Here is a 121896-nt window from a genome sequence, read left to right on the forward strand (position 1 = left end):
GTATAATTACAAGTGAAAATGACATTTAAAAGATCTTCACGTGTAGACCGGGGAGTGTTCTCACGTAGGGAGACCAGGGACAGTTGTAACGGGTCGGTTGTAACACCTTCAATATCTCCAATCACAAACAAGCTAGTGATGAAACGCACTCTGCACATGCGCAGTTAGATGGAAAGATCGCTGAGAAAAAAAGGAGCCACGTTTGAATTTCTCGCGTAAGTTATCAGCAAAAGTGTGTTTCTGAGGTAAAATATTAACTACAATTATATGATGTATTTTTTGGATACTGTCTTGAGTTCAAATGTCAAGGAATACAAACTAGTATTATTAGAATCACCGTTTTGTAAGCTACAAATATAACTAGCTAAATATGGGTCAAGCTAGCAACCAGGCAGGTTCACAGGGGGTGGAAGCAAGACTGGTGGTCCTGGGACGGTTGTAACGGGACGGTTGTAACGGAACGGTTGTAACATGGCACATTTACAATGATGGCTCATTTGCTTGAATGATCAATTGTTCATTCAAGCATACAGTTGTATTGTTGGTTGGTGTGCATTGTCCCTGTACAAATAAACAGAATATAATACTGCACAGTAGGCCTAAAGTGTGTGCGTGTGTTTACAGTATGCCACATGACAGAAAGAGGAAGACAGACAGGAGAGTGCCACTTGCAAATGAAGTTGAGAAGGGCAAATCATTCAGGGCAGGGGCAAAGTCCCTGGATATATGCCATGTCACCCTGTACCGGACCGGTTCCATACAAAGAGGCTGAGGTTGGAGAGTCAGGGATCACAAGCACCCCCAAGAGTAGGCTACTGGACACCAAAGAAGGTGTTCTCAACAGAGCAGGAGATGCTTTTGAGAGACTACCTGATGGAGGCAGCTGATTTATATGATGGTCTCAGCTCAAAGGAGGTAGGTCTACATAATTAAGATAGAAGCACCTCTCAGGAGGAGGATTGGAGGATGTGTGAAACCCCATTCAAATCTTGTTGCCTTAGAATTTGACAGCTTTCCCTTTGTGTTGTCATGTAGTGTGAAAAAGGTAACCGTTATTAACATGTTACAACCGTGCCTGGCATGTGCTACAACTGTCCCTGTACACAAGGACAGTTGTAACAGTTGAGTTTTTTAAAAAAAATACATTTTGCAACCTGTACTTATTTCATAAAAACATCTTAAATACATTGTTTCAGTAGCTGACTTATTGATCATGTATAATATAGCTAAATGGCTATCCTATTGTAAATGGTATTTTACTTATTGGGGAAAAACCCAAAAAGTGTTGCAACTGTCCCTGGTCTCCCCTACTACGTGTACAATCTTAACCTGAACGTGGCTAGTGATTAGCTGTGAAACACTGGGTGCGTTTCACTTCGGTTATTTTTAATTTCCTCACTCCTCAGGCTCGGTATCACCGAAAGTTGATTTGTCTGCGCCATCCTGAGTACCGTCCCAGTGGCCTTATCTTTGCCGGAGGATCGAGGAGTGATAACGGAAGAGCGATAATCGAGGAACTACCAGACCATCCTCCGGTGAAATCCTCAGACACTCGCCCCGCCCCCTTACTGTGTATCGCTCACTGATTGGACGATGCAGCGCATGCACTGATCTGGCTGCTGTCAGACGATCAGCTGTGCGGCGTCATCACATGGACGTCGCTTCACGTGACGCTCCGGAGGAAAGGATGTCCCATTGCTCTTAAAACTCATTTCCCTGCTTCTCGTTGTTTCCTTGCTTCCCTGGAGGGAGGGACTAGAGGCAGGGAAACGAGGCAAGTGAGGGACGCAAGGAATCCATTTAACCGAAGTGAGATGCACCTCATGTTTCCGTCAAAAGGTGCTACGGTCCCAGCTGTGTGCATCACTTTTTAGTGTCCCCGTTTCCTTTGTGTTATCAGCTTTTTGAGCGTTTCATTTTGCAGCGCTTTTGGGTTAAGGCTGCGCATGTTTCGTCAAGTTAGTGAATGTTTTTTAAATGTTGCACACGTGTTGTCAAGTTGCAGTGCGTTTCTCCGAAAGGAAATATGTTGGGTTATTGTATCGTGTTTGCACTTGTCGACCACCGTACAAAGTCATCACGGAATGTTTGGAAGCATACAAATAGAAATGCTGAAGTAAAGCAAACGTTCCTTTCAAATAGTGGAATTATTGTTAAAAGATAAAATACAAAATATGAAAACAAATAATATAAATGAATCCACACTTAATGGAATTATTCAGATGTTGAGCTGCAGCCTGTCTTGTAGTTGGAATCACCCGCCTCCCTGTGTCTCTTTGTATACATAAAAGTGGGTATACAAATGTGTTTTTTCCACCTGGAGTCACTTCGTCAGTGAACATCACGCAGATATGAAGGGCTGCCTTTCCGTAATGTGTGTTTTCCAGCTTACCTTTTTGCAATGTATATTCTCAAATATAAGAATCACGCAACACTTTTTGTCTTTAATATGAAAATTCTCCCCCAAAAATGAAGAAACTCACAGAAAGACTCGCAGTAAGATCTTCACCAAAACGTTGCTTTTCTTCTATGTCGAGCACATAATGCTGATATAATTTCTCCTATAGTTCAAATTGAGTGGGGGGGAGGGGTTGGTCCGGGGGGTGACGTCAGGCACCATCAGGCTGACAGACCTCCTATTGGTCCAGTGGAGGCTTTTTAAAGGAGCAGGCAGCAGAGCACGGGAGGCTTCTTCTCCGCTCCAGACATGCTCTCCATCTCTCTCCACCCCGACAGCAGCACGCAGCAGCAGCAGCAGCGGAGGCGGCACCGGCGGCACCAGGTGAGCGTGGAAACAGTCCAATAAACCCTGACACACTTGAGGTGAGGATGGGATGTGTTGTCGGAGAACAGCTGTTAAAATAGAGATATTTCAAGGGAAATAGAAACAACCCGAAACAGAGAATTTAAGCACGAGAATAACGGATGGTGCTCATTTCCCTGCCTGATCCTCTGCTTTTCTTCCTCATTTAGGTGAAATGATGAAGATGAGGCAGTATGCACTGCGGGACATCAACAGGTATGTGAACGCACCGATCTTTACACAACAGTGTCAGAATTTATACTTTAAAGTATCGAACAGGTGACCGCCATTTAAAGTATCGAACAGGTGACCGCCCATTTAGAAAACACCTACAAAAGTAGTCCGAGTTGTATCGATCGAAAGGCAAAAGTGCCCCAATTGACAATAATGTTTAATCACATTAAATAAAATGGCTTTTGCTCGGGTCCACTGCATACAGAACAATGTCGTTACCTCGCGATGGACTATCAGCTACCCCCCCCTCCGTTCCTCATACAGCCTGTTTGGGCTTCCTGGGGTCAAAGGACAACAGCTCAATGCTGCGCCTGAATCAATAGCCGGCCTCCCGTAGGTTGGACACACGAGAGAGAGAAACATAGAGACGCTTCTTTTTGAAAGGTGTGAAAATGAAGGGCAGAAAAAAATAGCTCAGGGGCGTCCTTACAAGACACGTAAAGGATTTTTAATAGGTTTTTTTCCAGTGCGCAGCCTTGTCCTTGAAATGACAATTAGTTTCCCTTAATGCCGTGGTGAAATGGCAGTCTTTAAAAGCGGGAAAAGGGAAGCGAATGTGAGGCAGAATTTAGATTTCAGCACCAGAGCGGCGACAGCTCCACACATCTGGTCTGTGGCCCCCAGCGAGGGACATGCCAGGGAGAGGAAGAACTTTCAGTAACACCGGCTGAATCTCAAATACATACGACACACAGGTTTTCTCACGTTGTCTAATGTTCGCAAACCACCTGGAATCTGGCGTTATGTCAGGATGCTAGTGAAATGAGTTGGCTCCAGGAGACCAGACAGCATGACAAGTGTGAAGGCCGAGATGTATCATGCATATTATTCACTTTTTGTCAGAGTCCCAAATGATTCCGGGTGTATCGCTTTGGGATGTGTCAGCGACAGGCAGCCTCCTTCTGGCAGGGTCCGAGGTGTCAACATGGGGACTGGAGCGCAGCCAGGATTTCCCATTTGCATAACCCCCTCTTTGACATGAGCCGGTATGGGGCAAACGTAGGCTCCATGCACAGAGATACATACATACACACACCCACACGCACACACACACACTCACCAAATGGTGTGACACAGCACATACAATCTGTAGCCATGAGAGAGATTCAGTGCTAACAGGTGTTCAAACAGGCCGCTCGGTACATTCTTCCAATTATTGCAATTAGATGCTGCCTGGTTACCACTCCATAATGTACAACTGCTGTGGAGGAGTGTGTGTGGGTGTGTGTGTGTGTGTGTGTGTGTGTGTGTGTGTGTGTGTGTGTGTGTGTGTGTGTGTGTGTGTGTGTGTGTGTGTGTGTGTGTGTGTGTGTGTGTGTGTGTGTGTGTGTGTGTGTGTGTGTGTGTGTGTGTGTGATAGAGAGACGGAGAGTGCATTGGTGGTGATGTTGCACTTGTTGCTATCTGTGGAGAAAAAGCACGGGAACACGATCAGAGTGAATGATATACTATTGAGTGAACGTGCGGTGAATGCGTAACTCATCTCTTCCTGCCCATTACCAGCTTTGGCAGATTGTCTAGAAGCTGCAGGCTTTTCGCCTCCGGTGAAAACAACAGTGTTTGATTTCACGTTGTTTTAAAAGCACACTCCCTCGGTACAGTCGAGCGATCGGTGCATTCTAGATAAACCTTATCACTGCGGTTCTGTTGTGGGCCTCGGCTGGAGAGAGAAGCAGAGCCTGCTTTGGTAAAATAGAGTTTTACAGGGTCTTGAAATGTCTTCTGACCAATAATCAGAAACCCAAAGAGATGCAGTTTCAACTCAATGAAACAGAAAATCAGAACATTCTCATCATTAAAAAAGAAAGATAACTTAATCAAACATATGTGTAGTTGAATTGACTATCAATGGACTAATTGTTGTACCTCTATTAGTGACACTATTTCTGGGAAAACATTTGTCTTTGGAGAAACAGAAAATAGGAGTGTTCAGATTGTGATTTAGATTAGATTGAGATTTCACGCGTTTATATAAAGGTGATTATGGTTCGAGCTGTATCGATTATTTGCCTTATCGATAAGATGATACAATAAAATCTGTTGACACATGGTTTAGTAATGAACAAATGGCAAACATTTCAGTTATCAGCCTTTTCATTCAGGAGATGTTCTGCCCTTCTGTCTTATATGTAATTAAACCTCATATATTTGACTGGTTGAAAAAGACATTTAGAGAAATCACCTTGGTTTGTAAAAAAAACTGATGATCATATAAATGATGATACATGACCTAGTCACGCAGATAAGAAATCTGGTGTCAGCCTCACATCTGGTGATTTCCTGCTTTTTATATCATTAAAAAGAAAATATCTTTGCGAAGACTTAAAAACAAGACACACACGCAACCTTCCCTCGTCCAGCACCAGTCACTTTCTACCCATCTCCGCTGCTACTGCACTGAAACTGTACTTTGAACATTTTTCTATTTTGCATAAAAAATACTTGCATTAATGTCAATGTATGTTCTGTGGGCTGTGTTTTTAAATATATTATTAACCAGCACTTATTAAAACTATTACTTTGTTGTATACCCCGTTTATCGAGGCCCTTTTGTGTATCTTGTTTTACGTGTCACACTGTGGGACTGCAGGAAACGCTATCTCGAGATGTCTGGATGTATAACACATGTAGACATTTTGACAATAAAGCTGACTTTGACTTTGAAGTCATCCCTTTGCCTGTAGGATATAAGCTGTTATGATGTTCAACCCATTCATGTATCATGCAAAAAGAGGGAAAAAAGCTGTTTTTAGCCTGGCTTTTTTTCTTTGATATCAAAATACAGTAAATATCTTTGCGCAGACTGACATAGCAACCTTGGAAGGATTCAACAGTCATGAAATCATTCATGATAATAATCAACTTGTTGCTAAGATATTATAGTCATGTAAAAAAGAAAGCCCATAGCCTCCTGAACCTTTAGAATTGCTCAGTTTTATTTCATGGTAATGTTAATGTTTGTGGGTGAATAGCAACAACAACAACAACAACAAATAGACATTCAAAGACATCGCCTTCATATCAAAAACACCCGTGATGATAAACGAGCTGTTGGCACAAAATGCAGTTTTCAACATTTGAAAGCGAGTTTTTCTCTGTTTTATTTTATAATAAAGTTAATATATTTGGGTAGACTGACAACACATGACGTCTAGACATCACATCAGGGATAAACATTTTCAGAAGAACCTGCGGCTCAATCGATCAAATGTTTTAGTCGCAGCCCCAGATCTGATTATGTTATCCTTTAGTTGATATAAAGATCCTCCGTACAGCAGCAGACAGTGAGGTGGGGGAAAGTGTGATGGAGGATTCAGGTATTCCATCGCGACGAGAGAACGTCGTGATTTGACGAGTGATTGAGCTGTCATGCTGTACAGAGAGCAGAGGGCAATCACCGTCTTATCACGGAGCCAGGACAAGAAGGAAGATAACAGGGTGCCATAAAGAGTGGCATCTGAGCAATATCACCGTGTGTGTGTGTGTGTGTGTGTGTGTGTGTGTGTGTGTGTGTGTGTGTGTGTGTGTGTGTGTGTGTGTGTGTGTGTGTGTGTGTGTGTGTGTGTGTGTGTGTGTGTGTGTGTGTGTGTGTGTGTGTGTGTCCATCGGTGAGCGTGTCATATTAAGCAGGAGATGTTTGTGGCAGCTGTCGGCCTTGTTTGAACAGCAATCACAATCAGCAGCAGCAGCCGAGCGTGTGCTAGTGACAGGGCTGGTGGGAGACTCTCCACCCTGCACCTTCTGCCCCTCCTCCCACTCCTGCTAAAACCTCCCCTCACTTCCTGTCTGCCTCCTTCTTCACTTACCATTAGAAAGAGTCACCAACGTTTAGCCACAGTCGAGTCCCAATGGATTCTTCTCTCAGCGCCAGATCTCTTTCAATTCCAAGTTGAAAAAGACTTGGAATTTTTCGAGCCATGAACACACGGTGTTTGTCGTGGGGTCTTACAGCAACTCCTTTCAATATGGCGTGGATGAAAATGTCTGGACTGCTTTGCTATGTGGTATCGCAGTGACGTGCTGTGCAAATCATTTGACTGTATTTCAATTATTCTCTGAGGGGAAATTGACGGTTTCTGCAACCAATGAGATACGGAAAATAACATTCGGGAAGCATTCGCCCAGTGTGGTCGGAAAACATCCAAAATGGTCTCTCGTGTTTACTGCCGGTTTTTAAATGTATATTTAAAGATTTCTTTCCAATAATTGTTCTTAAGAACTATTCTATAATGAGACTTTTAAACCTGTTTTCCACACCCCAACTCATTTAAAAACATAAACTAAATTAGTAAATGAAGGTGTGCACAACATAGTGTGATTAAGATAAAAAGATGAATAATTCATTCAACCTTAATTATAATAAATGGCCCAACGGTAATAATGTTATCAGCTCAGACAAGCAACACAATTAGCATTTGTTATATATAGATTGGATTTGTATTGATTTGGTGTAATTGGTTTGTTACAACAGCATGTTTTCTTGATATTGCAGGAGTTACAAATATAATAAAATAAAACATATAATACTAGTAAATCTTTACATGTAAATAGAAAAATACAAAATATATATACCGAGTAGTCAGAATACACTGTTATAGACCAACAACTATTACAAATGTGTATAATTTTAAGGAAAATGTAAAATGATATAAAATGTTATGAAATGATACAAAGTAAATGTATTATATATGAAACGGTACATCTTAAGTAATCAGGATGTTGTAAAATATAGAAACCTGAAGCTTGGAAACATCATTTTCCTGCCGTTCTTAAATGTCAAATGTTCTCTATGTAGTTTGGTGTCAAATATCTTATGTCAGATTTTCCATATGGCACCACCCTGTGTTTCTACACCTGGTCCTCACCTCCCCTCCTCCAATCTTTCACCTTCTCCTACACCCCCCCCCCCCACTCACACCCCACCCCCTGGTATCCCAGCCTCCTCTTCTTCTGTTGTTTCCCTTCCCCTCATCTACTTAGGGAGCCGGCTAAATCCATTGTTTGATGTGGCCTCATTCGATGGAGTAGAGTAGAGGGGGCAGGGTTAGAGAGGTGAGGGGGGGGGGGATGTTCACTTGAGGATGGGAGAGAAAGGAGAAGGTGGGTGGGAGTCCTGGAGCAACAGGCTTGCCAATGTGTGTGGAGCTGCCTCACAGTGATGAACTGACGCAGTCAAGGTCAGACCGTATCTTTTTTAGTCAGTATCGAAGAGGAAGTCAAATCGCAAATATCGACAAAACTGATGTTTCCTGGAGATTCCCATTGCTGTCTTTTTATTTCTATTTCATTCTGAAGCATTATGTAATTGCATGTTTTATTTAGCTACACCATAGTATCACCTGCTCCATGAACTCAATGCCCTGGACTCAAAAGATATAAAAGTATGGTTTCTGTCTTTGTATTCGCAGTAGAAATGCTGTGAGTACATCTTTTTTGATCTGGGCCATATCAGTGCAGATAAACACTAAGACCAAGATCAGAATCCACTTCTTTTGATCATAAAAAACGATTAACTATCAATTAACTATTTTGTGTGATTGCAGTTGGATTTCAACTTTTTAAGGGCATTGTTCTTAGTTTTTATTTGTGTACATCATGGTGGCTCCATAGCTTAAGTTAGCTTGATTGAAAAGAAGCTTCGAGTGCACAAACTATGAGAAATAAAGCAGAAGAAGTTTAAATTAGTGTCGAGAAGAAAGAGAAGAAATAAAGAACACATCCATTACATATATTTTTCGATCCACAATTTGAACAATGACCGTTTTTTGTGAACGGCCACAGGTTACATTATGTAGCCAATTAGAGAGAGAACAGAACTTGTGCATAACCAGAAGACCTATTGTGTGGCCACAATCTGTAAACCATTGATGATTGGCAGTTCATTGGCAGTTTATTTTTCAGGTTATATTTTTTATTTTTATATCTGAAAGGTGAATATATCAAACACATCCCTGCACTGACAGATGGTAGTACATATTAATTATGATTAGTGGAGAAAAAAAGTGCAGTGAAAACAAGACTAACGAGAATAACGAGCAGTAAACTTGAGTGAATTCCGAGTGAGTGGTAAATGCACGGAAGACTCTCCTTATCTGCTCTGACATTTGATCCCAGCTGTGGCACATGTTCTGTTCTTCTCCTTTGCGTAAATGAAACACTGGCGTTGACTGAGTATACCCTTCTTGGTGTTTCATACCCATTGAGCAGGAGGCCTATGAATTGGTCCACATGCATCTTTAATACAATCCAGCAGGTTCATGATGATATCGATGTAAACACAAACAACACAGATTGTTGCTTCATTTACATTTCAACGTGTCAGACCTGGCACACTGCACGTGAGCACGCACAGAACAGCACTTAGAATTTCACACGTCTTAATTGGTAACTATTCACATAGCCATGCATCCGACAGCGAGCAGCATTGTTCTCTCATTTCTATCAGGCCTTTCAGTCTATAGAAAAACCCACAAGCGCAGACAATTATGTATTTGTGCGTGCAGATTTGTGCGTCTATTTTTGTGTCAATGACTGCTGCGGTTAACGACTCACATTTTTTCTCTCCCAAGGTCGAGGCAGAGTTGTTCAGCGAGAGGCAACGCGCTTCCTCGTCCACCTGCACGCTGTGAGTAGTTGTCAGCGGGTCGGCCATCTGCCGCCTCCTTCCTTCTCGACGCACTTCATTCTGCTGCTTTCTCTGGTTTTCATTGCATGTTTGTTTCGCTTTTATTTTTGTCTTCAACCTTTTTTTTGCACGTTCCTCCACGTGTGAACTCTGTTACGATTCTGCACGCAGGTGTGAGAGCGGAAGTGCTCCGAAGTCATCTACTTCTGTTTGTGTGATTTCTTAATTTACAGTTCTCGCAGAGCATTCATTTTTGTCTATATTTGTGTGTGTGTCTTACTTTTTCAAGCATGACTACTTGCATCTCCCAAGTTCTTGTGTGTGTGTGTCCTTGTGTGTCTCCGTACGTACGTGTGTCTGTTGATAATCCAAGGCCATTCAATAGCTCCGCATGGATCCATCCCATATCCCGGTCGCCATGGTTACCGGGGCCACTTATCTCAGAGGGTCCCCGGCAGATCAAACAGGTGTGCATCCTGACGATGTCTCTCCCGGACAACTGTTGCTAGGAACCTTTGTTGTACACAACGCACAGGTGTTTGTTGCCGCCAGTGAAAACCAGCAGGAGCGCACACACACCACGTCCCAGTCTGAACTGGTGTGTGTGTTCTGAAAGTATGAAAGAGTATTTCCTCCACTTCATCACGGTGTTACTTGGACCTGGAGCTACGGGTTGCTTTCAGAATGGATTTGGGGTTAAAGTGGAAAGCCCCCGAGAGGGCCCTTCAAGTATCTAGGTTTATTTATAACATGAAATGGGCACTAAAGCTTGTAAATATGGCAGTTCCATAAAGTTGGAGGGCTTGCATGAGGAAGAGTTAAAAAAAGTTAAAATGCCTTGAATTCAGAATCAGAAATCCTTTATTTGTCCCACAGCAAAGGTACAGTACAGATAAAAGGCAAAACAGAAAGAGTAGACGAACGTTAAAAAAAGAACAGGCAAAAAAAGTAAATAAAAACTATTAAAGTCTTTGAGTTAAAGGTGGGTTGAGTTAAATGTCATTTATTTATATTCCATGGAATGCTCTTAACATCCCGATGGCAATGAATACATGAAATGCTTTGACAATAAATCCATAAAAACACGTCATCTGTGGAAGCCGTAGTACTGTAAAAAGCACGACCAATCATCTGAGCCGGCCTGGCTAAAATAACTGGATGGCCTACCTGCCTGTCAGCCTTCCATCGGGGCACAAACTTATCTCGTGCCCTGATTGGTCATGTGCGCGTTCCTGTGTGTTGGAGGAGGGGCTCTGTAAGGAAGTGGCAGATTTCTTCCAGCTGTGTATTTTCTAATTCTACAGTAGCATATAATAGGTTGGTTCCTACAATTCCCATAATGCAACTCATTAGCAATTCAAGCCTTATATCACAGAAATATATCAATGAACCGACCTCTTCACACCGCATAATGTTGTACTGGCACATCACACATTTAAATGTGTTTTAGCACCATGGGAAACACTTCCGATTCTTGTTTCCTATATGAAAACAATATTAAATAAACTACTTATTTTAGCCCAAACCACGATCCTTTGTTTACTAAACCTATCCAAGTCATTTAGCTGCCTTAACCTAAACTGTATCCGCGATTGCGTCACATTATTTGAACACATTATTTGCCAGCAACATGACGTGATAACATCTCATTTAACTTATTTATGTAACAATTTTAACGCCCTTTCTTTAGAACATCAGGTTATTATTTCAGACATTTGAGCTCTTATCTCTTTTACCACAAACACATTTTATACAGCTTTTACGAAACTATCCTTTCTGTACTAAACATAGTAGTTCATTGCCTTAACTGACATTTAGTACAGAAAAGCATCATATTATGTCAACACATTGTGTGGTACCAACACAACGTAATACTGTGTAATTGTAAATTGTAACACTTTTCTTCGTCATCACGTTGTATATATATATATATATATATATATTCACTGTATATATTATTACCTCAGGGTCTTGATACAAATCGTGAGTCAGTCTGATTCCCCTGAACAACGTGTCCAACCCAAATGTAGCAGGATAATGAAAAGCTTCCGGTCTGGTGAAGGATGGACTCTTTCCTCACCTCTGCCCCACTTGAGACAAGTTCCTCCTGAAGCGGCATGTTTCCCAGCTTTAAGAAGTGGGTTCAGGGTTAGGGCAAAGGAGGCAGTCAATAGGAAGAGGAAAAAGGAAATCAAATGAAATGAAAGGACAGGGAAGATTTGAGAAAAGTGCTTGCGGCCTGGCCAGAGTGCCAGAAAAGAAATCAAATTGTGAACCTAGTGAGGGTCCTTTGACTTTCTCTCCCTCCCTCCCTCCGTCCATTTCACTGCTGCAACTGTGTGCTCACCCCCCCGGCTCCTTCCCGGCTCCTTCCCTCTCCACCCCCCCCCCCCCGGCACTAACTGTTCTCCTCCTGCACATCTCTGCTGGTGAAGCTCCGTCTCCTCCACCATATCTAATAAACCAGAAAGGACAAACATAAGCTCACCCAAAAATGCCCTTACGTCTTAAACCCTCCTCAGAAAAGAGAGCTACATCTGACATTAAAGCAGCTGTGCACAGTGAGGCCCTTCCCCCCTCCGTGCACTTAAGATAATAATATTTACAGGATGATTAATATTGACAGGGAGGTGTTGTTCAGTCATGCCACACGTATCCTGGTAGATCCATATTGACAATTGGGCTGCCTTCCACCTGTTTGCCCGTTTATTTCTGGGTACGCGATTACTACACGGAGTCTGAACACCTGTGGTTGATCTGATTCTGTTCCTTCTTATTGGGATTGAATTAGTCCGGGGGCCCACAGGGGTCGTCAGAGAAAGTGAGGTACGAAATGTTTTTTAATAAAAGATCATTCCGTCTATTTTTCAGCTTCTCCATATTTCGCTCGTTTCAGCTCCATAGCACCTTCCCTTTCTCTCGCTCTCCCTCCCCTCCACCTCGCACCTCTCTCACACCAATTCCCCCCCCCCCCCCCTTGCTTCTCCTATGTTCTTTCCACTCGCGCTCCTTCCCCCCTAACCTAATAACACTGGCTCTCCAGAGCTCCCCCATCGCCTCTCCACCTCACCTTCCCTGCTGCTGGCTCTTCAAGCAACAGCCCCCCCCCCTCTTACCCGACACCCCCCCCCCCCCCCCTCGGGCTCCTCTCCTCCCCTGGCGGCGAGACCTCGTCTCAGGCCGCCGTGTACAGGATGCCCCCCCTGTGAGAGGTCAGTGGCCTGGCTGATTCTCTCTGTCCCCCCCATAGCGATTCTCCAACCATGACTGAGATCACGCAGTCTTTGACTCACTCTTGAACAACCGGCCAAAGGGTTAAATATGTATTTATATGTCCCACTATTGTTATCAGACTTTTTAACCCTCGGATTATTTTAGACAGTTTTGCTCTGGGCTCCGTGTTTGATCCCTCTGGAGGTTTTAAAGACAACCTCACATGGATAGCATTTTTTAAACACAGGTTTTTCATGTTAACTGTGAACCCGGGAAATGGCCGACTTCACCATGACTACGCCACTGTTAGTTTGATTATTCCTCATCAAAAGGACCGGTTTTCCACTGAATGCAGTGCCGTCACCAAAACGATCAGATTATGAATCCCTACCTGAGGTAGATTTGGTCTGCAGTAAAAAGACAAGCTGTCCATCGGGTTTCAAACGACACAGACAACAGGCAAATATTGAAAAAGTAGTGCCGGCTCCAGCACATTAAAACCACAAGCACAAGCCTAAAATAACTATAAAAAGTTACTTCCACAGAATCTGTGCGAACCTGCAAGTGTTCCTATCTTTGTGTCTCTTATTTTCTGCGTAATAATAACTTTTAAAATAGTTATTATTGTATCAAATTGAAAAAAAAACTAGTAATCTTTGCATGTTTGGAGGAAATATGACACGATAAATGTCAATATTCCCTTTAAATATTCAAAACCTAGAGTTGGCTACAGTATGGCTCTATGATTATTTATTTTAAAATAAAGGTAAAGGCCTGTCAATGATGTTAAATCCGCCAAGGGATCAAATTATGATTTCTATAAGACTCAAACCTTTTTTGAATACTTGATTGTTTCCGAAGTACATGCTTTTTGATAAGGCACTATTAACCAAGTTATGAATAGAGTCATCATTTCAGCAGCACATGTCGTGTTATAAGGCCCCGCAGCACAGGTTATGGTATGTTAAGGTTAATTAATGTATGTAGCACATTTCAGACACAAATGCATTTATAAGTGCTTTACAAAAGCATTTACGCACAAAACATATGAAACAGAAAAGACGCTTGATAAAACGGAAGGTTATCACACATTAGTTGACATTAATGTACCTTTTTTGCATTACAAATTAGCAATAGAAAAAATCTTTAAAATAATGATTACGAATATTCTCACCATGTGATTTGGTTCACATTGGGATGTAAGGTAACGGTGAGGAGGCGGCATCGAGTGAGGACACTTCAGGCACACATATTATTTTTGTTCATCCTATAGAGCTAATTAATTTGTGAACCAATTCGAACACTGTTTCCGTTGCAAAGAGACGTTATCATTTATATATTTTTTTAATGCCAGTTGAGAAAGACCTGTGGCAAAAAAAACGACTTAATTGCCGAAGCATTTGTTTAAACGCACTTTTGCGAAATTAATCAAAATGGAAATGATTTTTTTCCGAATGGCAAATCATAATGTACGCCGGTGGCCGGAGGACGGAGAAATCTGTTCTGTCACACAGTGAATAATGACAACGTGTCATCCTGGACAAGGGAGGCAGACGCCGCACGCTGCTCTTCAGAGAATTCCATTTTCTAATTCTCTGACAGACGCAGAGGGGGAGCAGAACACACGTACCTCCCCCTCACATACACCAATTACCGCAATGAGCAAATGAAAGGTTGTGTCCCATCAGGGCCACCGTAGGGGGTAGAGAGAGAGGAGAATGTAGCGAGAGAAGGGGGAGTTGTACATAATTGCCCCCCCTCCTTCACACACACACAGACATTACCAACAATCATGTTCTGCTGTCACCGTTGTTGATAATCCCAGAGTTGTCTGTTCAGTTTTGCAGCAGATTGTCTCTCCGTTCTCGCATTCGCTCTTTTTTTTTGTCTCGCCCTCCATTTCTTGTCTCCATTTCTCCATCGTGCCACCCTCCTCCTCCTCCTCCTCCTCCTCCTCCTCCTCCTCCTCCTCCTCCTCCTCCTCCACTGACTTCGTTGTTACAATAATAGCAGTCAAAATATGTGGAAAGAGTCTGTCGGGTCAATCAGGATCAGCCTCTCAACATCCAAAAGAAAGACACTGCCTCTTAGAAGTGGAATTAGCCAGCTTTTAATGTGATTACATTAATGTTGCTATTATACTAAAACATAACTTATCATATTTGGGAATTGCACCAGTTTTATAAAGCTTAATAACATCTTGAAAGAGAAAATCCTTGTATAGAGTGGTGCATTAAGGACATGTTCTTCAGGCTGATGCTAACTTCCTGTTCGCTGATGCTAACTTCCTGTTCGCTGATGCTAACTTCCTGTTCGCTGATGCTAACCCAAAGGCCTGTGACTTTTCCATTGGATTTTGGAAAATTGCCGAAAATATGCTCAGATCCAGGTTTTGTGAACAGGATCATCTCTACGTACTAACACACTTTTATGCATTTTTAAAGCATAAAAAACGTACGACTGGCTCAGTGAGTAGGAGCTTTGACTGTGAGCTGTAGGGTCGCTGGTTCAAGTCCCCGGCCAGACCTAAATAGGAAGTGCGGACTGCTACTTGGAGAGGTCCACCTCCTGGGCCCTGCCGTGGTGCCCTTGAGCAAGGCACCGCACCCACAAGTAACAGGGGGAAGAAACCTTGGGGAAACCGACAGGGCAATAGACAAAAAATATCCATATCAATTCCTTTAAAGTCAACAGTATAAAAGTTTGAATCTCCTGGAGGATTAATATCCGCCCTGTGTGAATCTTAAGTGTGGCAGAGCTTGATTCTAACTGTACATGTGAGAGCTGTGAAGCCCAGCTGACTGAGCTCGGGCTGCAGCACAGAGTCTCTGCAGGCTAATTGAAGTCAACCACAGGGCGCTGCTAATGATCAGCCTACTGCGACCCGTGATGGTCTGTCATCTCTCTGTCTGCGGCGCTGTGCGGTATTTACACAGCGCAGCAGACAGAAAATGAGGGGAGGTAGAAAAAAAAGAAAAAATGAAGAGGTAGGGGAAAGGAGGTGGGGAGGAGTGGTGGGGGTGTTGGACAAATGACCCAGGTGATGAAAAGGCCGCCATGCTGTGCAGGAAGTAGCCACGTCCGGCTCTGCTCACTTCCGCTCAGTGGTCATTATGCCCCCCCGCCTAGAGCTCCCTGCGGCTCCAAATTCACTTACAGAGAATCGATACGAGCAGGTGGAGCAAAAGGTGGGAGGACAGGAACTGTGGATGAGGTGAGAGGGGAGGGGGAGGAGAGGGAAGGGGGGTTATAGTGAGGGGAGGAGTGTGAAGGGGAAGGAGGCGAGAGGAGAAAACAGAGTGGAAGGAAATAGGAGAGAAATGAAAGGATAGAAGAAGGGTGGAAAGGCTGAACACTTGACCAGAGGATAGAAAGCAGAGAAAGAGATTTAAAAGTGGAAAAAGGGAGGGTAATTAAATGAAGGAAAGAAAAGGGAGTATAATGAAATGGCAGTGAAGGAAAAAAGAGTACGAAATCAAAGGACAGAAAATAAAACAAAGAAAAGAGGAGGAATAGTGAAACAATAGGTCATTAAGAAGAAGAGATATAATAGCTCATGGAGGAAGAGAATCCAATGGTTATACAATCCATAGGTAATAGGGTAAACATCTATTTTCCATATTATTTATATAATTATAAAATTTAAAAAATCAAATGAAGTTGTATTTATAGAGCCCACTATCTCAAACACATCTTCTCATCGGACTTTACAGTTTGTAAAGATCTCAAAATGGATGACAGTATAAAAAGGGGAATCAAATGAACACAGACATAATAATACGATGTTAAAGTAAGCTTGAGCCAGCCCTAGTGATAAGCTTTATACAAAGAAAAGCCTGAAGCCTAAACGAGCTTTAGACAAAGAGACACTGAGGAATTGGTTTGGTCCAGTCGCTGTGTTGTTACTTCTGCAGCCCACCCTCATGACCCCTCGTGTTCTGAGTCACTTTGCCCTCGTGGCATTTTGGTTTACGAGTCCCAGGAGACGGCGGTCAGGACGGAGATATCACGTAAAGACCAGCATCAAAGCTCTGCAGGGCGGACATTATACTGTGTTAAAGCTACAGGCCATCCTTTTAAATGTTTACGTCGCACAATCAAATGTCAAACTCCAAAACACAGTTGAGTCTTCCAATCAGAGCACTATTGTTAAAGAATCACCAGCTGTTCACTTCAAAATGAACATTGATAAAAAGACATCCTTTCAGTCATACGGCTGCTGTCAGATTTCTCTTTTATAACACAATTAAATGTTTTGCGTGCTATTCTTGTATTGTAGAATGGCTACACATGTACATCATTTCACATACAACTAAATTGAGTTTATAAAATGTCAATCCCAGTTTCTCAAAGTCCAAGGTTATGTCTCTAAATGTTATTTTTTGTCTGTCGAGAAACTGTCAATATTTGAGACGCAAAACATTTCATTTTCTGACATTTCTGCATGGAAATTATTTATGGATTATCAAATGTGTCTGCCATTATGGTTCCATCCATCAACTAATGTCTGTATTGCATAACTGTAAAACCCAATACAGGGCCCTTCGTCATCATCACCACATAAGAGCCCTGTCCTATGAAGGACAGAATGAATTACTAAACTCGAGAGGCTCTTCTTTTGCACGTTATTAATTCAATCGATTAATTAAAACCATCTTCACGAACCAACGTCTATTGAGTTGATTAGCTTTCCATACAGGAACATTATTCATGTTGGATATGATGGAATATGATACAAAAAAAAAAGTGATTTCTCTCTCCCTTGTATAAGAAGTACATTTCGATAACTGGCTTTGACAATCTAATTGAACATTATTTTTATATAGAATATTACCAGAAGAAAATTGAAAGCCTGCTGTCCCTGAACACTCAGCTTCATTGTGAAGACAACTGCCTTCTCTCAGTTATTCTTCTCTCCGGCTCAGAGTAAGAGGACCTTCATCCCAAAGTGAAGAGCATCATTTAGCTGCTCTAATGACATAGAACTATCCAGCAGGCTGCCCATAATTGTTAGAGCCGGGATGGGAGAATAATAGTCTAAAACTCTCACCCTCCGAGCTTTTCTTCCGCTCGAGTCTGAGTGCATGCATTGACCTAAGTCCTCCAGAGAGACTGAGATAACTAGATCCAGTAAGTTATGCGAACTATGGGGAGCCCATTATTTCTTAATATGCTTTTTATAATGTGAGAATTAGAAGCTGGCTGGACGTGGAGCTCATTTCCAATGTGTCATTCTCTGTGTGGGGGTTCATGGGTGGTTTAACCAGGCAGCATGTCCTTATGTGGCGATCTCCAATGTTCCTCAGCTAATACCTGTAACTCAGTGGCTCATACTGGACGTTAATGAGTACTGAGAAGGGCACTCTTTGCCAAGAGAGAGAAGGAGAGAGACAGAAAGGCAGTGGAGGTCTAATGAACTCATAGCTGGCCGTACGCTGTCACTCTCCTGCTCAGCGCTGTGACCCGGACAATACAGGCGCATTGTTGCCGCGGCATTGTGTTCTAACGCAGGCAGCCAGTACCCCACAGAGAATCAATGGCTCCTGTAACTTAAACTTTGTGGCGGCGCGGGGCCAGCGAAGGCAGCTGTCACTCTGAGTATTATGTGTTGCCTCTGACAACAGCTTCTGATGAGGGCATTGTGGAGAGAGAAACTCAGACACGACAACGTGGAGGCTGTACAAGTTCAACACCCGATGATAGGGATTTTTACATTTGAAGCTGCGGCAGCTAAAAGAACAGTTCAGTTAGGGACTGTACACAAATTATTTGAGGAAGGGAGGAGCAGAAGGTTTTCTTTTGGGGGGTAGTTTGGGGGGCAGGTGGTGGTCTTTAACCTGTTAAGCCCTGAGCCTGTTTTTCAGGTCTCAGGCTCGAACATGACGTTCCCAGAACAAATGAGCATATCTTCCGTTCTAAAAGGGGTACATGAATAATCCTTTTTCTCAAAGCAATGATAAACCTGTGAGTTGGATGTAGAAAAGTCAGAATGACTATAGAATTTGTAAATTTGTAAAACAATTTAAATGATAGTGTCCGTCCGTCCAAAAAAACATTACTTATAGTGAAAACTACCCTTGACTGATGGGATAGTAGACTAAAAGCTTTAGGAATCCAAACTATAACATCAAGATTGATGCAAAACAAGTGAAATGGGACCTTTTTAGAGAGATTTAGGGTGGATTTTCCATATCTCATGCCCCCCTCGTTCGATTTTGATGATTGACATCTCTTTGTAACCGTTAGAGCCAATAGAATCGAGGGGAAGTTCCTAAAATCCATCTAAACATTACCCATTGGTGATGAGTGATGCGCAGCTGCGATACACTCTGGTGGCTATCGTAGCAGATAATAAGAAAACTCCGTTATTGACATAAAAATGGAAGGATGGATTATCACCAGTAATCATTTCAAAGTGACACAGACACATTGGATTAACCATTGGGTTCATCTTCAGCAGCGTTTTTATCGCTTTAACGCCATTGAACACGACTTTTGATCAGAACAACAGCTAAGGTAAGACAATGTCACGTGAATGCTCCGTAATGCTACGTAGTGTGATGTCTGTTTTCGCATCCCCTGTCGCGAGTTCTGATCGCTCAGCGATGATACTTATATTTCAGTCGCTGGTTTATTTATGTCTGTGTAGGGCGTTGTTGTGAGTGTGGACGGTCGGAGCATATGTGACCCGCTCTATCGAAATCAGTCGGAAGTCGCAACGGCTCATTTCAGAATAAACGTGGATTTGCGTAAAAAAACAATTTTTTCAGGGTTTGGGTGTTTTGTTTGATTTTAAACAAACAAAGTCTTGGCTTTCAGAATATGAAACTTTTCTTTCCAAACTCACACGATAAATACATTCTTTAAGCTTGTAAAGGGAAGATGACAGGCACCTCTCATTCGCAATCTGCTCTTCCGCAGCGCCGCCCCCCCTCCCTCCGGCTGACATTATGAATGTAAGCGTAGAGACCAGTAATCCGAACACAAATATCTTCCCTCCGTAGTATTTTGATCATTTGCTCCGCTAATAAGATCAGATCGATGGATTCCAGATCGATGGATTCCAGAGAAGAGAAAACTTTGAAGGCCTTTTTCTCAAAATGATGACTCGGTGACAGTCATTATATAATGTGACATATTTTACTTAATATATGGAGTACAAAAACAATCCTGGTATCATTAGAAAGCTAGGAATATCCTCTTTTCAGCAGTGTAAAATGTGTCTTCGGGTCAATGCGACTGATTTCGATAGAGCAGGTCACATATATTGCGTTAGCTTAGCCGATCTCCATTTAGAAAACACGCATTTTAAAAGGTGTTTCGCCTGCCGTCTGTCTGCAGACTTGTCAAAGCATTAATTCATGGTTTTTACTAACCGGCATCAGTATGTTGTTGCTTCGGCATCATTTAGAAACGTGTATTACAATTAAATCACGGTCAAATATGTTCAATTTGTTGTAGTTGCCAGCGATTCTCTCACTAGTTTAGCATACTCAGCCCGGTTGTTGGCCCTGAAAGAACCTCAATTTTGGAGAGCCAGAAAAACTGAAAAAGTACCCGCTAGCCGGAACTACGCCTAGTGGAAACGCTTAAACCGCGCTCACGCTGTAGTGGAAATGCGCCATTAGACGCTTCTTGTGAGACTTGTGTTTTGTTTAGGTAAAAATGGTTCGTATCGTCAGTTAGCAGAGTTTCTTCCCGTTAAGTGGGTATGGAACATTAACAGTTCCATAAATGTTAGAAGCCCTGAGACACAGTTTCGTGAAAAAAAAAACCCGGGATTAACAGGTTCATTTGGTCCTTTTATACCTTTCCGTAAAATAGTTTAAAATGGCATACTACTCTATACCATTGGTTCCAAACAAAGATTCACTGTCTACTTCATTTCATAGGAAACGTTTTTTGTCCCGTGTTTTTCATTTGTAATTGAAATGACTTCTACGCAAGATATTGGGTTTAATGTGAAACAATACGACTTTTTTGTATGTTTGTAACGTCAATACAATATAAAATTGTCATTTTAATTATTATTCCAAAATATAAGTTAGCACCTTGGGTGTGAAAATCAATTAAAGGAATTCAAGGATTTATCCCGTTTCTTTTTGCGGTGTTGACAAAACAGTGTTGTTCTCAGGTAAAGCTGTGATTTTACAGTAATTGCACGCTTTTAAGCTTCTGAAACGCCAGCTTGGGTGTTTTTTTCATACTTTATCTCCTACAATCTTTCCCAGTATACTTTAAAATGCAAACTAGTGGAATCCATTTGCCGCATTCTGTGATTTCAGACCTCAATCATAGGTAAAATAATAATATGTTGCTTTATTCCTTGGGGAAATATAAAGTTTTCTTATATTATATCGCGTTAATGGGCTTCAGTCTGAGATGTAATTGGGTCCCGTAGTGTCTCGACCCCTCACCAATGGCTGAAAGGCTCCGCAAAGCACCCACAGAGCAGGGATATGAAAGGAAAGTTATTGAAGCAGGTATTGAGGTCCCAAATCTCTGTGTTTCTGTGTGTTTCTGTGTGTGTCTGTGTGTGTCTGTGTCTGTGTGTTCCTTTCAGGTCTTAAGAGCTCTCGTCGCATGCAGTAAAACATGTAGCACAGCACTCCGCGACCCTGCCGGTCATTTCATCTACTTCCAAATGTCACCATGTCAAAGGCCTTTGTTGAGATCAGCCAGCAGGGCAGTGTGTGTGTGTGTGTGTGTGTGTGTGTGTGTGTGTGTGTGTGTGTGTGTGTGTGTGTGTGTGTGTGTGTGTGTGTGTGTGTGTGTGTGTGTGTGTGTGTGTGTGTGTGTGTGTGTGTGTGTGTGTGTGTGTGTGTGTGTGTGTGTGTGTGTTTGGATACAGCAGGCTGTGTTTCTCTAATTGAGAACCTATTACCCCTAGAGGAACTGTGGAGTACTGCAGGAGGCACCTTTTGTTATGGAGAACATATGTTGATTTAAAGGGGCCCTATTTTGCTCATTTCCAGGCTCTTATTTGTGACATGTCTTCATGCTTTAATGTTAAAAAAGGTCTTTATTTTTCTCATACTGTCTGTGTTGCAGCACCTCTTTTCACCCTCTGTCTGAAACCAGAGCCCAGCCTGCTCTGATTGGTTAGCTGACTGGCTCTGTTATAATAGGTCAACTAGTTAGTGATGTCCCGCCCCATAGGCTATCAAGTACAATGTGTTGGAGCACTAGCCAATACAAGCCTGAGTGTTACTTAGTGATGTCACCATGTCCCAGAATTAGACAAAGGTGTGTGGGAGAGAAACTTCATTTGAAGGGAACCTTGGGATTTTAGCCTTTAGTATAGGCAAACAAAAAGGGAAAAAGGAAGCCCATGTTTCTCATACATTTTTTAAAAACAACTCTAAAAACACTACAATGTCGTCTCAGGGTCAGTGCATGTTGACGACAAATTGGTCCACAGTGAATGCAGTGTAGCATTTACGGGTTTTCTGTTACAAGGTTGGACCTTTTTTATCTCCCAAAAATGTTTTGCACTCATTGGTTGAAGAAAATACTTTCAATGGTGTTGTTTATTGACATTTCTTTGAGAGCCAATGCTGAAGGTTACACGTGATTGACCCGACAAACAAGGTAAATAAAGGAGATAAAAAGACCCCAACAATGTTAAAGAGGTAACTGAATTGGTGCCCTGGCTTTGATCGAAACAATCAGTAAAACCATCAGACGGGGGAAATGGCACTATTAGAAAAGAAGTAGCACAATTAAAAAGCGTGAATTCATCCAGGTTTGAAACAACATGGCGCAGACAAAACCAATGATAGAGAAACGTTATAAACATCATACAAAGTAAACATCCAAATAAGTGTTTTTGTCGTTGTGCCTTTCCTCCCGCAGGACAGTAATGAGGTGGGAAACCCATGTGGGTCAGTGTGTGGCGCGGGGCCGTTTACCCACCTTTAAACATTAATAGAAATAGAAGAACGGCGGCGAGGTCAGCGAGGCTGAAGCCAGCGATATGAACAGGAAATAGGATGGATCAGAGACGCTGTAGGCGGGCTCCAGCTAAACAAGCCATTATCATTCATTTACAGGACAGTTGTCATTCACAACAGAACCTGCAGCCCACAAATAGTGTTTGACTTGAATAACAGACAACAGTTCCCCCGCTGCTTCATTCTCAATCATTTGCACTCTGCTTTCTTTATTCTCTGCTTCTCTCATCTCTTTATTTTCCTCTCCACCTGTTTCCTTCTTCCTTCCCTTTATCTCCCTTTCCTTCTTTTGCTATCTTTTCCTTTTTACTCATCCTTTCTCCCCCTTTCCTTTTCCGACCTTTTCTTTTTTAACTTTACAATCCTCTTTTTCCTTCCTTTTTTTGTTTCCTTTTCCTTCCTTCCTCACTGTATTTTCTTCGGTTCCTTCCTTTTTCCATTCCTTATTTTCATTTCCTTTTCTTCTAAAAATTGTTCGTCTTCCTTCCCGTTCCTATTCCTTACTAACCTTTTTTTCCTTTCCTATGGTCTCATATTTATCCCTATTCCTCTTTCCCCTTTCATTTCCTTTCCTTTCCTTTCTTGCCTTTTTTACATATATGTTCTCTTCTGTCCCTTGCTTTCATTCATTTGCTTTCCTTTTATTTCCTCTTATTTCCTTCCTCTCTTCTTTTTTTTCTTATCCTTTCTTTCCCACTTATTTTTCTTTACATTTATTTTCCCCTTCCATTTCGTTTCTACTTTTGCCACTCCTTTAACTTTCTTACCTTTCCTTTTTCTCTTCTCTTTGCCTCTCACTTTTTTTCACTTTCCTCTTCTCTGCTCTCCTCGTCCGTATCCTTGAGAGATCATTGGCAGCGCTTTACAGAACCGATACCAGGTGTCTTTTTACTCTGAACAGATGCTCTGTAGCAACATACTGCTCAGCCGTGTGTGTGTGTGTGTGTGTGTGTGTGTGTGTGTGTGTGTGTGTGTGTGTGTGTGTGTGTGTGTGTGTGTGTGTGTGTGTGTGTGTGTGTGTGTGTGTGTGTGTGTGTGTGTGTGTGTGTGTGTGTGTGTGTGTGTGTGTGTGTGTGTGTGTGTGTGTGTGTGTGTGTGTACACATTGAAGTAGGTATGGTGAGAGTTGTAGTTATCGGAGCATTATTACAGCCCTGGAAAATGTATTTGTAATGGTTGCTCCGTATCTACCACTTTATGTTATTTCCTAACACATGCCAGCCTTAATGCCCCCCGACATTTACATAATATATGATGAGTAAAGAAGGTAATGACTATTTCTTTTTAGCATGGATACATATATGAAAACGAATCAGATATATCCCTTTCACTATCATTTTCTCAAAACTACTCAGTGGATTTGTGGATTTTAAGACGAATATTTAGCCATAAACTTGGGGAGAATTAGCCAGATGAAAACATTGACTTACCGAAACGCCATGATGCAAGGAAATGCTGTGAAGTTTATGCGATAAGCCTTTAGACATATGATGCTTGAAGTGTATTGAGGATATGTATTTAAATTAAATTTGACACTATTGTTAATAATGCCCCTTTTTCACAGGTCGTTTCGTCTTCTGACTTTCCCGCACTGAGAACCAGGTAATACACGGCTGTTTCAGAGAATCAGGCAGCAGCACTTTAAGTCTGTCGAACCGGCGTTACGCGTTGTGGAAGACTAGTGATTTTGTTGTTGTACATTTTCGTTCATGACAACAAGTCCCAGTCTCCCTCAGCGAGTCACGCCACCACGTCTTCTTCAGCCTTCCTCTTTGTTTCTTCACCTCAAGTGTCCACATGGCTGCGACTTACAATGATAATCAGTTCCTGTGGATATCCTTTTGCTCCTGGAGACTGAATCACAAAGCAAATTAAATACATTGAATGGGTATAGCAGAACAAATGTTAAGGATTACCCTGAACGACTGGCGTACAGCCCTGCCACAGTTTCTTGTAAAGGTAATTCCTTTAAACCATATACCACTTACTGTTATTGTGAAAGAGAGTATTTATGAGAAAAGAAGCAAATACCCCAGTAACGCTTGAGCTACCAGGTGCCAGATGAACAAACAGTTTCAAATGGATCCAGCAGGACTGCGAGTCAACACTGTCAAATCAAACGGAGAAAGAAAGAAAAATACATATTGTCTGTTGTATTGCTGTCCTTGCTTGCATATGACTTGTACTGTATACATTTCCAACTGTATCTGCAATAAAATTGAGAGCATGTAGCTGGTCCGTGTGAGCTGATTAATGTTCCGCGCTCTGCATATTCACCCCATTGTACATCTCAGCCAGACTCCAACTGTGGCAATCAATTCAATCAGCAGCGCTTATGAACCCATTACAATCTAGCTGAGAGCAGGCGGGGGCCGCATCCTTCAACTGGCCTCAGAGTAATTACTATTTAGTCAAGCTAAAAAGCGTAGATGGATGAATGGATGGATGGACTAATAAAACATATCCCTAATGACTCGCATGTGACTATGAATATGCATTACAGCAATTGGGCAATAAGAGTGGGTGTTGTGTTATTTACTCCTTACCCCCACTCATCCGAGAACGCTGTAGCAAGTTGCCATGGGGACTAACAGGTGCCATAGCAACCAAGTTGAATGTTCAATCCCTACCCCAGTTCCGAAGGCCAGAGGTCTCGCAGCGCTTCGAGGACTTATACGGGGCCTCGAGAGCATAAAATACGATAAAGGAAAGTTGTTGGCATCAATCCCGACAGAGGTGGTCCTCCACCCTCACCTCGAGCAGAATTATCTTTGTCTGCAGAAGAAAGGGATTTTAACAACGCTAATGTGAAACCTTCATGCATTGTTGGACCACTGACCTCTGGATGCCTGACGTATAGGCCTACTGGCGCTGTAAGGTTGTGTGTGTGCTTGTTTGTAGGAAAGGTACACGTCTCGTCGTATAATCCAAATGATCCTAGGCCTTAATATCGATGATAGATACTTATTCATAAACCACACAAAATCCATTTCTTTGCATTTTATTTCCGCTTTAGTAGCTTTAAGGTTGGAAAATATCATTCACACTATGACAGGGCTATCACTATAATACATATACATATACATATATATATATATAGATATAGATATTGGATGATATTGTTCCAAGTCATTAGATGTCATGTAGATGTCTTGTATCTTTTACATCAATTTCCACAAAATTCTGAATCTCAAACCAGCAGTCGAAATGTTTGCCCTAGGCCTCATTCAATATCTTCTTACATTTCTTTATTGAGAAAGGTCTTAAGAAAAGACTACGTCGGGTTCTGGACATGGCATTTTTTTTTTTTATACCTGTGATCTTATAATAATAATTTTTTAAAAAAGGCATGCCATGGGCTGTTGTATAGCTCACATGGTAGAAATGGCAGCTCAGTCCCCATTCGGACGACCGGGGTTTCAAACTCGGCCTGGGACCATTGGCTGCATTTCATCCCCTATTTCTCCACCAATCCACATCAAAGAGTATGAGATTGCAGGGATGTGTTCACAGACATTACAAAATAAAAATGTAGGGAATTAAAAAAAGAATGCCCTAACAAAAGGGGTGGAGCACCAGACTCAAAAAATAATTCTTTGATTTTGATATCTGTAGCGTCAGTGTGCTTATAAATGATCCATCATGAATTATTGGATGGCATGGTTCCCATTGAAGTGTTAATGACATCCTATTAAAAGATAATAATGCTTTGGAACATTTTGAAAGTATATTTAAAAATTAAATCAATTATAAGATGTATTATTGCAAATCAAACCCTATTGAATTGAAGAAAAAGCAATATCCAATTTTAGGGCACACACATGGCAGCCCTCAAATGTGCGCATAGATTCTGCTCTTAACTCATAATAGAATCCCAAATGACAAGAAATGTGTAAAAAAAAACATAAGTTGATTTTATAATAATAATGTTTTTGCCTTAAGGGTTGGTGATTGAGCACATTGTTGTGTTTGGCTACAGGTCGGTGAGGGTCAAAGAGGTTGCATGAACCTGAGCAGATTGTACTTGTTTACACATTTGTATTCCATTATTCTTGCAAGGACTACAAGGACACAGCCCTGTACTCCATCAAGCACCCACTCTCTTCGTTAACTGGCTTTGATCACAAATAGCCTGAGGTCCAGCGACAAACACATTTAATTGCTGTATGAAATGATTGCATATTTGTTAGCCTCTACGCCCCGAGCATGTGTTTTTGTATTGAATAAATGCCCATTGATTTGACTCATGACGAAAGGTTCTACTGTAAATAAATAACATTGTCTTATGGCATGTTTTGGGAATAAAGAAAGATTTTGTTATCAAATACCACTTGAATTATTTGACGATGACAACATTTTATTTTTCACTCCGTCACTGTCAGTTTGGTTTTCAAGCTCAATTAAATATTTGAAGACTGGCATGTGTTATAATAAACATGGATAAAGTTGTCCAAGATTGCTGGAACAACACATCAGTTTGAGGATAGAAAGCCACATCTCTTGATCGGGATGTCAAGAGAAGATTTTTTGGAAAACAGTCAGCCTTAGAATCAGACAATTGCTATAAAATGTGAATATTGCTTGACATGGATGTCATTTTTCTATGGCGCATTTATTGGAAAGCAATAGACACATTAGCAATGATGGTTTAAGTTATAAGCATGTATTAATTTAAGATATAGTTTCAGATATGTTCTATCAACAACTTAGTGTTAAAATCGATTTTTAAGGAAGATTTCTATATAATTTGTTGTTTTCTTCTGTGAACTACTCTGCTGTACCACAATTACAACACACACTTGAAACACAACAAAAGGTCACTGGAAATACATTGACACCAGATCAACCAAAAGTCCGATAAATTCAACGACAAATGATTGCCATCCCCCTATATCATTTCTAAATTAATAATTAGAATGAGATCTGACGTCCCTATTCGTAGGGCAACATTCTTTATCTGTGCTCTACAAAACAGTAACCAATCAGTGTTGCAAAAAATCGATCATATTATTTGATGATAAGGGTTGCCTAGGTTTAAGCACTCTAGGGAAAAATCATAGTTGGGGTTTTGGGTCTTTACATCCAAGTCCTCAGGTGCTTTATGGCTTTAACTACTTCAAGGAAAACATTTGGGACGTTCTTCCGGGCCGGAACAACTTTAATGAATATTTGGCGTCCCGCAGGGCTCCATTCCGGGTCCTAGTGTTAATTTCGTTGACTAAAACTATGACGAAATATGTTCGTCAACGACCTTTTTTTCCATGACGAAAACGAGACGATGACGAGACGGCACCGAGACGAAATATTATCAAAGATAACGTTACATCTCTGATAGTCAGTTTTTCTCCCAGCAGTTCCATTTCCGGTGCCGCGGCTGGGCAGCAGCTGGGAAATTTAACACAGGAGTCAGGACTAAGACTAAAACTAAATAAAAAAATAGCTGACGAAATTAACACTACCTGGTCCTCTATTATAACTTCTGCAAACGCAATTTTGTTTTAGCCTTAGATTGTCTGTTTGTCTGTGCAAAATTACAAACTCACTTTTCATAAAAACTTAGTAGTGGAAGTGATGTTTCTTGGGTGAAGGAAGAACCGATTACATTTCCGACCTGATCCAAAACAAAGATTAAAGATTAAAGATACAAAGATTAGGTTTTACTTAAAGTCAACCTTTCAAAATGTGGGCATTTGTTGTGCATAATTTGGTGTTGGGATAGTTTAAAAAATGAGATCCCAAATAGGAAAATTGAAAGCACCTTCAAGAGGGAGCAACTAATAAACAGATATGAATATGTTATTTAACGTTCTGAACCACTGAACACATGTTCTTTGTAACCTACATGGTCTTCATTAAAAGCTCACGAACACATAGAAGTCCAAACAATGCACCATCCGCCTTGGTGGAGGTTTGTGCGCTCTTTGTTAACTCATTCTATACAGTGACATTCAAGGTTCTCTTCTCACCAATGTACAAGTCACGCTTAAAAAACATGTATAATCTTTTACTGAGGGAGATGAGTAACAGCTTGCCAAAAATGTTAAATGTTAGAAAATGCAATTATAGGGAATTACATTTTTAAGAGAAAATAAGAGTATATTACAAGATCAAGTATATCACAATATGCTTTGATGACAGGAAGAGACTTAACAGATTGGTTAAAACCCTTAGAAGTGGGTCTTTTTGGACCCGGTGAGGTGGTTTTCTTGAAGTATCTTTGTAATTACATTTTTTTATCATTTCATATTCCAGCTATTCTTCAAAAATCATGCCATTCACATTTTAAATTTACATTTTAAGAAATTGTAGTTTTTGTATTACCCCAAGCATCCATAAGTGGGTCAAAAAATTACCCGCATTCATTTTCTATGGGATCCTATGGGAACCTTTGATTCTTATCACCTGTGGCTGTCAGGAATACATTCACTAGACCACACAGACTACATCACAAGTGACACCTCTCAGGAAGATTATTTTACACAGCAAGATCTGATACCTGTCAGTATAATAATAATAATAATAAAAATAATAATACATGATATTTGTATAGGACTTTTCAAGGACTCAAAATCGCTTTACAATACAAGGGAAGGTTAGGGTGGGGGGTGTAGGACTATCAAACTTGATCAACCGGCATGGATTGATGGGGGGGGGCTATGAGTAGACAAGAGGAGAAGAGATGAGTTTTGAAAAGGGACTGGAATACTGTGAGGGTCTCAGAATAGCGGAGATCTTGGGGACAATATGTTCAAAACGTTTTTCTTTTAAATATTAAAAAAAAAAAAAATTATAAATTGTGAAAAATTAAATATAAAATATTTCTAATGTGAACCAAAATATAATACTAAATATTATTCAAGTGCTTTTTCTTAACCAAAATGACAAAAATGGCAGAAAAACATATATTATTCTAATACGGATCCTTTTTGACCCACTTATGGAAGAATAGGGTCCAGTCACTCAGGCAAGCTCCGTCCTGGGGAGTCCTCTGGACACTGAAGAGGTGTTGGGGGACAGGGGAGTGATGGCAAAGCTGTAATCACTATTGGACAATTGATCTCACCCCCTCCAGGACACCATGTAGCCTACGCACTGTGCAGCTCCTTCAGCGGTCAGGCTGTACAACCACCACGGCCCCTGGTAGACCCCCACATAGACTGGAATTCCCCCGATGTGCAATAACACTGTCTGAAAATATTAAACGTTGTGCAATAGACATACGAGTGCAATATAACCCCCTGCATGTTTTTTTTTCATGTTTATTACCATGGTGTACATATACCTGCCATTTCGTTTTTGTGTTTTACTTATTGTGTTATTAATTTACATACTTAGCCATTTGTTTTGGTTCTCCTCTCAGGATTTCTCTTACATTACATGACATGTTACTTGTTAGACGCTTTTATCTAAAGCGACTTACATACTCAATTCTGTGGGCAATCCCCACAGGAGCACTTTGGGCTGAAGTGTCTCAGGGACACAACGACATGCTGACTGCAGTGGGGTTTGAACCTGTGGTCTCCTCATCCAAACACCAACGTACAACCCACTGCGCCACACGCCTCTTAGTGGTGGTTATGTATTCGCAATCTCATTCTGCCCTCTGCTGTTCAATTACTATAATACAGAAACATATTGAACATTAGCAATAATAGATGACATATAGTATAAAGCAGGATGCGTAAATAAGTACAGTCGTTGAAGTGATCCAAAATGGTGGTTGTAATGTACAGTAAACACACACAGAAGCTTGTCCCGGTGGCAATTGTTTCAGTTTGTTGGGAAAATGTTTCCACAGTTTCATTTTGTGAAGAGGAAATTTAACAGGAAATAGAAAAATGATCACATTAATGCTATTCCACAGTACGAGTCATCAACACTGCCAACGTGTGTGTTGATTACATCATGAACAGCATACGTCTCACACCCAGTGGTGTGTGACAGGGGCAAGGTTAGGGTTTTATTTAACAACCTGAACATTTAAAGAAGCCTGATCATAGGGCTTCAATGGACGTCTTTAAAAGCTCAAACATCATCTTATCCCCGAGCACTTACATTATTATGATACCTTTGATAAGGTTGTTATAGCCGGCTCCTTCCTCAGGTCACCAATTGTGCCAAGCTTTTACATTTGGGCAAACTGCCCAATGTTTTGAGCTTGCTTTTATAAAGTGAGTGTTGTTTGGTTATAGAGCCATTATTGATTATGTATCTGTAAAAGTGATGTATCTGAGATGTATAATACAGTACAAATTAGGAAGCGTGGGAAACCAAATAAAAACACGAGATCAATCATATGCTTATGGATGTATTTTAATAAAAATAATTTTGTCAAAATTAAACGGAATACAATATTTCTTTTTTAACATGTTTCCAGTACATAGGTTTTTTTTTCAATTATAATTTTTTCTTTTTTTTTATATAGTTTTAAAAGTCATGCTAAGTAGAGGGTAACTCATTTCACAATAGTTTTTATTTTTTTTGTTGTTGCTAAAACTCAAAGTCAAAATATGAAATTTAAATCATGATAGAAGTCAATTGTGGACAGCTCATCTGCAATGCCTAAATCTATTTCTCCGGCCACTCCTGAAGAAGTCCATGTGGCTTCAGGGGCCTCAGGTCCATTTCCAAAACTGTTCACATTCCTCCATTTGTTAAAAACAATCACTGATCACATCAGAGGCCATGTCTGCAGGGAGAAGAGGAAGGGTGCATGGTGACAGGGCTGAGACGCAGCCCAGGCTCAACACAAAGGACAACTGGGAGACTTGTTCCCTACAGGTATGCAACAGAGGTTTGGCGCGTGTGTGTGTGTGTGTGTGTGTGTGTGTGTGTGTGTGTGTGTGTGTGTGTGTGTGTGTGTGTGTGTGTGTGTGTGTGTGTGTGTGTGTGTGTGTGTGTGTGTGTGTGTGTGTGTGTGTAACATAAGTCCTTTACAGCTGTAGATATTGTGAGCATTGCATGTGAGGTTATTAGAATATTTCCTATTATATCTGAAAGTCTTAATAAAAACCAGCTCGGAAAACAGATGACCACATACCCTGTTGTAAACCCCACATTGCATACACACATCTCCAGTATTATATTATTCCATATTTCTCTATTCTCATATAAATGGAAATATACACTTCAGGGTGGATCCACAAGCCATTTGCGAGGTCACAACAAAGCAGCCAAAGTGACGGTTTGCCACTCGTCAGACAAAACATGAAATCATTTCTATTTGGTAGAAAAGTCTGATGTAAAAACAAAAGAATGAAAATGTTTCAAATAAAGCTGAGGGATGAAACAAAAGCTTTGTTACCAAAGCCCACTTATTGGACTGGAAATAAGGTGTCGTTGAGTCAAATTTGTTTCATTGTGCAATAAACAATCATCTTTTCGGATACAGAGACAGAAACTGATGATAATGATAACATTTGAAAATGAATAATATTAAACTTCAATATTGGATAAGTAAACAAGACATAGTGAAATAAACAATCTTGTGACCAAATATACAAGAGCCGATAAGCTGGGAGATCATTAAAAAGGTTTACACTTGTAATTTGGGTTCCTACCACTAAAATATCTATTAGGAAGCTGCAGCTGATTCAGAACGCCGCTGCTCGAGTCCTCTAACACTAAGAAAGTGGATCACATCACTCCTGTTCTGAAGTCTTTACACTGGCTTCCTGTGTGTCAAAGAATACATTTCAAAATACTGCTGCTGGTTTATAAAGCACTGAATGGTTTAGGCCCAAAATACATTTCTGACCTCCTGCTAAACTATGAACCATCCAGATCTCTCAGGTCTTCAGGGACTGGTCAGCTTTCTGTCCCCAGAGTCAGAACTAAACATGGTAAAGCAGCGTTCAGTTATTATGCTCCAAATATCTGGAACAAACTCCCAGAAACCTGCAGGTCCGCTGCAACTCTGACTACTTTCAAATCCAGGCTGAAGACTTTTCTTTTTGTCGCTGCTTTTAATTGAACTATTCATATCTTAGACTGCACTGTAACTTTTATCCATGTATTTTTTCTTTTTATTTTATTAGCTTTTCTTTTTAATGACTGATTTTAAATGCCATTTTCTTAATGTCTTTCATTTTTTGTAAAGCACTTTACAAAGGCACTCTTGGACACACCTTTGGGCTTCATAAATGAACTTACCGCCTGTCCAGTAATAGGCACGGCATAATCACGTTAAGCTTATGGTTGATAGACAAATGGAGGTTTCTGTGTGAACAACATGATTGGTTCAACACCTTAAACAACCTTTGAGAGGTGTCCGCTCAATCATCCTAATTAAATAAATGAAATTACTTAATTATCCCAATTATCACCCTAAAATGAATTTGGCAAATTATTTTTCCTCTTTGTTTTTAAACTATAATTGCTACAGCACATGTACAGAGCAGGTCAGGCGGAGGCCAACCAAATAAAATAGAAAGAAAATAAGAATATTGTAATGAAAATCCTTGGGGGGGGGGACTTGACTTTTGGCCGTCCACACCCTGCGCTTCAGTCTACTTTTGAACCTGATTTTCTTTCTGCTGGCATGAAGGCGAACCTGATAATAGTGTTACATTGGATCTTGAGCAGGTGTTGTAGCTGCAGCTGACGCTGAGCTCTGCCACCTGCAATCACATCACTGATTGGTCGATGCTCTGGTCGTTACAGTAAAATTAAGACTTCAACACCTCTAATATTCCAATGTAATCCTGTCCTTAAAATGCTCCCCTTGTTACTGGCAGTGTTTTTCTCTACAGAGGTCCTTCAATCCAGTTGTTTTACACAGGATGCAAGCCATTCTTTTTGAACCTCTGGAATAATTGAGGGGCCTGTGTGTCAGACATCAGTCTATTTTCTTTTTCTTTCAGCATCTCCACACAATCAAGTGTGTTTTCATGCTGGCTACTGCTGGATGTAATACAAGACATCATTGCTTCAAGTATTTTGGAAGGATAAAGGGTTCAGCGTCTGTCTTCTGTATCAAAGATGAGGTTAATATGCCTCAGGAACTGTTGACCTACAATTGTGGGGGTTACCGCAGTAACGAGATGTGTGTATTGTGGTTTGTGATATGGTGAACAACACAAAATTGAATAAAATACTGACCGTAGGAAATCAAAAATCCACCCGATAAAACAGAAGAAAAATGAAAAAAGGGATTAACAATTTGTTTTGTCGAGGATGAGCACAACAATCTGACAAAAAAGAACTATAAAAATGGCTAGATAAACAGAATAATAATTAATTATCTTTAAATAGTGTCACACATTTCTTTATTTGATAATACTAAATTAAAAGGAAGCCTTCTTCTCTCCCGCTCGCCTCTCCTCTGTCGGTGCCGCTGGCTTGGTCTGATGGAAAGCCAAACACACCAATCACACGCATGCTCTCTCCTCCGTCGCCATGACAACTACCTGCAGGACATGCCTTCTCTCAGTGCTACTTAACATTAACCTGTGGAGAGACGGGTAGTCATCTAAGCAGGGTAATGAATGATGTAACATGATTAAAACAGCTTGAGTTCATGTTCATGCTCAGCATAGATGTGGGTTTGTATTTCATTTTGAAGATATTCATTTGACTAATACTGTATGACCAATGTTTAAGTTATTTACATTTTTTTAATTATTGCATTGAGAAATGTTTCCGTAGAAAAATAATAAACGGGGACTGTTACACCCTTTACTTTTCCAAATGCTTCGATACAGGATGCTCAAAAGCCAAAGGTCATTCAGTATGTCCCTCAGAAAATACAACACAAAAGTATGATATCTTTTAATTGGATCTTATTATCTTAATTTTGGCAACCCTTTCTATGGATCATGTTAACTTTGCACGTGCCACCTCTCTTGTAGAGATACAGGAAATGTAATCCTGGGAGAAAAAAGGTGTACCAGAGAATGGATAACAAACCATGGATTAGCTACTATAGCTCCGTTCCAGGAGCGACGCTTGGTCAGGGTCCCGCGGCGTGCAGGTGGGACGCGCCGAGGCTCCTTCAGCGTCATAAAGGGACGCAAAGAGCTTTCAACTGATTGCAATGTATTCCCATCGGCGGCGGGATTTGGCGCTCATGGAAGCACCGCACCCGTTTATGTCGGCAGCTCTTAAAGGCAATGTGAGCGTCCATTCCCATTGGATAACGGAGAATTGTACACCCGGAAGTAAGTATTCTCCTTACTGTCGATTGATTTGACAGTGATATCTGCACTACTCATCAACACCAGATTACCTTTGTTAATTAAACGACATTGATAGGTTTAAATTGTGTGCAATGCTTTTGTGTTTTTCCCCTTCGATTCGGAGAAATGATTACACTACCAACAATCCCCAGCTATTGTTGTGACAACGCCTGTCCGCTTTGACAAACCTCGTGATAAGTCAACAAGCTCTGTGATTGGATGAAACATAAATTCATACAAAAAAAGTCCAACCCTGTCTCCTAAAAATTACGTTCCCACAGAACTAAACTGCATTCTCAATTACGTTTAGCTAGAAACATATTTTCTCCCATGTTACGTTTGTTATGAACGTATCTTAAAGACGTTTATTTTCTACATATCTTTGCCATTTATTGTCTTGCTTATAATAATGATAATAGTCATTTATAAATATCATTTTAGAGCACACATTTGAAATCAGTAGGCGAGGCTGTAATTTGGCCAGCTGTTACTCTCATGAGCGAGGCAGAACATAATAGTTTCAAAATGCCGAAAAGCTGCTGTGTCGTTTATTGCACCTCAAACATTAAAACAAATCCAGAGTTACGTGTTTCTGAACTTCCTCTAAGAAGAAAGGACAGTAAAGAAGAGCTCTGTGGCTTCAGGCTTGATCGCCGTTCAAATGACAGCGCTGGCTTCCCCAAAAGTGGGCGGGGCTGTAAAGTGACGTAGATTTTACTCTCATCTATTATTCAAAACCATTCTATTTATTCTAACGTAAATTACATGCCAGTGTTTTATCTTTTTATTACTTATATTTTTATACTTTATTTGCTATGAGTTATATCTGAAGCAAATGATGTTTCTGAAGATGTGTAGTGAGTTCCACCCTTCAATGTAGCATACATGTGAACTCTCATCACAGGAACGATACCGGAAGCAGACGTAGGAAAGATCCTCAGCTCGCTGATTGGATGGTTTAGCCGCAATGCACGTTTTTAAAGATATTACTGATTTTCTTTGAATATCAGAATGTAAATACTGAGTTGAGGGAGTCAGGGGGTTTGGGTGATGGGAGACACATCTATGGAATCACAATTTCAATAGCTTACCGTTAAATGACGGATATACCTTTCTGTCTGTGATGGTTTACAAATCAGATATTAATGTGTAGAAGTAAAGCATGTGAAATAGTATAGCAATATCCTGTGAAATGATGTGAAAACATGCATACAACTACACATCTTCAGATGTTATACATACATAAGTGTCCTACACTAATAATACAAAGTTATTATTAGTATATTATTATTATTATTATTATTACCTTGTGTGGTTAAAGCACGTTATTGAATTATTTTTGTTGAATAATGTTATTTGATGAAAAAAATATGAAGAGTATATTCTTTCATAAGGGGAAAGTAGAAGGTCTGTGATAGAAGTATAGAATATAAAAAAATCAGGAAGATACTAAGTGATCTCTACAATAAAACAGTTTAGTGCAGGATGTACAAAGATATTAATAGGAGGATGTGAAAAACAGACAAACTAATTAACCTTTATTAACACATTTAAGAATACTTTAGGTTAAGGTCTTCTTTTAAATAAGAAAAAAGCTTTGGGGGTATCTATCTACAGATAAATATTAAGCCTGACAAAGTACTTAACGTCTAATATATTGCTTTCCTGCAATGTTAACTATGTTGAAGCACTTATTTTAACTGATATTATACACATTAATTATACTCTTATGTATGTAGATAGAATAAGAAATGTGCAGAATATGACAGTTTAATGGTGGAGGTACACACATATTGATAGATGTTTGTAATGCACTGTTGAGGGACCTGTGACCCAAGTTGTTCATTCATTGCATAACTACACCATAGTTGTGTGTGATATGTCAATAAACCTTTGACAATCTTGAAAGGGATGTGCAAAATAGCCATAATATATAGTCTTTAATGAACTATTAGTAGAGAATAACGAGTAATGAATATACTTTATAAAGATCTGCAGATACATGTTTAGTCTTCTCAAGCACCAACTATCAAATATCTCTCCTGATTGTTGGCACTTGACAATCACCTTCCCTGAATTTTACTCAGGCGTAACTAAAGTCTGCTTTAAGGGTTGTTTATATTTCACATCATTAATCAGAATCTGCAAAGTAACTAAAATAAATGCAGTGGAGTAAAAATACCAGGTTAACGTCTGAATTGTAGTGGAGTAGAATTACAAAGTAACAATGAGCTGTCATGTGGGTATATATTAATGCTGCGCATTATGGAGACAAGCGATGTTCACCCATTTGGTAATTACATGTTTTACATGTGTACACACCAATGTGTTTCCTATCGCCTAAACCTCCAGGGCTGTGCACAGTTTAATACTGTCAACTTCTAATTTTGGGGAAAACGAAAACTTCTTTTAAAACTACAATTCCCAGTAGAGACAGACGTGCCATAGAGAACATGTTGCGTAACACAATAGCCAGCATGTGTAGTTCTCGGGGGGCGTTCAAGTCCAGTTTTGAATAGTCTGGCGTGGTTTCGTTCCATTTCAAAGAGCTTGACGCTCGGCGTAACCTTGGCGCACTGCCACTCCAACATCCAATCACAGAGCTTGAAGATTAATCACAGGGTTTGTCACAAAGCGGACAGGTGTCGTCACAACAATAGCTGGGGATTGTGGGTAGTGTAGTCTCTTTGGCGCTCCACATGTCAGAGAAAACAAGTTGTTTCTCAGAATCGAAGGGGAAAAACACAAAAGCATTGCACACAATTTAAACCTATCAATGTCGTTTAATTAACAAAGGTAATCTGGTGTTTTTGAGTTGATGAGTAGTGCAGATATCACTGTCAAATCAATCGACAGTAAGGAGAATACTTACTTCCGGGTGTACAATTCTCCGTTATCCAATGGGAATGGACGCTCACATTGCCTTTAAGAGCTGCCGACATAAACGGGTGCGGTGCTTCCATGAGCGCCAAATACCGCCGCCGATGGGAATACATTGCAATCAGTTGAAAGCTCTTTGCGTCCCTTTATGACGCTGAAGGAGCCTCGGCGCGTCCCACCTGCACGCCACGGGACCCTGACCGAGCGTCGCTCCTGGACGTTTAGGGAGTGAGAGGGTGTTGTCCAGATCCACTTCAGGACTAACCAAGCTATCTGTTCTGTACCGGTTTACACTTGCGAGGCTGTGTCGCTGTGATTCAGCAAATTAATTAGGATTATTAGTAAAGCCTCTTATCACCACAATATACTTATACTTCCACTGTATTAGTGGAAGTATAAGTATAAACACAACATTTGTATTTAATGTTACACCATCTTAACAGCGGCATGTGGACACAGTTATTCAGTCATTTAACTTCCATAAAGCCATTGAGCTAAGATTAGCTTAAACTATGGGCAAACACTAGCTGTTTGAATTAGCATTAGCCAGCTGACTTCCCTGCAGAAGAATAACTAGTTTGGTCAGCTGGTCAGTTTCAGGAGGCTAATTGCTCAGCAGTTAGCTACATTAGCTAATCGAGGAGCTTATTTATGAGTTTACTTTCAGTTGGACTGTTTAGTGTTTGGAATGTTTTTTTGTAAAATGTAGGTCTAACTCGAAGGTTTTAGGTGTCTTGTGCCTCTTTACAAAAAACTGGTTGTCTTGGGGATGGGGAATGCAAAGTTAGCATGACCCATCAGAAAAACAGAAAATAAGGTATTGTGTCAGAAACATGTATTGTCTGTGGTCTTATCTCACATACACTTGCTCACCTGGACCTGGGCTAGTGCAAAAAGTTGTCTACTCTGGCGAATGAGCAGGAGCCAGAGCGGACTCTGGCCATGAGCTGAACACACTCTGTGGCCTGGCCGAGCGCTAACATCAGTGGAGGCTGCTTCGGCAGGTTTTGGGACTCTAGAGCAGAGAAACACAGTCAGGCGGGAACAGGTGCAGCACATAAGTCACAATGATGCATCAAGTGTGTGGGCCGGGTATTAGAGACTCCATGTTAGAAGGCAGAGATAATGTCAAGGGGTTGCTCTCTTTCTGCCACATGGCTATAACAATATCACAGTGTAAGAGGCAATCCACAAGAACAAGAATAACTTTAAAGATAACTATATACTGATGAGAGCATCCTCAAGTATGTACAATAACATTCTGTTTTGAGTGGCAACAAGCAAATGATGCATGCACCAGCTGTGTTTTCAGCACTGTCACCTTGAGACGTTAAACATTGGGTCATGTAAGCAAGTTGAATGACCCTCATACACAGCTACAGTATTTACATCATAATCACAGGATGATAATAATTGATTAATGATTTAACGTCAGATAATAATAACTCATGTTTGTAACTAAGTAGACCCTCCAGAAAAACGCGATTCTGCGATCGCAGAATTTACCGCATAATCAGCAAAATGGCGCAGATTTTTAAAAGGCCGCATATTTATCAAAAGGCCGCAAAACCCCCGCATTTTTCCACACAAAGTTGAGGGGGAAAAAGTTAACTCGTCTTGACGGGAAGTGATAATGATGATGATGATGATGACGACGACGACGACGTAGACAACACCGTAGAGTGAACGTGTGGAGCTCACACGAGAGAGAAAACACCAAGATGAAAAAATCGAATCCATCTCATTTACCGACGAACATTTCTGCTAAAGACCGGGCAAAGCAGTACCCCGATGTCTTGCACGAAAGTGGGGGGAAACTATTCTGCACCCCGTGCAACTGTGTTGGAGCATAAGAGAACATCGACGGTGACGACCCACTTTGATTCACTCAAACATTCGAACATGCTTTCTGCTGCTGCGGACAAGAAAGCCAAACAACTCACGTTCACCGAGGCATCGACCTCCAAAACGCTTTCGAGGGCTACAAGAAACGAAGTGAGTAGCCTACAAGACTGAAGCTGGTCAGATAACGAACGAGTAAATGAAAACAGAATGAGGCGGAGAAGTAAGTGTGTGTGTGTGTGTGTGTGTGTGTGTGTGTGTGTGTGTGTGTGTGTGTGTGTGTGTGTGTGTGTGTGTGTGTGTGTGTGAGAGAGTGTGATTAAAATAGCACAATTGCTTTTACAATAAATACACATTGAATGTGTTTAATTGAATAGTAAAGGGGTTTAACGTTGGTGGCAGGTTGTGTGTGAGAGAGAATAAATAAATAAGACGGCCCAATATTGATTTTTCCCGCAACTTTCTGCATATTTCACCGCATAAAATCACATGAAACCGCATGTTTGATCGCATAATCAAGGGTTTTTGCCCGCGTTTTTCTGGAGGGTCTAATAAGAACTCTATGAAGGCACAGAAAGTGTTCTTCAGCAGCATCTCTCTCTCCTTGAGTTATTTTAAACTGTTTCCTTATTCTTATTATTATTAATAACGATAAGATTCAAAATCAAGTTAAAAAATGTTGTATCTGTATGTATCAACATGGACGTTTTTAAATTGTTCTCAAGTTGGTTCGTACATCTTTGAAACAACATATGTATAGTTATTGGTGTTGGTTAGGATGTCCATTTACAGTGAACTACCCCCAGTATGCATCAGTGTTGGCTGTTTACCCAGTATGGCGCTGTTGAGTGCGGAGCAGAGGGTTTCTCTCTGGGTGGGGTCTAACTGCTGGCCCACCGGGCAGCTCCAGGGGTCCGAGTACGCTAGCAGGCTGAATGCATCCTACAGACAGACATCATTGTTATAATTATAAACATTATTTATATAGCACACAAGATGCAGCCCAAAATGCTTTATAGATACAAAATAAAGATGGAGGAACATAAGAAAAAACGTTATAAACAAGCAAATAGTTATATCACAGAACCATAAAACAATAAAACATGAACAGTGATAAACCTGAAATCAATTAAAAAGATAGGTCGTGGAGTTTGCTGTTCGAAGATCCAATGGGATGCTGTTCCACAGTTTGGGGCCAGACAAACAAAAAGCAGCCTCCCCAGATTTCTTGTGTAATACTTTCGGTACTTCTAAAATAAATTCATTAGAAGATCTGAATGATACATTATGCAGCTTCCTAAATCGAGTTTATAATGTCATTCAGGCCTAAGTCTAATTTCACTACATGTCATTGCCAGTTGCTTACACGGTTTAGTCTTTAGCAGCATATTTGAGCCTCTTTAAGCTCACTGTTTTGGTTTTCTAGAATCCCAAATGTGCCATCTGGCATATAGATCCTGAAGTTCAACACATTCATTTGCCAGTGAAAAACCCCGATGTTGTAAATGATTGGGGGAATGCAAAAGAGGCAGCAAACAGATATCTGCTTACATTAAAGGCAGGAATCTCGTGTCCTAAATTGGACCTAATTTCTCGACTATTAGACATCGATTTGAAACGTGGAGACGGAGCGGATGACAATGGTCCCGATGGTAAATGGTCCCGAGCCTGATTCAAACCCAATCCGCTTGGAGGCCATGCCCAGTATATGCGCCGCGACCTCTACCAAGTGAGCTATATGGCGGCCCGAAATTTAAATGTTTCAAAAGTTGAACCTAGCTTTATTTGAAGCAACGCTGCCACCCAGTGGGCATGACAGCAGTGACCAACAAGACAATATGGCTCACAAAGCGGAGTTAAAATCTGCTAATTGTTACAAGAAACAGAACATGCTCTTTCTACATGGTATGGATTCAGAGAAGCCACAGTGAAACACATATTGTTTTAACCCTCCTGTTGTGTTCGGGTCAAATCTGACCGATTTACTACTTTCATCAATCATAACTTTTTTGCTTTACATTCGATTGCATGATGATTTAGTCAACTTTGTACACGCACACGCACACACACACACACACACACACACACACACACACACACACACACACACACACACACACATTTACTGCAGTTGTTCATGTATGCCAGTAGTCTGATACAATATGCACAGTTTGAAAGGGTGTTAAATGAAATGTGGTGATGATTAATGGTTGTTGTGTTAATGTAATAGCAGTTAAAACAGGACCGGTCACATTTGACCACTAACACCAAAGTAAGGGCGGGGAACGAACACAACAGGAGGGTTAACCAACTGTAACATTTTCAAAAGGAAAGACCACAGCAACTACAGCCAATTAACAGGACTATTGAATCAGATTCAATTTAGCAGCAAGGCCGATGGAATAGTATTAGTTACAAATGCTGTTTTAGTTTAATACACTAAAAAAAGCACTAATTTCACTTGATTCAATCTGATTATGTATTTATATTATGCAACTGTTGGGGAATACAGTTTAATCTAATTACATGTATTTTCTTAATCCGTCACTTGGTATGGAGTCTTTCCAAGTTGAGGTTCAGCAGAACAGTAGCAGAAAACCAAACAAGAACAGGGCCATGTTTGTTGTGATAGATGTTCAAGTACATCCTTTCAAGCTGCTAGTCACATCCTCATGTAAATGGAAATTTATCGAGTTCATTTTTATTTATCGTACGATAAGTCAATTAATTGCTTATCGCGACAGGCACACAATAAAACAGTGGAAACAAACATGTGTTTGTCTTTCATTAGTGAATGAAACTTTGTTCCCTTTATAGTCTGTGTCCAATATAGTGTATTTGTATATATTGTATATATATCCTATATGCTAAGGTCCCGCTACTGACACGATAGCAGTCATTTAGTGCGCATATGTGTAATTAAACCCATGATATCAAAATCTCACTCCAGCCAGGTACCCACAGTTGGCAACCCTGTGCAATAACTACAACATTCCTCTATCACGTCTGTGTTTAACAAACAGCTACAGACGGTCCCCTTGGCAGAGCCTTTATCATTCCCCTGCAGCTTTTGTTTTCCAGAGGCTCCATTGTTCTCAGGGTGGCTGCTTATGAATCAGAGGACACATCCTGCAGTCCAAAGTCATCCGAGCCCTCTCCTCCACCTCCAGAGAACCGACCCACGCGATGCTACAGATGGACTCTATCTGCTTTACGACAGCACATCCTAAATCAAACATTTCTCAAATTCCTGCAGCGTGTACAGAATGCTGCACTGAGGATGTTAGCTGGTGCCAACAGAGGAAATCTCTTCCATGAAAGTGTGAGCATGTGCAGTGTGTGTGTGTGTGTGTGTGTGTGTGTGTGTGTGTGTGTGTGTGTGTGTGTGTGTGTGTGTGTGTGTGTGTGTGTGTGTGCGTGTGTGTACCTGTAACATCTTCTTGTGTGTGGTGTTCTTGCCATACTCGCGACACAGCTGTTCGTTGAGCGACTGTAGCTCCCGTCCAAACTGGATCATCCTCTCCGTGGCGGCCTGGTTCCCTCCACAGAGCTGTCGGCCATTACTGCAACCATCATCTGCTGGCAACAGACACACAAGTACACACAGGGTTAAAGAAAACACATCCTGATGGAAGGTGCATTTAAACATGATATGAGGTGGGGTAAACGACAAAGCACATTAAATGTCACTTGTTAGACGCTTTTATCCAAAGCGACTTACATACTCAGTACTGTGGACAAACCCCACAGGAGCACTTTGGGGTGACGTGTCTCAGGGACACAACGACATGCTGACTGCAGTGGGGTTTGAACCTGTGGTCCCCTGATCCCAACACCAACGCACAACCCACTGCACCACACGCCTCCCACATGAAGACGATTTAAACAAGGGAAGAAAACTGTATATGGTAAGGGGGGTGTGTGTGTGTGTGTGTGTGTGTGTGTGTGTGTGTGTGTGTGTGTGTGTGTGTGTGTGTGTGTGTGTGTGTGTGTGTGTGTGTGTGTGTGTGTGTGTGTGTGTGTGTTTACCTGTGACCCCATTGCCAATGCTGTTGTCGTCTGGCTGAAGGATCTCTTCGTGTTTGTATGTGCCATTCATGATCCGCGCTGAGGAGCCCTCAACAACTCCGTTGGTATAGTGCTCTGCTTCAATCTCCATCTCGCTGTCACTTCACAAACACACACACACAGACACACACACACACAACAGGTACACAGACACGCACACACAGCAGACACACAAATACAGAGACACAAAAGATGGCACACAAAAGCGTTAAGAGGATGAAAGTTCATGAACAAAATAATATTTAAATTATATTATAAGATGCCTCATCAAAACATGTCTAAATGAAACCCCTGTTAAGAAGTTTGCGGGGGGCTTGGTAATCAGTAGCGAACCGCCTCAACACGTGTATTTCGGTGTATTCACGGCATTCATTTTGTTATTCTACAGTATTGTTGTTTTATAGTTATTTGTTAATGTAACCAAATTTGTGTTCTTTGAAATTGAAAAGGATATCGCATTGTGTTACTTTCGTTGCAGTTGTATATGTCTTAAGTGTAATTTGGCTTGGCTTTTATTTTGAAGGAGAGTTAGCGCAGTTGACAGGAAGTTGTTGTTGCTATGGAAGCAACGTGACGGAGATTAATGGAGAAAAAGTAATACCTACATATAAAGACGGAGAAAGTAAACGATAACGTTTATGGTTAAGTGTTAGTACCCCCCGAAGAGGCACAAGCTCTTACGTTGATATTGGAGATTTCAATAAATAAAAAATAAAAATAAAAAACGAATAACGAAATTGAAACCCGAATAGTACTCCAACGAACGACTATTCGGATATTTGGGTACAGCCCTAGTTTGCAGCGTTTTGTTTATTCTACACTTTTCATTCACTGCGCATGTCTCGTCAAGTCTTGAAGATCATTCTTTATTTGCATATGTATGTTTTTTGGTGTCATCTGAAGCGGCTCCGTGTTTCACCTGATGGAAGTGTTTGGGCTGTGGCAGTGCGTTTGCACCTTTCGGCCGCCGTGCTACTTCCTAATACACCTGTGGCAGAGCCTTGACAAGGCATAAACAATGTTTATTGGCTTAATGTAAGTTCGATTACACTAACCATGATAACGGGAACCTTACGGTAAAGGTGTCAATTAAAATAAATAAAGCCCACAAGAAGCCTTTGCAATGGATCATTTCATGTATGACATCTGGTAGACAAACTGATTGAAATAAAAAAGTATTGAGATTAGTATATATAATGAAACAGGGCCATCTCACAGCTGTGGCTACTTTTCCCCATCAGTCTGGAAAGCTCTGAGTGCCGTGTCATAGATGGTGCCAATGTTCCTGAGTGCCAACGTTTGTATTAGCTCGCAGTGATTACATATTAACGTCTTAAAATGAGTGCGGTAATGATTTATTGATGATAAACTATCCTGTAACCTACATCTGTAGTTATTTGTAAGCATAAACTGAGTAATGATGCCATCAGTAATGCTCTAAAGGCTTCCTACCTGGTTTCCTGGGTGCTGTTGGCGCTGTGCGGCTGGCTCTTGGTGGAGTCGGAGGAGTTGGACTCAGAGTAGTTGACGGAGGAAGGGGAGGAGGAGGAGGAGGAAGAGGAGGTGGAGGAGGACACGCTGGGGTATTTGATGCTGCTGTTGCCGGTGCCACTGTGGCTCTTTGACTTGTTGGGGGGGGTCAGTCCATTACTGCAGGTTGGGCTGTCTGATCCTGTGTGTTGTAGGGGACAGTCAAATGAAGACATCTCATTTCCTTCAGCTACTGGGATTTGGGACTGGCATTTCCATCTATCTAACGCTTATGTGACCGAGATATATAAGTGTATTTCAAGTGTAATATGTATTAATTTATTGAGCTGTACTTAAATCAGGTTTTAAAATTGTTTGACTGAAAGAGATCATGCAATGTTATTATTTGTTTATTGATTGTTATGAACCTGTCTGAGGACGACAGATGGAAATTAGCTATTAGCTATAATCTGGCATATTGCATCTCTTCTCTTTGCTGAGAGTAATGTTTTTGTATGCATGGTCCTTCTATAAATAAATACAAATAACAAATGTGCAATATAATACTATTGATCAATAGTATTACTGGCTGCTACACTTTAGTGAAATAATACTGTGCAAGATCTCCTTTTTTATAATTAAAAAGCAACTTACTTTTATACAGTTGCTACTTATCTTTTGTACCCTGCATGTGTACTTCTTCGATTGGAATGATCTTTCTAAGATATTATGTATATTGTTTGTAGGTATTTTATTATAATTCAATTTAATTTAAAGATGGGTTTGTTTCTACTTTCTTTACTATTTCCATTACATGCATAGACAAAAAACTGCTATCGAAATGTAAGAAATAATAAGGCATGTTTTTGTTGTTGTCAAAAAAGAAACCCGTCTAAAAGAATGAGTTAGTTTTTGTACAAAATGACATGTCTGGTCAAACCTAGTCAATAAAAGCCTTTCTTATCTATTTATCTAAAAAGTTATCTACTCTTCTTTTGTTGTCTTTATATCTAAATGTAAAGTTTCTATGCGTTGCTCTTCAAAGAGGACAGAGATTAAGAATACAAAGTGTGTGTACCTCCGGTGTTTAGGTGTGTGTTGCTGGCTCCGTGGTGGGGGCTGAGGCTGGGGGAGCCGGGGTAACTGTCCTGGGACTTTGGGGAGCGGATGGGCAAGCAGCGGACCTCGCCGTCTGTACCGTTCACCATCTCCACAAACTGGCGACACCTAGGAAGGAAGGTGGACCGGTGTTAATTGTATTTCTTTATCAACAGCGTTTAACAGAAATATACATCCACAGCAGCATCGAGTGGAGCAGGACGGAGTCTCACAACCGGGACGGGAGTTAGCATTTTATTATGCAATTTCCCTTGTCTGGAAGTCAAGTTGTTCTTTAGACACTTGAAAAAGATCCATGGTTACCACCGGCTTAGAGATTTGTCTTCTATGATATAAACAAGGGCCAATAAATACCCCCGATGTCTTCAACTTCTATGTGTCGTAAAAACAGCGGTTGCTAACAAGTGAATAATTGAGACGACTAAACGTCTCTTAGAGGTGGTGATGCGCAGCCATGTGACCGTGGTGTGGTTTGTTTATGGTTGTAAAAGTAAGGTTTTTTACTTTTGTATTTAAGCTTCAAAAATCATAAAAGTGGTGTTAATATGTTCCTGCTGAAAAAAATATGTAAGTATGATAATTGTCCGTTTACCATAGCTCTTATTCTATCCATTGCTTTCCGTCTACTGATCACGTGCGATGCTAACTTTGCGTGTTGGCCTACACAAAGACGTCATCACTGCACCACTCCATCGGTGAAGGTAGACGATCAGTGTTCCCCGATACAGATTAGTCATGACGCAGCATCTTTGACCGGCATTGAATATTTATCTTTTAACAGCTCTGACTTACTTCAACATGAAGAGTAGGTTAGGGTTGTGTTCCAACAGGCCTGGATAAAGCTGCTGAGTAGCCTCGATGGCTTCGCCCACCCGTCCTGCCAGCACCAGCTTCTGTATTCCTATGAGACAAAAGAAACAGGGCTCTATTTACAGCATATTGATCAAGTGGAACCATGTTCACAGAGGTCAGTGTGTCATTCATAGAGGTCATAAGTGGACAATCAGTGTCTAATTCTGGACGTTGTTTGTTTCAAAATGACGAGTGACTTACCATTTTAGTCTACTCTTTGTAATGCTAGGTGCTGTAATAAATACTGGATGTGATCATTGCAACTAGTCGTATACAAATGTAAATATAAAATATGTAAATATAAAATATGTGCGTATTTGGTTTGTTAACTCACTCTGTCTGTTCTTTATAGATGTCTGGTCCTCTTGTATCAGGGTCTCCGTGGCTCTGGCAAAGGCTGTTGCGGTGGCACAGTACCCATGATGCACCAGGTAACTAGACACCATACTGGAGGCAAGTCAGGGACAAATCATTTAAAGGTTGCCTTTTTTTAAAGGATAATTGTGATGATTCTTTGTTCATATGGTCAAGGTGTTCTTCCTGAGGACACATCTCTAAGAACAGGTACACATATGGTTTATTCATTCAAAAAAAAGCACTTATTTCCAACAGCTGGGGACTGAAGTTTTTAACAAACCTTACTCAAACATCAGTGATGCATTTGTTGGTGCCTTTTTCCTCCAGTAGATTATTCCAAATGTGGCGGTCGAGTGAGAATTTGCATCATGCAGAAAACTCCAGTGCTCATCTTTACGTTAATAAAGGAACATTTCACCCAGTAAAACCGCAATGTGATTTGAATAGTGTTTGGAAAACAATGTAGCTCGACGGCACAGAGGAATAAGATTTAAGGCTTAAGTAAAGAAACATGTTGTAATGTTTCAGAAGTATTTTGTGTAAAATGAACCCTTTTCAGATGCAACAATGTTAACTTATAACAATTATTGCTTTCAAATGTATTGCTGTAGCATCACTCAAAACAGTGTGTCCTTAATAAAACAAACACATTTTTCTTTAATGTTGATCAAAAATAATCAGCAATGCAGATTTTCTAAAAGAAATATTTGAAACGTTAAATTCAAGTCTGATCCACATGTTTTGATGTTGGAGTACAGACACAATCAATAACATAGATTTGTACTTCAAAGGTAGCAGAAGTAGGAATAAAAGTCAAAAGAAGCCTGTATGTGTGGAGGTGTGTAACCTCACTTCTGCAGGACAGCCTGCCACTCCCCCAGCCTCTCTCCTATGGGGAAGCGAGCGATCATGCCATGGATCTTCGCCCGCCATTCGCTCATGTAGTCCTCGATGTCGTAGACAAACGGCTGCTGGCCAAAGTTTGCGTCTACGATCTCACCCGGAGTTTGGAGCCCCACAGTGGGGTACAGGTTGGGCTAGGGGGTATTAAAGATAAACAAAAATGCAGGTTATAAAGTTTAAAACTTACAATGTTGTAATTTCAAGGGAATGCCCTTAAAGCACCACCTGGAGGCCAAAAGAAAGCCCTAAGCACACCGCCAACTAAATACAACTTCAACATCTGACTTATCTTTGGGGAGCCCATTGGAAATGAATGGGGCTGTGATGGGTTAACAAGGGCTGCACATTTCTTTGCAGTGCTCCATAACGGCTACAGCACACCAAACATCTAGGTGAATGTACCAACGTCTAAGTGAGAAAGCCGGATTTTTAAGCTGCCAAATCCGTGTTTTTCACCCTAAAATGCTAACCCTAACCCAGTCTATTAAATACTGGATAGCATACAAGTATAACATTGTACACCAGACAAATAAAAGGATAAAGTTAGAGAACATGGAGACAGTTACAAACTGCATGCTAGTCATTAGTTCATGGTGGAGTTGTTTGTTTACCTACAGCTCCAACTGGGATACTAAACAATACAGTACACTGTCACCTTTTTATTGATTTTGGAAACATCCTGGTTTGTAACATATACTTCATACCTATGCCTCACAAGTGTAAGCATTGATTGTGATTAGCCTTAGGTCACGGCTTGTTCCTGTAATGGAAAACGGTCATTGGGTAAACTGGCCAACAACGCTGTCTTTATATCAGGCTATCATTAGATCATAGGGTTCAGTTGGACTTTGTCTTTTCGGCATATCAAAAAACCACCAAATGATATGAACACCATCATCTGTTTGAATGCCGTTTAGTTCCGACAGTGGTTGCTAACTCCATCTGCCCTAGCAGCATGTGGCCAGCAGCCAACTGGGATTTTGAGTTATTTTCTTAAAACCTATTTGGCTGGTAAAACAGTTCAAGTGGTTGTGGGTTGTTGTTGTTTTTGTTCAGAGGAATGTTCCAGTTAGTGCGGCCACTGGACAGAAAAAGGTTGTTTTCCAACCCAACTGCCAATATACAGCAGGCATACAAACCTGGCTGAAACTATAATGTTACAGTTTGTAAGTCACTACCGTAACAGGAATGGTCAAGGACCATATAGGTTTGGCATCATCAAATAAGTGTAATGTGTTGAATGAAAGTCAAAGACTGCATATTTTTCTAAAACATTTTCTCCAAAAACAAACAAAACAGAGTATCTTAATGGCTCCCAAGGCAATGGTGGAGCTTACTGATATAATATGTCAATAAAAGTAAAGCAAAAGGAAGTTTGATAGTAAAAGAGAGCCCTAGTAGATTTAAGAAGGCATTTAAAAAATGATGCACATTTAGTGATACTTACAGGAAGGTCTGTGAAGGCTACACCTAAGGGACAAAAAGGACAAAAGGTTATAGAATATTCAATGATTTCCAGCTATAAATGATGCGGTAAATAACAAACAATGCATTCCTGTATCACACAAAGGAAATCCAAGTTCACAAACCTAAACTGATGCCGTTTTTGGTGTAAAAGCATGTGTTGTTGATGAGGTTAACGCAGCAGCCAATCACGTCCCCTGTGGTGAACGTCGGGCCGTACGGTTGGCCGGTCCCGGAGGAGCAAAAGGAGTGGCCGTCATCTCCGTGGTAACCGTATGAGTGCTTGTCCCATCCTAAAATAGGAAAAGGATTAGTTATGAAAAATGTTGGGAATCGAGGTGAAATGAGTCTGCTTCCGAGTCAGTGTCATACTGCAGTGCTCAGCTTCCTGAACACAACGGAGCATCTGAGGTGAAGTGAATTGCTCGAGGTCCCTCTTACGTCGCGCTGAAGCAGGGGAGACAGTTAGTCATTGACTTCTGCTGCTCAGATGTTCCCATCAGACTACACTGCCTGCAGGGCGTTTCATGAACATGCACACTGACACACACAGACACACTTGTCTTTGGCATGGCGTGCAGTGCTGAGGGCGGCCAGCAGGGGGATCTCTGCTATGTTAAGAAACTGGTGAGTCACTGACAACAGGAACAGCAGCTGCTTAAATGTGTTATCCCTGCTGGTAATGATGCATGTGTAGGTTAAGGTGTGTTATTTGTTTTTTCAGTATACCACTCAGTAAGTGCATTTGCAAACGCAAAGTCTATATTTTCCTTATAACTTCCAATGAGATTTTTCAAGAATTTAGTTTGTTCAAAAGGAAAACATGTCAATATACTTCTTCCACAACATGTTTTGACCAGTCCTTGAAAGAATACAAAAAACCGAATAAAAATGGGTCAAATTTTAAACTGCTACAATTATTACCAACTATTTTGTCAATGTTTAATTGACAAAGTAATTTTTCATGCAAAATATTTAGTTTACAACCCCTTAAATGTGTATATATCCTGCTTTCCTCTGTTTATTATCATTTAATAGTGAGTATTTTGGGGTTTTGGACTTACCAAACAAGACAGTAGAGAGAGCAGTATTCTCATCAAACCCTCAACAGGAAAGCAAATAAAATACGTTTCCAAAAGTATAAAAACATTCCTTTCGTTAACTTATGATCCCTCAAAACAATGTGCACATCATTTTCAACATATATATGGAGAATTAAGTTTCCACTGATGCAAAAATATGTACTTGGTTGCCTATAATTTCATTTCACAATTATTTTGAGGAAACTGGCTTTAAAATGATACATGGTAAATGTATTTATATAGCACTTTATCCAGTCTTTACAACTCGCTCAGAGCAGTTTTACATTCACACATTCATACAGAGGCAGGGGCTGCCAAGGAATCTACATTGACACACATTCACTCTGGCCATTTGGGGCCTCATAGGGTTAAGTGTCTTGTTGACTATAGGGGCCCACAACCTCACAAATTAAAGACAACCGCACTACCTCACAACCATTGAACCATTCATTTGAACAATTATCTGGAATTTCCCAATAGAAGCCATCAATCCCACCAAATCATTGCGAAAGATTACTGCATGAAGCTTAAATGTGAAAATGACGTGGGGTTCCCAATGGAGTGGTGCACAGATGAAGGCCCGATCCCGATCCCAAACCACGCCCTACACCCTACACACTACCCCTCCGTGACGGAGTGAGTGACACTCGAGTCGCAGCTCCACGAGGCTCCCTCCTGTCAGATGGAGGGAGTGTCACTACCCGATCCGTCACCCTACCCGATTGGTTCTGCGCAAGTGCGAGATGGTCCGGAAGTCCGGACGGCAACCCAAGATGGACACTTGACACAGTGGCTTTTAGCAAAGCTCAAAAAGAAAAACCGAGAGAGATGAGTTATTGTTATTACAACGTGACTTCACTATTATTTAACAACTCTTTTTATTGGGTTCTTTTATTTGGGGTTAAGTACATTGTCAGAATAAGTGAGAAATAGATGTAACTTCTGTTAGACAGCTATCATACTGAATAAATATTTACTGTGAATGTATGCAAAAATGTATGGCATATGAGTTGTTAAATAATAGTGAAGTCACGTTGTAATAACAATAACTCATCTCTCTCGAGTTTTCTTTTTGAGCTTTGCTAAAAGCCACTGTGTCAAGTGTCCATCTGGAGTTGCCGTCCGGAGTTGTCCAACATGGCGGACCCTCTCGCACATGCGCAGAACCGATCGGGCAGGGGGACGGATCGGGTAGTGACAGGGAGTAAACACAGCAGCAAGCTTTGGGACGGCCTCCCCTCTCTCCGGCACAAACAGGAAATGCCAGAACTGTATGTAACAACGGTTTCAAATCAGCATGTCTGTGACAAAAAATGTAAATTAATAACTCAAATAAAACTCCAAACATCTTTAATTGTGTTACTTTTTTGTAAAGCTCTTTTAGTTTTAAACCTGATGTTTATAAGCTTCTTAGTTTTTGCAACAGTCTGTAAATATACACAAGTTTATAATAAAATGCACAAATGTACCTTTTTCTAGACTAAACCCAGGTATGATCCTAAGTTAAAACATATGAGGTTATCATGCGGTTGTTAACATCACAGTTTATCAGTGGATGTTTGCTGGAACTACTTGTTAACAGCTTGTTTCCTGACGGACACACACAGCGTGACTCCGGTCAGGTAGAGACTGGTCTCAAGTCTCAAGTCAGCACCGCTGCAGACTCGCTGTTTGAGGGCTTGATAGCCCACTCCCCCTCCACACCGATCCACACTCGTTGGTTTGGAACAGCACTTAATATGGCGGACCCTCCGCGCGAATGCGCAAACGGAGGGGTAGTGTGTAGGGGTAGGGTGTGGGGCGGTTTGGGAATGGGCCGAAGTCTTTTTTGTAGGCCAAACTGGAAGTTAGCATGGCAACAGGGACGTTGACAAAAACCATTGGGATTTCGGGAATATTTCAGTAAAATAAATCTTTGCCATACATTAATAAGTATGGTTATGTAAAAAGAGCTAAGGTTAGGCTATAAATGAACTACATGGCGCTGCATCAACACCGCTAAGCTAAAGGTGGCTAATGTTCTCTTGTTTGCAATATGACCTTTAGTAGTCTCTATTAGTCATTTGTTAGAAACGGCCATTTTTATTTCCAATAGAAGCTTCGGACATTCACCAGTGGGGTATTTACTGACATATAAAATGTAATAGAACAAAACATAAACATGTATTAAGCTTGTGTTAACCACAGATCTTATTTCAGACATCCACCCAAGAAAACATTTTAAAACATTGACTCAAGAAGACGGAACCGGAAGTGGTAACATGCTAATTCATTTCAGTGTTCCTACACTAGTCAAAGATGAGTAGGCTCTCAAATGTATGTTCTCAGTTTGAATGTTATATTGATGTGATTTCACCATATTCAATCAACCTTGGAAGATATTAAGAAGTGCAAGTAACTACAACATGAACGAGTAGTATAGCCACTCTGTAGTCTGACCTTAATGTATAGTCCTATATATACAGTACACACTCTGCACTCTAAGCGGCTGTAAAGCAATCTCTACAGGGTGACGTGTGTCCAGCATTTAAAACAAATATACTGACATTAGAATGTTCCTCCTGTCTGCTTCCCAAAGCTGAAATACAACCACAACATGAACACGAGGAGCAGAAGATACTCTCCGTCTTTCTTTGAATGTCTAACCTCTTTAGATCTAATACACATCGGTGCTGTGAATCTAAACCAGTGCCCTAATGCCGAGTCAAACACACAGAATGGATCTACAAAGACAATATCGGCAGGATCATCTTCGGCAACTACATTTGGGAACATCAGAAATCCACTTGCAGTCATTTAGATGATCAGCTTATTACGCCTCTAGTTTAACCCTAGAGTTGTCTTCCAGAATGAGACCTGACCCACCGGCGCTCTGCTTCAGCTCACTGCTCTGACAGTGTCGCTCCTCAATCACAGCTGGTGTGTCGTTGCCAAAAAGCAAAGCGGGGTTAGTGAAAGTAGGTCGTGGGTGAGATACCAGATGCGTACTTGTATACGTGAGCATGTAATAAAGTATTAACCTAAGCCAAATGTGTGAAATTCGTATGCGCCGTGTGCACTAGTGTGTTTCTTTTAACTTGAGTGCATACTGGGCCAGCTCTCTGTGTGCGTGTGCGTGTGTGTGGTGAGGTATTAGATTAATCTGCTGACAGGGATATTGCCTCTAAAGCCAGGCTCACTGCTCCAACATGCTAATGAAATGGGCAGGCCTCCACAGCAGGATCAGACACAGAGGTCAGCAGTGGAGAACATTGTACTATATATAAAAGGGGACACACACAAACATATATATATAATATATATAAAACACAAACTACCGACAAGTGGCGACAAACACAAACAAGTACACTCGAGAGACGCGATCCAGGACACACACAGATAAGTCCACAGAGTTTGGGACAACACTGGTGGCACACAAACACTTTGAGTCGCTAAGGCAATCAACAGTAATCTGTCGGCCAGGGCTATCAAGCATCTGTAGAGGAAACCTAGCAACCAGAAATATGTTCATAACTAACGTGTGAACAGGTTTGGAAAACATGTGCATCCATCGCAACGCCGTTCCACCCTTTGTGTGACTTTTGACACTTGTGAATCAAGAAGAGAGGAGAATGAGGGATGTGTGTGTGTGTGTGTGTGTGTGTGTGTGTGTGTGTGTGTGTGTGTGTGTGTGTGTGTGTGTGTGTGTGTGTCCTGGCATTACTATACTTGTGGGGACCTAAATCTGTTTATACAGTCACGTGTGGGGACTCGCCTCCCTTATGGGGACAAATTGGAGGTCCCCATAAGGGGGATCATTAATTTTAGGGTGAAGACTTGGTTAGATTTATGATTAGGGTTAGGGTAAGGTTAAGGGTTAGGGTTAGGCATGTGTTGGTTAAGGTTAAGATAAGTCTCCAGTAAATGCATGTAAGTCAATGTAATGTCCCCTGAAGTGATGTATACATGGTGTGTGTGTGTGTGTGTGTGTGTGTGTGTGTGTGTGTGTGTGTGTGTGTGTGTGTGTGTGTGTGTGTGTGTGTGTGTGTGTGTGTGTGTGTGTGTGTGTGTGTGTGTGTGTGTGTGTGTGTGTGTGTGTGTGTGTGTGTGTGTGTGTGTGTGTGTGTGTGTGTGTGTGTGCAACACGTTCTCACTCTCATCCCGTCACATATTGACGGACGGTCAGGGCCCCTCCCCGTCGCTATATTACGTACAGGGTACCCCTTTCCCGTCATTTTCTACGGGCAGGGCGTCCCATAGACCTTCATTGCGGACACAGCGGACCCCTTGCCCGTCAGGCTTCTACGGGCAGGGCGTCCCATGGACCTTCATAATGCCTATTTTAAGGTTCATTTGGCCATTAAAATGCGTTTTGATCTCATTTTATGCGAGTAATGAGTTTTTATTTCTGATTATTTGTGCAGTACATGTACATGATGTTTAGTTTGCTAGTTATGACGAAGATTACTTCATGAATGTGTATACATTCATGGTTGCTAAGGTGGTTGCTATGGACGCTGCAACAGCTCCCAGACCACGTGATCAACAACAATGGCTGTCCTTCGTGTTATTCTCGGTGAAAATGCCTATTTTAAGGTTCATTTGGCCATTAAAATGCGTTTTGATGTCATTGTATGCGAGTAATGAGTTTTTATTTGTGCAGTACATGTACATGATGTTTAGTTTGCTAGTTATGACGAAGATTACCTTACGTCTGTGAGGAAAATACACGGGGCTCAGAGCCTCGTATTTTTAAAAGCTTTTTTTCCTTCTAATTTATTATTCTTTTCAAAATAACACACTGTTATTTACTCACCAATAACACACAATTATCCTTGCTTTTATTTATTGGTTTAATTCCATAATCTCGGTCTTTTTTGGCGTTCGTCAGGAACTGAATTTAACAATAAAAATAACCGGAAACTGACGTGGGCATTTCGAGCGATTACCCAAGATTCTCAGCTACGCTGATTGGATGTTTTAGCCACAATGCATGCTGGGGTTTGGTGTTTATATTAGATGAAATCCGGAAAACATTTGAAAAGACTAAAATAATACTTAATTCCGAGTGTTCTTGCTTTTCTCTTTGAAAGTCATCACATAACGGCATTGTAATACACGGTTCGGCTGCATTACATATTACAGATATACCGTAGTTCTTTATTTATAGCGCCCTGATGATGAGACCTATGGAAAAACTGAAGAAATGCCGCCGAAACTGAATACTTGACGTGGATCATAAATATATCAACAATTAAAAAACTTCTCAATTTCTCTTCACACAATACGTCTCCTTGCAGTATCAACACTAATTCGGCTGACTTTTACATTTGATATAATTCATAGATAGGTTATATTTACACCATAACGGTGCACAGCTGATATAATAGGACTTGTAGTTTTTAAAGATATTACTGATTTGAATTGGATTGAATTTTGAATGTAAGAATGTAAATACTGAGTCTGAAATAGTATAGCAATATGCTGTAAAATTATGTGAAAGCATGAATAAAACTACACATCTTCAGATGTTGTACATACAAGTGTCTGTGTGTACCTTGTGTGCCTAGTGGTTAAAGCACGTTATTGAATTATTGTTTTTATGTGTTATTTGATTAAAAAAATATTAAGAGTACATATACTTTCATAGGGGGAAAGTAGAAGGTCTGTGATAGAAATATATAATATAAAAAATCAAGAAGATACTATAAGTGATCTCTTCAATAAAACACTTTAGTGCAGGATGTACAAAGATATTAATAGGAGGATGTGAAAAACAGAAAAACGAATTAACCTTTATTTAAACATTAAATAACAGATTACGGTCTTCTTTTAAATAAGAAAAAAACGTTGGGGGTATCTATCTACAGATAAATACAAAGTACTTAACGTCTAATATATTGCTTTCCTGCAATGTTAACTATGTTGAAGCACTTATTTTAACTGATATTATACATATGGATTATACTCTTATGTATGTAGATAGAATAAGAAATGTGCAGAATATGACAGTTTAATGGTGGAGGTACACACATATTGATAGATGTCTTGTACTGCACTGTTGAGGGACCTGTGACCCAAGTTTTTCATTCATTTCATAACTACACCGTAAGTTGTGTATGATATGTCAATACACCTTTAAAATCTTGAAATCTTGAAAGGGATGTGCAAAATAGCCATAATATATAGTCTTTAATTAACTATTAGTAGAGAATAACGAGTAATTAATATACTTTATTACTCGTTTCCATTAATGTCAATTGCAGATACATGTTTAGTCTTCTCAAGCACCAACTATCAAATATCTCTCCTGATTGTTGGCACTTGACAATCACCTTACCTGAATGTCACTCAGGTGTAACTAAAGTCTGATTTAAGGGTTGTTTATATTTCACATCATTAATCAGAATCTGCAAAGTAACTCAAATAAGTGTAGTGGAGTAAAAATACCAGGTTACCCTCTGAATTGTAGTGGAGTAGAATTACAAAGTATCAATGAGCTGTCATGTGGGTATATTAATGCTATATATTGATGCTGCGCATTATGGACAGCGATTTTCACCCATTTATTAATTATATGTTTTACATTTGATAACACCAATGTGTTTAATACTGGCAACTTCTAATTGTGGGAAAAACGAAAACGTTCAGTAGAGACGTCCCATAGAACATTTTGCGAAACACAATAGTGTAGTGTGTAGTTCTGGGGGGGCGTTCGATTCCAGTTTTGGATAGTCTGGCGTGGTTTCGTTCCATTTCAAACAGCTGTTTGACGCTGTAACCTTGGCGCACTGCCACTCCAACATCCAATCCCAGACCTTGAAGAGTAATCACGGGGACTGTAGTCCTAAACGATAGCTGGGGATTCTGGGTAGTGTAGTGTTTCGGCCATCCTAACTCAAACATTTTGACAATCGCAATGATGCTCGAAATGTCCCTTATAGGCCTACGTCTGTTTCCGGTTATTTTTATTTTGAAATTCAGTTCCTGACGGACACCAAAAAAGACCGAGATTATGGAATTAAACCAATAAATAAAAGCAAGGATAATTGTGTGTTATTGGTGAGTAAATAACAGTGTGTTATTTTGAAAAGAATAATAAATTAGAAGGAAAAAAAGCTTTTAAAAATACGAGGCTCTGAGCCCCGTGTATTTTCCTCACAGACGTAAGGTAATCTTCGTCATAACTAGCAAACTAAACATCATGTACATGTACTGCACAAATAATCAGAAATAAAAACTCATTACTCGCATACAATGACATCAAAACGCATTTTAATGGCCAAATGAACCTTAAAATAGGCATTTTCACCGAGAATAACACGAAGGACAGCCATTGTTGTTGATCACGTGGTCTGGGAGCTGTTGCAGCGTCCATAGAAACCACCTTAGCAACCATGAATGTATACACATTCATGAAGTAATCTTCGTCATAACTAGCAAACTAAACATCATGTACATGTACTGCACAAATAATCAGAAATAAAAACTCATTACTCGCATAAAATGAGATCAAAACGCATTTTAATGGCCAAATGAACCTTAAAATAGGCATTATGAAGGTCCATGGGACGCCCTGCCCGTAGAAGCCTGACGGGCAAGGGGTCCGCTGTGTCCGTAATGAAGGTCTATGGGACGCCCTGCCCGTAGAAAATGACGGGAAAGGGGTACCCTGTACGTAATATAGCGACGGGGAGGGGCCCTGACCGTCCGTCAATATGTGACGGGATGAGAGTGAGAACGTGTGTGTGTGTGTGTGTGTGTGTGTGTGTGTGTGTGTGTGTGTGTGTGTGTGTGTGTGTGTGTGTGTGTGTGTGTGTGTGTGTGTGTGTGTGTGTGTGTGTGTGTGTGTGTGTGTGTGTGTGTGTGTGTGTGTGTGTGTGTGTGTGTGTGTGTGTGTGTGTGTGTGTGTGTGTGTGTGGATCTAGAGGCTGCTGAACTGCCTGCCCTGGCCTGCTGTCGACAGCATTCCACGGGCCTCAGCCACCGGACACATCTTGACCAGTCAATAAGCAGGTCAAATGGCCACAGCCGCACAATGTGATTGGTCCAGAGCAGAGGAGTTGTTGTGATTGGTCGGAGACAAAGTGATTCTGATTGGGTGGGATAGGTTAGGGACCATATTCAGGTTCTAAGCTAGTAGACCATTGTGCTACCTCCCATGTCACCAGAGATCAGTGAGCCAGTTTGTCATTGTATGTGTGTGAGTCTCTGTGTGTGTGAGTCCCTGTGTGTGTGAGTCCCTGTGTGTGTGAGTCTCTGTGTGTGTGAGTCTCTGTGTGTGTGAGTCCCTGTGTGTGTGTGAGTCTCTGTGTGTGTGAGTCCCTGTGTGTGTGTGAGTCCCTGTGTGTGTGTGTGAGTCTCTGTGTGTGTGAGTCTCTGTGTGTGTGAGTCTCTGTATGTGTGAGTCCCTGTGTGTGTGAGTCTCTGTGTGTGTGAGTCTCTGTGTGTGTGAGTCCCTGTGTGTGTGAGTCTATGTGTGTGTAGGTGTGTTTGCAGAGGACATAAGAATATTTGGGGTAGGGTGTTTAGGGCACAAGCATAAATGCTCCACTAGGATTTCACAAAAGGAACTATTAAGTCAATCAACACACAGGTATTATAGCTGTTTTACTTGTGGTAGTTATATATATGCTTTAAAAGCACAAAGTGGTGGTAATATGTGATATCCTGCTGAACAAAGCATATAGCTAAGGTTAGGCTATAAACAAACTACATCACAGTAGTGGTATTTTATGTCCTAGAACAAAACAAGAACATCTCTTTAGCTTGCGTTAGTCACAGATGTTCATATAGACTCAAACACAAAAAGAAAGATAATGTCGTAACAGAAGAAAATAAGAATATTCACAGCTGGAAAGTAAAAGCCTCTTTATTCAAATCTACAATCTGAATAAATGTGTGAAAGTGAGCACTTCTTTGCTGAGATAATCCATCCCACCTCCTAGGTGTGACATATCAAGATGCTGATTAGACAGCATGATTATTGCACAGGTGTGCCTTAGGCTGGCCACAATAAAAGGCCACTCTGAAACGTGCAGTTTTGCTTTATTGGGGGGGTCTGGGGGGGTCCGAAAACCAGTCAGTATCTGGTGTGACCACCATTTGCCTCACGCAGTGCAACACATCTCCTTCGCATAGAGTTGATCAGGTTGTTGATTGTGGCCTGTGGAATGTTGGTCCACTCCTCTTCAATGGCTGTGCCAAGTTGCTGGATATTGGCAGGAACTGGAACACGTTGTCGTATACGCCGATCCAGAGCATCCCAAACATGCTCAATGGGTGACATGTCCGGTGAGTATGCTGGCCATGCAAGAACTGGGATGTTTTCAGCCTCCAGGAATTGTGTACAGATCCTTGCAACATGGGGCCGTGCATTATCATGCTGCAACATGAGGTGATGGTCGTGGATGAATGGCACAACAATGGGCCTCAGGATCTCATCACGGTATCTCTGTGCATTCACAATGCCATCAATAAAATGCACCTGTGTTCGTCGTCCATAACATACGCCTGCCCATACCATAACCCCACCACCACCATGGGCCACTCGATTCACAACATTGACATCAGAAAACTGCTCACCCACATGACGCCACACACGCTGTCTACCATCTGCCCTGAACAGTGAAAACCGGGATTCATCCGTGAAGAGAACACCTCTCCAATGTGGAGGTCCTGGGCTGGTGTGGTTACACGTGGTCTGCGGTTGTGAGGCCGGTTGGATGTACTGCCAAATTCTCTGAGACGCCTTTGGAGACGGCTTATGGTAGAGAAATGAACATTCAATTCACGGGCAACAGCTCTGGTGGACATTCCTGCTGTCAGCATGCCAATTGCACGCTCACTCAAAACTTGCGACATCTGTGGCATTGTGCTGTGGGATAAAACTGAACATTTTAGAGTGGCCTTTTATTGTGGCCAGCCTAAGGCACACCTGTGCAATAATCATGCTGTCTAATCAGCATCTTGATATGCCACACCTGTGAGGTGGGATGGATTATCTCGGCAAAGGAGAAGTGCTCACTATCACACATTTTTTCAGATTTGTGAACAATATTTGAGAGAAATGGTTATTTTGTGTAAATAGAAAATGTTTTAGATCTTTGAGTTCATCTCATGAAAAATGGGAGCAAAAACAAAAGTGTTGCATTTATATTTTTGTTCAGTGTATGTTCAACTCACAGAAATGTATCATGTGACAGTCTGCATTGACAATGTACAGGTAGTCAGTGCACTGCAGTGTTTCCCCTATATACAAATAGTGGTGGAGCAGCTATTAAAAAAAAAAAAAGGTGTATTTTTGCTAAATCTTGAGATATTGTTACTGTATGTACTAGGCAGGGCCGATTTTTGGTGCCAGATCTGGTAGCTCTGGGAGGGGAAAAAACATTTTTGACCGTTGGCACTGTTCATACAATACTGAATACATTTGAAGCCATTTCGACGTATATGACCTATGTCAATACGTTTCTGTTTTTGTAGTGTATTTGTCTTTTGTAGAGATTTTTCATTTATTCTTTACGTATAAAATCTCGCCTAGGGCAGCAAATTGGCTAGAACCAGCCCTGGTACTAGGCCTCTAGGCTGGTAGATTCATAGAAACAAATTGTCGGGGCGCACTTCGCACATGCACACACTAAAAAATTCCACGCGCTCCGCGCTCACATTATGCTGGGCCCACGTGCCTTAGCACCGCTGCTATGACTCCATCCTAGGGGAAACACTGCAAACAATATATTTGTTGCCCTACATTTGTATAGTTAGGGCACCCTTAGATAGGTTGGAAATAGATTCACACAAATATCCTATAGCCAAACATGCATTTGAAATCCTTATAATTGGGTGTTTAGGCCCAACATTTGCATTTTTTTTATGTAAAACATAATTTGAATATTCTATCATTACAAAGCGAGAAGCAAGCTTTTTCTTCAGTCAGATTAGTCTGGGGTCAGATTTCAAGCCTGAGTCAACATCATCCGTCACTGATCTATATGACTGTATGGTGACATGTTCTTTCTGCAGCTGTCGGGCTGAATCCACAAGCCACATCCAATTACTCTGGCAAGGCCACACATCCTCATTTCCGTCTGCTTTCATCCTCAAATTTCATAAATGTTGGCACTACTCCGGCTACTTTCACATATCCACAAAATCCATTTCTTGTCACTTTCTTCATTTCTTTCATCTAAATTCATATCTTTCCTCCACACAATCCTTCCCCACTACTCCAGCACCAAAAACATCTACGCCCTGAATGAAAACAGTGACTGGGTGCTAATAATCAGCCCTTTTCCAGTGTTTACATTGTTGAATAGACTGCTGCAGGGATGACGTGTCTGTGTAGGCTGACCCCAAGTCAGCATCCCATTGTTTCCCTCGACAAAAAGCCAAAAGGATTTTTCCATTGGATTTCTGGTTATTGTAGAAAATAAGCTCTGTGGCAAACAAACATTTAGGATATTTACATGTTTTGCTTAGTAGATAGTATCCACAAAATAACACATTTTGTATCATTTTGAAGCGTGAATGCAATCACCAGTAGTAAAGAAAACGTATGCTAGGGCCAGTGGTTCTCAACTGGTCAGGCCTCGGGACCCACTTTTTCCTTAGTCAATAGATTGCGACCCGAAATTTTGAAACATTCAAAAAATCCTGCAGTAATATATACGCTTTGCAGCATACAATATTAATTAAAGTGAAGTACAGTGCATATCAGAGATGTTCACAAGTCTTTTTTTGCAAGTCCAAGTCAAGTCTCAAGTCTTTGTGGGGTGAGACTTGATCAAGTCTCAAGTCTTTGGTCACGAGTCCAAGTCAAGTCTCAAGTCTTTGTGGGGTGAGACTTGATCAAGTCTCAAGTCTTTGGTCACGAGTCCAAGTCAAGTCTCAAGTCTCTAAAAAAATAAAAGTCTCATGTCTCTTCTGGTTGTAATAAGCCTTCTATTGTCTGCTGCTATCCAGTCTGTTAAGAATACTGCACAGCTATATCTAAGAAATTCAAAGCATTTACTGTGTTATTATCACTCCTATATCTATTAGCATACAGTATCAGTACTGATTAGTTGTTTGTTATATGATCACTTTAAACAGGCTATTGCGATGCAATATGAGGAAAAACATCACACTTTAGCTAAATGCAAACAACTCATAAGCAAAACACTTCAGAATCAGAAATCAGTATGGCAAATACTTTATTAATCCCCCGCAGGGAAACTGTGTTAAAAGTACTTAAAAGTCAACATTTGTTCTGTGCCATTTGCAACTAAAAAACTACTGCTGCAATATTATCTGAAATATACTGAACTGGTGATATTAAAACATGACCTGTTCCAAAAGCGATATCTACCATTAACACCATTTACCAACTGGTAAATCATGCAAGTGGCTGGTACTGCATGTTGCACGCACCAGCCAAAAATAACAATGGCAATCTATTGAGTGACTGGTACAATTTCAACATTCACTAGGCTAGCCATTTGGCCAGTGGACAAAAATGTTAAAATTTGACCTCTGCAACCGTATTGTTTAATTACACTGGGTCTGTAATTACATTTTTTAAGTCTACTATAAATAAACATATTCCTCTATCCTCTCACTCAAACCCATTGTAATGGTAACCTGATAAACCTGTAACATTCATTTCAAACCTTTATTTATACAGATAAATCCCATTGAGATCATTGATCTCTTTTTCAAGGGAGACCTGCTCAAGTAGTTCCACATGAAACATACAAACGTTACGTGGTCAACAATAAACCTGTAACCTGCCTATAAACCGACAGATGTATTTATGTATGCAACTAGGTATTTTTCTACGTTTAACGTTAGCCAGTAGATGGTGGCAGCGGAACGTAATGATTAACGTTACCGACCTTTTTTATGTCATGTCAAGAGTTGGATGTCAACGCCACTCAACGCAAACAAGTGTGACAAGCAAACATTCACTCATCTTTTCAAATATTCAGTTACAAAGCTAGTAGCAAGCTAAGTTAACAGTACACAGCTGATGCTGAGCTAAACATGTTTGCTCACCGTCCATATGCATTAATGTGACTGACCTCTCCGGGTGAGCAAAGAGGAGATAGTCTGTGTGAAATACTTTAAATTGTGGGTAAGGGTAGATAGCCCCCATTGTTCTGTGACCTGTCAATCATCAAACCGGGGGTCATATTTCATTATGTGTTAATTTTTATCTGAAGTTGTACCCATGGATGTATAAAGAATAGTTCTACCGCAAAGTTATTCTCCGTGGGGACTTCCGGCAACAATCTTGATTCTGATTGGCCAGAAGACCCGAAAAAACATCAGCAAAGATGTTTTATTGAGAAGATGATCAATACGTAACAGAAGTTTTCAAAACCGTTTATGGTCTCCGGTACTTTCAGTCCAACGCTTACTGCATGCACAGCGTTAGAAAATCGGGCGTTCAAAAATAAAAGTTTGACTTTTTCTCCCCAAAAAAAAAAAAGAATTTCTTTTTCTATTTTTTTTTTTCACTCACACATCTGTGACCCACTTGAAACGGGTCCGCGACCCACTTTTGGGTCGCGACCCACCAGTTGAGAACCACTGTGCTAGGCTATCAACAAAATACAACTCAGTTGCATGACTGACGCCATCACTGCTTAGTTAAAAGGGGACAGGTGTTCAGCGTGAGGACATTTAGATGCTCCACTAGCAACCGCCGTTAGGGACACAGCTTTAGACATTTAAGCGTGTGGAATTTATTTTATGTTGCAGATAATAATGTGATATAAAACGTGCAACTTGCATTAACTTCAGACATTATTTTGGGAATCTAACCAAAAACTCATTCAAAAAAACATTGACTTTGAGGGAGTCGTGAGTGCTGAATTGCTCAAATGTTAACTCATTTCCCGGTTTAGGACTCATTCCGTCACCGCTCAAAACACATAAAACCTTAGAAATACACAAGTTTACTGCTATATATTATATTGTAATTCAAAAGAACTTTAAAATCTGTCAGGCTTGCGAATAGACCTTATTTCAGAACTTTTTACCTCTTTCCAACCCAAAAAACCAAGACACTTACACATTTCCAGGTTCAGGTACCTATTCCTGCTCGATAAGACATCTGTATTCAGTAAAAGTAAACCAGCAACACCGCACTGTCAATGCTAGATTGTAATCTGAGTCAATCAGGTTGGATGGCTGAAAAGGTGTCTCCATAAGTCATTGGAAAAGTTCAATGTCAAGGTTATAGCCAGACCCTAAAGAACTGCAAAGTCGATTGTGTAACCAAAATTAAACAGAACGTTGTTTTTCTTCTAATCCTGCCAAAGAATTTATCTGATCAAACTTTAAAGCTATGCAGACCAATGTTATCGTTTGGCCTGATTATATACTCGCCACACACTCTGTTCGTATTGAGTATCCTTTGGGATATTTATTTCGCCCCATCTTGTGATTGCTCTAGCAATAGATATCGACTTGTTATTTGACCGACCCATCATCAATTCATTCTGAGAACCATCTTTCCATTATAACACCCTTTAATGAATATCAGCATTGATTGAAAATGTGTATCTGCCCATTGCCATACAGGTTATGTTATAGAGATATCATTCACATGTTACTCACCAGGCAGTCTGTTCATGTTGACTCCCTGTGCCGACAGGCCGATGCCCATGTACCTGCACGGAAACAAATCAAACAATTAGTTAGCATGAACTTACATTTAAATATACTGGCAATCATTCCAGAGTATCAATGATTTAGGTGTTTTATCAGGCAACTTCGAATATTCAGATCCCTCCTTTTACGGATGTCAGGCAGAGGTAACTTTGAACATACGGTCTTTGATCTGGCAGAGCGAGAGGCCTCAAAGTGAGAGTCGTAACATCAAACGTGACAACGAGAGATGAAGCTCAGGGGTCAGCGTGACATCATAAGTCCGTCACACATGGTTAAGCACTTGGCCTGCATCCTTTTAATGTTAGGAAGCTTAAGAAAGCACAAAAAAAAAATTTTTGCTCAATTGAACGAGTCATCAATGTCGTCAGTTGAATGAGTTTGGCAGAGACTCAGCCTCGTTTTGGCACATGTCATCACTCAAATCCCAGCATTAAACTACTTCGTGTGTTAGCCAAACGAGTCATTGGACCTACTCACAAGTTTCCTGCTTTTTCCTCAATGACATGTAGGATGTAAAAGGGGGGAAAATACACTGGTGTCACATGAGTAAACTGGAAGAAGTTTTTTAAGGAGGTTGTCAGACAAGTTGAACTAAGAATAGAAGAAACATGACGTCAGAGACCGTTTCATTATTCATTCATCCAGTATAAAACAAGACGCAGATTTAAGTTAAGGGACCACCAGAGTTATTGCAATCCATTCACCCTCTGATTGGTTAGCTGGCCGGCTCTGTTGTGATTGGTCAACTTCTTATGCTACGTTCACACCGGACGCGATGCGAATATTCGCTTCGCTCTAATCGCTCGAGTTTCACCGCGGCTGCCAGCTGTGTTTACTCGCATCATTCAAACAAGACGCGCTGGCTCGGGAGCTAACTACAACAAAATAAACATATTTTACCGTGATTAAATTGTAATACACGTTTCTAAATTGATGCCGACGTAACAACATACTGATGCCGGTTAGTAAAAACCATGAATTAATGCTTGACAAGTCTGCAGACAAGACGGCAGGCGAAAAACCTTTTAAAATGCTTGTTTTCTGAAGGGAGTTGGGTCGACCAGGCTAAGCTAACGTTGTATATGCTCATTCCACACTCGTAACAACGGCCTAGAGACATAAATAAACCAGCGACTGTATTCGCCATGACACAGACAGTCTGTGGTTTGTACTTGTTTAACTTTTGTACAGTTTCTGAACAGATATGAGGAGCTGTGATCTCTGTGTGCTAACTGCTAACAGCTAATGGCTGATGTTTTCTGGTTGAACGTCAGTAACGGCAGGCTGAGATCTTCACCGCTGATTGGCTTCCGCGAGAACGTGTCACGTAAATTTGACGCTCGAGTTGAAAAAATGTAACTCTCGAGTTTGACGCGGAACAGTTCAATCGCCTCAATCGCGTGATTCGCGCCGCGTCCACCGCTTCATGCTCGCCGTCGGAGCGAATTCGCATCTGTCCGCGTCTCTGCATTGACTTTACATGTAATCGCGCCGCCCCCAAACATCGCATCGCGTCCGGTCTGAACGCAGCATTAGAGATGTCCCACCCCTTACGGCCCGTCCACACAGCGGCGTGCGTTGACGCTTGCCAGCGGGCGTGTCTGACACTCGACCAACAACCAATCACATGAATCTCCCGCTCCTGACACACAAGCAGCGGTTTGATTGGCTAGAGCTTGTACTGGCATATGATTCGATTGGCTGACGCTTCTGCCGAGGCGTCAAAAGTTGAACATTGCTCAACTTTTGAAGCCAGCAACGCCAGCAACTCCGCGTCGCTTCCCAAAATGCAGTTCGGCTAAAAGTGACGTCACCCCATTCAAAGTGAATGGGCAGAAGCGTTGGAAGCTTCAACGCACGCCGCTGTGTGGACGGGCCGTTAGTCTATCGCATACAATTTTATTTTGATTTAGATATGCAAGTTCTTTACCTGGAAATACATGTTATTGTAGTGGTGTGTTATGACATTACTCATGCAGTTATTCCTGACACACTGCTTATATCTGCACTTTAAGAATGAAAGGAATGTTCATACAGAAGTCTTTGTGCTGCACTATATTATTATTGCTCATTATTTCGTGTTGCAACTCAAACATGGTCTGCTTCTGGTCCAGTGAACCTGACTATTCCTACAAATAATCTGGTGCTGTCTGTTATACAATACAATACAGCTTTATTTATAAAGCACTTTAAAACCTCCAGACCAAAGTGCTGTACAGTCAAATAAACAAACACACAAGTACAAGTAAAGTACAAGTAAAAAGAATAGACAATTTAAAAGCAATAAAAGCAACAATCTAAAAGATGTCAATACGCTAAGGAGAAGAGGTGGGTTATAAAGTTAGAACTCAAGCTGCAACATTGTTTTGGAAGGCTTTCCTATGTACAGCTAAGGTAGTAGGTACACACAGACACTCCTACACTGTCGTTGTCTTTCACACCACTATTTGGCTTCGTTATGTTTGCCCTGAGCTGCTCAACTAGAACCGGGGAGTGTTAACAGTTTATTATGCAACCTGAGGCTTGTGTTGGGCAGGATGGACAAGTATTCCAGTTCCAATGGAGATTACAGGTCAAAAGTTGAGTTTTAAAAGCCAGTATTCTGAAAACTTTCCAGAGTTATTGCAGCATCGCTGGTACTGATAAACAACCACAACAATCCGCACTGATGCAAGAAGCCACCTGACTAATAGTGGCTTAATGTCAAATAATTAAATACATTTAGTTGATTCAGTTACTACTAGTATTAGGGATGCACGATATTGGTTTTTTGAAACCGATACCGATAACTTCCTGCTTCTCAAGACCGATACCGATAATAATATAATATATAAATATATTAAATGTACCTGTAGTTTTTGCACACCTGGTGGTAAACAAAAGACTAGTAGTGAGCAAATGAGCATTACTACTATGAACAAAACAAAGCCAAGAACAGTGTTGACTCTTCAAAGTGACCATATTTATTTTCCCAAATAAAGTTCTTGCCTTTTTCAAAAGCCTCGTCGATAGGTAAAAGCCCCAGTGCCTTTGCAGCTGGCTTTGGATTCACCGCTAGTTTAGCAGCGCAGGCGTCTTCGTACGCTTTTAACACACCATCGTAGCGATGGCGATGTTTCAGGCGACTAATCAGGTTGGAAGTATTATCGCTCGTTGCCTTCTTCCCTCCTCGTGGAACTTCTGCATTGCATTAATACAAATAGCAAGCGAACTATCTAACTCTGAAACTTTGAAATAGTCCCATACTACCGACGACATGTTTGTTTACTGTCCTGGCTTCACGGCCGCTCACCATTTACGTCACAGCCAGGCATGAGTTAGGGAGCGCTGGATTTGTGAAAAACTCCTCTCTTCCTAAACCACTAATACCACAGTACTGGCAAAACGGGAGGAGCCGAGTGAAAAACAAGCGCCCCTCATCCCAATCCACCCACACCGCAGTACTTTTTTCTTTTTTTTTACCGAAAAAATATATTGTATATTATCGGGGCTATTAATACTTTTATCGGGTTTATCGGGATGACGTCATAATTCCTATTATTGGCCCGATATTAGGAATTATTAGTGCACCACTAACTAGTATAAGTGTATGACTTCTCCTATTCTGGCTGCTATGTTGGCGCAAACCAAGCCTAGATTGGTTTAATCATTGGGGAAACATTTGGTTAGCACTGAGTGTACTTATGTCAACAAATCCATTCAAACAATAGCATGAGAAAACTGTGTAACCAGCTGTTACAGAAGAAGCACGATGTTGCACTAGTGCCTGCAGAATAAATGCGTTACCATCTGGCTACAAACCACTAAAAGGTGTAAAGGCTGTTCTCCGCTGGATGTTCTTTTTGTAATGTCCCATTTCCGGTTGTGGAAATTGTCACCTTGAGATCATGTGATTTTACAGCTCCATAGAACCTTGACAGTCAGGTTTTTGGAGTGTAAATGTGTACTTCTGTGGATGTTACTCTCACTTTTGTGGCAATAAACTATTAACAGACAGCTGATGCAGGTATTGGCAACAACACTGTCACCACTACAGATAGGAGATAGAGGTCAGAAGTGACCTTTTGGGAGGCAGTGTTGTATTTGGCAATGAACTTGGAACAGTGATATGAAGATTACTGTTATTCATGCAGATTCAAGGTGAGGGAAATGCTGCTGAAGCAATTTCACAAATTCATAAGCAGTGACCAAGGGATGCGTGACCTTTTCAAAACAACCAAAGCAAAGACAACTCACACTCTGATCATGTGATTTTTGACACATTATGGAGGGAAATACAACCACAGAACTAGATATACATCTAACGCTTTACAATAGACATACAAATAAATCATATGTACTCTGGTGCTGAGAATATTCCAGCATATACTTGACTTCTTAGATCAAATGTTATAAAGATGTAATGCATAGACAACAAGCATTGGCTATGGATCTATCAACTGTCATATATTCTAGGTGCGAATGATGCCATCAATGTTGATAGCACGCCACTGTTAGCATCTCAAAATGCAAATTGAGCCTTTTAACACAAGAATGCACATTTCATGTTAAGGATTTTAGCATATGAGGGTTCATACCATCAGCTTGATAATGCAACAATGTTGCAAATGAGCTTAACATGCACATTTGTAGGCATTTTACAATTCTAACTTTGAGAGAGCACAACAAATGAAATGCACCAATATGAGGTCTTCTTTTCTCCAGTACTGTTTTGCATGTTAAAAATGGTAAATGTGGCTATCATTTAGCTTTAGCATGTTGGCAAGCTATGACTAGCTTTTATGTCAAACCTAACATTGCCTTGCAAGAGTTCTATATTCAAATTTTACATTTATTAAGGGTTTTGCCTTTGAAGTACCCTGCTATAAATGGCATTATGGGCAAGTATTATTAGCTATACATCCCTCAGCAAGCTCTGAATTTCCATACCGATGTTCACATCAATCCTTCCAATAACTCTCAAGACTGACCAACCAACCAAGCTATCCCAAGAGGAAAAAGATACATTAAACTCATGACCAATGATTGCTTATGATGATGACTTGTTTGTTGCTAATAGCTATATATTCTCCTAGATGGCACTTGTGTTCATATCCAGCCAATGCAGAGCAGGAATCCATTGATATGAACATAAAACCTGAGACTTAACAGAGTATGAACAATAAACACTAATAGCAGGAACTAGTACAGTTTTTATTGTCGTGCCAATTTGTTTTGGCACAGAGAAAATGACAGTCATTAAAGCTTCAACACTGCTGTATCTGCTTACCCATCTCGACCTTTGCTGACAATCTTGACTTCAAAGTAGTAGATCCCACAGGCAGCAGGGATTGGTTGTGTTGCTCGCACTGATGCTGCGTCCTTGTGGTTCTTACCATGACCTGCAAGAATACAAATAGTAGGTGTTACATGAAGGATTTGGTAGCTCCATTTCATTGAAAGAGTCTTCTCTTAATTAAATTGAGTTGGCATTGAGCATTGAGAACTAAGCTGACAGTTGACAGTGACATTTTAAAGCCACTTCCAATTTGATTTCACGAACAAAATGGAGATTTAAAACAACATTGGAACAGATGGCTTGCTTTGATTGCTGGTTTTCTAACAGAACTGGTAGAGCAGACAAACACATTCACCAAACTGGTTTGGTTGTTTGCTAAGTTGAATTCCAAAACGACAGAGGGAAAGTCGACAGCTCATAACAATTCTACATTGGTGCACTCAACTGCCTTTGTTGTCTCATGAGCGGTCACAAATCGTCTGCATTTTGTTTACACCAGCTGGTGGGTGTTAAGCATCTTAAATGCCCAGTGTCTAAGAAATGTAACTCCAGCTTTACACAGTCAAACTTATCGAAGTCAAAACAAACAAAAAGGAAAAAGTAAGTTACTGGAATATCAACGTCAAAAAAAGAAGATAAATCATATTATTTTTTACATGGACAATGTATGCATTTCTAAAATGTTACAACTCTATTATGTGATCACAATGTTAAACTCATAAATGTCTTTTACGCTATAATCTTAAACTTTCAACATATTTTATGACAAATCAAGATGTTTTCTTTCGTTTTCAAATGATTCAGGGTTCTACGTATGTTCAAAAGTTATTGCTAGTGAAAATGTACCAGCCTACCAGAAGCTGACTGACCTCTGCACAAGCCCAAGTAAAGCACTGATTGGTTTTATTTGTCAACTATGTGACTATATTCTGTTGGGGCTGTGACTTTACTGATCTAGTGTGCTCTCATCCACTTTTTTTTCTTGGTCCCCTGACCTATGTTTCTTGAACAATTTCCTCTTTGTCAAACTTCATCCTCTATGACAACTTTATCAACCCACACATTACATTACATTGCATTTAGCCGACGCTTTTATCCAAAGCGACTTACAATAAGTGCGTTCGACCAACAAAATACAAACTTGAAGAGAACAGAATCATATAAGTACATAAGGTTTCATAGAGCCAAACATTTCAAGTGCTGCTCAACTGGCTTTAGGTAAGCCAGCCCTTTATTAGTATATAAGTGCTTTGTTAATAGTTCTATCGCTCGAAGTGGAGTCGAGAGAGATGAGTTTTCAGTCTGCGCCGGAAGGTGTGTAAGCCATCTGCTGTCCTGATGTCAATGGGGAGCTCATTCCACCATTTTGGAGCCACACATTCACTTCTAACGATATGGCTTACTATAGTGGGAAATAAAAGTGATCAGTCCTTGACAAGAGCTCTGATAGGACTGTCTTTATCCCAATAGATAGAACCGGAGGATGAAACAATTATTTGTCACACATACTGACTGACATACACACAGCTGCAGCACCAGAGTTACGCGTTTTTCGGTAACGGAGTAATGTAACGCGACCAGGGTGGGAATTTCACGACGTCGTTGCCCCGCACTTTGGCCGCGATGCCCTGTTAAAAAAAATGCAATTCACGGCCAAAGTGGCCTTTGTGCCCCTGTCAAAAGTTAAAAAAAATGTCCTGTGGTATTGGTATTTTGACTAGCAATTTAGTTAAATTGTTTCGTTTATCAATGCTACAACATAGCGTTTCGTGAGTCGGTTGTCGTTGTTGGGGGGGAAAAGCAAACAGCTGTTTGCTGCTGGATGTGCGGGAGGGCGTTCCATACTTCACTACAGACTATCGCGCCACCTAACCATTCGCCAAAATGTTTTTAATACGAGCGGTAACCGGCCAAGCGCCGTGCAAAAAACAATCTTCAAATAAAAGAAAGTCACCGGAGGAGTTAAAGGAGTGACAGAGAGTTGGCTGCAGTGCCGCGTCCTAAAACTCTTGTATAATCTATCGATTAGATTTATGATTCGAAAATTATAAAAATAGGGTAGACATGTGCAGATTATCCGGCTGAACAAAACGTGCATTTATCAAACAGGTTTGTTTTCCACAGACCTTATTTCTAGCTATTTTCCAAAACCCTGTGGAGAAATTCCATTGCTTTTTGTGGAGGTAACCAGCAGCTTACTTCCTGGTTTCAGGACGCGTCACTGCACCTCTCAATATGATGCCAGTATAAACAAGGTCTTCGGTCGGCTCTGTACATCAATGCCGACCTATGCTGACAAGTAAGTGAAGAGTCGACAATATAAAAGGTATTGGCGAAATGTCCCAGCAGTTTAGGATAATGAAGGCTCTAATCAAATCAATTACATAGCCATTACATGTCTAACTCCTAATGACAGGAAGGCAGAAAGTGCATTATACAAATAATAATACTCATAATAATAGCAGACATTTTTTAACAATGACCACAATATCATTATTTTAATAAACCAAATATGAACAATTGAGGAAAATGAGGAAGAACTGATGATTAAAATGTTGTAGTACAAGTAGTAATGTAGTTAGTGCATAAATTATTGCAACAAATGTGTTAATTTTCTTCATTATTAGTCGATTTTTTTTTGGTGGACGAATGCTCCGGGCCAGTGGTTACAATGGTGGGGCCAGTGACAATACAATTTTACCCTTACTGTCTACCCCTGACTGACTTGTGTGGTTTATGGCTGAACTAACGTATACGTTTAAGAAACACTATTGCTATTTAGCCGTTTGTAAAACGACTGGTGTTGACGTTAGTGCTACACTTTTCAGTCATGTTGATTGACCAGCGTAATTTAACCAAACAGCCTTTGTGCCCTGTCATGTGGCCTTTGTGCCCTGTCATGTGGCCTTTGTGCCCTTAAAAAAAAATGTGAACGGGAAGGCCAAATGGCCTTGCCCCTAAAATGACGAAATTCCAAGCCTGAACGCGATACTGTTATAAATTCAGTAATCACACTACAGTTAGCCTACTAACATAAATAATTACTAGATTCTCCCTTTGACAGACAAGAAGGATTTCCGCCGCAGGTTTATATTTACGTAACATTTGCAGTGCATAAACATAGCTGAGTCGTCATCATCATCAACAGCGATAACTTTCGAGGGGTGGAGGTATGCCCATTATTTTGAGTTACAAGTTACTTTATGTAGACAGTAACGAAGTAAAGTAATATATTACTTTTTTTGAGTAACGACCCCATCTCTGTACAGCACACGCAGTGAAATTTGGTCTCTGCTTTTTACCCATCCTAGTACTAGGAGCAGTGGGCAGCTATTGCACAGCGCAGGGGAGCAATGGGAGTGAGGGGGGAAGGGGGGTGTCCGGTGCCTTGCTCTGAACTGGGACATCTCCAAGTAGCAGTCCACACTCCATATTTAAGTCTGTCCGGGGACTTGAACCAGCGGCCCTATACGGGCTCACAGTCCAAGCCCCTACTGACTGAGCCACTACCGGAGAGTGATGCAAGAATGAGTCCTAAAACCCATACATTAGATAACATTCAGCCACTTCCTGTTCCCTCGTCTTGAAGTCGCGTTTGTAGGAACATGCCTGAAATCAGGTCTGTGGTAAACACAAGCTTTAGAGATATTCATGTTTTGCTTTATGACTTACAACACTTTGGTAAATACACCACTGTTGAATGTCTAAATCTTCATAACGCCATCAACATTAGCACACAGACATGCAACCATGATGACATTTGTGTATAGCCCAACGTTGGCTAGTTAATTCTGGAAATGACATTTAAGCTTAAAAAAGCATAGACTATGGTGTTAATATGAACACAACTTGCAAGTAAAATAAACGTGTGTTTGCCACAGATCCTATTTTCTGCAAGATCCAATGGAAAAATGCAATGTCTGCAGTCGAGGCAGCCCCTGCGATGCTGACTTCCGGGTTGGCCAGTGATACCTCATCACTGCACCACTCTATAGTCCACACTTTAGTCAAGATGACTCTTCTACAATTCCATGATAAATAACAGATGTTTTTGTGCGTAAAGATGAAGACTTTATGTACAATCAGTGGTGAAGATGTAAGCAAAGGGGTCATAGGGCTCATGGTATTGTCTTTGAACCAATTAAATTGAAGTACAACAGTCATTACTGTCTGCTATTCTATAATCAGATGGCTGCTTATGCAATCCCTCGGGTCATGAGAGGAGGATAGAGAGACAGAGAGAGAGAGAGAGAGACGACCATGTTCAGTTGTGTGTTGTTGTATAACTGCCATCTAGGCTCGACAGTAAACATGTGCATCTCTCTGTTACATGTAATCTGTTCTGATAGTCATTGTGAGCTCTTTGTGTGCGAGTGTGTGTTTGCAATGCTGTATGTGCATGTAAGAAATGTAGATAGGTTGTAACTTTAAACGAAGCAGCTGGCTGTCAGCAGACACCTTGAGGCTGTTGCTCTCTGTCTGTCTGTCTGTCTGTGTGTGGCCTAGCTACTATACTTGTGGGGACCTACATCTGTTTACACAGTCACGTGTGGGGACTCGCCTCCCTTATGGGGACAAATTGGAGGTCCCCATGAGGGGGATCATTACTTTTAGGTTGAAGACTTGGTTAGGTTAAGGGTTAGGGTTAGGCATGTGTTGGTTATGGTTAAGGTTAGGATAAGTCTCCAGGAAATGCATGTAAGTCAATGTAATGTCCCCTGAAGTGATGTGTGTGTGTGTGTGTGTGTGTGTGTGTGTGTGTGTGTGTGTGTGTGTGTGTGTGTGTGTGTGTGTGTGTGTGTGTGTGTGTGTGTGTGTGTGTGTGTGTGTGTGTGTGTGTGTGTGTGTGTGTGTGCGTGTGTGTGTGTGTGTGTGTGTGTGTGTGTGTGTGTGTGTGTGTGTGTGTGTGTGTGTGTGTGTGTGTGTGTGTGTGTGTGTGTGTGTGTGTGTGTGTGTGTGTGTGTGTGTGTGTGGTGATGATGATTAAAATGAAACCTAGTCAAATTAAGCCGAGCTTAGTGTTTTGGTCTATATTTAACTTTTATTTTATGTAACATTTACGCTTTTAGTGATTTTAACGCTCATTAAATCATCATCACACAAGTTCCAACAATATTTAAAGAAGATAAATGTCGTGCATTCCTTGCCTCAAGATGTTAAAACAATGATGGGGAATGTTAGGCTAATGCACAAAACTTACATATATGCTTGTCTATCATTGTCAGCAAATTAAAATGGTTTAAGAAAGAAATCATTACCATAACATTCACTTACTCACGTTCTATAGCTCAAATCTAAATGTATGTTATCACTGCGTGTGCGTGTTTGTGTGCGATTGTCCGGTCCAATGGCGGCAGGAACATTGGTGAAGTCTATGTTTAGCTGCTCCTTATGAAAACGATTCGTCAGTAGGCCAACAGGTCTCTTTACAACTGCATAGATGGGTAGGAGAAATGGCTACTACTTTAAACACCTACTGCCCGCCAAAGGGTGATCCAAATGATGTGTTTATAAAAGCAAAAGGTTTACATCATGTAGGATTTTCCACATTATCCAAAATATTAACATAAGAATGCAACTATTTTGCTGAAGCAAAGGGTCATCTGGTAAAAAGCTCTGGAACAACATGCTGTCACGTGACATTAAACCTCTTGACTGGAGGTTAAGGATCAAAGGTTAATGTGTTGTTCTTACAACATAGCACAGTGTGGCCCTGATGATAACTAGTAATCCCTTCCTAGGTTTAACCCTTGACCCCCACCAGGAGAAATTGCAGAAAAGTTCTTTCAACTCTATAACAATAAGAAAATCAGGTCATATTTTGGGTCTGGCCAAGCAGTGCAAGGCTACATATTGACTGTTTGTTTGGGCCCTATTATTCAGATTTTCAGATTCATATTTGTATTCTGTGCCTCTACTGTGACATGTTTACATGCTTAATTGTTAAAAAAGCTATTTATTTTTCTCATACTGATATTAAACTATAATAAGGACTATTATTGGGTGTTACAGCCAGGGTGTGTGAGAGAGAAACTCCACCTGGAGGGATTGCAGATTATTTCATGCACAAAGACCTATAGAACACACTACAGGAAAGGGAAAATCCTATAAAGCATAAAAGGGCCTCTTTAAGAAATGTTTAGCCCGAAAAGCAGTCTGGATGCAACGGATGAAATTCCAAAAACCAGACAATTAATCATCAAAACAACGGTTTCAGAATCAGAAACTGGTTTATTGCCAGGTAGGTTCACACGTACAAGGAATTTGACTTGATGTCGTGGTGCATACATAAAATATAAAACAAAGAATCTCCATATAAAACAAAGAATCTTTAAGGAAACTGTAATAAAATATAGTTGCCTAGCAATAAAATAAAGCAGTAATTTACAGCGAAATAGAATGTAATGAATTATAGAATATAAACTATGAAATATGAAATAAGAATATGTGCAGTAAGCAGTATTGAACATTGTGCGCATTAATGTAATGCATATAGAGACTACGTTGTGGCTGAGGTAAAGTGTCAGTGGGGGCTTGTTTAAAAGACCGGTAGCGGAGGCGATGTGTTCTTTGGTGTTAGTTTGGTGTGTAAGAGGCTTTGTGGCCCAGACACACCACACTGACACCAAAGAACACGTCCTGACGGACCCGATTGTTGTGTCGCCTCACGTCTTCTGCGTCTTGGCCAACAGTCGCACTGGAACACACCGCAAAGACTTCTGCAGACGGCCAAGTAGCACGTGTACACGCACTGCGCATGCGCAATAACTCTCCTAACCAGCAGGCGGCGGTAGTGTGTATTCCTCAAAAGAGGCAACAACCAGAAGACAGACCGAGAGAAGAAGAACAGGCTGCATGATATCAACAAACAACAAATAGCGTGTGCGAGGTGCGTTCCATTTTCACTTTACAACGAGAAGCTCATGGGGCTTTCCCGGGCTTAATCGTTTGTTTGGGTCCCCTCACTTCCGTTTCGCTTCTCATGCACTGATTCGCTAAGCTGAACAGCCAATCAGAGTGATGTTGAATCGGCGGCAGAAGATGTCGGCATGGCCGAAATACACGACAGTGCAGGACACACCAATCTGAGTAGGGCGACAGGGCGCTCATCGGCGGCCAGACATCTATCGACGCCGAAAATCGGCCCGGTGTGTCCGGGCCTTTAGACCACGCCAGACAGAAGCAGAGTCGTTTGCTGAGAGCTGGTGTTGGAGTTTCTCAGAGTATTGTCGTTTAGCATCTCTCACCGCCTTGCCAAAGACGTACTTCGACTCTCTAAAACGTGCCTTATCGCCACTCCTAAACGCCTCCTCTTTTTGCAATCTTAGCCGTTTCAGTTTAGGTGTGAACCAGGGCTTGTTGTTGTTGAAACTCACCCTGGTGCGTGTTGGTACACAGCTGTCCTCGCAGAAGCTGATGTATGACGTCACAGCCTCTCATCCAGACTTTGAGTAGCAGTCCTAAACAGTCAGTACAGTCCAAACACGCCTGAAGTTCCTCCTTAGCTTTACTGCTCCACTGCCTGAATGTCCTCACTACAGGTTCACACAGCTTGAGTTTCTGCCTGTATGCAGGAATCAGGTGGACCATGGTGTGGTCAGAGTGGCCCAGTGCAGCGCGGGGGACGGCGTGATAGGCTCCCTTGATGGTGGTGTAGCAGTGATCCAAAAATATTCCCCTCTCTGGTGGGGCATTTAATAAACTGTTTGTATTTTGGGAGTTTGTGGCTGAGGTTGCCTTTGTTAAAGTCACCAAGAACAATAACTAGGCAGTCCGGATAAGTCCTCTCCACACACAGTATCTGGTCGGCGAGTGTGCACTGTGCCTCCTGCACGTTCGCATGCGGTGGGATGTACACACCGACCAGTATGAATGAGGAGAACTCTCGGGGGGAATAAAAGGGTTTGCAGTTGATGATAAAAGTGTCCAGAGTGGTAGAACAGTGCTGAAGAATCACTGTCACATCGTTGCACCAGCTACTGTTAGTGTAAAAACATATTCCTCCACCTTTTGATTTGCCAGAGAGCTCTGTGTCACGATCCGCTCTGAACAGCTGGAAGCCTCCCAGCTGCAGCGCCAAGTCGGGAATCGATCCACACAGCCAGGTCTCAGTGAAGCACAAAACACAAGATGAAGAAAAGTCTCTGTTTCTAACCAGTAGCTGAAGCTCGTCCAGTTTATTGCTTATGGAACGCACGTTGGAGAGAAATATTCCGGGTAGCGGCGTGCGAAGTCCGCGGCTGTGTGTTCGTCGCTTACAAATGTAACAACCTAGTTAAGTAGTTGTGACGGCCGTCGCCTCTCCGGTCCTGTTAATTCTGTTTTGCTGTTTATGTATGTAAATGAGCTGTGCAGTTGCCCCAACATCATTGGCTGCCATCTCCTGGTCCGCCTCTGAAGACACTGATTGGAGCACGCCGGAACCCGACGCGCTCCAATCCCCGTGCAATCCCAGCGCACACCTACCGGAGATGACTACAAAGCCTGGGGACAACTATCACTCGGGAGGCTCTGCTGCGATCAGACGCCTCACACATTTTTCTCCTGTGTCGTGGACATTTCAGACTTGAGCTAGTAGATTGTGTTTGACTCTTGTGACCCGTGTTTAGTGTTGTGTGTTTGGTGTGTTTATATATGGGCTTAGAGTAGCGTTTTGAGATATGTGTTTAGAGTAGCGTGTTGAGATATGTGTTTAGAGTAGCGTTTTGAGATATGTGTTTAGAGTAGCGTGTTGAGATATGTGTTTAGAGTAGCGTTTTGAGATATGTGTTTAGAGTAGCGTGTTTTGTTTCCCCTTGTTAGCTGCATTTCCCTGCAGCTTCCTTCCATTAGTAGTGATAGGTAGTGATTACAGGTGTGTGTGTACATAGGCTCACTTCTAGAGTCCTCTTTCAGTTACTAGCAGTATACCTGCGCCCTTCTGGTTCCTCTGTTCGGCTTAGGCTACGTTTTCTTTCATTTTGTTGTTGGGACGTTGTTGACCTCAACTGATGGAGTGTTAGGGCGTTGGAAGGAACACTTTGAGGAACTCCTGAACCCGACAACTCCGCCCTCTATGTTAGAGGCAGAGCTGGAGTATGACGGGGATCAACACCAATCTCCCGGGGGGAGGTCACTGAGGTCGTCAAACAACTCCACAGTGGCAAAGCCCCGGGGGTGGATGAGATCCGCCCGGAAATGCTGAAGGCTCTGGGTGTTGAGGGACTGTCATGGTTGACACGTCTCATCAACGTTGCATGGAAGTCGGAAACAGTACCGAAGGAGTGGCAGACCAGGGTGGTGGTTCCCCTTTTGAAAAAGGGGGATCAGAGGGTGTGTGCCAATTACAGAGGCATCACACTACTCAGCCTCACCGGGAAAGTTTACTCCAAGGTACTCGAAAGGAGGGTCAGGCCGATTGTCGAACCTCAGATTGAGGAGGAACAAGCGGATTCCGTCCTGGTCGTGGAACGACGGATCAGCTTTTTACTCTCGCAAGGATCCTGGAGGGGGCCTGGGAGTACGCTTATTCCGGTCTACATGTGTTTTGTAGACTTGGAGAAGGCGTATGACCGAGTTCCCAGGGAGTTACTGTGGGAGGTGCTGCGGGAGTATGGGGTGAGGGGGTCTCTACTCAGGGCCATCCAATCTCTGTACTCCCAAAGCGAGAGCTGTGTCCGGGTCCTCGGCAGTAAGTCAGACCCATTTCCGGTGAGGGTTGGCCTCCGCCAGGGCTGCACTTTGTCACCAATCCTGTTTGTAATATACATGGATCGGATTTCGAGGCGTAGTCGTGGGGGAGGGGGTCTGCAGTTCGGTGGACTAAGGATTGCACCACTGCTTTTTGCAGATGATGTGGTTCTAATGGCTTCATCGGTCTGCGACCTTCAGCACTCACTGGATCGGTTCGCAACAGAGTGTGAGGCGGCTGGGATGAGGATCAGCACCTCCAAATCGGAGGCCATGGTTCTCAGCAGGAAACCGATGGACTGTCCACTCCAAGTAGGGAATGAGTCCTTACCCCAAGTGAAGGAGTTCAAGTATCTCGGGGTCTTGTTCTCGAGTGAGGGAACAATGGAGCGTGAGATGGGCCGGAGAATCGGAGCAGCGGGAGCGGTACTGCAGTCGCTTTACCGCACCGTTGTGACGAAAAGGGAGCTGAGCCAGAAGGCAAAGCTCTCTGTCTACCGGGCCATTTTCGTTCCTACCCTCACCTATGGTCATGAAGGATGGGTCATGACCGAAAGAACGAGATCGCGGATACAAGCGGCCAAGATGGGTTTACTCCGCAGGGTGGCTGGTGTCTCCCTTAGGGATAAGGTGAGAAGTTCGGTCATCAGGGAGGGACTCGGAGTTGAGCCGCTCCTCCTTCGTGTCGAAAGGAGCCAGTTGAGGTGGTTCGGGCACCTAGTTAGGATGCCACCTGGGCGCCTCCCTAGGGAGGTGTTCCAGGCACGTCCAGCTGGGAAGAGACCAAGGGGTAGACCTAGGACCAGGTGGAGGGATTATATCTCTTTGCTGGCCTGGGAGCGCCTTGGGATCCCCCAGACAGAGCTGGTTGATGTCGCCAGGGAAAAGAAAGTTTGGGGCTCTCTGCTGGAACTGCTACCCCCGCGACCCGACCACGGATAAGCGGGAGAAGATGGATGGATGGATGGATGGATGGATGGAAGTTGTTGCTATTGTCAGGACCCCCTTGAAAACGAGATGGTGCATCTCAAGGGGTTTATCCCAATGAATAAAATGTCTATATATATTATTCATTAAACCCTATTATAATTATTTACCAAAGCCATCTGGTGTGTGTTAACTTCCTCATCCCTAGTGGGTTCGTAACAGTAGTGATGAGGTATTGTTGTAGGCCATCCGGGAAGTCAGCCTCGCAAGGGCTCCCTCGACTAAAAAAAAAATGGAATCTCCCCATTGGATCTTTGAATATTGCGGAAAATAAGATCTGTGGTAAACTTTTATGATACTTTGCAACTTTTTGAATCGTAAATGCTGCATTCACACCATGTTGATCAGACTGTTAATTTCTTAACCTAGTGCGGAGATATACATATAGCATGAAACGAAGAGGTCCAACATATCCATCGGTACCACCAACGTTTCGATACCTTGTTTGGAAGGGCACTTAAAAATCGTTCAAAAGCTGATTTCTGTTAAGTAAGGTGGCCTGAAATGACGAGCAAAGTATAGAATTCCAAAAAATCCATTGCTGTCAAAATGATCCCTCTAGCTCGCCTGCAAGGGCCTCAAAAGAGTAAAAGTTAAGCTGTTTTTTGTTCATCTTTCCTGTCATTATTGCTGATATTGGTCATTTCTAACAGCTGCTATATCTCACACTTAGTCAAAAGTGTCAACCGACCAATAGCAAAATGGCTGTAATGCCTCCATAACAGTTGCATCTAAACAGAATCTAAAATGAACACATCAGCAGATTTAAGAAGACATGCACAGTTTGTTTGTGGCTGATTTATTATGTTAACCAGTACAAATACTAAACATAGCAAAAATAGATAATCAAGTAATTTAAATGGTAAAACTGCAGGGCTAGCATTTGAGCTTACAATCTGTCTAAGGCTCTCACATCTGGATATGAGAGGGTTTTTCTTTTTCATGTTCTTATCATTCAGCACACATTGCATGAATTCAGCTTCAGGCTAAGGCCATGACCTTTTTCTTTCAAATGTTTTCCTAACCTCTGAAAACTTGAAAGATAAAAGTAAAACTGAGCACTGTATTTTATAACAACAACATGACTGCTTGCAATATGAAAAAAGTTGATCAAATATAAAGCTGATATTGTTTTAAGCTCACAGCTATTGTTTTTTACTGGTTGGTTTATGTGTGCCGCCTCTGGAAACACAGGCTCAAATAAGTCACACTGGTAGCTCGTAAATATGGTCAACATTTAACTTACAAAGAGATATTTTTGTTTCAAAAAGACATAAAAGGCCAAAACTGTGAACATAACAAACTGGAATTACTCTTTAAAAACCCTTCACATCCATGGAACATCCACACATGGGCGTTTACAAACTGTGATTTATTTATATTTCCTTAACCCTTTTTAATGTTGTTGCAGCAAATCAACTTTTGCCACCTTTAAAATCTGTAGTTAAACTGAAATGAACTGCATTTATTTATCACTGATGGTGTTGGAGTTAATATTCAAGGTGCTGGCCTCCTTCCTGTGAGCTATCGGGGCTCAGCTAGGACGCTGGGACATGTGGAACAGGATTGAGCCATCCATTCAGAGATTAATATACAACCCACTGCTGAACTACTAATGCCCTCCATAAAGTAATATGTGGATTTACCGTATAGAATTCACATTCAATATCAAACAAACTTAAGCCTCAACACAAGCCTTTGTTGTGAGTCCTTTTAAAACTGTAAAAAAAAAAGTGTCTTGAAGAATTATCAACCAAATGTTAGTAGGTTTACACAACTTAAACATAAATAAAAGAGAAGGGCACTTGGAGAGCGCTTTTATAAATGAAAAACAATGCTTGCGCCGATCCCTTGATTAGATTGTCTCCGAAATAGAAGCTTTGTTATTCCACTAAGTTTCATGAAAACCAGTTCAGTAGTGTTCTGGTAATACTGCCGACAAATAGACAAACAAACCAACAAATCAAACTGAAATCATAACCCTCTTGACGGTGATAAGTACGAAGTTTGGACAGGAAGTTTAGGTGACAATGTCAAACAATGAAATGAGCCATTGAAACTTAATATGCTACCTGAGCTAAATACAGTGGTCCAAGACCTGCTCCAGTTATTCACTCCACCACAGTAGCATGCAAAAACTACGTAAGCCACAACTTTGATGAGCACACAGCTAATATTTCTTATTGAAGCTGTAGTGCCTTTCTGTCTTTCTTTTCCCTCAGTGAGAAAGTAACAGTGTGTTCAATGAATTTGGACTAATCCAAGGTGTCCTGAAGGGGCAGCTATGGGATTAGGGGCCCCTGGGTCAGCTACCTTGAGCCATTAGGTCCTTGTGTAACTGGACCATAAGCTTTGTCTTCATCCTTGGCACTTTGTCAACACTTTCCCAATTGATCACTCCATTATGCTACCTCATAGAGAACCGCAGTGACGCGTCCTAAAACCCGGAAGTAAGTTAGCATTTTTAGCACTTCCGGTTCCTTCGTCAAAAAAGCAATGTATTTTCTCCATAGGGTTTTGGAAAATAGCTCGAAATAAGGTCTGTGGTTGACACAAATTTAAGAGATAAATCACGTTTTGTTCTACGACAGTAGATACATCAGCAGTGACCCCACTGGTGATTTGTGAAGAGTTTACGTGTCTGAAAAACGATGGTTGTTACCGAGTGGCTGAATAGGACTACAGAAATGGTCGAGTCCGTTGTACGTCATTACGCCTACACACGTAAACACTCCCGCTAAGTTTGTTTTCCCCTGTGTTCTGCTTGAAAGCAAGTACCTGCCTATCTTTAGTAGCCTATCTGTAGTCTCTTTAGTATCTGTATATCTATATCTTACCATTAGAATCTCTATTTTTGAAATGGTCATTTTTAACACCGTAGTTTTATAAATTATAGAACAATTAATTGCCAGTGTTTTCCAATTTTACTCGGCAGTTCGTTTCATTGGCTAACGTTAGCTAAAGCTAGCGCTACTAGTTAGCTACGCAATGGTTTGTTGCTTTGCTCCGGGTTGCAGCCACAGGTCTTCGCATGAAACGTGCTCGTTCTATCGTTTCCCGGCCAATGTTTTCCAAAGGAGAGTCTGGATTCGTGCCATGAGGTAAGCTGACGTTACATTGTTGTCCATGTCACGGTGAAATGTAAATGATGGGTAGTGTATCGCCGTTGTAGAGATGGCACTGCTGAAAAGACCGCAAAATAAGTAAAGATAATGAATACATCCTATTAAAACCTGTGTGGCTTATATGATAAGTCTAATTAGTACAAGCAGCATAACGTTTCACCATGTAACTAAAGATTGTAGTCAGGGAAATCAGTTTGACATATTGAACTAATAACAAATCACCTCTGGCTGGCAGAGAACTCTCTGCTCCATAGCTTCTCTTGGACGTAACATCACATGTACAGTTTACATTTATATTCAATTTAATATTCCATCCCTAACATACTTTTGTATATATAATAACTTATATTTTGTTTTTCTTGTTATGCTGCTGCAACACAAACATTTCCCCAATTGGGATCAATACAGTAATATCTTAATTAATTAAGAAATATAACTATTATAATTAGTGTAGCAGCTGACACCTATTTTCAATATGGATTAATCTACCTTTATTTCTTTAGTTCAATTTTGATCTATAAAAATGTCAAAATAGTGAAAATGTTCACGAGACAAAGTGCAAGGTTATATCTTTAGATGTTATGTTTTAGCCTATGTACTGTATGTCTTAATGCTCTTATTTGTGACGATGTGACTTCCATGAAACTAATATTTTATATCTTCCCAACAGACGAGCTGACAGGAAGCCTAACCCCCTAAACGCACCAGGAGCGTCTGCGCTGCGCCGCGTTACGGCTGCGCCGCGTTACGGCTGCGCCGCGGCGGTCGTAAGGATCGCGGCCACTCTAGTCAATGGGTGCTATTCCACCACACGCGCCGCGTTACGTCTCAGACGCGTCCCAGAAGCGGCTCGGCGCAGCGCTTCTCTAAAATTAGGATGAATCCTATTTTTGCCGCGGTGCAGCCGTAAGGTCGGACAGGCAGCCCCCCCCTCGCAGGAAGTGGAAAGGTGAGCATCCGGGCCAGGCCCATCCCGCGTATATACTAATTTAGCAGACCCCCCTCCTTCATCACAACACCTCCACTACGATACGCACAATGGACGACGAGGAGTTCATAATGGAAGTGGAGAAACACACCATTGTATACGATGTAACCAATGCTTTTTACAAGGACAACATCAGAAAGGACAAGGCCTGGTTTTTAGTCGCTGCAGTTTGTGGAGTGGAAGGTAACAACTACATATTAATGTTTTAAAGTTAATTAAGAACTGCGAGGCTGCACACACGACGCTCCGCTTCCGCAACGTTTTGAAACGCGCCTGGTGTGTTAGGTCGCAGGAGGAGGTCGCAGCGTGGTGCAGCCGCAACGTAACGTGGCGCAGACGCTCCTGGTGCGTTTAGGGGGTAACACTCTAACAACCACAACATTGCAAAGGCGAGTAAATGTAAATTAAAAACGATTCACAATTTCTTCTTCTTTCTTGCAGTGAGGTGAAGCTGACCTTGCACTTGGTGCCAGTAAGGATGCTCCTCACGCAGGCTGAATGTTTCTCTTCCTTACTGACACAGAAGCCCTTGACTTGCAATGCTTCACTAATTGTCATTTCCCTGGCTCCGTAGGGACACTTTACCTCCAGCACAGCGGGAGACCCTTCCAGACGATCTGGAGATGCCCCCAACACTCCTGATTGGGAGAGCCACAAACCTGACTCATGGACCTGCATCTGGGTTGCAGTGGTGAATGCCCTGACGCCCTCACATTCATTCATAGTCCCCCACTGTACAGACAAAACACCACCAAGGGCCTGTTGTTGCCCTAGCACCCTGGCAATAAGGGAAGCAGTCACACGCTTTGACCTCAGGACAGCTCCAACGTTGCTGGCAGTCAACCTTCCTTTCCTGAACAAATGCCAGTTTGGGTTGGTTCGCTGACCAGTGGTAGCCACCTGAATTGCCCTCTGTTGCTCCTCAGACAATGCCATGCTTGCCACAATTGCCTCAGGTCCCTGATGCCCAACAGATTTGAGAATTTTAAGAACAGTAAGTGTTTCCAAGCTGTAGTGTTCCTCTTCTGGCTCGGGGGAGAGAAGCCAAGACATTCCTGAGAACCTGCCCCCGAGTCTGTCCCTCAGCCAGTCACGATCTTCGGAGGTGGGCTCTCTTGTCAGCGGGTTGAATGAGTTATTGGTTGGAGGAAATAGCTCCTCCACTGAATGCGTACGTTTAGCTGCCTTTGGCTTCTTCCACTGACAGGGGGTGTCAGTGCAGCTGAAAGTGTGGATGGCAAAGATGGCTAATGCAGCCGCATGACTGCATTTCCATTCTCCACATGGGCATTCACATTTTGTGGAGAGAATTCCCTCTTCTCCTGTAGATACCTGTGGTGGTGGGATTGTTTTATTATTTAAAATATATTTACATTTATAATGCCTTCCCAATTATAGCCTACTGTATGTTTATTTCATGGATATTTCTGTGTTTTCTGGTGTGTAAAATGTGTAATCTTGGGGCCTCTTCTCTTTAACGTCTACATGCTACCATTGGCTCAGATAATGAAGAACAACAAAATAAGTTAGCATAGCTATGCAGATGACACACACATTTACCTAACCATTTCACCAGGAGACTATGCTCCATTTCAAACACTGAGTAAGTGCATTGAACAAATCAATGACTGGATGTGTCAGAACTTTCTCCAATTAAACAAAGATAAAACTGAGGTAATGGTTTTTGGAGCCAAGGTGGAACGTATAAAAGTTAGCGCTGAGCCTCAGTCTGCAATGTTCAAACCAACAGATAAAGCCAGAAATCTAGGTGTAGTCATGGACTCTGACCTGAGTTTCAACAGTCACATTAAAACAGTTAATAAATCAGCCTACTATCACCTAAAGAACATATCTAGGATTAAAAGACTAATGTCACAGCAGGATTTGGAAAAACTTGTCCCGTTATCTTCAGTAGACTGGACTACTGCAATGGTGTCTTCACAGGTCTCACTAAAACATCTATTAGGAAGCTGCAGTCCTCACTAACACTAAGAAAGTGGATCACATCACTCCTGTTCTGAAGTCTTTACACTGGCTTCCTGTGTGTCAAAGAATAGATTTCAAAATACTGCTGCTGGTTTATAAAGCACTGAATGGTTTAGGCCCAAAATACATTTCTGACCTCCTGCTAAATGATTAACCATCCCGATCTCTCAGGTCTTCAGGGACTGGTCAGCTTTCTGTCCCCAGAGTCAGAACTAAACAAGGTAAAGCAGCATTCAGTTATTATGCTCCAAACATCTGGAACAAACTCCCAGAAACCTGCAGGTCCGCTGCAACGCTGACTACTTTTAAATCCAGCAAGAAGACTTTTCTTTTTGCCGCTGCTTTTAATTGAACTATTCACATCTTAAACTGCACTGTAACTTTTATCCATGTATTTTTTCTTTTAATGTTTATTTTATTAGCTTTGCTTTTTAATGACTGATTTTAAATGCCATTTCTTAATGTCTTTCATTTTTTGTAAAGCACTTTGAATTGCCATGTGTTGAAAAGTGCTATATAAATAAACTTGCCTTGCCTAATAAAGATTTCCTGTGACACATAAAATGGATTTGTTGATGGGAATTAATGTGAATAAATTAACTCTAGGTTAACGGTACTCTTGCTATAACTACTCACCGACACTCTATAAACCTTGTCCCTCATGCTAGCCCTGACAACACCGGTAAGCACACCTTCATCTAGGCTGCCCGTGTCCTGACTTGTAGTGGTTCTCTCCTCTATCTCCATTCTTCTTGTCATCTTTGTAAAACGATATCAGACTGGTAATTGACACAGCCATGACATCTAGTTAAATTCAGTGTGGCTAAAATGAAAAGCTTTGTTAAAATATGCAAGCACGCGGAAGTCAAAGTCAGCTTTATTGTAAACAAATTCTACATGTGTTATACATCCAGAAATATCGTTTCCCACAGTGTGACATGTAGCCTATACATAAAACAAAAAGGGCCTAGATAAACGGGGTATACAGTTTAAAATGTTAATATATTTAAAGTGTTCAAAGTGCAGTTTCAGTGCAAGTCAGTTGAAACGATCTTAAATTGGCGTGACGTTGAAGTGCGACGCTGCTGTACTGGCTTGTAGTTCGTTTATAGCATAACGTTAGCATTTCGCTTTTGGCGACTAGATTTATGATTCAAAAATTATAAAAGTAGGAGAGACATGTGGAGATTATCCGGCTGAACAAAACGTGATCCTTCTCTTAAATGTGTGTCAACCACAGACCTTATTTCGAGCTATTTTCCAAAATCCTATGGAGAAATTGCATTGCGTTTTGACGAAGGAACCGGAAGAAGTTTACATCCGGGTTTTAGGACGCGTCACTGCGGTTCTCTATTATGTTTGTGATGTTCAAGGACATCATTTTAAGGCCCAGCCAACGATTGGAGGATGTCCAGAGTTCTTTGTTGACCTCAGGATTGCATGTCAGATTTTTCCCTGATGATGAAGTTCTGTTAGCTTCGTCAGTCTGTGACCTACATCACTCGGGGGGGGTTTGCCTCCGAGTGTGAAGTGGAGGGTCAGCATCTCATGGTAAATGTCAGGAAGTGAATAATCCCCTAGTGCATTAATAGCGCTTCCACGAATGCAGAAGTAAAAAAAGGATGGTTAATTGATATTTGGCCAAATAAGGAAAGTGCATCAAGTTGTAATCTCAACATTTGCAAATAATGACCTAAAAGGTGTTGTGGCAAATGTGATAGCAGACCATTTTTCTATTACCATATTGAGCAGAAACAGCAATTTCACCGATACAGTTTAAGTCATTTCTCACCTTAGCTCTTTTTTGGGATGATGGAAATATCTGGCTCTTTAGCTGCTACATGTTCCTATCCTATGTTTACCAGCTAGTCTGTCATCCATTTCCTGCTGGCCAGGTAGGCTACAGTATAGTATACCAGAGCATTGATGGTTCATTAAAGCAGTTCACAGGCTAACACAAGTATCATACTTTCTACACTGGCATCAGCTCAAGAGTAGGGATGGGTATCGTTAAGGTTTTAACGGTACTACTACTTTTATCGATACCGCTTATCGGTCCGGTCTTTTAACGGTACTCCTATCGGTTCTTTTGGGGGGGAAAACAAGATAAACTAACTAAACAAATTGTGAACAAAACTAACATTACTTTTTATATAAATTAAATAAATAATATTTCACATCAAAAGAAACAACAATGCTTTAACAAATCGTATTAAATAATCAGATGACAGAATAGCTGAAACTTTAACAAAATAAATAACTGTTACCTCTAATCATTAACCCATGTTTGTATAATGTCCGTGTGTTGCTGCTAGCATACCTAACACCTGACGTGGAAACGTTATTCGTGGATGGGGACTACAGAGCTACTAGAAAGACAGTTGAACCCGGTGCATTCCTCCGTCTGGATGTGGAGCACTTTTGCTAAATGTTTCGACAAATTGCTCGTGTTACCGCCCTTACATGCTAAACACTTATTGCGCCTTTGGTAACTAGGATTGTGCACATCGAGACGGGTAAAGTTTAACCACACTTCGGAGTGCGTTTTCTCCGCGTGCGTGTGTGTGTTGCTGCATGTAGCAGCTGCGTGTGTGTAAACTGCCCCGCCCCCTCCCAAGCAAGCGGGGGAGAGAGATCTCTCGACTGGATTGGAAAGATCGAAAACACTAAAATAATCATTGACGCATTTTGCAGTCTTTTTGCGTATTAGAAACGGAGTTGGCGACACCAAAACTGCAATATAATGTTTGTGTTACAATAATACATACAACATGTATTTGTTACGTCTCCAGTACCGATAACAAGACCGATAACGTCGGAGCTTACCTTACTTAACGGTACCACGGTCTTTAATAATTCAGCCCCGGGGCCCGTTTAATACCGGGGCTCGATACCTACCTACTCAAGAGTCAGTGTGACACAAATGTCATCATCTGCCAATGTTAACAAAGGTGCATGCGTAGTGTCCTTGTACATCACAAAATGCATGAATGTGAGTGAATGAACGTCATACTGAATGCGTCAATATACATTTGAACATTGGCAATAAAACATGAGCTCTGGAAATATAACGCAGGTTGCTAGCCTAAACTAGATGAAACAGTTAACCAACATGACATGTTTGGAAAGGTTAGCTAAACTATATTTTTGCCTAGACCAGATTCAAAACGTTGACTTTGTCCGAAGACTAATTCTGTCTCATGGTGTTGTTCTCCGGGAATTCAGACTTTAATTTTTTTTTTAATATTTCTTTCTTCTTTGAATATACTTTATGTTTCCTGTGGTCTCCATGGTCCAACGCCAAGTGACTCATGAACTAAGTTCTCATGAACCTTTGTGGGAAAAGTACTGCGGTGTGAATGCGCCTATTGCTGTTGCAACCTAGCTAGGTGTTGTTGTGGTGGCTAACATATCTATCTTGAAAGACAGCAGCATTAGCATGTTCTTGCTTGGTATGCAGGCAACCAGCAGAGACTTCAGGAAGTGAATGTGTCAGGCCAAGGCAAACTAAACCCCTGTTAAACCACAAAGTGTCTTTTTTACTGATTGAAGCGGTTTTTCTGTTTCCAGTCTCTCTGCAAAGCAAGAGGCAGTAGCTTAGAAAGTGAATGTCCCAAAATGTCAAAGTGTTGTTTCAATGACACTTCAGCCTAATGATAGTCATTCACAATCACTGTTTTAACAATATGATTCAGTCAGACACAAATGAATCAGATATTTAATGTACTAACAGAAAGATTGACCAGAGAACAGGGAGAACAAGTTGTTAAAGAAGCATTTAAAGTCCCTTACTGCTTTTCTGTGAACCACAAAACTGTATTTGAAAAGTGCTTTATAGAAAATATTGAATTATGTATTTATATACTATTTAATGATGGATAACTTCATGCTTACTATTAAAGAACATTTACTCAAGCACTGAAATTCAGGACAATTTTGAGAGACTTGTACTTTCCTTGAGTATTTTCAAATGATGCTACTTTATACTTTTACTCCACTACATTTTAGAAGACAAAATAGTACTTTTACTGCTCTACACTTATTGTACAGCCTTAGTTACTAGTTACTTTACAGATACAGATTATTAGATATAATAAAATAAAACATGAATGAATAAACATTGTCATATAACGATTGGTTAAATATATCCAGGAGCATATAGAGAAGGTAAAACTAGCTCCAGCTTCACCAGCTGTGATGAACACATGCATAATCATATTGCAGTCATTTATGATATATGATGGGCCATTTTCCATAACAAGTAGTTTACATTTGGATGATAATACTTTTGTACTTTTACATAAGTAAGATTTTGTATGTAGGACATTTACTTGTAACAGAGTATTTAAAACATATGGTGTGTGTGTGTACTTTTACTTCAGTAGAAGACCTGAGTACTTTTCCATAGCTGACGATAAACAGCATATTCATAAAATAGTAGGTTTTTCATTCTCCTGAAGTACTTAAACATCTTAATTATACTTGAGGAACTTAAAGAAGGATTGAATGCTAGCAATAATATTTGTAATCAGCTGTGTATTCACTTACAATAACGAGAAGTAAAGACAAAACTATGCTACAGTACTTTGGTGTATATATATATATATATTTATTTCCACGTATTGTGTCTTTAAGCCATTTAAAAGAATAATGACATGTTTACAATATCAGTATAAAGCAAAACAAAACAAATCCAGCATGGAATACTGAAGTCTTTGTAAGATAAAAAAGAATCAATCATTTAATTAGTGTATTGATAGGCCCTACATCAATGTGTTTGTGTATGTGTTGTACTGTTTATGTATCTATCGGTTGAGACTGTGGGGATAGATGTGTCACGCACAGCAGGACTAGGTAGACACTGTGTGGCATTAAACAGAGAAAATTGGCACACTGGTCAAAATAGCATTCAAACCACAAGGGTGAAGGAACAGAGCAGGAGCTGGAACGACCAGGAGGAAAATAAATATCCTGCTCACTCCAGAATATACCTATTTATATATAATCCCTGAACAATTGTGCAGTGTCACTAAATCTGTGCACCTTTTATAGACATAAAGACTACATGCCCTACATAGAAGACTCAAAAATGACATGTCTAATCTTCAGACATACATCACTGGGCCACAGCTGTGACAAGTGAATCACTCTAGACAGAATGTTAGGATCTCCTTTTCTTGTCACATGTTTTAACAGAAATGCACATGGAGCAACAGCATTCACAACAAATATGCAAGCTACACCACTGACAGAATGTAGGCTTGGATTCAACTGAACAACTGTTCATATCAACAGCAGGGACCGATCCATTATGCATCAAATCATCGGTGGGTTATATTTGGCTCTTTGCCTGAGTCTTGATTTTACCAAATTCCATGCTTTTCAAACAGTTTACGGGCCAAACAAATAAGCTTTGCAAAATGGGTTACACAGCCTGTCTGCATCCTCTCCACGTTTCACTGATGTAAACAGCCAACAACAGGGCCAAAAAGTGGCCTTGCAATGCCTCTGTGGAGCTTTCACAGCTTGAAATGCAGGGCTAGCTTCCCTGCTACTAGGGAATGCCCTGATGTCGCCTGATGTAAAATAGCAAAGCAGGGAACAGACTGAGAGGAGGGGCATCACATAGAATCACTTTGTTTAGATGTTGGATATATAGAAGGATCCTGTTAACAGGCCTGACAGTCCATACTGACGGTTTGTAGCCATCCGACTAAGTGATTGCCTGCATCATCTGCCTAATAAAGTGTCTGTTATAGTAAAAATGTCAAAATGAACCGATACCAAGGATTTATTACAACATCGGTACATTTGGCCTAATGCAATGCGCAGAGGCCTCCTCCTCACAGCAGCTGTTGGAAACGAGCTGCCTGCTGGAGGTTGGACATGAGACCGTTGTTGAGCTCAGGGAACATACAGATCTGAATGGAGTTGAACCGGTTGCTTCCAGTCTGGAAAAAAATGATTTACGAATTCTGGAAAACACTGCTAGAACACTGACAATGAAATCACGCGAGAAACACAACAATGCCATTTTTATTCTATTTTGGTGCTTGCTGTTGACAAAAGCTTAACAAATGCAGCATTACCCATCAATACTAGCTACATTGTAATGTGCTAACAACAAGTTTGGCTCGTGTCCATCTTGTGCCATAGCTGGTAGCCAGCTTATCCTACTGTTTAGTTAAATACAACAGCTAGGTGAGCTAAAGTTAGCTGGTTAGCCACAAAGCTAACTGTATTTGCTCAACATATAGCTTGCTGTTAGCTAACTCTAGTGTGTTAAATACCACTAGTTAGCTAAGGTCTATGCGTCGTTACTTTTGCCAATGTCCCCCATCAGCACAACTATGGCGAAACGTCAGTGACAGTTAGTTTACTGCAAACAAATAATGTCATAAACGGTATATAAACAAAGGAGGGTCGTGTGGTAAAAGGTGTATTTCAGTGTGGTGGTAAAAAGACCAACTGTCAGGGTTAGCGAGTTCACTGTCACCCATTTGGACATTCCTCTGCTCATTTGTGAAACAAAGCAAGGTTAGAGGACAGGAGAGGCAGCTCAGACTAGATTTACCAGGAGTGCGCACACATACACAATCAACATAATCGCATACTGGGTGCGTGAGAGTGAGTGAGTGAGTGAGATAGATAGATAGAGACCCCCCCTCCGCAAACACACAGTGACAGATTTGAGACCCTCTGCTGTTGTCACAACTTGTTCATGCCATCGGGGCTGAACCAGCTCTCTAACCTTTGTAATGGACCCGCAGGTTGTTCTGTGACAGCCCAATGTAGCTGTATTTATCCTTGGGGCTCCAGGATCGGGGTAAAGGGGTCTCTTCCTCGTTCACAGCCGGGTAGAGCCGCTTCAGCCTCTCGTTTAGCTCGTGTTCCTGGTAATTAAAAGCAGGATCCCCTAACGGCAGGCTTCCCGCTCCAAGCTCTGCCATTTTGGCCTCTGTTTTGTATCTTATTGTTCGTGTCTTTCTATCCAAAGCCCCGTGTCAGTCCGCTTGAGCTGTAGGCTGAGAGTGAGAGAGACTGAGGGGAGAAAATAGCAGCGGTGTGACATCCCCGGATAAGCAGCAGAGTGTACTGTAGGCTGGAGCAGTGCCGTCTGGGTACTGTAGTTGAGCTGCATGCTCCCTTGTATGATACTGTCTCTAGAAATGACTACACAGCCCCATTGCTGTTATCCTGGTTCAGACGGTTCAGACCTTCCACAGAGACAGGGAGCTAGGAAATATAGTCCGTTTTAGAACATTATATGATATAATTCTTAATCTCCAATTGTATCCTTATGTGGCACGTGTATTTGTGGAACATAGGGGTATATATTTGCGAGCTAGAGGATAGCATTGGTAGCACTTTCCAGAACGAAAACAAAGTTAATATTGTTTGCAAAATATGCCTACTTTAAAATACACGTTTGTTTTCAATCATGGTGATTTTATATTATTCTATGCCATAACCTCTAAATTAAAATACGTATTATGCCTATACATATTGGAAATTGTTGTTTGTGTGTGATATTTACAAAGTAGGTTTGGCTGTTTTAATCATGTATGCTATTGGAACAAGTCAGGACTGATGGTTTGTACGACACACATTTATATTTGAAAGCTGCAGTTTCCTTTGGTTTGAAAGTGTTTCTTTCGTCTCTATTTAGGAGGAACATCTTTATTTGTACACAGTTTGAAATTCAGCCAGGCGCACTGCGGTCTACTATGTGGGTCCTGCCGGGTGCCCCGTCGTCGTTACCATGGAAACCTTGTTACAACGTTATGAGCTGTGATGCTAGAGCCAACCTGGAGCTAAATGCTTTAGCTTAGCTAAATGGACTAAATATAGACATTTCAAAAGGACAGAAACTTTAAAAACAATTATTTAGACTTCATACAGTCGCTAGAGATGTTGCCACATAAAGATGTTACATTTCCACCTTTAACGCCTTCAAAAACACAAAGGCAAGTGATTTTAAAGATTGTCCTACAGCAACGATATTAAAGGCTACTATTAATATGGATGATATTAATATATATTTCTTCAGTCTTCTAATAATTGTAAGTTACATTATAGGTAAAGCTCATGAGTTCAAAATGTTACAAGTAAAAGTAAAAGTAGCAAATTGTACTACTAAAGTGTTGTTGTATTTTTGAATACTATAGAGTTATATTTGTATCACTAACAAATGCATATAAATGCTTTTTATGTTGTTATTTTGCAATGTAGGAAAACGTTTGGATACCTTTTGGACTACTGAGTAGATAAGTAGTATATAACACAACATGTTATTAAGGTCAAAAGTAACTAAGTGTAAGTGAATAGTGTAGTAGAAATATGCAGTGGCAGAAAAAAATATATATATACATACTCAAATAAAGTGCAATTATCTCAAAATGTATACTAAAGTACTTGGGTAAATGTAGTTCCACCATTGCTTAGCTCTGTGGTTTTCTATTATAGACTGATATTTGACCAGCAGAGACCACAACATGACGTTATCCAGACATCAGAGGAAGGACAAGAAGAAAAGGCTGGAGCTGTTTCTGTCCAACCTGCTGTGAGAAAGGTAACGAGAAACAAAGCAGGGAGCAAACAGCTTCATCAAACCATCAATCATTTTCCTCATTAAAAACCTACTGCAATTAAATATAATTATCGAATACCGAAAGACATTCGTTTTATTATGATGTAAAACAGAGAAAAATCTGAAAAACCTCCTCATTAGAGAGGCAGAGAATAGCATTTTCTAACATATTTGTATTACTTTACTAATTATATTAAAATAGCCCATATTGGTTTCCTTGTCAATCAATCAACCATTAGTCAACTATGCAATTTAACCAGAAGTACAAGGGAACCAGTAAAGTGCAGTGTAATGTATCTGTATAATATAAGTATATAAATATAAAATATATAATTATATTATATATTATGAACAGTTTAAATAGGTATTAAACACTGAAATGTAGCATAAATATTGAATACACTGTAGAGGGGGTAGAAATGGACAGTATTAATATAGAAAGACACTATTGACAGTAGAGCAAATATAAATACACTTTAGACCAGTATTGACACTTCTTTATAGAAAATAGGGATACATATTGGTACACTCTAGATTAAGATATGAGACGTATGGACAGTTATATGCATAGAAGTAACATGACTAATGGGGGGGAGAACAAGTATTTTAAAGTTTGATTGAGTCACTAAAGCTGTGTGTGTGTGTGTGTGTGTGTGTGTGTGTGTGTGTGTGTGTGTGTGTGTGTGTGTGTGTGTGTGTGTGTGTGTGTGTGTGTGTGTGTGTGTGTGTGTGTGTGTGTGTGTGTGTGTGTGTGTGTGTGTGTGTGTGTGTGTGTGTGTGTGTGTGTGTGTGTGTGTGTGTGTGTGTGTGTGTGTGTGTGTTCGTGTGTGTTAAATGTAGTTGTGCTGGACAGGTAGCCGTTACATGTATGCCGGCCCAGGGAGGAAGCCTCAGCTCCTGAAGCAGCTGGAGAGCTACGTTCACAAGGAGCTGCAGATGATCAGCTCGTCTGAGCCTCAATTTCAGGAACAGAGACTACAGGTGCTTTGTTTTTCTGTTTTGTAGGAAGGTTGGCTACATTAAAACCAGAGGAAATACTGTACACACACTTTAGTCCAGGAGAGTAATCCCATTATCTTAATCTGACCACAGGTCTACCGAGATGCCTTTGGTTGTTTCATCAAAGAGTTCAAAACCTACCAACCCCTTCTTTCTGCCATCAAGAGGGAATATGAAAACACTTTAGGTCAGTATCTGTTAATAAGCCTGCCTCATCATTCTCCTTTCTTAAGAAGGATTACACTCATAGTATAGCACTTTTCTGAATGGTGTCCTTTAGTGCTATAGAATAAAAGGAACAAAGCAGACTTTGATAAACGAGGAAACAAAGAATCTACTTATTGGGGAATCAGATAGCATTTCCACAAGGACAGAGCTGGTTGATTTGGTTTACATTGTAACTGCTGCCTCCACATCCACTGGCAATCTGGGTTAATGACCGAAGGGCTATGGGAATAAATAGTTAATGACTACAAATAATTGTTCGCAGACTTAAATAAATGCCCTTGATTTGTTTTATAAAGTTGTAGACAGTCTATAATGAAGTGACTGGTTGCATCTAAGCTACATTGAAAGGAGACATGCTATGAAAAACGCACTCTTTCACTGCTTGTGTATGTACATTTATTTATTTGGAGTTCCTACCAAGCCATTAACTGTGAAACAAGACGATCAGACTGTTTCTGTGGGTTCCCTCTGTCAGAAAACATGGGATTTAAAAAACGTTTCTTATTTCCTATGATACATGTAGGCTGTCTAAAATATATCATATCTTCCCATCTAAGCAGTCCAGGCATAGCTTAAGAACTACATTTGTTAAGGTGTACCGTCTTTTTCTCACAAGCCAATCAAAGCAAACTGTGACTGTGAAAGAGGGTGAATAAAGGTATATGCAGACAGAATATGAAGCTTTTAGACCATTAAAGTCTGTGAACAGGTTTTTGTAGGAACCCGAAATTCAACCTTGCACCACAATAAGCACAAAACATCCTATATTTTCAGTGTTCAGTGAAAGTTGCATAAAAATAAAGCAATATAAAGCGCATTGTGCTGCAAATAAGTTGACTAAAAATATAACAACTTAGCTAAGCGCACATTCAGGTAAAGTTGTGCTTTTAATTTGGCAGGTTGATTACAAATTTGTCTGCACCAGTTGGAAATGTGAAATCATTTTTTTAATCATGTTTCATGCGGATCTGTAGCTCTAATATATTTTTGTTGTTGAATAATCGATCAGTTATTTATTTTGTGTATCCGTTTAGCCTTTAAAATGTTTAAAATATTAACAAATGCCCATCACATCTCCGCAGATAGGTATTAAATCTCTCAATAATGTAGTAATTTTTTTATCTCAAAACATTATCCAGCCCTTCTGTTTCATGATAAATCATTTGTTGCCTTTGATATCTGTTCAGCATATCAGCAGGATCAAATCAGAGAACTGGAGCCGCTGCGGTCCCATGTGAGGTTGGTGACAGAGGAGTGTGAGAGGAAGATCCAAGCTCGCTGGGAAGAGGAGCGGAGTGAGATCAGAGCTCTGAAAACGGAGAAGCATCAACTTCAGAGGGTCATAGAGGCCATGACGGAGAAGGACACAGCCACACAGGCAGTGGTACGTGACTTACCTGGTGTTCTCACCTTTCATTATTCATGTGACTTTTTAAGGACTGCGACTCATTTCACATCAATTCCTTCTCTAAATAGTATCGTCAATATTAGTTTGATGTGCTGTCTTGGTCAATTAAATCAAATCAAATGTAATTTGTATAGCTCAAAACTGCAAAACACATTAGATAAGGGGCTTTACAATTTGTACAAATATGGATGACAGTATAGAAAAACTAGATACAAAATTACAACATAGACAACTCTATTGACATAATGATAATGTGAATTTAAAGCAAATAAAGTCAAATTAAATAAAAGCCTTTTACACATGTAAGTCAAAGCTATTTATTCCCAAATGCGGAGATCCCTTTGTCAAAAAAAGAAGTTTTGACTGCTATTTAATTTACACAAGCGTTCAGTGGTTTGTTATCATGATTGTCTCAGTCACTCCACTTTCTTCTGCTCTTTCCCAGGTGGAGCGTCTGCAGTCTGATCTCTCAGCTCAGTATCTGCAGTACCGGGAGCAGCGTGATGCCCGCCAGCTGCTGATCTGGCAGATCAACAACCTCACAAGAGGCTCTGTGGAGGAGGAGCATCCAGCAGATGGAAACTCAGGTGGAGCTGCAACCATTCCATTCCACTCTATTGACATAATGATAATGTGATGGCAGGCGCCATCTTACCTTAAAGAGCTCATTATACCCTACTGTCCTACTAGGGCATTGCCTTCCAAGAATGCAGGGTTGTTGGTTGTTCCTAGAGTCTCTAAAAGTACAATGTGAGCCAGAGCCTTTTCTTATCAAGCTCCACATTTGTCGAATCAGCTTCCAGTTTGTGTTCGGGCGGCAGACACCCTATCCGTTTTTAAGAGTGCGCTTAAGATCTTCCTTTTTGATAAAGCTTATAGTTGATAAAATAATCTAATAAGAGTGCATTTTTCCTTACTGAATGTATGTCATTTGGTTGTGTGTGTAGACGGTGGAAGCAGGGAGAGGCATATACGTGCCTTGATCCCTGCCGAGTCGACACACAACTGTTGATTGGTGCCAGTGCCAGAAACACTTTTTAGGAGCAATGCGCTCATGGTATAGATGTGGCGCATACATCTTAGTTCCTACTCTTTTCCCTCACCCTATCCTAAGGGAGTGCATGTACGTAGACACGCTGTGCCTCTCCACCTCTGTTCCTTACTTCTTACTTGCTACCCCTTTCCCTCAACCATTCTAAGGGAGTGCATGTACGTGGAGACACGTTAGTTTTGCTGATATAGGCTTAGACTGTCGGGGGACACCTTACTTCTTCCTTCTGTCTGTCTGTACCTGTGTACTCTCATGTTCCGAATAACCCAGCTTCCCCAAATCTATTTTTGGTGTCTATCTACGCCGGAATCCTGAGCCGTGGCTGATCCTGTTGCTGCGGTCCTGTGTCCTGGTTCCTGAATCATGTGTCCTAAATCCTGCATCCTGAGCCCTGCATCCTGAGTCCTGGATCCTCTATCCTAAGTTCTGGATTTGAGTCCTGAGTCCTGGACTTCGAGTCGTGGCTGAACCTGTCCCTGCGGTCCTGCCTGACTCTCATCATACTACTTCCCTGATGGCTCCCACAGGACTGTTGACATCCTCGTGGATTCATCTTCTTATTACAGACACATGCATTTCCAAACATTTGGTCTACCTACGCTGTAAAATGTATTATCTCTTTGATTTACACACGGCATCTATTGCACGTCTTTCCGTCCTGGGAGAGGGATCCCTCCTCTGTTGCTCTCCCTGAGGTTTCTCCATGTTCCCCTTTAAACTGTGGGTTTTCTCTGGAAGTTTTTCCTTGTACGATGTGAAGGTCTGAGGACAGAGGGTGTCGTATTGTCATACTGATATTCTGTACAAACTGTGAAGTCCACTGAGACAAATGTAACATTTGTGATATTGGGCTATATAAATAAACATTGATTGATTGCCACTCAAATAATCGATACATCACCAAAATGATTTGGGAAAATAATTTGAAGTTCATTTTGTCAGGATGCGTGGAAAAGGTAGCACCCAAATGCAGAATTTAACAAAAAGCGAGCTTTATTAAATAATAAAAGCTGTGTCAAAAAGGCAGTATCCAAAAACAAACGAGCAGCACAAGGAACATGGAATAACATGGAGGGAAAACAATGAACCGACATGGAATACAGGGGAAGACTAGACTAAATACACAGAAGGGTACAGCTGGGCAGGGGAGGGAGAAACACAAGGGCAACAGGTGAACACAATGAGACAATTAGACACACCAGGGAAACTAACGACAGGGAGGAGGACCAGACAAAACACAAGGAGGAAGACAAAACACAGAATGAACAGACTTACAAAACCCATAACCAGACAGACAACACTAAACACTAAAACCGTGACACATTTCTTCTTTTAAGATCTCTCTGGTTGCAGCTTTTCTATCCTTATCCTATTGCTAATCTACTATTTCCTGTTTCATTAGTCCTTTGCAATTGAAAACTAAATATGTTTGGGTTTTAGACGCACACAAAACAAGACATGTCCCTAGGCCTTGGGATGTAATGTATAGGCCTATGTCACACTTCCGGAATGTTAAAAATCGCCGAGCGGTGTACACCTACTTCCGGTAGTTACCCTAGTTACGTGACAAACATAATGTGCAACCATCTTTTGACATTGGACTGACCAAATTATTAACTGATTAAACAAAGAAATATCAGACAGATTAGTCAATGATAAAAACCATATTGTTATTGGCTTAAATTCCCAAAATGTGGTGTCTAAATCTACAAAATCAGCCAAAAATGTAGATATTAGAAATTAAACAATCTGTTAATCTATTTTTCTGTTGTCTCCGGGAGTCTTACACGAGAGGAGTGGACCCTAACCTTAAATAAGAGTGAAAGAACTGAATGAGCACTACACTTTTAGAATTAAAATATTTTACAATCAAAGTTATATGAACAGTTGGTAAAATAAATAAGTGTTATAAGAGGCTTTGAGAGTCTGGATATGTTTTGTTTAGGTACCTTAAAAGATTATGACAAAGTGTTTAGATTTCACTATTACAAGCTATACAAACCTTTCTTTGTTTCTCTTGGCAAGAAAGCAAATTCGAAAAAAACATATTGACTGAGAAATAGCTAAGCACAACACCCACTTATGTTTGGAATTTCTAAATATACCAAATACCTTTACTATAACATTTGAAAAGTTAAGAATATTTTGTTCTGAATTTTAAATCCTATTGTGGAAGGAGATGCTAGGGACCCAGTGCAGCTGCAGCTCTCTCTGAAGGTGTGCCGGAGAGACCTGACCACAGCTCAGGAGGAGCTCACCAGGATGAAGGCAGAGTACTGGGACGTGGTGCCGAGGCGCAACTGGGACGCCCTGGAACAAACACACCAACAGAACCTCTCAAAGGTAACCCATAAAGACACACACTTTACTATACACACACACTACACACCCGCATGGGCACAGAATGCTTGATTTCAAATGTTTTCACCTTGTTCTTGTTTTCTTTGTGTCCAGATGCAAACGCTGCAGAGTGACTTTGATCAGCTGAAGAGAGAGCATGACATCCTGCTGGAGCTCCACAAAGAAGGCAGCATGCAGAACAAGACCAATGAGCCCAGCACCCAGCAGGTACTTTATAGTAGGAGCCACATGTAAGGTTTATGTAATTTATGTTTTTATTTAATATTTTGCACTTATTATTTGTGTTCACTGGAGCTGGGGTGGTGATGGTAATTGAAATAGCCGATTGCTTTCACCTGTTATCACTTTTTGGCCTCTACAGAGAGAGGGGGTGAGCCTGGGAGTGATATTTTCTGTTGACCACACTCACATACAGAACTTTAGAATTAGGATACTGGAACCAATTGTATTTTCTTGTTTTGTTGAGGAATATATGGTAAATTGCATTCAAGAAGTGTTTCTTCTTTGTTTTGTTCCTTTACTGTTTTTTCCCCCGGACTACAGTCTAATACCTATTAGATCAAAATAGAGCACATTACGTTGTTATCAAGTTGTACGGATAGATAAATAGATAAACAAAACAACAACAAAAGTTGGCAATCCCTAAAGACCCCAAAAGAGCCAAAACATTTGTTTACACTTAATGAATTCAGATAGTTGGCTTAGCTTTAATGAACAAGGAACTCCAGCCTGATTCTGTCCAAAGGGGAACCAAAGATTTATTTTTAAACATATCAAAATATAACTTTGGACTGATGAAAGTAATTTTTTGGAACCATTTAGTAGTTAGGGTTTGATTAATTTTAGATTATTGGTAGGTGTTTTGTTTTTTAGCTTGCAACATAGCTGTATAATATATAAACTCTCAGATTTTAGATGTGTACGTAATTTATAATGCAAATACTTGGCCCCTAATCTAAAGCTTCAGATTTATCAAGGTCCCATTTTACATAACTCCGTCTTGAATTATTATTATTATGTCTTATGATTGTACACTGAACAAACTGAATCATTGACTTTAATTAAATGTATTATGTTAACAGATGTCCCATAACTGCATCAGGTTAGTTGAAATCAATAATATGAAGCTTAAATACAAAATATCAGGTTAAACTTAATATTATTGCTTTCAACTAACCTAATACAGCTATGTGAAGTTTGTTTGTCATAATACATATAATTCAAGTCAACGTTTCAATTTGTTCAGTGGACTTGTATTTTTAAACTGTTTTTGAAAAATATTTATTTCATTTATAAAAACTTTGGATGGAGCCAAGCTAGCTGTGTCACCCGTATCACAACTTAGGCTAAACTAAGCTAACCATAACTTGGCTCCAGTTTCATGTTGAACTGACAAGCAGGCACTAGTATTGATGTTCTCAAAGATAATCCCAAAATGTTGACGAGTTGCTGTTTTTTGTTTTTCAGAAGGATGAGAGTGTATCTCAAGAGCAAAACCAGGTTGAGTCCGACCACCTGAGCGACCTGATCGACTCTGAGTCCCGTGAGAAGAGCACGCTCACTGTCCAGGAGTTTAGGTAAAATAAATAGATGCACACTGAAGCACAAATATAATTCAATCATTTTCATTTACAGTATAGAGCCTAAAGGGCGTTACTCTGTACAATGTATGCCAGCCACAATTGCGATTAAAAAAAACTAAAAACGTTGCAAAATCTCTTTCTCTGTTAAAAGAGAATGTTTTGTATATGATGGACAAGAGAGACATCATGTCAACATTCCCTAAAAGGAGAAGGCCACCAACCTGACAATAATAAATAGAGCAAAAATTATTTACGACTCATGTAGGTTAGGACATATTTACGTTACCTTTAAGCCATTTTATTAGAAATAGCTTGACAAGAAGAACACATGGTAAACTTTCGATGCTCACTAAGAATGATAAAATATCCCATAACACCAGGATGGCCCTGAGGACAGCGTTCCCTCTGAAGTCAGATGAGGAAATACATGAACTTGTGACCTCGGCTCAGAGCGATCCAGATGGCAGCGATGACTCCATCTCCTCTCAGAGACTCCACAGCCTGGTACGTGCCAGCAGAGGGCTCACTGTTTTTTCACAATCATTTGAGTTTATTCAAAGAATGTGTTCCATATCTTGAATCTGAGCAATTAACCTCAGCCTTTCTCTCTACCGGCACTGGAGCTCTTGACATTGTTGCTCCCCTGAAATGCATGCGCCCCAGAGCTAAATCTGTACCCTGGCTCAATGACGTCACTCGTGCTGCCAGTCGTGAGTGCCGGCAGGCTGAGCGCAGGTGGAAGAAGGACAAGCTTCATGTAACTCATGACATTTTAAAAGAGAGTTGGAGAAAGCATTGTAAAAGCTGAAAAGATTAGTTATTTTTCTGATATTATTTTTAGTAATTTAAACAAACCTCGTGTTTTTTTAAAAACCATTGATGCTATGTTAAACTCTCCTTTATCCACTTGTATTGAAGCTTCAACTGAGGTGTGTGAAACATTTCTCCACTATTTTATAGAAAAGATCTCCACTATTAGAGCCTGTATCTCACCACCCCGGTTCTGTGCCAGTTTATTTTAAACAAGCGGTTGTGGCGCCCCTGATAAAAAAAAACCTAATCTGGACACTTCTGTCTTCTCTAATTATAGAACCATCTCGAAGCTTCCTTTTATTTCAAAAATCTTGGAGAAAACCGTACTATTACAGCTGCCGTCTTTTATACATGCACACAATATTTTTGATATTTTTCAGTCCGGTTTTAAAGCGCTTCACAGTACTGAGTCTGCCCTTCTAAGATATTCAATGACCTCCTGGTCACTACAGACTCTGGTGACTGCTATTCTTAAGCTCTTAGACCTCAAAGCTGCCTTCGATACGATTGACCACTCCATTCTTATCTCTCATCTAGAGCACTGTGTGGGCATCAGGGGCACTGCCTTAGAGTAGTTCAGGTCCTATTTGTCCCAGAGATCCTTCTCTGTTAGGCTTGGTGACTTTGCATCGTCTTCTGCCCCCCTATCCTGTGGAGTTCCCCAAGGTTCTATTTTGGGGCCCATTTTCTTTTCTTTATACCTTCTCCCCCTTGGACTAATTTTAAGAAAACATGGCGTCTCCTACCACCTTTATGCGGACAACTCCCAAATATATCTACCCCTAAAAACAAACACCAGCTCTCTGATGCCCCTGGTTGACTGTCTTAATGACATAAAGGCCTGGGTGGCGCTAAACCTTTTTAATATAAATGAGAGCAAAACGGAGGTCATTGTGTTTGGACCAGATGGTGATGTCCCTTCCATTGACCTGGGTTCCCTGCAACCGTATGCAAAACTCATGGTCCTAAATCTTGGCGTCAAAATTGACAGTGCTTTTAAATTAGATAAACAGATAGGCTCTGCGGTTGAGTCCAGTTTTTATCACTTGAGGCTCCTGTCCAAAATTAAACCGGTTTTATCCTTTTTAGACTTTGAGCGTGTAATTCATGCCTTTGTTTCGACTCGTTTAGATTACTGTAATGCACTTTATGCCGGCCTAAATCAGACCTCGCTGGTACAAAACGCTGCTGCTTGGCTGCTTACAGGAACCCGCAAGCATGAGCACATTGTACCAATTTCTGGCTTCCCTCCACTGGCTTCCTGTCCATTTTAGAGTTAATTTTAAGATTCTATTGTTTGTTTTTAAATCGCTTGATGGGCTGGCCCCTTAGTACATCTCCGACCTCCTACAGGTGTACACCCCCTCAAGGGCTTTGAGATCGGCTGATCAGCTGCGACTGGTAGTTCCTAAAACCAAGAAAAAGACCAGGGGAGACCGAGCCTTCTCAGCGGTAGCCCCCAGGCTCTGGAATGGCCTGCCCCCCCATGTCAAATTGTCGCCCACTCTTCAAACTTTTAAGTCCCGCCTAAAGACCCACCTCTTTTCCCTCGCTTTTGAGTCAGTCTGAGCCATGCTCTACCTATTTGTATGCTTTCTTGTCTGTCTATAGTCTTTATGTGTGCCCTTGTATTTATTCTTATGTGTGCCTTTTATCTATTCTTGTAATATTATCCATCCATCCATCCATCTTCTCCCGCTTATCCGTGGTCGGGTCGCGGGGGTAGCAGTTCCAGCAGAGAGCCCCAAACTTTCTTTTCCCTGGCGACATCAACCAGCTCTGACTGGGGGATCCCAAGGCGCTCCCAGGCCAGCGAAGAGATATAATCCCTCCACCTGGTCCTAGGTCTACCCCTTGGTCTCTTCCCAGCTGGACGTGCCTGGAACACCTCCCTAGGGAGGCGCCCAGGTGGCATCCTAACTAGGTGCCCGAACCACCTCAACCGGCTCCTTTCGACGCGAAGGAGGAGCGGCTCAACTCCGAGTCCCTCCCTGATGACCGAACTTCTCACCTTATCTCTAAGGGAGACACCAGCCACCATGCGGAGAAAACCCATCTCGGCCGCTTGTATCCGCGATCTCGTTCTTTCGGTCATGACCCATCCTTCATGACCATAGGTGAGGGTAGGAACGAACATGGCCCGGTAGACAGAGAGCTTTGCCTTCTGGCTCAGCTCCCTTTTCGTCACAACGGTGCGGTAAAGCGACTGCAATACCGCTCCCGCTGCTCCGATTCTCCGGCCCATCTCACGCTCCATTGTTCCCTCACTCGAGAACAAGACCCCGAGATACTTGAACTCCTTCACTTGGGGTAAGGACTCATTCCCTACTTGGAGTGGACAGTCCATCGGTTTCCTGCTGAGAACCATGGCCTCAGATTTGGAGGTGCTGATCCTCATCCCAGCCGCTTCACACTCGGTTGCGAACCGATCCAGTGAGTGCTGAAGGTCGCATACCGATGAAGCCATTAGAACCACATCATCTGCAAAAAGCAGTGGTGCAATCCTTAGTCCACCGAACTGCAGATCCCCTCCCCCACGACTACGCCTCGAAATCCGATCCATGTATATTACAAACAGGATTGGTGACAAAGCGCAGCCCTGGCGGAGGCCAACCCTCACCGGAAATGGGTCCGACTTACTGCCGAGGACCCGGACACAGCTCTCGGTTACCGCCCCTTGAGGCACCTAGGACCTTGAGACCACAGCTCCCCGCCGCGGCTTCGGCAATATTATATTTATATATTATATTTTGTTATAATGATATGTTCGTTGTGAAGCACTTTGGCAAACCCTCTGTTTTTGTGCTATAGAAATAAAGTGGATTGGATTGAATCTGCCGCCATTATAACACCTTTGTGCCCGTATTTGGTAAAAACATCAGAATCAGGTTTTCAGAATCATATCATTTACCAAATAATTTCCTTTGGTGTAAAATAGTGCATATATATAAACGCAATCGGTTGTTCGAAAAAAGAATATGTAGGATTCTTTTTTTATTTTATCTAAAATAAAATATAAATAAAAAATGTCAACAACAAAAACCAACATATATATAAAACAATAGGTACAAAGACAACATCACAAATGACTCTCAAAATAATTAGGCAATTACATGAATAAATACAAATGTGTGCAGTATATCAGAATTTAAAGTGGAAAAGGTGTGCCGTTTAAATTAATTTTTCTGCCATTCCATCTAGACGTAATTCCCCATGGACTTTTCATACTTTTTTTTAAATGTCACATTGACATACTGTAGGTATTTCTACCCTTTGCTATGACGCTTATTTTTAGCTCAGGTGCCACCCATCTATCTTTGACCCTCACCTGTCTTTTTAAGGTCACATAAAAGCTTCTCACGTTCTAAGGTATTGCTCTCTTTACTTTATTGCTCCAACAGCTAGCAGAAAGTGTGGAAGCCGGACCTCCAGCTCTCGAAGAATCAGAAGGACAAGCTGAAGAAAATCCCGTTCAAGCCACCGACTGATTTCAAGTTTTATAGAAGTATTAATTAGATTTTTTGGTATTCAAGAAAGTGACCCGGCTTGCCTGATTTAGGACATTAGATTATTGTCACAGATTATTGATTGCCCCCAAAACCCTTTTTTCTACAATTCCTGATTTCTAAATAAATATACTGACTTAAAAAAACAATGACATTATTGCCATTGTAGAGATATTATGTGACAAAATGTTTTGTGATTTAAATATTTTTGTTATTATTACCATATGTGTAGAATGGGTTAATATTCTGTCAAATGCAATGTATCTAAATACAAATAAAACCAAATATAAATGTATAAGGATTCTTTATTTTGCTTGTTATTCAATTTATTTCCTGCTCCCTAATTTGATTGATTACAACTTGTCTGTCGATAAATTGATAACATTCAATGTTAAGTCTTGTTAATATCAGCGAATATACAAATAACCTGAACATATATACTTTTGTATATGATATAAATCACAAAAAGCAGGGAATCTCCTTATTTGAGAGACGGACATTTGCATTTGCTGCCAAACTTGCATGAACTTGACTTGTTGATCAACAAATCGTCAAGTTGCCAACAATCATCGTTGAACTTTATATTATTGGTTATGAAAAACACAATGTATTTTAAACTACTATAAACTTGCTTGAGCTGTTGTAGTGTTACGTTTGCTAACTAGCTTCTACTCACCTGTGTTTGATAATACTCAAGAAAGGCAGCCAACTTTTCATTACTCTTTACCTGGTGCAGTCTTAAATGCCTGTCCCAGTTAACAAAAACAAGCAAACTTTAAAAAAGAAACCGATTTCCTGTTGAAATATGGCTGAAACCACTCTTAGAGCCTCACCCCAATTTATCTGAATTAGATAATGGCTCATGGAAGCACTGTTTGCCTGGTCTCTGTAATGGAACAAGGGATCAAGAAACAAGTCAGTGGAGGCCGGAGTTTCAGACAAAGCACAAACCAACAGACTTCTACAAATATAGCATTTGGTTTTAGATATACCTTATACAATTCACAATGTGTATATTCTTGTTTACATGCTTACCTACCTTTCCCATAGAATGTGGACAGGGATGGGAGGGTGACTTTAAAAATGTATGTTATTCTAATTACTTATATTCTAGTAATCTAATACAAATTTAACTATAAAAAAGTAATGTTACCTAATAACTTTCTGTTACTTTTGGATCACCTCAATATCAAATGCAATGCCAATGTATCTTTTACAAATGCTGTTTTAGTTTAGGGCATGACATATAAGCAAACACAGTTTTTTTGTTTAATAAATCAGGTGTATATAAGAAGATATAAAAAAGCGTAGGCAATATGCCAACCTATGCCAAGTATTGGACAAAATAATACTATTAGTGTGTTTGTGTGCATGTGATTTTAAAATGCATTGTCACATTGACATCCTGCTAGCAATCCCCATTTTTCCAAAATGTACCAGTAATGAGATTACGCCTTTCTGTCAATTTGCCAGAGACGAATCACATTTACTGAACATTTTGTCTTAATGGCCACAATGTAAAACACATTGAGAGGATTTCAACATTTTAATGTGTAGGCTAATGAAAATGTTTAATGTATAACTTTACATTATAGGGTTTGATCACATACATAATTGACGGACATGACTGAAAAAGTAATGCAAACTATATAAAGGAGTTATGGTCGTCCGGAGTACATTATTTTAAAACCTGCTGACAGGCTTATTGTTGTCTACCTAATTGTTCAATATACAATTGTTTTGCTTTATTGGTTATTTATTCAAATTCTAATTTTGCATACCTGTAGTAACTGACTTTTGTGGCGATGTAGGGGCAGCAGAAACATGTTGTCATGACAACATTTGAGGATCATCACCTTCAAACATGATTTGAGTAACTTAAATATGCTAATATGCAGAATAAACCATAACCAATCATAGGTTGAATACAATTACCTTTTCTCTGTCATGCTTTATTTACAAAATATACAACCACTTTTTTGTTCCTTTCTTTTTTTAAATGTACTAGCTCTCAATCAAATGCCAACAAGTGATGTTTACAAAGACTACGATACCCAGAAACCAACGGGCTGGTTACGGCTCTACGTGCGTGCCCTCGTAGGGGAGCAGACACTGCACTGTGCTATCGAGAAGCCGGCCTCGGTGTTGGTTAGAGGTAAGTTTTTATTACTTAATTTTAATAAACAGTCTTGTGGTATAGTGAATGGAAACATGTGCGCAAACAAAACGCGCTAGTTAGGTCTGACATTTGAACACATATGAGGAGGTATAAGTAGTTCAATTGGCTGGTGCTACCCGGTTAAGGGCTAACGTCGGACACGCCTATGTAGGGTTGCTGCTTCGGGGTTCCAGAGTTGTGTGCGCGGGCCCGGAGCAGTGAAGGAGACGGGTATTTTTAGCACCAGGGGAAGAGGCCAAAGACAGCCAGCCAATAATCTAACGCCTGGATATATAATGTATCTGACGTGTCTAACATTAGCGGACGGGGACACATGCTAAGTATATGAACTGTCCTCGCTAGCACAGGCTTAGTCAATGTTGGCAAACAAAACTGCCCACAAGCTAGTTGAAGCTAGTTAGCTTAACTAGCCATAACGCTACAAGAGCTTTTCCATGAGTACACATTTTAAATAGGCTGATTTACACTAGCCTTGTGTATTTTTAAGCATACATATAAGGATGTATGACCCGTTGGTATGTATGGTATGTTATTTTGACTCATTTTCAGAGCTCTCAGAGTGTTCCTGACAACAGTGTATCGTTATGTTGAAGCACATGACTGCTGTCAGTGTCACCCAAGCCCACAAACCAGTGCGGCTTGTCTGGCAAAACTCCGCTGCTTAATGTAGTTTACAGGTTTATGTTTTGCAGTGTGGTGTGGATAATTTGATGGTGAACGTGTTTTGTTGTTGTTTGTTTCTTGTTTTAAACTGTGGCATGAAGGAAGCAGTGACTTCTTACAGAAACAAGTAAATCAAGTTTTATTTCTAGCTGAGATAAATGTATGTGATTTAAGTCTGTTAATGCATTAATATCAACATGGCTTCATGTAAATTACTTGCTTTGAATTTAATGTGTTGTAATGTAACTCTATTAACATTGTATTTAAGTAAAAAATGTTTCTATAAGTGTTTCTAATCATAAAAGGCTATTGTCTGATATTAAGAGGTATCTATTGCAGAAATTGAATCTACAATCCATAGCTATCTTGTGTATAATCATCTGAAAAAGTCGTATAATGGTATGCATAATAAATAAAAGTGTTAGTTGAGTATGTGGAAAAATAGACAGTTTAGTACTTCAAAAAAGTAATGGTTTAGTATATCTAAAAATGTCTTAGTAAAGAAAAATCAAAGTATAGTAAGTTGGGAAAACAAATCATAGTATGGTAGTTCATCTTGTTTATATTTCACATTAAGCCCAATGTAGTTCTCTGACACGCCGAGGCAAAGCCAGTCGCAGCTGTATTTCTTTCCTCCTAAAGTAGTGTGAATGGATAAAGCAGGGCGTGAGCAGAATGGTATTCAGTTGGTTGAAATCAGCAGCCATTACGCTAGATGCTTCCGAATCCTTCAAGCTGTCCCTTTGATAGAATCTTTACTTTTTATAATTGGGGTAGATAAAATAAAAATAACACACTTCCACTAGCTTTGAATAACAATACAAGTTGTAATCAAAATATATGTATTTTGCATTGTGCCTTTAATTACTCAAATACACTTACATGAATACATTTCATACAAGCATACCACACATATGCATAGAGGGATAAAAGAAAAGAAGATACAAGGAAATCAGCCGTAGCGCGGTATTCAAATCAATCTGTCTTGACAGAATAAGGAGGCTCTCTGACCAGCTGCCTCTCCATGTTCCCAGTGTGTGTTGCAGGGTGATTCAGGATGGTGGACCAGCCTCTTTGGGAGCAGATAGGATCCAGCTTTGTGCAGCACTACTACCAGATGTTTGACTCTGACAGATCACAACTCGGATCCATATATGTGAGTGTCACAGAACCTTGCTTTCATTCAGTTACAAGACGTCTCATGATTCAACTTTTTCGATTTCTAAATTCAACAAATACCTTTTTATAAGATTGCTGGTACCTCCCTCCTTTACTAGTTGCACATATCTAGTTGAAGGCAGCGTCTGCGTACATGGGAGTGTGGTCTGTTTGGACTCGCTTGATCAATAATGAATCATCATTAACAATATATCTGACACAAAATCTATGAATGTTATTTTGTTTTTAATAGTTTTCTTGGGGGTGGGTTGCTGTGTGTTTCCACAGTGTTGCTGCTTTCATTGGATTAATCAGTGTTGTGTATAATATTGTACAATCACAGATACATGATGGCAGATCTTTTAATCTGTAAAGTAAACTTAATCTCAGCGGTCTAGACTAGATCATTGTAATGGGCATTTGAAATTATTGGTTTATTATAACGTAAAAAAACTGATTTTAGACCTTATAATTGAATCTTCAAATCTTTTGTTTATGATGGTAATTGTTAGATTGTTGGCCCTAAAGGGAATACATTTGGAATCATACATTAAATTGTGTCTACTTATTGACTTTTCTTTTTTTCTTTATTTGGCTGATGCCTAAATAAATACATAGACCTACTACTTTAGAGGAGTTAGTTTGGGCAGGAGCACAAGTCATGTAAAAATAAAACCATTTAACAGCAATGTATTAGTCACAGGGGTGTAACGGTACGCATAAGTCACGGTCCGGTTAAGGACTCACGGTTTGGCACACTGGGCAAAAACACCCATTTGTAAGGATATGTTTCTTTTCATTTACTATAAACAGACAGTAATGCATGTATCAAATACAGAAACAATTCTCTTTCTGGGGACCGAGTCTGCATTTTGACGACTGACATATTTGGTAAAAGAGAAATGTTTAAATTATAAAAATAAAGAACATTTAAAACACTTCTTTATTACTCTGTACGAACAGTGAACAAACACTTCAGCAGAAGGCCACAGGTCACACTGGACTAGGACACTGAAAAACATCTCTTATGCTATGACATGGAAAACTAAAACTTGACTTGAACACAACTCTCTCTGCGTCGTTGTTCTTGCTGACCACGAATTGTGTACACTAGTGTCATTTACTCACAGCCCAGACAGCTTTCTGTGCTAACCTTAACACCTGTTGCCTTCAGCGTACAGCTAGTATTGAATCCATTTTAGAACAATGTTTTTTTAGCTTTACTTGTGTATAAGTAGGTTGTAGGTTACACCAGGAAATTATACTTTCTCTATTTTAACTCAGTTTTACGCATCAAATAATCATCATAATCAATTAGATCTGTTAGCTACAGTGTAACTAAGGAAAATGATACAATGTAGTCGTTGAGTGTCACTTAACTTAATTTGCCTTAACTTAATTTCAAACAGATGGAACTTTGAGCTAAGCTAATATCATTAGTGTTGTGTTATGTGACTTTTTTGGAAGCCCTTTCATCTGTAAATAGAATTGTGTGCAACTCATATTTTACCCATTTCTTTCTTGATCTATTTATCTTTGTCTCTTCACACAGATTGATGCATCATGCCTCACATGGGAAGGACAGCAGTTCCAAGGAAAAAGAGCGATTGTTGAAAAGCTCACTGTGAGTCTATAACTTAAGCTATATACAGAGTTGATGTGTAACAGGTGGTGTTTGGCCTAAGTACGAACCACACTGGTGAATGAGTGGTGCATGAATGAGTCCTTAAAGCTAGAAAAGGGTTAGCATTTGACCACTTCTGCTTTCCTCGTCTCGAAGCCAAAACTATTTTTAGTTTGACCTCGGAAATAAGATCTGTGGTTAACAAAAGCATAAGGGATTTTCAATTTTGTTCTACGACATACAATCTGTCAGTAGATACACCACTTGTGAATGTCCGAAGCTTCTACAGTATGTGTCATACATGACACATCATCACGCTAAACATTAGCCGCCTTTAGCGTCGGTGATGCAAAGCCATGTGACTGTGATGCAGTTCCTATATAGCCTAGCTTTTTACTTGTACTTTTAAGCTTCCAACATGTATACAATTGGTGTTAAAGGTCCCATGTCATGCTTTTCCGGTTATTACCCGTCCCCTTAAGTACACAAATGACATCACCCATCTCTTAAGAGAGCTAAAGGTGACCTGTGCAGCAACACATTTCAATACATATGTGTCAATACTAAGAGCCGCTAGATTGTGCTGCTGTAATGGAATATGTATGCAAGGAGAATAAAAACATACCATGTGCTCCAGCTGGAGTTTCATCTGCCTCCTGATCCCTGCCTCTGTCTCACTTCATCTTTATTCCTCACATACATTTCTTCTTCTTCACTAATGTCTTCATCTCCTCCTGGCTTTCTCCTGCTCTGACCCTCCTGGTCAGAGTACTCTCTTTTCCTCTTTCTGTTCATCCTTCTCCTCTTTCTGTTCGTCCTTCTCAGATGTCTTTTTTGTTGTTGAATCACTCCAGCTACTCTTGCCTGCCAGAGTCTACTTGTGAAAAGCACTGGTACAAATGTGTGTATAACTTTACACGTTAGGGCCAAGTAGCTAATAAGTAGCATATAATAAATATAAAATCAGAAAGTATTTATCAAATGCACACAGGCAGCTGTATTTAGATCCAGTTTGACGGTAAAGGATGTATCCTGGTTTCATTTATCAGCCTCATTGCTGTGATGTGTAATTTACATGGATTTAATAGTACGCATAGTTTAGCAAATAAAGTGATCGATCTCCCAGCTAGCGCTGTCTGCGTAGTATTTTGTAACGAAACGTCCCAAACAGCGCCCGTCTGTTAAACGCTATCAATTGAAACGGCAGCGCTTTACTAATATTTAGTTTTCAGCTCTCGTCCTTAGTAAAAACAAAACTAGTGGAAGGGGAAATGCTCCCAGGGGAAGCTGATCCACCTTCAGGTGCTGGGACAGCTCGTTCCCTCTCTGCAGCTGTGTGAGCTGCGGTCTGTGAACGTCGCTCCACAGTTTAATGCAGGGCCGTAGCTGCGTTTTTAACGGGCCTAAGATGATATTTAAAATTATTCACTTTTAATGAATGTACTGCTTGTTTTGTTGCTTGAGAAGCTTGTGGACATAGTGTAGGTTTGTTTCTACAAGTACAGTTTAGGGACACAAAAGTTAGGGGGGCCTGGAGGGGCAAGGCTCTACAGTGGGGGGGCAGCAGCCCCCTTAGATCCGCCCCTGGTCAGCCGCTAACTTTACATGCACTCAAGAAAGCAGGTTGTAGGTAATCGGAACCTATTTACATGCACTGTTGTAACCTGATTACTGTAAGTACTAGGGGTGTAACGGTACACCCACCCGTACCGAAATTATTCGGTACGGGCTCTTCGGTTCGGTACACGTGTGTACCGAAGTGTACCGAACGAATATAATGTTAAACGTAAAAAATTGAGAACGTGAACAACTTGTTGGAAGTAATCTCAGGTGCTGCGTCGCAGCATTCAGAGTAATTTGCTCACATTGGGTTCAACGCGTCATAGAGCGAGCACGTCATTTCTTTGGACGAGAGGCATACTATGAGAGCTGGTCACAGGGGATGTGTTCAAATTTACTAAGTAATTTGAGGAAATGGTGAACGCAGATAAAGTTGAGCTCGAAAATCCTCCTGCATCATTGAAGTCTCCGGTTGGGGAACATTTTGGTTTCGCAGTTACGTACAAGGATGACGGACAAAGACAGGTGGACCGAACCAAAGCTGTTAGTCGGCATTGTTCAACTAAAATTGGTTACGCGGCTGGCAATACATCAAACTTGCACACTCATTTGAAAAGGCATTACCCGAACGTGAATATCACCTGTCCAAAAAGAAAAAAGGCTGAAGTGCAAACTCCCGCTAGCATTTAAGCCTCCACCACTCGCAAAAAGTTCAGACCGAGCCAAAGCTATTACAAGCGCCAAATATATTTATGTTGCCATGTTAGCAAAGCGCTACCTGGCTGTGTCTGCTACCTCTGTCCCTAGCGAGAGGGTGTGTTCTCCACAGCAGGAGACATTGTTAGTGCAGCAGATCTGCCCTTTCGGCGAGCAATGTGGACAAGTACATCTTTCTTTAAAAAAACATGAAAATACAATGACAAGCAAGTCCTAATGTCAAACTGGCTGCTTAGATACTAGTACAGTACAGTTCAAATACAGATTATTTCAATTCATCGAAATGCTGCACTTTAATGTTTATTTGATTATATTTTGTATTTATTTGAGTGAATACATTATTCACAGTTTAATAATAATTAAAAAAATATATATATATTTTATGTTTTGTGATAATTTTATCTGCTCTACCGAAACGTGACCTAAAAACCGAGGTACGTACCGAACCTGAAATTTTTGTGAACCGTTACACCCCTAGTAAGTACCTGTGAAAGGTGCTATAATAAATAAACGTATTATTATTATTATTATTATTATTACCATGTAAACATACAGGAGCCAAGTAATGGTAAACCGATTCCTCCCCAAACTATTTAGGGTTGTACCCCCTAAGTACAATTTTATTGAGGATAATACTTGTTTTTCTTATATTTTATAAATACATTTTGATGAAAATAGCTCAAGATCTTAAGTAAATGTTTTGACTCCTATATTTTTGTGTGTTTTTCCTGTGTGTGCCAGGGTCTACCCTTCACAAAAATAGCGCATAGTATAACAGCGCAGGACCACCAGCCAACTCCAGACTGCTGCATCTTGAGTATGGTTGTAGGACAGCTAAAAGTAAGTAGCACTATCCTTTATACCTTATTTTAAAGCATGTTAAGCATGTCATTTGTTTCACAATTTAATAATCACACATTGAATGCTAGGGAATGTATGTTTTCATTTTTGTACCTGTGTTCCAATTATTTCTGTTACCATACTATCAAACAGACAAACTATGAAGGTTCCATTAAGAGAATACTCCCCTTTTCCCACATATTAGGTAGTACTCCCCAACCCCTTTACACAATTTGAATATGTGACCCGTGCTATTGAAATCCTTCGAGATCTAAGAGAAAAACTCATTTTTTGATCAGTGTGGTTGATTCTAAACAAACAAAGTCTTGGCTTTCAGAATATCACATTTGTATTGTAATATTCAGACAATAAATATATAGTGTTGAGGCTTGTTAAGTTTTGTCAACTTGTCAAGGATCACATCTCCTCTCAGTCTGATCAGCACCGTTTCCCTCCCTCTCTACCTCTTCCCCCTACGTCACCCTGAAGTAAGGAGTGACAGGCTGATAGTAACACGACAGGGCCCAGGACAGTGGCTATTGGCCTTAAGAATATACAAAATGAGTTGAAGCTTGTGAAGGTACAATAACGAGCGCTGAACGGGGCATCTTAGGCTGGAGCCACACGAGGACGATAACGCAAACAGACCGAAATCGATATCAAAAAAGTATTCCGCTCGAAAGCACTGGAGACGCTGTAATACAGGGATGGGCAACTTTGATGATGGTGGGGCCAAATAATTTATGTACTGGCCACCAGGGGGCCGCAGAGTCACTTGGAACACACAAAACACAAATTCCATGTATTGTATGTAATTATTAACAAATATACTAAGTCTGACATCTTCATTGATATTTTTCGATCTTTAAGGGAACATCCTCTAATAAGCTCACACAACAAACATCAGTTCACAGAAATGTTATTTAATTTTTAAAAGTGGCATGTTTATATTGAACAGGTTATTTAACAGTGGAATACAACTTTTAAACTATTGGAAAGTGTGCATTAAGATTAAACAGCAAAATCTCTCAAGAGAGGGAAGCGAGTCTCGGGCAACAGTCTCCAAAATGACATTCCCCTCTCATTCCGTTTCATTTGGAAAAATAAGTCACCTTGTAGTTCGCACAGTTCCATTTGTAGTTCAGGTGGCTGGTAATGCACAACCGCTGAGATGGGGTCAGTGAAAAGCTGGATTGTGCCTCGCATGTCGTGGAAATCCTGAAAGCGATTGTTGAATTGATCCTGCAACATTTTAAGGGCTTCTCTGTAGCGGTGGATCGTCATCTCACATTCGGCCAATTCGGGGATGTCATTGCGCAGCTCTCCACATGCGGGGAAGTGTTTCAAATTCGGGGGATCTGACGCAAGGTTATCTCTGAACAGGCCGAGTTTCATCTGAAAACTATTCACATGCACATTCCTTGCATTGATGGAGCCCCATCAGTAACAACGGCAGATAGCTTGTCAAATCCACCATATTCGCTGACAACACCCTTCACTGCGTCGAAAATGTCCGATCCCTTTGTTGTGCCGTGCAGTGGTACAAGTTTTAATACTTCCTTGTATACATCAAATGACACATTTATTGATCTTGCGTACACCAGTCGCTGGCTAACATTGGTAACGTCTGTACTCTCATCTAACGCTAACGAAAAGCATGAACAGTCAGACATGATTTGTTTCAGCTTTCCCTCCACATGACTTTGAATGTCAAAAATCCTGCGAGTCACTGTGCGTCAGGAGAGTGACACCGTTTCAAAATGTTTTGCCATTTTTTCATCTCCAAAGGCGTTAGCTATCTCCATCGCGCATGTTTTCACCAAGTCTCCTTCTGATAGTGGCTTCTTTGCTTTGGCAAGCTGGAGTGAGACAGCATATGATGCTTTCAGACTTGATCCTTGGACACTTGTGACCTGGGTGAAAAAGCACTGTTGTTTTTGTACTTTCCCTTTCAGGTCCGCTAGGATCGCTGCTCTGCCGGCCCCGGTGTACCGGTCCTTGTGTGAAGTGTTGTAGTGGCGGCTCAAGTTGCTTACTTTCATGACAGCAACGGTCTGCAAACATGTTAAACATTGTAGATTACCCCTGAATTCAGTGAAAAGATACTCTTTCTCCCACTTTTCTTGGAAATCACGATTTTCCTCAAATATCTTGCTCATGCTGGCATCCACATAGGGCTGTGTTCATATGTGACCTGCTCTGTCGAAATCAGTCGGAAGTCGCAACGGCTCATTTCAAAATAAAAGTGGATTTGTGTAAAGAAACTAGTTTTTCGGGGTTCGTTACAGTTTGTTTTCATCTGATTTCAAATAAATACAGTCTTGGCTTTTAGAATATTACATTTGTTTTTTCAAATTCATGATAAATACAACTTTGAAGCTTGTAAAGGCATAATTACAAGCGGAGAACGGAGTAATTTAACGTCACAGCAGGCATAACAGCGGCCGGTGTTTCTTGTGAATGTTTTCCCCGGGAAACAAACCCACACTTTTTTTTTTTTAAGTTGTTTTCTAAATTTATCCGAGGGCCGCAAATGGCGAGCCGCGGGCCTCATGCGGCCCGCCATTTACTTCTGCCACAAAAGCAGCGAAGAAGACTTCCCGTGCATGGTTGCCATGGTTGCCATGGTTGCCCTTCTGTTTATTCTCCGCTGTGGACGCTCTGGCTTTTTTTCTCCCTCCCCGAGGCAAGCGTTTGCTCCTGTTGTAATTCTCCCCAGTAGTCCACCAGCAGATGACAAACACCCACCTCTCCGCTTCTTCCAAGGGACAAGGGGACCGTGCAGCAGAGTTTCAGTTAGATTTTTTTCTGCCGGTCAACATGTCCGTTAAAGTTGAAATCTTCCGGACAAAATTAGAAAAGTGCCGGTCAGAGGTCTTCTTTGTTATTTATTGAGCTTCAAAACAAATAAATAACGACTCTATATAATAATATAAGAATAAAAAGCGGAGCCTTTCTTTTCCTCCCCATCTTCTGACAGCCCAGCAGCTGATCTCTGAGCAGGAGAGGTGGGGAGAGGCGGGGCTATTGCTTCAACGTTATCAGGAAATGATCGTATAGGCGTAAACACGGAGCCGTTTGCCCCCCCAGAGCGTTTTGTTTGCAGATCTACCCACCTAGGGCCCCGTTATCGTTTTCTGCGTTTCCGTGTCGGCCTCGTGTGTCCGAACCGTCTATCTGATAGTGAACTGTAGCAGATACGACCGTTATCGTCCTTGTGTGGCTGAAAGCTCATGCCATAACATGCTTGTCCTCAAGGATGCTCACAGTATGTTTGCCTCCAAGAGGAACGCACAGGATAACCATTAGGGCTGCTCAATCTTTGCAAAAATCCTAAATATGATAATTGACTATATTTACCATAATGACTCATTGACTTTGTAAACATCTTGTATTTAGAAATAACTTTTTGTTTATCTCTAAGTGGTTGACCAATCACAACAGAGCCGGGCTGCTAACGAGCCAGACTGGGCTCTGGTTTCAGACAGAGGGTGAAAAGAGGTGCTGCAGCAGTAGACAGTAGAGGCACACAATACAAATATGAACCTGAAAATGAGCATGAGCATGATAGGGCCCCTTTAACACGATCTGCTGCTAAATACAATCACTGTATTGCTGACTATTTGTGTTTGTGTGTGTGTTCGCAGGCCGATGACGACCCCATCATGGGTTTCCACCAGAGTTTCATCCTGAAGAACATTAACGACGCGTGGGTGTGCACCAATGACATGTTCAGGCTGGCCATTCACAACTTTGGATAACTCCCCCTTCTCCACTCTGGTGGGCAGGGGCGGCCATAGTGAAGGGCATCACGTGATGAAGTACGGAGGGAGGGGAAGGGAGAGAGGAAGAGGGAACACTCGTCCCTCCCTCCTGCTCTCTCATTTACGCCTGCTTGGCAAAACAAGCAAACACCGGATTCTAGATGTCAATCACTGAACCTCATCCAGGTGGTTTCTTTTTCAGACCACCACAGCCAGTAGAACTGCGACGCGTTTCTTTGCTCAGAGCCGGCGAACCAATCAGATGCCCCTGTCTGCCACTCCGCTGATCTGCATGGCCCTGGGAGCACCCCATTACAATATCCAATATCCAGATGACCTCCATTCGTGCCCTGCTCTCCACCCTTCTTTACTAAGTCCTTCCCAACTCTACTGTTGACTGCACTCAGTTCTGTTAGCACTGTCATTCATCGGGTCGGAAATCCGTGTTCAGGTTCATCAGTTCTTGTGTTTGAAGTTGTTTTTAGATCCTACTTGTATGTTGCCTCATTGTGTTTAACTTCCAATTATTAACTTTGCCATGAGTCGCTGTCATGCCAGGTTTTGCTCTTGCAAACCAAAGAAACATGGAGGACATAAAGTCTCACCATGCTGTGTGATTGGCTCCTGCATTTTCCCTCTTTTTCTCCATCTCTCTCCATCTCTCTGTCTCTCGCTCTCTCTGTCTCTCGCTCTCTCTGTCTCTCGCTCTCTCTGTCTCTCACCCGTCTGGCATTTAACATGGACAACAGCCGCCATAGACAATAAAACCTGGACTTTTTTCTTAACGGTGTCTCTTCATATCATTCTCGACAGCTGATTGACTTTCAAATCTTTCACTTACCCCTCCACAGTAAGTCTTATTGAAAGTATTTAAAGCTGGAGAAGGCATTATATTTATGCCTTACACTGGGCAAGAATTGCAAAATGACCTTTTGGAATATTGTAATTCAAGTAGCCAGAGACAAAAGGAGACTTTAGCAAATCAAAGAATCACAAATAAACTGCCTCCCCCAGCTTTGAATGCATCTGATTTTGGCTTTTTGCAAATGAGTCACCTTACTCCAGAGGATCAGCTGGACAGTTGACAATTTCTCATTTATATCTATTGTGATCCAATTGACTGAAATGTTCAAATAAATGCC

General features: G+C 41.0%; 3 protein-coding genes across 9 annotated transcripts; 2 read left to right on the forward strand and 1 right to left on the reverse strand.

Annotated features, from left to right (window-relative positions):
- Positions 1-34077: 34077 nt before the first annotated feature.
- ranbp10 (RAN binding protein 10) lies at positions 34078-94924 on the reverse strand. 4 transcript variants are annotated; one of them, XM_034085164.2, is made up of 15 exons: positions 94462-94924; positions 70947-71058; positions 65624-65676; positions 50084-50251; positions 49942-49964; positions 48444-48628; positions 47569-47681; positions 47175-47283; positions 46342-46490; positions 45246-45465; positions 43755-43888; positions 43153-43304; positions 40556-40667; positions 38757-38898; positions 34078-34275 (listed from the first exon to the last, which is right to left on the reverse strand). In XM_034085164.2, the coding sequence occupies exons 1-14, from the start codon at positions 94658-94660 to the stop codon at positions 38768-38770; spliced, it is 1860 nt and encodes a 619-aa protein (XP_033941055.1). In that variant the 5' UTR covers positions 94661-94924; the 3' UTR covers positions 34078-34275; positions 38757-38767. The 4 variants fall into 4 exon arrangements, with proteins under 4 accessions (XP_033941055.1, XP_033941053.1, XP_033941052.1 ...); XM_034085162.2 differs by having other exon boundaries at positions 43153-43301; positions 43755-43894; positions 94462-94922; XM_034085161.2 differs by having other exon boundaries at positions 34078-34172; positions 43755-43894; positions 94462-94920.
- A 581-nt stretch (positions 94925-95505) lies between these two features.
- Positions 95506-108518, forward strand: tsnaxip1 (translin-associated factor X interacting protein 1). 3 transcript variants are annotated; one of them, XM_034085753.1, is made up of 11 exons: positions 95506-95677; positions 96177-96282; positions 97141-97281; positions 97393-97486; positions 98715-98911; positions 99381-99522; positions 102163-102329; positions 102441-102554; positions 103815-103924; positions 104311-104434; positions 108145-108518. In XM_034085753.1, the coding sequence occupies exons 1-11, from the start codon at positions 95622-95624 to the stop codon at positions 108229-108231; spliced, it is 1338 nt and encodes a 445-aa protein (XP_033941644.1). In that variant the 5' UTR covers positions 95506-95621; the 3' UTR covers positions 108232-108518. The 3 variants fall into 3 exon arrangements, with proteins under 3 accessions (XP_033941644.1, XP_033941645.1, XP_033941646.1); XM_034085754.1 differs by having other exon boundaries at positions 102166-102329; XM_034085755.1 differs by lacking the exon at positions 95506-95677 and adding an exon at positions 95941-96026.
- A 1778-nt stretch (positions 108519-110296) lies between these two features.
- nutf2 (nuclear transport factor 2) lies at positions 110297-121539 on the forward strand. 2 transcript variants are annotated; one of them, XM_034085435.1, is made up of 5 exons: positions 110297-110404; positions 112126-112247; positions 113802-113873; positions 116892-116990; positions 120638-121539. In XM_034085435.1, the coding sequence occupies exons 2-5, from the start codon at positions 112149-112151 to the stop codon at positions 120749-120751; spliced, it is 384 nt and encodes a 127-aa protein (XP_033941326.1). In that variant the 5' UTR covers positions 110297-110404; positions 112126-112148; the 3' UTR covers positions 120752-121539. The 2 variants fall into 2 exon arrangements, with proteins under 2 accessions (XP_033941326.1, XP_033941327.1); XM_034085436.1 differs by lacking the exon at positions 110297-110404 and adding an exon at positions 110602-110952.
- The last annotated feature ends 357 nt before the right edge of the window (positions 121540-121896 follow it).

This window comes from Pseudochaenichthys georgianus, chromosome 6, assembly GCF_902827115.2.
Source record: "Pseudochaenichthys georgianus chromosome 6, fPseGeo1.2, whole genome shotgun sequence".
NCBI lineage: Eukaryota > Metazoa > Chordata > Actinopteri > Perciformes > Channichthyidae > Pseudochaenichthys > Pseudochaenichthys georgianus.

Excerpts from the sequence above, each read along its gene's own strand:
- ranbp10 (XM_034085161.2), bottom strand. The coding sequence starts at position 94,660 with ATGGCAGAGCTTGGAGCGGGAAGCCTGCCGTTAGGGGATCCTGCTTTT. Across the intron at positions 43,305-43,754 it reads CATTGGCAATGGGGTCACAG|CAGATGATGGTTGCAGTAAT; the intron begins GTAAACACACAC and ends GTCTGTTGCCAG. Across the intron at positions 38,899-40,555 it reads ACTCAACAGCGCCATACTGG|AGTCCCAAAACCTGCCGAAG; the intron begins GTAAACAGCCAA and ends TCTCTGCTCTAG.
- tsnaxip1 (XM_034085753.1), top strand. The coding sequence starts at position 95,622 with ATGTTGCCACATAAAGATGTTACATTTCCACCTTTAACGCCTTCAAAA. Across the intron at positions 97,282-97,392 it reads TTCAGGAACAGAGACTACAG|GTCTACCGAGATGCCTTTGG; the intron begins GTGCTTTGTTTT and ends ATCTGACCACAG. Across the intron at positions 103,925-104,310 it reads CTCACTGTCCAGGAGTTTAG|GATGGCCCTGAGGACAGCGT; the intron begins GTAAAATAAATA and ends CCATAACACCAG.
- nutf2 (XM_034085435.1), top strand. The coding sequence starts at position 112,149 with ATGGTGGACCAGCCTCTTTGGGAGCAGATAGGATCCAGCTTTGTGCAG. Across the intron at positions 112,248-113,801 it reads CACAACTCGGATCCATATAT|ATTGATGCATCATGCCTCAC; the intron begins GTGAGTGTCACA and ends CTCTTCACACAG. Across the intron at positions 113,874-116,891 it reads CGATTGTTGAAAAGCTCACT|GGTCTACCCTTCACAAAAAT; the intron begins GTGAGTCTATAA and ends TGTGTGTGCCAG.